This window comes from Henckelia pumila, chromosome 2, assembly GCF_033568475.1.
Source record: "Henckelia pumila isolate YLH828 chromosome 2, ASM3356847v2, whole genome shotgun sequence".
NCBI classification, from domain to species: Eukaryota; Viridiplantae; Streptophyta; class Magnoliopsida; order Lamiales; family Gesneriaceae; genus Henckelia; species Henckelia pumila.
Window position 1 is genome coordinate 101,847,114 of NC_133121.1, and position 129,908 is coordinate 101,977,021.

At 34.1% G+C, this 129,908-nt stretch overlaps 6 protein-coding genes and 2 long non-coding RNA genes across 13 annotated transcripts; 5 read left to right on the forward strand and 3 right to left on the reverse strand.

Moving 5' to 3' along the window:
* The first annotated feature begins 26,366 nt into the window (after positions 1-26,366).
* LOC140882778 (histone H2B-like) lies at positions 26,367-27,032 on the forward strand. Its single transcript, XM_073288976.1, has one exon. It carries the CDS (start codon positions 26,406-26,408, stop codon positions 26,844-26,846), a length of 441 nt encoding a protein of 146 aa, XP_073145077.1. The 5' UTR covers positions 26,367-26,405; the 3' UTR covers positions 26,847-27,032.
* A 1,742-nt stretch (positions 27,033-28,774) lies between these two features.
* Positions 28,775-29,379, reverse strand: LOC140882952 (histone H2B-like). The gene has a single exon (XM_073289216.1). The coding sequence runs from the start codon at positions 29,294-29,296 to the stop codon at positions 28,868-28,870; it is 429 nt and encodes a 142-aa protein (XP_073145317.1). The 5' UTR covers positions 29,297-29,379; the 3' UTR covers positions 28,775-28,867.
* A 22,530-nt stretch (positions 29,380-51,909) lies between these two features.
* Positions 51,910-53,686, reverse strand: LOC140878161 (uncharacterized). Its single transcript, XR_012149315.1, has 3 exons — positions 53,570-53,686; positions 52,332-52,474; positions 51,910-52,241 (listed from the first exon to the last, which is right to left on the reverse strand). It is a non-coding gene; the product is annotated as an uncharacterized lncRNA (long non-coding RNA).
* A 4,245-nt stretch (positions 53,687-57,931) lies between these two features.
* On the forward strand, positions 57,932-60,938 carry LOC140883777 (uncharacterized). Of its 2 annotated transcripts, XR_012150462.1 has the most exons (6): positions 57,932-58,104; positions 58,224-59,047; positions 59,554-59,618; positions 59,752-59,846; positions 60,128-60,198; positions 60,461-60,938. It is a non-coding gene; the product is annotated as an uncharacterized lncRNA (long non-coding RNA). The 2 variants fall into 2 exon arrangements; XR_012150461.1 differs by having other exon boundaries at positions 57,932-59,047.
* Positions 60,939-77,525: 16,587 nt separating this feature from the next.
* LOC140884273 (probable small nuclear ribonucleoprotein F) lies at positions 77,526-79,994 on the forward strand. The gene is made up of 5 exons (XM_073290983.1): positions 77,526-77,655; positions 78,298-78,385; positions 78,525-78,562; positions 78,883-78,947; positions 79,664-79,994. The coding sequence occupies exons 1-5, from the start codon at positions 77,650-77,652 to the stop codon at positions 79,731-79,733; spliced, it is 267 nt and encodes an 88-aa protein (XP_073147084.1). The 5' UTR covers positions 77,526-77,649; the 3' UTR covers positions 79,734-79,994.
* Positions 79,995-81,102: 1,108 nt separating this feature from the next.
* On the forward strand, positions 81,103-85,464 carry LOC140882227 (malate dehydrogenase [NADP], chloroplastic). Its single transcript, XM_073288084.1, has 14 exons — positions 81,103-81,382; positions 81,526-81,619; positions 82,322-82,408; positions 82,562-82,646; positions 82,864-83,045; positions 83,161-83,231; positions 83,317-83,407; positions 83,648-83,722; positions 83,809-83,910; positions 83,997-84,119; positions 84,524-84,592; positions 84,689-84,757; positions 84,854-84,907; positions 85,118-85,464. Exons 1-14 carry the CDS (start codon positions 81,216-81,218, stop codon positions 85,169-85,171), a joined length of 1,323 nt encoding a protein of 440 aa, XP_073144185.1. The 5' UTR covers positions 81,103-81,215; the 3' UTR covers positions 85,172-85,464.
* A 1,119-nt stretch (positions 85,465-86,583) lies between these two features.
* LOC140879752 (NAC domain-containing protein 53-like) lies at positions 86,584-90,276 on the reverse strand. Its single transcript, XM_073283625.1, has 5 exons — positions 89,881-90,276; positions 88,720-88,997; positions 88,260-88,448; positions 87,285-87,897; positions 86,584-87,176 (listed from the first exon to the last, which is right to left on the reverse strand). The coding sequence occupies exons 1-5, from the start codon at positions 90,065-90,067 to the stop codon at positions 86,767-86,769; spliced, it is 1,677 nt and encodes a 558-aa protein (XP_073139726.1). The 5' UTR covers positions 90,068-90,276; the 3' UTR covers positions 86,584-86,766.
* A 28,288-nt stretch (positions 90,277-118,564) lies between these two features.
* Positions 118,565-128,548, forward strand: LOC140879531 (putative lysine-specific demethylase JMJ16). 5 transcript variants are annotated; one of them, XM_073283280.1, is made up of 13 exons: positions 118,565-118,642; positions 120,505-120,652; positions 120,770-121,062; positions 121,155-121,226; positions 121,518-121,595; positions 121,740-122,267; positions 122,381-122,605; positions 123,580-123,741; positions 124,979-125,347; positions 125,641-127,012; positions 127,108-127,211; positions 127,443-127,640; positions 128,026-128,548. In XM_073283280.1, the coding sequence occupies exons 3-13, from the start codon at positions 120,772-120,774 to the stop codon at positions 128,335-128,337; spliced, it is 3,711 nt and encodes a 1,236-aa protein (XP_073139381.1). In that variant the 5' UTR covers positions 118,565-118,642; positions 120,505-120,652; positions 120,770-120,771; the 3' UTR covers positions 128,338-128,548. The 5 variants fall into 5 exon arrangements, with proteins under 5 accessions (XP_073139381.1, XP_073139382.1, XP_073139377.1 ...); XM_073283281.1 differs by lacking the exon at positions 118,565-118,642 and adding an exon at positions 118,705-118,827; XM_073283276.1 differs by lacking the exon at positions 118,565-118,642 and adding an exon at positions 118,839-118,953.
* The last annotated feature ends 1,360 nt before the right edge of the window (positions 128,549-129,908 follow it).

Here is a 129,908-nt window from a genome sequence, read left to right on the forward strand (position 1 = left end):
GACGCATTTATTCTCATGGTTTAATAGTTGATTGGAGGCAAAATAAATCAACTAAACCAACATATTTATAATCATAAAATTGATATGCATATCCTCTTTTGATGAAGCTTGTCTTGATTATATATTATGGAAATTTTTTCAATACGTATTTTTGCAAACATCATGTTGCGTTTTGTGGGCCCACGTTATTTATTAATTCTAGATAATATGGGGATTCTCTATCAATTTGAGCTAATGATAGTGATATCAAATTTGATAAGCCAATAAGAATTCATAAAATCTTTTGGATCTTTGATTCAAAAACATACATACTTATCGATCCAGGAGTTTTTGGCTTATTCATTAACAACTTTGTGCACTATCAATAGTTTTTCAACTATTTATATAATTTGAATTCTCAATTCAATCCATTATGTCAAACTCTGAAAGTATTTGTATCAATGATACTTTTGGAGCTCTTTAGCTCTGCTAGAAATATTGATTTGTAATATACTATTTAAACCAAATCAATATCTACTAGATTCAAAAATTCATATACGTCAATATTGTATATCACTATTTTATAATATCAAGCACATCATATCATTTTTTTCATCGTCAAGCAAACGATCTTCAAGATCTTTCATACATTCATATCAGCATACGATGAAACATATAATTTGGGTAGACATCAACGGTCTCCACAAACTTTTATATCTTGCTTGATAGATATCAATAAAATCTCTTTACGTATTTCAGGTACGATAGTAATACGAGATACTGATGTGCATTTAGTACAATACTTGATTGTGACATATATCTCAATATTATGTGCCGAATTATTAATTCATATCTTGCTTCATACGAGATGAGATATTCTTCCTTGAAGAATTAAACTACACTGTATCAACTGTGTTCATTGGCACGATCACATTCATTTAAAAAAATGAATCACATTAATTAGATAAATTTCATAATTGTATTTCCTTAAACAAAATATTATAAATAAGATATTACAAGAATTGAAATTGAAAAATCAAGTGTATTTTTTTTTTTCAAATTCTTGTAGCACCAAGTAGATATTTTACCTTCAACAATGACATTCAATCTATAACATGTGTCTGTTGGGATCGGTTCAGAGGGTAGAGGGGGGGGGGGTGAATACACTCTGAAACTTTTCTTCTACTTCTTTAAAATGATCAAGTGAAGTTTAGTTCACTTAATCAGTTTTCTCAACTTCTAAAACGTTTTGAACAACTTAAATAGTGCGGAAATAGTTCAGAGGTTTTAGTGATGCAAAGTTTATAATGCAATGTATGAGCAGGATGTGAGATAAGTGGCAGTAAATGCTAAAGCACGATTTTATGGAAGTTCGAAGGCTTAATCCTTCTACGTCTCCCCTTCTTCCACTTAGGAAGGAATTCACTAGAAGACTTTGGTTATTACAACGTCTTGTAATACACCCACTTCAGACTTAGGACTTATCCAATGCCTAATCCGAAACTCCTAGATTTACACAGATAAGATTCTCAGTTCTTATCAGACTGGTGGAAGCTTTCAGAGCAGCTTCAAGTCTCTTCAACACTGAGTATAGTTGAGTTGAGCTTCTCAGACTGCAGAGCGGTCGAGAGGCTTGAAAACCCTAGGATGATCCTTGACGATCAGATATGTGAACTGTAGGCGAGGGTTTATTTGAGCAGCAGATGATTGATCTTGTAAGTGTGCTCAAGTATATCAGATGAGGACTTCTGATATTAGTCAAGTGATTGAAATTTTTCTGAGTTGCTTGTCTCTCTTCGTTGTCTCGTATCACTTGTTGGGGTTGTTTGAGCAATCTTCCCTTTATATAGGTCAATCATCAACGTCTTTATTTTGAACGTTCTGATGCTGCATTGAATGCACATTTAATGCTCATAAATGCATTGATGATTCTGCATGAGGATCGTACACTGCAGACAACTTCCAGGGTCCAAAACTGGAATAAACGGTCGAATGCTTTATCTGCAGTCATTCTGTGTTTTTGCCATTTTGGTACAACCTGTTGTCTTGATTTGCAGGAGTCAACAAATCTTCTGAAACGCCGGTTCTGCTTTTAATAAAAGATCCTGCAAAGAACATCTTGTCATAGGTACTTGTCTCGAGATATCTAGATAGGCAGTTGGCATTCTACCGGTAGAGATATTTGTCCTCTGCTGGTTTGAATAACCAGTCGATAAGCTTGTGACTTCAACCGGTCGAGAGATAAAGGCGGTTGACAAGCTTCCGGTAGATAGATTTATCCTCTGCTGGTCTTGATAGCCAGTTGATAGGCTTGTGACTTCAGCCGGTCGAGAGCAAAGGCGGTTGACAAGCTTTCGGTAGAAGTTGTAGTAGGTTCCTGAAATACAATGGTTGGCAGCACATTCCTATACAATGAGTTGTTGTTTGTTATCACCAAAATATCGGATTCAACAATTTCCCCCTTTTTGGTGATGACAAAACTTAAGTGCTCCAAGAACAATATGAAAGCATTAAAATGAACTTCATTGAGAGAATGAATTTCATTAAGTACAATAAGCATTTTTATTACACCTACAGAAAAAAGATGCGGCTGCGATAAGTAAAGAAGAGATAAGTTGTTCATCTTTTGAACCAACTGGCTCCTCCTGACCTATCGCCTTCTCTTCTTCTTCTGTCGGCTTCTTCTTTTCTTCTGGACTCTTCTTCACGTCTTCTTGCCTCTGCTGCTCTACGTTGCTCTTCTTCCCCCTTTTTGGCATCACCTTGGTTAAGCCGAAGGATGACCTCAGTGAGTTGAGTGCCAAGGCAGGCTTGCATAGTGTCTATTTTTGCATCGATTTGAGCAAGTAGAGTGGCTTGCATAGTGTCCATCCGATCATTCAACTGCTTATGAAGGCGATTTTCGGATCGGATAACTTGTTCGGAGACGGTAGAGAGCGTGTTGATTTGAGTGCGATGATGATTAGTGATTTCTGTGGACAGACGAGCGAGGTCTCGAGACACGGTCTCGAAATGCCGAATCATCGTCTGGCGTGAATTATCGACCGATAAGGATGAGTTTGTTATGTCTTGAGAGAAGGACCTAACCGTTTGCATGAGCTCATGAAGCCGATTTATCAAGGTATGATCTAGAGCTGCGGCCATGGCTTCAATTAAAGAATCATCAGTCTGAATCATTTGCCCTTCTGAGTCATTTCTTGGTGAAACAGGGCTAGACTCACGATGATGTGGTGCGGGTGAACTTGCTGGAGAGCTACCCGATGGACCTTCCAATAATGGTACAGTTGGAGATGTAATAGTTTCGACTGCAGCCAATATGGTTGGTGGAGTACCAGGATCAGCACTTGGTTCATCCATAATGAGATCTTCCATAAACTTTTCAGTAGATGGAGACGGTTGAAGTGCTGGATCAGCATCAGTCACTTGCTGTTCTGGAGATGCAGGAGATACAATAGTGCTTGATATCTCCGTTGGGGGCACTGTTGCTTCACTACTGCAAGGAGCCTCTGTCACAGAGGTGACAGGTATCTCTTGTGCAGCCACTTCTAAAACATCTTGTGAATGACCGGGAGAAGTGTGAGCGGTCGTCACGGGAGAGGAGCGAGCAATCACAACTGCTTCCGGTGGAGTAACTACTTGGACTGCGGTTGAGGAGGGGTCGACCGATGAAGATGCTGCTACACTCGATCTTAGAGCATATGATTGAAAGAGGTCAGCAGTGATGAGATCGGTCAGAATCCCATCTGAAGAAGGAAGAGCATAGACGTCTTCTTCACCCTGATCTTGAGTGAGAAAGGTTTTCATCATCACTTGTGCTTCCAGCACATAAGCTTGCAAACAGGCTGCTGAAGCTGGTGTTTTGACATTGTTGAGAGCTTGGAAGTGCTGAAGTAGTTGAGTGATTTGACGTAGACTATCCTGTAGTCCAGTCAAAATCACAAAGTCATCGGCAGCGGTAGGACTCTTGGATTTGAAATTCTTGACACGCTCATTAATTAGCAGTGATAGCAGGCTTCCTCGAAGCTTCAAGTCTATGAGATGTCTTCTTCCCAGAGCCTCCACGATGTCTTCAGTATCAGCAAATAGAAGCATCTTCTGCTCAATGACGTTTAGAGATTTCCATTTAGGAAATATTTGAGCGAGTGTCAAGTGAGTGCGGGAGTGATGCCATCTGTCAAAACGTTGTAGATGACGCTTGATAGTACGGAGTACGTGAGAGATGATCATATTGAGTTCTATCGTAGCTGCTGGTTGAGCCTTGGGTGTGTAGATCATCACACCTTTCCCTTTGTCTTTGGGATCAGCTAGAGTGACCTCAGGAGCTGATGAGGCACCTTCTCGGATTATCACACCTTTTGTAGGACGAGGAGCAGTAGAAGCAACAACGGTAGTAGTCTCGACCGTTGGCAGGGTAGGAGCAAGTCCAGAAAGAGACTTTAGCTTCTTGTGCTGCCTCTTCTTCTCGCCTGCAGGCGTGGATGACACAGCTGCTTTGGAGACCGAAGGGGATGACCTGCTGAAAGCTTGAATCAGTGGAACATTCTCACGTGATTCATCCTCAGAGTCAGATTCGATGATCAGTTGACGCTTGGCAGACTTTTTGGTATGGACTGGTTTGGCCACGACCGAAACCGTTGAAAGCGGTTGAGGGATAGCAATAACCTTTGCGGTTGAGGGCAAGGTGTCGACCGCAGTCTCTTTCTTGTTCAGGAATTTGAGAATCGTAGACTTGTTGAGCCATTTGGTGGGATGCAGAGGCTCAGTCTTGGAAAAGTCCACTCCAAGGACGCCCAAGATGTGGCAGATTTGCAAAGCAAATCCCTCGGATTGCCCTTTGCCCCTGATCATTTCACATAGAATATTGAACAGAATGTCTGACCAGTTTATGTTGATCTTGGAGGCAATACAAGCCATGTATTGAAATTTCTCCAGCGTCACCTTGTCGTAAGATCCAGCCTTGGCCAGAAGATTCTTGGCCACGATATTAGTCAGTAGCCTGAATGGAGCTTTGAGAGATGTCTTCTGGGCCGGCAGTTTGATCGGAGCATCAGTAGTTGAGAACTCCTTCAACCAATAAGAGCAGTTACCATCTGGAAGATCCGTGCATTTTGTCAAACCCCTGGAGGGCAGATCAAATGTGCTGGCGAAGAACTTCTGATTGAAGGAGTAGACCTCTGTCTTGATCAAGCATTTGATAGTCCCATGCTCGATTTGAGCGGTTGCGAAGAACTCCTTCAAAACAGGCAAATCGCAGATGGCGCTGCATTCCAGAAATTTCCTCAGTCCAGAGGCTTCAAGCATGGTGAAGACCTCAGTTATTCCTGCGTTGTTTGCCTTAACAACGGAATCAAAGTTGATGGCGAGGCAAGTCTTCTGGATCGACATGATATCTATAGATAAGAACTCGAGCAAAGAGTAAGCAAAAGCTTGAGAGTAATTCGATGGAGCGTTTAATACAATATGAAAGTTTTTAGCAAAGGTGAAAAATTGATATACGAGTGTAAAGAAGTATATATAGGAACCTATGGGCCATAGGGTGATGTCATGAAAAGTATTTTTGAAATTCAAAAAGTTTTGAAGAGCATAATCACGGCGCCCAATTAATGTCATTTGGTTCAAAGCACCAAGCTGCTAGTACGAAGCCTGTCAGAGACTAGTTAAAGGCGGATGATATGCCAATATTAATGGCAACGTAACAGCTAATCTATTAATGTCATATTGACAATCATTTCCCCTAAACACATGCATACTAACTTAAATCTACTAAGCCAAGAATATTTCGAAAATATGAAAACTTAGCGTCCGGTAGAGGCTTGGTGAATATGTCTGCTGCTTGCTGATCGGTAGAGATGTATTCCAGCCTAATTTCCTTCTTTAAGACATGATCTCGGATAAAGTGATGTCTGACATCAATGTGCTTTGTCCGAGAGTGCATCACTGGATTGTGAGTGATGGCTATGGCACTTGTATTGTCACAGTAGATTGGAGCTTCACTCGACCGAATCCCATAATCATTAAGCTGCTGTTGAATCCAGAGTATTTGAGCACAACAGCTGCCAGCAGCAAGGTATTCTGCTTCGGCGGTCGAGGTAGCAATTGATGTCTGCTTCTTACTTGACCACGAGATTAGTCTATCTCCAAGGAATTGACATGTGCCACTTGTACTTTTGCGATCAATTCTACAACCTGCATAATCTGCATCTGAATAGCCAATAAGATTAAGATTTGAATCTTTGGGATACCAAAGACCCACATTAGTAGTTCCTTTAATATTTAAGTATTCGTTTGGTAGCAATGAAATGAGATTGCTTAGGTGCGGCTTGAAATCTAGCACATAAACAAACTGAATACATGATATCCGGTCGACTGGCAGTCAAATAGAGCAGTGAACCAATAAGGCCTCGATACATGGTTACCTCAACCGGAATTCCCCCTTCATCTTTATCAAGCTTAATTGATGTACTCATGGGGGTAGATACAGTTGAGCATTGTTCCATTCCAAACTTCTTTACCAATTCCTTGGCATACTTGGACTGATTGATGAATATTCCAGTTTCAAGTTGCTTTACTTGAAGTCCAAGAAAGAAGTTTAGCTCGCCCATCATGCTCATTTCAAACTTCTCCTTCATCAGTTTAGAGAACTTTGAGCACAACTTGGGGTTAGTTGACCCAAATATAATGTCATCAACATAAATTTGTACTAGTAACACATGATCACCTTTTACAAATTTAAACAGGGTCTTATCGACCGTTCCAATTTGGAAATCATGTTCCAGTAAAAATTTTAGCAAAGTGTCATACCAAGCACGCGGTGCTTGTTTTAATCCATAGAGAGCTTTGTCAAGTTTATAGATATATTGAGGATGAGTAGGATTGACAAAACCTGGTGGTTGTTCAACGTACACCTCTTCTTGAAGTAGACCATTGAGGAATGCAGACTTCACATCCATTTGATAAACTTTAAAATTCTTGAAGGCTGCATAAGCAAGAAAGATGCGGATTGCTTCTAGTCTTGCAACTGGCGCGAAAGATTCCTCAAAGTCTATGCCTTCTTCTTGTCTGAATCCTTGAGCAACAAGTCGAGCTTTGTTACGCACAACAGTGCCATGTTCATCGAGCTTGTTACGAAACACCCATCTAGTTCCAATCACATTTTGATTTTTCGGTCGAGGAACTAGATGCCAAACATTGTTGCGGGTGAATTGATTCAACTCTTCTTGCATAGCTTCAATCCAGCTGGCATCTGATAGAGCTTCATCTATTTTCTTGGGCTCTACCTGAGATATGAAAGCTGCATGCAAGAATTCATTAATCATTTGACCACGTGTTTTTCGAGGAGCAGAAGGGTCACCTATGACCAACCCAGGTGGATGATCTTTGTTCCACCTAAAATAATTCCCTAAAGGGTTGTCATCAATTGGTTGATGAACGTCCTCGTTTACTGGATCATCATTGGCTGGAGGATTGTTATCAACCGGTGGATCCACTTCTGGCCTTGTTTGATCACACCCGGTAGAGGGAACTGGATCATCCTTCTTTGGAGGATATAGATCACTGTCATTCTCTTCCTGTAGATTTGTGTTTTCCAGTCTGTGACTCAGATCATTTATGCTCCCTTGAGTTTGTTCTGTACATAGAGTAGATTCATCAAAAACAACATGAATGGTTTCCTCGACCGTTAGTGATCTTTGATTGAACACTCGATAAGCTCTGCTAACGGCTGAGTAACCAATAAAAGTTCCTTCGTCTGCTTTGGCATCGAAGGCTGTCAAATGGTTTTTGCCATTGTTGTGGATAAAGCATTTGCACCCAAAAATTTTGAAGTAAGAAATGTCAGGTTTTGTGCCATTCCAGATCTCATATGGAGTTTTGTTAAATCGTTTATTAATCATAGATCTGTTTTGAGTATAGCAAGCTGTGTTAACTGCTTCTGCCCAAAGTCTTTGAGAAACATTTGAATCAGCAATCATAGTTCTGGCTGCTTCTTTTAAAGTACGGTTCCTTCTTTCAGCCACCCCATTTTGCTGTGGGGATCTAGCAGCTGACAACTCATGCTTGATTCCCTGATCATCTAGATAAGTCATAAGAGTGGTGTTTAAAAATTCAGTCCCTCTATCACTCCTGATTCTATCTATCACAGTAGATTGTTCATTTTGCAAGCGTTTAAAAAGCTTAATCAGGTGAGGTGCAGTTTGATCTTTTGAAGAGAGAAAGATGACCCAAGTAAATCGAGAAAAGTCATCTATAACAACAAGAGCATATCTCATTCCCCCTATGCTTCTTACTGGTATAGGACCAAATAGGTCCATGTGAAGTAAGTCTAAACATTTGGAAGAAGACATACACCCTTTATTTTTAAAAGTTGCTCTCACCTGCTTTCCTAGTTGACAAGCAGGACAAACTTTGTCTTTTATAAAATCTCCTTCGGGCAGACCAGAAACCAAATCATGCTTCCTCAAGTTAAAAATGGACTTAAAATTTAGATGATTTAACCGCTTATGCCACAACCAATGTTTATCATGATGAGCAGTAAGACAAGTGGGTGAAGAAATATGTGAGCAAGACCAGTTTACCTTGTAGGTGTTTAGGTCTCGTACACCGGTCATAAGAGTCTCACCTTTGTCATTTTTTATGAGGCAAGTGTGTTTGTGAAACTCGACCGAATGATCATTGTCACATAGTTGACTAATACTTATCAAATTATAGCATAGTTTGTCAACAAGTAACACATCTTTAATAATGATGTTACCATGGATGATCTTACCCTTACCCACGGTTTTACCTTTGGAGTTGTCTCCAAAGCTGATCTTTGGTCCTTTGCACAACACCACTTCTGTTAGAAGTTCTGGATTCCCTGTCATGTGTCGTGAGCAACCGCTATCTAAATACCAGGTAGTGTCCTTGATAGAAGTGGTTTTCTCGCCCGTTTGGACTTTTAGTACCTGCAAAGAGTGAAGAACTTTTGGTACCCATATCTAGTAGGGTCCAGGTCGGATTAGCCCTTTCGGGACCCACACCTGGAACACCCTTACAGGTTTGCCCATGTGTGTGTCCAGAAATCTGTGCGGTTGATAGGCAGTAAATGTGTGTGCTTGTGAGGTTGCTGTGTGCTGCTTGCCTTTTTTATTTTCATCAGTTAGCATGTACCTCTTTTGAACTGGCCTGCAATTAAAGTACTGGTAAGGCTTCTCCTTTGACCATATTTTCTTAGAGTAGTTAGACTCATTCCATGGCCTTTTGAAATTAGATTGGTTTTCCTTTCTTCTTTCATTAGGTTTTGGTTTGATCCAAGTTCCTCTTTGATTAGAGGTCTGGGGATCCACATATCCCAGCCCTTTATGCTTAGAGCTTCGTTCGTTCGATACTTTCTGATTTTTGTCAAAGCTGCACTCATCGTGTTCATATATCGTGCTGGACCTGACAAATCTTATTTTGTTAAGATTGCCTTTGTCCAGGCTTGACTGAATACAGGATTCCATAGACTGTTCATTTGTTCCAAACCCTAGACCGGTTTTATCATGTACCGGTCTTTGGATTTCTTGAATCTTGTCAATGGTTACCGAAGATTTATTCCAAGCCTTAATGGTTTCAAGTAGTTTTTTATTTTCAATCAAGGTAGCTTGGAATACTCTTTTCAAGGTGTCGTTCTCAGTAGCCAGCAGACTTAGCTTGACCTTAAGACCATCAAGCTCTTTTTGCTGCATGCAGCTTGATTTGCTTGACTTATCTTTTAGATTAGCTCTTTCTGCCTTTACTTCCTCGAACTCCTTGGATAATGCTTTGTATTCATTAGCCATTTCGTGTAAAGCAGTAACTAAATCACTGTGAGTAAATTCAGGTGAGCCAAAGTCAAATACCTCCTCAGCTTCTTCTTCGATGTCGGCCATAAGGCATTCCACTTTTTCATCATCGCTGTCATCTGAAGAGCTTCCGGTATTGGAGTTGTCAGAGTCAGACTCAGCCCACTTGCTTTTGCTTTCATCTGCTACTAGAACCCTTTGGTCTTTTCCTTTTCTAAACGTCCTTTTATCCTCCTTACCCCTTCTTCTTTCGGAGAATTGCTTCTGATCATTGTTCTTAGGCTTGGTGCAGTCTGCAATGAAATGGCCTGGCTTTCCACAGTTAAAACAAGTAGGACCATCGTTTGTATGGTCCGATTTATGATAATTTTTAAATTTAGAATTGTTTTTACGCATAAATTTACCAAATTTCTTGACAAAGAGTGTCATGGCTTCATTGCTGATTTGCTCAGCTGATCTCTTTGGAGGTTCCTCGACCGGTGGACGTATCACGGTTGAGGTTAAGGCCTTGGTTGGTTGAGATGTGGATGGTTCATCTTCTGTTCTCATGTTGAGCTCGAACTCGTAGGCTTTGAGATCAGCAAAGAGATCATGCAGTTCAACCTTGCTCAAGTCTTTTGACTCTCTCATGGCCACTGTCTTGATCTCCCATTCTTTGGGCAGAGCTCTCATAACCTTCACAGCAATTTCTCGGTTAGTATAAGTTTTACCTAAAGCAGTAAGATCACAGATGATACTACTGAACCGTTCATCAAATTCAGCCATGGTTTCCCCTGGCTTCATTTTGGCGTTGTCATATTTTTGAATGGCCAGAGTGAGCTTGTTTTCCTTTGTCTGGTCATTCCCTTCACACAGCTGAGTGAGCTTCTCCCAAATCTCCTTTGCTGTGGAACATGACTTGATTTTGCTGAACATATTCTTGTCCAGTGTTTTGTATAGGATGTCCCGGGCCACATTGTCAAGATTGGCCTTCTTTTTGTCCTCAGTGGTCCACTCAGCTCTTGGTTTCTCAATCATTTGTCCTGCACCATCGGCTAGAGCTGGGTTGACCTTCATAATTTTGATAGGACCGTCTGTTATGACATATAGCATGTCATCATCCTGTGCTGCAAGATGTGCCTGCATGCGAATTTTCCAATCATCATACTCTTCTTTAGAAAACATAGGAATTCTGTTGAAAGAAGTCATGATTTGAAAACTTCAGATCAGCAGTTGAGAAAGGAACCCGCTCTGATACCACTTGTTGGGATCGGTTCAGAGGGTGAGGGGGGGGGGGTGAATACACTCTGAAACTTTTCTTCTACTTCTTTAAAATGATCAAGTGAAGTTTAGTTCACTTAATCAGTTTTCTCAACTTCTAAAACGTTTTGAACAACTTAAATAGTGCGGAAATAGTTCAGAGGTTTTAGTGATGCAAAGTTTATAATACAATGTATGAGCAGGATGTGAGATAAGTGGCAGTAAATGCTAAAGCACGATTTTATGGAAGTTCGAAGGCTTAATCCTTCTACGTCTCCCCTTCTTCCACTTAGGAAGGAATTCACTAGAAGACTTTGGTTATTACAACGTCTTGTAATACACCCACTTCAGACTTAGGACTTATCCAATGCCTAATCCGAAACTCCTAGATTTACACAGATAAGATTCTCAGTTCTTATCAGACTGGTGGAAGCTTTCAGAGCAGCTTCAAGTCTCTTCAACACTGAGTATAGTTGAGTTGAGCTTCTCAGACTGCAGAGCGGTCGAGAGGCTTGAAAACCCTAGGATGATCCTTGACGATCAGATATGTGAACTGTAGGCGAGGGTTTATTTGAGCAGCAGATGATTGATCTTGTAAGTGTGCTCAAGTATATCAGATGAGGACTTCTGATATTAGTCAAGTGATTGAAATTTTTCTGAGTTGCTTGTCTCTCTTCGTTGTCTCGTATCACTTGTTGGGGTTGTTTGAGCAATCTTCCCTTTATATAGGTCAATCATCAACGTCTTTATTTTGAACGTTCTGATGCTGCATTGAATGCACATTTAATGCTCATAAATGCATTGATGATTCTGCATGAGGATCGTACACTGCAGACAACTTCCAGGGTCCAAAACTGGAATAAACGGTCGAATGCTTTATCTGCAGTCATTCTGTGTTTTTGCCATTTTGGTACAACCTGTTGTCTTGATTTGCAGGAGTCAACAAATCTTCTGAAACGCCGGTTCTGCTTTTAATAAAAGATCCTGCAAAGAACATCTTGTCATAGGTACTTGTCTCGAGATATCTAGATAGGCAGTTGGCATTCTACCGGTAGAGATATTTGTCCTCTGCTGGTTTGAATAACCAGTCGATAAGCTTGTGACTTCAACCGGTCGAGAGATAAAGGCGGTTGACAAGCTTCCGGTAGATAGATTTATCCTCGGCTGGTCTTGATAGCCAGTTGATAGGCTTGTGACTTCAGCCGGTCGAGAGCAAAGGCGGTTGACAAGCTTTCGGTAGAAGTTGTAGTAGGTTCCTGAAATACAATGGTTGGCAGCACATTCCTATACAATGAGTTGTTGTTTGTTATCACCAAAATATCGGATTCAACAGTGTCATCTCACATTAAATTATGTTCCTACATGTAAAATAATAGCACGTGATAAAAATATTTTATCATTAATTTAAAAAAATGATAACTTAGTCAAATGATTTTGAAAAAATTCAAAATTTATATCTACAATCAAAATTGAGGAATTTAAAATCCATAATCAAAGTTTATGACATAAAGATTTAACAACCCAATATATCCTTAAACTATAAAACTCTTAAATCAGAAAAAATTATCATCAAATTGCATATTCAATTAATGTGACATCTCATGCAATTTATTAACCAATATAATAGATTCAAAAATTTTGTAGATCTTATTTTATATCATCAAAATAATTTATGTTAATCAAAACACATGCTATAGTTTTCCAAAGTTTAGTTTAAACAAATACAAAATTAATTTACCAAAAATAAATTAGTTCAATAAATAAATAAAATAACTTGAAGTTAGTCATAAATCAACCCATTGACATCATCATGCATAGGCTACCATCAATTCATCATCGTCGTTGCACAATATAGATGATGGTACAATTCATTGGGTTTAACATTTATTTTTGTTTTTCAATTGATAGTGGTGCGATCTTACTATCGCACATTCATAATTATCAATCAATAGCCTATGAAGTTTATCATTGAACATCAAGTCGATATTCATAAAAATAGTGACAAATAATAGATCATGCTTCTTCCAGAGCATTAAGAACTAATATATTATTTGAATCGATATCAAGTCAATATCTTTTGATATATATATATCTCATATATTTTATAACATTCTCTTTTGGATATTGACAATTTTAGATCATATATCGATATACTTGAGAAATTATACTAAATTTCTCAATTCATAAGATCATCAACAACCAAAAGGGCATTAAATTATATTCTTCGAGAATATTTCCAAATCTTGGATCTTATATTAATATTCTTCATGAATATTATCAAATATTGCATCTTTTATCAATATTTCAATATTGATATACTTTTGACATGAGATCTATTTCTTCAATGATATTTATAGATCTTGGATATCATATCATATATCAATCATGATTTTCAATTTCTTGATATGCGAAATCATATTTCATATATTTATTATAAATTTATTCAGATTCTCATATATTATATTATAACTAGGAATCTCTTTAGATTCTCAATATATTTGATCTTATATCAGATTTTAATCTTGAATTTCTCAATATTCAATATTATCATGAATTCATGAATATCTTTCGATATATCAAAATTGTAATCATCAATATCTCAAATTTCTCAATATATTATATCATGATCATGAATTTCTTCAAATTCTCAATACAAAATCATGTAATCTTACTTTATAGCCATCAACATAGTCATGATATTTCATGGGCACCAATATATCAATTATTTCATTGTGCTACTTCTATAGCACCAATGACCATCTCTCATAAAATTGAGTATTGACAACACGTTGTGTTATTCCAATATCATCAATAAAATGAGAATTATTTTCATTCTCAGTTGGTTACAACATCTTGCTGATAACGTGTTATATATCATGAGAGAAATAAGAGAGATGAGCAGGAAAAATTCATGAGAGAAGAGAAAATCATATGAGTCAATACTCAGGTGCAATTTTCATTAAACTCAATCACCCATATTTATAGGAAAATATTACAAGATACAAATCTTGACAAATATTATCTTGATCACATATCTTTAATAAGATAATAATCTATAATAATAATATATTTATAACATATTATTGATTAATGGTAAATTGTTATAAATATATTGTTATTGTAGATGATTATTTTTATTTATGTAGATTTGGAAGATTAATTGCGATCAATATAAATATGTTCTATAAATAGGAGTGATTGAGTTCAATAAAAATTGCATACTCATATGATTCTCCATTTTCTCATAAATTATCTCTACTCATATCTGTATTGATATTATGATTTATAACATGTTATCAGCACGATGTAACCAACCGACAATGAAAATAGTTCTCGTTTTATTGATATTATTCCACGTTTTGTCAATACTCAATTTTATGAGATATATGATTCTCGTTTTATTGGTGTTATTCCACGTTTTGTCAATACTCAATTTTATGAGATATATATTCATTGGTGCTCTAGAAGTTGCACAATGATAATAATTGATATATTCGTCTCCATAAAATATCATGAATATATTGTGGCTCTACAATAACACAACATATTTTATATTGAGAATTTGATGAAAAATTCATGATCATGATATAATATATTTAGAATTTTGAGATATTCATAATTACGGTATTTTTTAGGGAGATAATTACGATTTTAATATATCGAAAGATATATTCATGATTATGAGGTAATATATCGAGAATTTGAATAGATTCATGATAAGTATATTATATATGATTTCTTATATCAAAAAATTGAAAAAAATCATAATGGATATATGATATAATATCTAAGATCTATAAATATTATTGAAAGATATAGATCTATATCAAAATATATCACTATTTATAAAGAAATATTGATCAAATATTTAAGATTTGTTATTATTCATGAAGAATATTTATATAAGATCCAAGATTTGACAATATTCTCGAAGAATATAATTTAATGCTCTTTTGGTTGTTGAGGATCTTATGAATGGAGAAATTCAGTACAATTTCTCGAAAAATATCGATATATGATCTAAAATTGTCAATATCTTTAAGAAAAAAATTATTAAAGATGTGTGTGAGATGTATATCAAAATATATCGACTTGGTATTGATTCAAAACATATATTTGTATATAATGCTCTAGAATAAGTATGATTTATTATTTGTCACTATTTTTTTGAATAACGACTTGATGTTCAATGATTAACTGCATAGACTATTGATTAAAAATTATGAATGCGCGGTAGTAAGATCGCAACACTATCAATTGAAAAAAAAAGGTTAAACCCAATGAATTGGACTATCATCTATATTGAGCAACGACGGTGATGGGTTGGTGGTAGCTAGCCTATGCATGACGATGTCAATGAGTTGATTTATGAATAATTTCAAATTTTTTTATTTATTTATTTATTATTGAACTAATTTTTTTTGGTAAATTAAGTTTTTATTTTTGTTTAAACTAAATTTTGGAAACTCTAGCATGTGTTCTGATTCACGTAAATTATTTTGATTATATAAAATAAGATCTACAGATTTTGTGAATCTATTCTATTGGTCAATATATTGCATGAGATATTGATTATGCGGTTTGGTTTGATTTGATAATTTTTATATTTTAAGGATATTGAGTTGTTAAATATTTATTTCATAAAATTTGATTATATATTTTAAATTCCTCAATTTGATTGTGAATATAAATTTTGAATTTTTTCAAAATTATTTGACTAAGCAATCACTTTTTAAATGAATAATAAAATATTTTTATCACATGTTATTATCTTACATGTAGGAACATAAATTTAATGTGAGATACATTTATGATAGATTAAATGTCATTATTGAAGGTAAAAAAAATCTACATGGTACATATAAGAATTTAAAAAAATTGATTCTGATTTCTCAGTTTCAATTATTTTAATATAATGTCTCATTTATAGTATTTTGTTCAAGAAAAGACAACAATGAAATTGTGGTTCATTTTTTTAAGTTAATGTGACAGTGCCAATGGACACAGTTGATACACTATTGTTGATTTTTTTCAAATATTAATATGTTATCTAATATGATAAGAGATATGAATCATGAATGACACAAATTATTGAGATATATGTCATAATAAAGTATTGTACTAAACATAAATCAGTACTCGTATCGTTATCGTACCTGAAGTAAGTTAAAGAATTATTGATATCTATCAAACAAGATATAAAAGTTTGTAGAGACGTGTTCATGTCTACCCAAATCATATGTTTCATCGTATGTTGATTGAATGTCTGAAAGATCTAGAAGATCGTTTGAGTGACGATAAAAAAAAATGATGTGCTTGATATTATAAAATAATGATAAACATTGACGTATATGGATTTTTGAATCTAGTAGATATTGATTTGGTTTAAATAGTATATTACAAATCAATAACATTGATACAAATACTTTAAGAGTTTAGCATAATTGATTGGATTGATCATTCAAATTATATAAATAAATAGTTTAAAAACTATTGATAGTGCACAAAGATGTTAATGAACAAGCCAAAAATTATTGAATCGATAAATATTAAAGTTTTTTAATCAAATATCCAGAATATTTTATCACTTCTTATTAACTTATCAAATTTGATATCACTATCATTAGCTCAAATTGGTAGAGAATCCTCATATTATCTGGAATGAATAAATAACATGGGCCCACGAAGCGCAACATGATGTTTGCGAAAATATGTATTGAAAAAAACTTCAAGAATATATAATCAAGACAAACTTGATCAAAAAAGAAGACATGCATATCAATTTTATTATTATAAATATGTTGGTTTAATTAATTTATTTTGCCTCCAATCAGCTATCAAACCACGAAAATAAATGCATCATATTTGGGGATATCTGAAAGATATATTGTAAATATTATGTCAATTGATCATGTGTTGAAAGTTAATGCTTGTATGATAAATGCATTACAATAAATCTGTTAAAAAGATTGTAAATATGTTGGAAATAAATTGGATCTTATGATCAATTATTTTGAGCAATGAGATTTTATGAAGCGAAATTAATTTGTAATTATTATGAAAAAATATTTTCAACATTGAGCGGGAGAAAATAAAAGCTACAAGAATAATTTTTGAGATCAATCAAAATGAAATATAAAGTAAACATGACGTCAATGGCGGAACCAGAATTCTTAAACTACCCGGGCTAAAATTTTAAACTCTAGAATTGTTTAACTTTTTGAATCAAACTATCCGGGCTAATATCAAATTAATCCAAAATTTCCAAAAAATAATATATAAAATTTTAAAATTTTTTCGGGCCACCCGGGCTTTATACTTGTGTTCGCCCTTACGTGACGTTCAAAGTTTAAATCTCAAAATTTATTATTTGATATTGTGTATAAGATCTTTTACTATTTAGCTTCATTTATGTTCAAGTTGAACAATGTATATAAATCATCTTTAGCGACGAATAACTCATTTAAAGAAAATGAGTGAATATCTCAAAATAAAAATAATAATAAAGGTTTGTTGTTATAAAAAAAAAAATTTGATGTCATGCAGTACCATATCTAACAAGTAATTGAAAAAGGACTCTAGAAGCTTGAGCGACCAATTATTTCAATGAATCTAATTTGGATTATGTTATTCTTGAAGAATAACAAGTTTATAAAAAAAATGAGATTTCACAAATTATTTGGGATCGAAATTATATAACTATTACTGTATTTTTTTTTTTGCTATTATGCAAAATAATGACTGTCAAATTGACAAATGACATGAGGCATATGAGCAAATATTAGCAAATTTTATCAAAATATTTCAAGGAGATTATGAGAAAATATTTTCGCTTGTCATTGATGCACTGATTTGACAGTGATACATATAAATATCCTCAATGGATTTTATGGCCAAAATATTATATTTTTCAACTTGAAGAAGAAAAAATATTTTGCCTTGGAGTACCATATTCATGACAAAATCAGCATCTGAATCAATTTTTAACAAATTAGTACACAAGTTTGGAATGAGACGAGTTAATAATTTCAAGTGATGCTTGCAAGAGGGAGATCAATCAAAGTTGTACTATTTTTTTCTATTAATTTTCACGTGGTTTTTTATAATAAAGTTTTTAATGAGGCAATTAACAAGTATTGTGAGATTTCGTACTCTTTTGCCTCCATTAGGATTTTGTCTTACTGAGTTTTTCCTGATAAGATTTTAATGATCGTCGGGAAGACATCCAAAGAAAGTATATGTTTTTATACTCTTTTTCCTTCGTTCAGATTTTTTTCACGGGGTTTTACTGTCAAGGTTTTAACAAGACATCATTTGAATCTCGGTGAAATTCCCAAGCGTCCATCTTGCCAAATTGAGATTTTGACGAATCAATTGTCCGTACAAATAATCATCTAAGGCGAAATGTTATAAATATGTTGTTATTGAAGATTATTATCTTTATTTATGTAGATTTGGAAGATTTGTGATCAAGATACATATGTTAAAATAATATTTGTAAATATTTGTATCGTATTGTTTTCCTTTATAAATAGGGATGATTGAGTTTTATAAAAATTGACTTGAAAATTGACTCATATGATTCTTTCTTCTCTCATAAATTATCTTTACTAATCTCTCTATTTCTATTATAAATCTTTGTAGGATATTTGATTGTTTTATAGATAATAATAAGTATGTGTACATTTTAAAAAACCTGAGGTGTTTTTTCACATAAAAGTTAAAAGTGAAAGGGATGACAACACACCTGTCTTCCCCTGCTTCTATGTGGCGTCACCGCTCGTTCATTCTTCAGACGTTTTGTTCGAGCAATCTTAAAATTAACATATTTAAACAATATATTTGCATTTTTAACTGGCTTATTTTTTAATATGATTAATTTCAAAATTTTAAGAATTAAATTGAGTCATTAGAAATTATTATTTTTTTGGTCTTGAATCCAAATCTTTTAATTTAAATGCATTCTTGCATTATCTCTTCCGCAAAACGAGATAATATTATGCAAAACGAGATAAAAAAATTTTGAAATAAAAACAATTGTTTAAAAATGCTTGATATCTAAAGCCGGAAAATAAAAGCTTGATAACTTTCGCATTTTACTCATATAGCTTATTTAAGCTATAATTTTGGGCATTTCAAAAACTTTAAATTTGGCTTTAAAAAGTATTTTTTAAGCATTTAAATGACCATCTAAACATCTTATAAACTAAAAAAATATTTTTTAAATTTTTTTTATTTGGTTTTGATACCAAACAAGGCCATAGTCACACACATATATATCAACCTTTAATTTCTCGCATAACTTTGTAGATTTTTTTTTTTTGTTGTGTTATAACTATTTGTCAAAAATCGTTAAATATTAATGAATTTGAATCTTTTGAAAACTAAATGGTAGATGAGAACATACTATTCTCGTATCAAATGAAACGACGGTGATCAATTTTTTGAGAAATACCTCTTATTGAACTTAATTCATGAAAAAATATTATTTTTATGTTAAAAGTGTTGTTTTTGTGTGTAAATTTATATATATCTCTTACTATTTATTAAAGCTAAACACTATATAAAAACTGTTTGGTGTCATTGTCTGTTTTTCTATTTATCGAAAATACATTTCTACCACTTCCTTCTAGTTCTTCCCATGCACGTTCTTATCTTTGCAAACAAATCAATTCCTCACTAAGAAGATGTTTCTTTTTCTGCCTTCAAAATAAACAAACATAATAAGTATTAATTTTTTTGTTACACATGCAACGCATGTGTCAAGTTACTAGTATATATATAAGTCGGATCAACACGACAAATGATATAGATTTGTGATACTATCTCTTACAAAACTTACTCGTTTATTTGTTTGGGGATGGGTATTTTGGACAATGATTTACGCATTACATTTGAAAATACAATATTGGGTATTCAACCAAAGTCTCACACTGAAAGATCAAGAAAAAAAATCATAAGTTAATATATGGAATAATATCTTCATTGGTATGAAACATTTTGGTGATTTCAAATGCAAAACCATAAGGACTTGTGCCCAAAGTGGACAATATCATACCAATTGAAGATATCCGTAACAAATGGTGTCGTATGTGGGAACGAGTCATGGTCTGATTAAGTCAATGTGAGTGAAATCCTCAGAGACTTAAACGAAAGAAGTGTGGACTCCCGGTAAGATTCATGATCATAAGCTCTCGATGGATAATGCTCCCGTTATTTCATGTAAGACGTGTGGTCCAACGCATTGAAAATGAGTGAACTTAAACTTAAACGAAGGAAATGCACTACAGAAAAAAAGAGCTATAGAAGCGGTTATTTAGGCAATTAAGAGCGGTTATTAACCGCCCTAAAAGCTTTTCCATTGGTTTATTAAACGCTCTTACTGTTGACGATCGTAGGCACAATCCAATCGAATACAAGAACCGTTGGTACATTTATAATAAACGCTCTTATATATATTTTTTAGAGCGGTTAAAAAACGCTCTAAACACATGATTATATTAGAGCGGGTTTATTACCGCTCTTGTAAACACCAATTAGAGCGGGTACAAACCGCTCTAAAATACATGTGTAGGAGCGGTAATAAACCGCTCTAACATATTAATTTTAGAGCGGTTTTGCGTATATATATACAAGAATGGGTAAAACCGGCCTAGAAATTTCTTATATTAGAGCGGTTATTGTACCGCTCTTGTAAATATTCAATTAGATCGGTTTATAATCGATCCTAAATATTCAAATCCCAGGACCTTATGTCCATACACCATCATAAATTTATCGGATAACAATTAACAGATTTCTAGCCAGTCTCTGTACCTGTACTCGTTACACCACAGCCAAAATTCAGTGCTCAGAGTTTATCAATTATAGCTTTTGACGTAGCAGGAAATGTTAGATCGATACAGAGAAAAAATTATACTACTTTTAGTTACGGAAACAAAGACCCGGAAGGTTTGGCCTGTGAATATACATGCAATAAGATTACATATTTCTACTACATGAAACCGATATTTACAACTCTTATCGTGATTCATCCATAGGTACCTCATAATATGTACACGAAAGGGTTTCTATGTTGGTGCCGTTTTCCTTAGCCTTGGTCCATGATATTCTCCACAACTGCAGTAAACTGAGCCTGAATTGAAAAGGAAAAAACAACATGATGTTAGTGGGGTAACAATTAACATGACATACCCTGTTCAATGCAAATCGTTGTATCTCAATTATTCAGGTGGAAGCAAGTAGCTCAAAACTATGCTTTTAGGTTTTGCGTGGGCCAAAACTAAACTCGAAAAATCTAGGGCGCAAAATCATACTTCTGGATAGAAATGATGAATAAGAAGTATGTTGGACCATATGATAATTAAAGACAGTCTCTCCTGTATCAATCCCTAACAACATATATTAATCTTCATTCATTTTAAGGAAAGTAATGGTATCAACAAACATATGAATTGGATTTGCATTACTCTAGCCCAGTTAGCCGCTATTCTAATACCTTGCTATAATAATTTTCCTTCGTCTCTAGGGTCACTTTATGTGGGCTCTCGGTAAGATTCGTGATAAGCTCTCGAGGGGTGATTCTCTCGATATTTTCATGTAAGACGTGTGGTCCAACGCATTAAAAAGTAGTGGACTCGATTGGAGGACAGATTGAGGGGAGGCCCGAACCATGTGAAATGAGGGTGAGACTTCATTTAAAGGGAGTATTGTTAGGTATTCAACCAAATTTCGACATTAGAAGATCAAGAAAAAAAATCATGAATTGATATATGAAATGATATCTCCATTTTGAATGATTCCAAAAACAAAACCATGAAAGCTTGTGTCCAAAGTGGACAATATCATACCAATTGGGATATCCGTGTTCCATTTATTAGCATACAAAAATATCTCAAATACATTTTTGAAATATTTGTTTTCGAATAAATTACAAATATAATTTTGAATAAAATGTATAGACCAATAACTCTCAATATACATATTACATTTTTCGAGTATTTTTATCATAACGATCTAGCATCATAATCATGCATTTATTGATAACTAGTCACAAAAAATAATTTGTGATCTATACTCTATATATAACTATATAAGTATAAAATTTTATGTAAACACTAACAAACCAATATACACGTCATGTTATAGTTTTTTCTCAAGAATCATGTTTATACAAATATATGAACGTGATAAATAATATACGGATGTAGATTGAGCGTTATCTCCGACCATTGAATAATTTGTAAATATGTTGTTTTCTCATATTGAAACCTTCTAAGCACTCTAACCCACTCGTAGATAGTGTATTTGTGTTGTTATAGAATGTGTGCTTAGGGACCTCAAGACTTAATATTTATAGTTGTTCTCATACCATTAATGAGTGATTCAGGAGCACAAGATTCAAAAACAAAAGAGGCGTTGTGTGTCTCACTCTTTTAAATATGAGACGGCAAATGCACATTTCGTAAAAAATTGTGGGCAGTCGGTCGTCACCGCTCCATCATCATTGATATCTCGTTTTGATACCAGAATTTATTACGCGTCAAACTAATTGGCACAGGCTATTCTCACAAATCAAATAAGGTACACTCGTAAGTAAGTATTAAAACCCAATTTACTGATCTCATTTTCACTTTTATTGTTCGAATAGTTTCGTGTAATTCAATCATAATTTAGACCCCTACAACTTCAAAACCTTGTTAATAGAACACTTTTATAAATATATGGTCGACGATTAGAAAAAAAAACAACGTAAGGATTCATTTCTAATAGATATTAGTATTTTCGTGCACACTAAAATCAATATTTTTATAATATTTTTTTTTGAAAAAAAATGTTAAATAAAAACATATTTTCATAAATAAATAATCACTAAAATGCAACAAACACATCAATTTTACATGTGAGTGACATTTTCTTAAATAAAAAGACACCAAAGTTCGTGGGAAGTCCATGTTTTTTTTAAATAAATAGAAAAAATTAAAATAAACTGTAAAATACAAATACAAAAAGGGTAAATTGACTTTAAATCCCTAAACGTAAACTAAAGTTTGTGTTCAGTCTATGTCAGAAAAAAAAATTTATTTATACTATCTGATCCACGAAAATATGTTTATGCACTCCCTGACCCCACAAGTTTTTTCACGGGTGAACTTTTGTACAAAACATTTAAAATATGATACTAATATATGATATTAATTTGAGCACTTGGTTCAGATCTGGTACAAAAGATAAGATTTTGAGTATAAAATTTGAACATTATAACACTTGCAACATATGTTTAAGTACTCAAAAAATCATATATTTTTATAAGATCTAACACATTTGATACTCAAATATTATATATTAGTATCATATTTCCAATGTTTTGTATCGATTTTCATCCAAAGAAGACAAATGTCATTAATATCAATACTTGCTTGCACGTTTGAGTACTAAAAAATCATATATTAGTAACAGATTTAAAACATTTGTTATTTAAATATCATGTATTCGTACCATATTTTCAATATTTTGTGCCAAATTTCATCCGAGAAAAAACATGTAGGCCCAGGGAGTGCCAAAGTTTTATTTTTTATTTTTGTAGATCAAGGAGTGTAAACAAAATTTTTTTTTCTGACAGGGCTGAACACAAACTTTAGTTTAGGTTTAGGGATTTAAAGTCAATTTACACATACAAAAATATAGTGTTTTGTAAATAAATAGCATGAAAACACAACAAATACATCAATTTAACATGTGTCTCTCATTTTAGTAAATAAAATGACACGAAAGGTCATAAAGTTAATGTCATTTTGATAAATAAGAAGTTAAAACATCTTGTAGTAACATGTATGTTGTTTTAAGTTAATTAACTATTAAACCCGATGGCCCGACAATTTCCATAGTTTCCCTCTTGATTCACTCTATATAGTGAATTAGCTATTTATACCACCCAGGGCTCGACAATAGTAAGGTGCTTCTGAAATTGCAGCAATGTTGTGACTTGAATCCTTGGCTATCAACAATATCGTCGGGCTAACGATGTGCGAATGTATGATCGATAATTTTATTATAAATAGGAGTATCTGTTAGCTTAGTTAAAATTTCTATAACATGATTAGTGATATGATTACTTGACTGTAGACTTGTAACATAGACCCTGATTGTACTCGATCTATCATTTGAGATACGTAAGTACTCACTAAGATTTTCAGCCGAATATGCATGCTTATATGTAGGGCTGGGTTACCAAACCCAAAATACCAAATTTTCGGGATATCATACCGAATTTTTTTCGATATACATATATTTTTTCGGTATACGGATTTTTTTTCGATATGTATACGATATCAATATGGATTTTTTCTATATAAAAAAATGAAAATTCACTTCAATTACAAAAAGCGAAAAATAAAACATGAAATTTACTGAATTAAAAATACAAATTCATTGTTAACATATATACCAAATATTATAAAACACAAATTAATGGTTGGTATGTTTTCTTTTAATCACACAAAGAAAGTGTTCATTAGCTATATACAACTCGCTTTCTCTTAATAGTTTTGATATTTGATTTAATGCAATCTTTTCATAACCGGATCGGTGATCGAACTGATCTACCTTAAAAAAACGATCCAACTGGTTCGACCGTTTTAATCGGACGGTCGGACCGGAAAATCGTTTATATAATATAAGATAATTAATAATATCTTTTAAATTTTAAAAATCTAAAAGATGTATATAAATAAATAAAAATATATTTATCATAGTTTAAGAAATAAATAACTATATAAATATATTCAAAATATTAATTATAGTTATATATACTATATTTTTAAAAATAAATAAATAAATTAAAAATATATAATAATAGAAAAATAATATTTTTAACGAAATAAAAATTTCAAATAATCATGTGTATATATATAATAAAATATTAAATTAAGATTTTAAAATAAAAAAACAACTTTTTTAAAAAAATAAAAAAAAATTCGAAAATCGGTTCAACAGGTTTCTTGGCCGGTTTTTGGGACCGGTTCTTGGCCGGTTCGACCGGTTTTAACTGGTTCTTGACCGGTTCTGAGCGATTGAACCGTTAAAATGGTTTTTAGGGGTATTTCGGACCGAACCAGTGACCGGTTCTCGGTCGAACCTGTCGAACCGGTCGATCCAGTCCGATTTTTAAAACACTAATTTATGGACTACACTTTTACTTATAATAAATATATAAATCTATTTAAATTATTTAATTATTAGAACAAAAGTACAAACTTTAACAAAAATATTATATTTTTCTGTAAACATAAAATATAATTTTTAATGAATGTTTAAATGTATGATTTATTAAGCTCGTTTAGACTCGATAAAAGCTTGAATATAAGTTCACGAGTCATAAATATATATTTGTTAAAGAAATTCAGCTTGGCTCGATAATAAATGAGTCAAACTCAATATTCAAGGGTACGGTTCGACTCGACTCAATTACATCTTTAGGAGGAGATTAATACTTGGTGTAATTCAGACATTCAGTAGCCAATTCATGTATCTTGCATATTAGTTCCAATTCATGAGACTGGATACATCGTCTTTTAATTAGCCATTCAACCAACCGTTTAACTAAAGATATTATCAACAGTTTGGTGTTGTTGGTAAAGAATTTAGAAAGATAACATTATCCGAACTTTGTTATTGATAATGCATTGCCCACTTCAGTGTTTCCTCATTTTGTTGAGTTTTAAATAAAATAGATTTGACAAATTAATGTTTTTTCTTGATCAACAAGATCTCATCGACTTTATCTGTTATAATTATCTGCACAAAAAATAAATGTCTTCAAATTGATTATTACTTATCCCCAATTAATTATATAAAGTTATCAATCATCCATATATTTATATTATTTAATTTAATCTAGTTCTTTTTTTACATTGGTATGGTTGACTTTAAGTTATTTTCTATAACACTCATCGAAATCTTTTTTCATATCATTTATATATTTTTAACAGTCATCGATATCTTTTTTTAAGTATAGATAGATGTATTATATTTATGCCCCCCAGTAATATTGGGTCCTATGACCAGGCCTAAATTCTGGGTTTTTAGTTGGGCCGGTTACTCTGTTTTAACTTATCAACAAATTCTGATGGCCCATTCAACGTGGCTCATTTTGGGAATACCGCCAAAAGCCAACTCAATCCCCACCAAACTTTTCAAAACTCTCAGATTCCATCGTCTGATCCCAACCGTTCAAAAACAATCAACGGTTCCCATTTGTTATCCGCGTCAATCTAAACCAACCAATCACAATCTACTTCCACACAGCTATATAATAACCTCCCCTTTCCCCAAAGTATCGCATCTCTTGAATTTCTCAAACACAGTAGAAAACATTAGAAAGCCCTAATGGGAGCGAAAGGGGAGAAGAAGCCTGCCGAGAAGAAGCCAGCCGGAGAGAAAGCTCCGGCGGCCGAAAAAGCCCCGGCCGAGAAGAAGCCCAGGGCGGGGAAGAAGCTGCCTAAGGAGGGCGCCGCTGCCGCTGATAAGAAGAAGAAGCGGACGAAGAAGAGCGTCGAGACCTACAAGATCTACATCTTCAAGGTTCTGAAGCAGGTGCATCCCGACATCGGGATCTCCAGCAAGGCCATGGGAATCATGAACAGCTTCATCAACGATATCTTCGAGAAATTGGCGCAGGAGGCGTCTCGCCTTGCCCGATACAACAAGAAGCCGACGATTACCTCACGGGAGATTCAGACTGCCGTCCGATTGGTGCTTCCCGGGGAGTTGGCAAAGCACGCCGTTTCTGAGGGGACGAAGGCTGTTACGAAATTCACCAGCTCTTGAAACTATCATGAATTAGGGTTCCTTTTTTCTCTTGCTTTTGTTAGGAATGTTTGTTTAGTTTCTGTTTATGTCATGCTTGTGTAAATTACTAGTCTTGTGGGCTTTATGAATTTGGTGATGGATGTAATGATCTAGTTTTCATGTTTCTGCTTCACTTTGGTATCCAATTATAATTTCTTGGTTCTAGTTCTGTTCAAATTTTGCATTTCGTCGGTGTTCCTATGAAAGGGTCTTCTGGTATGAATTTATGGCATGGTTCTCGATTTGTTGCTTTGACTTGTGCATGAAACAACTTTATGGATATATCATTTATGTTGTCCAAGTTATAATTTGTCTGATTTGTGTTTCCTCTGAACTTTTGGCAAGAATTGGTTGTGTTTGTTTACCTGACCATGGTCTAATAATCCAAAACAATCAAGTGCCATCTTTGGTGTGCTTGAATCATGATTGGTTTGATAAACTGAAAAGGGACCATACGACTTTGGATTGTGGATTATGAAATCTAGAGGGTTACTTAAAGTTATACATATTAGCTTCTAAGGTATATATATATTTTGCATGCTTAAATTAAATATGCTTTTTAAATTCTAGTTCGAACCCATCTAGCAATGTAATTCTGTGGAATTGTTGTACAGAAATTTATTGTTGGTGATTAGTTTGGTTGTACTTGTGCATTTTTATTCATTCAGATCAAGGAAATATAAAGTAGATATGGAGTATTGTGTATGTGTTTATATATATATATATATATATATATATATATATATGAATCAAAATGTGTTGCGCCTCCTTCCTATTTTTCAAATTTCATTAATCTGAAACATAACAGGTAAGGATGCATTTGTTTAGTTGGTAGGTGATGTACTCTGGATCTGTTGTAGAGGTGTTCTATGCATGTGATGATACTAGTGAAGCTTGTTTTCGGTACCGAAACAGCTCTAGAGTGTCCAATTCTTTATCAAACGAATGACATCTTCATGTCAACATTGATTGGAAATGTGAAGAGCACACAGTAGTTTTCTTGAATGGCCTACGGAGGCAGACGTGAAAAATGTCTGAAGAACACCATAATTGTAGATGGAAGTAAATTCAGATGATCGAAAAGATGGGACCACCTTTCCAACAAATGTATCCTGAAATGCTTACAAAATTATTTGAGCTCCTCGTTTTATGACTTCTTCCACATGATCAATTCGAATGAATCGCCACCCAAAGCAAATGAGTCAGGAAAGATAATGTAATAACATTTTCATTTTTTCCAAAAAAGGTCCTTGGTGGGATGCGATGATAGAACTCGATATCGTAAAATTTCTACTGTTACAATAACGCTAATATTCTTGCATTTATATAATGCAATGTTAGATCTATACTTTTTTTTTTTTTATTAAAAATATACATTTAGTGAGTTAAGTAACAAAATTTATACTAGTGAAACTTTTTGATGCAATATGATGGTATCATTATAATATCTTTAAAATAATTTATTGTATAAACTTCTAACAACGAATTTTTATCTTATACAACTTTTATTTTTGCTATTTATTTACAATATATAGTTTTATTCATATTCATATATATAATAAAACCAGAACAGTATGTAATTATATTGCAAGTATACTATAACGTACCTTTTTCAACTTTATCACAATTTAATTACTAAATTTTTAATTAATTTCTTCTTCTTAAAAGTGATAAATATCACAATTAAAACTAAAAACCAGCTTTGTTATTATATATATATTTTTTAAATAGAACTATTGTAAACCAATTAAAATACTTGTATAATTTATAATTATACGTCTTATATTTTAGTAAAAACCAAAAAAAAAAATGATTTTTTTCAGTAAACGTACGCATATTTTCAATCGGCACTTTTCATTTTTGTTATATTATATGCATCATTAATTTAAAACATAATACCCCGAAAATGAAACGAAAATTAACATTAATATCACAAAACCTAAAATTCATATCCAGTACATATAATTTTCAGAAGGGCTAAAAAATGCAATAAACTGTTTTCAAGAACTCGTGAATTTGGTGACAGCTTTGGTACCCTCGGAAACAGCGTGCTTTGCAAGTTCGCCGGGTAGGACCAGCCTGACCGCGGTCTGGATCTCGCGAGAAGTGATCGTCGGCTTCTTGTTGTATCGCGCGAGCCGAGATGCTTCCTGCGCCAATTTCTCGAAGATATCGTTGATGAAGCTGTTCATTATGCCCATGGCCTTGCTCGAGATTCCGATGTCCGGATGAACTTGCTTCAACACCTTGAAGATGTAGATCTTGTAGGTCTCCACGTTTTTCTTCGTCCGCTTCTTCTTCTTGTCTCCCGCGGCGGCGGCGCCTCCCTCCTTCGGGAGCTTCTTCCCGGCTTTCGGCTTCTTCTCAGCCGGAGCTTTCTCGGCGGCGGGCTTCTTCTCCGCTGGTTTTTTATCTGCCTTGGCCGCCATTGCTACCGAATCTAATCAAAGATCGAGGCTACGCGAATCGATGGAGATGGGATTGGTAATTGATTATGGTCGATTGAATTTTTTGTTGGGGCAGGGAAAGTTTTATATAGGAATTTAGGGTGAGTTGTCATTGGTTGGTTAAGTTTGACGGGGATCGTGGTTAGGCCGTTGATTATATGAGATTTCGACGGTTTGGATTGATTCTTGGTCTGGATTGGCTTGGAAGTTTGACAGCATTCGGATTCTAAATAATTGGTCACCCTTAATACATTATCACTATTTAAAAAAAAAAAACAGATAAACAAATTTAATACTTTATTCTTTAATGGAAGACTTGGAAATAAATTCCTATTTACAAACCAAATTTACGGATCAGTCCCTAGGTCAGAGTTTTTTTATTTGAACTACCTGACACAAACAAAAAATTGTTTTGCACTCCCCAATCTAATATTATATTCATTTACCTGTCATTTTGATTCCAATATTTCATTTTATTTATTTATTTTATTTGCTTCCTACATCAACCATACCGGCAATTCTCTTCCTTCCTCTGTCCTTGTGGATTTAGCTGGATTCTCAGTGGGTAAAGAAGGAGTGCATTCCCATTAAACACAAGGCATCGTTTGTGGTTTCCGATTAGATTCAACCACTACCCTTTCCCCTTTCCCTTTCCCTTTCGTCCACCGATGGATCAATCCCCATGGAGTTCCAAAACCTCAAGAAAATCGAACTCACTTTTCGTTTTCAAGATTCAACTTCCCGAAAATTAAGAATTTTCATCATGTTCTATTGTACTGACATGTAGAGTGCTTGGCCAGATTGCTCGAGAAAGGGGTGGATGCGGTGGAGGGTGTGAAGGGTAGTCTGTACAGGGTTCCCGAGAACTTGAAGCCACAAGTTTGGATCAAATGAAAGTGCCACCAAAACGACGAGATTCCAGTGATTTCGATGGAGGATTTGCTGGAGGCAGATGGTTTTGTTCGGGTTCCCAAAGAGGTAGGGGTGTATGGCGGTGCATATGAAGCATTTTTAGACTCGACCGGGGTGTTGTGGAGGGAGCAGAAGCTTGCCGGAGTTCTCGGGTTCTTTGTGAGCACCGGGACACAAGGAGGCAAGCAAAAAACCACAGTGTAAGACAGTTGTTACATCTCGCATTTGACTCTGTTTTTATGGTTCAGCTTATTCTACAATCGATGTGATTTTATATCACAACCGTCAAATTCTGAATTCAAATAAACATAAAAGTGATATAAAATTGAATTTGTAAGATTATAGAGTGGTTTACATGCTTCATTTAGTCTAATGTTGATGTATTGGTAGCTAGAAATTGAGTAGAATGTGATATTCTTTTTTTGCCACTTGATTGCTATTGACTTATTTGACACTATTATATGTACTCTTACTTTGTTTTTCTAGCAAAACTTTGGGTAAAGCCTTTGGGAGGATAATTAATTGTCCAATATTTATAGTATGAGCATAATGTACTGCACAAAATCACCAAGTATGTGTTGGAAAACGTGTTCAGATCAATTAAGAATTGATACCCGGTGCAGCGAAAGTTTAAAATTTTTATTTTATTATATGAAACGGCTCCATATATGTTTTGATAAAGACCTTGAATATACTATAGTGTATGTAAGATGTGGTAGCACATGGGGATGGCTATCATGAAACACATCTTATAGTCACTGTATATTCTAAACTGTTCCTAGTCAATTGAGCCGTCCGCAAATAAGGATAATGATCGCTCGAGATTGAGACTAGCATTTGCGATGTCGAGTACCACGTTTCATTGGTATGGAACATAGAGATGTTCAAAACATGCAAATGGATATTCATATGATGAATGATCGAACTACCCTATTCGGACTTTCCAAGTGGTTATCACTTATCGAGTGGATAAAGTCCGCGGTTTTGGTTGTACACTATTAGTCCTTATTACTTGAAACATCATTGAGATTCTATATGCTAGTACTGTACTTTGACTCGTTTACCGACTCTATTGGGGTCATCAGGTGTCGGGATTGGGTACAGTTACGACACATATAGGAGTCGATGCTTTGTTGTCAAGGATTCACCACATACTTGCGAGTGTGGATATCCTATGCGATCTGAGGAGATATTAGTGTGACGAATCTCTGGCCAGAGTACATGATGTGTTTTAGGTTAATGGGTTATCCAAGTAACACATGCGATGTCACTATTTGATCTCCAAGATGTTATGCATAGTTATCGAATCTCGAACGACTCTCGATGCATCAATGGTTGTTGATTCGATCGGGATATATGGATGAAGGGACCGTACTATACGCTAACCAAAATCTACTGGTTCTTGCAGGCACTATCAGTAATACCTAGGAAATCATGGGGCGATGTTGCTAGGCGCTCTTACCATGATTCGATGGGTAAGTCGGAAATTGTTGTTCCGAGTCACAAGGAGTTGTGAGCCCACGGCTAGCTGTATTCCTGAACCATTGAGGGTTACACAAGTAATGAATTACTAAAACCCCGTAGAGATAGTTAAATTTAAAGAGTTAAATTTAATGAAAGAGAAGTTGGACTTCTTAACTAAAGGGAGTGAGATTTCCTAAAATGACATAGGGATGGACATTTTTGGAAATCACTGAATTCGGATTCAGAAAAATTATCTTGACTCTAAAAGATGCAGAAATGGTTTCTGTGCACATTGGTGAAATCAGTTTATCAATCGGAGTCACGATGAATTTTATATTAATTTCTATAACAACAGGCTTGGCTTGTTGGGCTTAAGTTATGGATTGTGGGCTTTAAGGAGTTGGAGTCCTGATACAATTATAACTTAATCTAGTCTAGAAATTATCTATAAATATATGTGCAGTGTTCGAAAATTACATGCAATTCATTCATCAAATTTTCGAAAACACACATATTATTTTCTAAGGGTTTTTCGAAAATCATTGTCCCTTTTCGGAGAAAATTCAGTCTTGTGATTTTGTAAAAAAATTACAATTCTGAATTAACAGATCATATCTGTTTATTCTCTACGCAAACTTCTGATTGATTTCTAGTGCAGTCAATCAGAGGGTTTCTGTTTTTCATTCGTGAACCTAATTCCGGAGAAAGATCCTGACGCCATCAGTTCCCGGGATTTACAGAAAGAGCAGATTAAATTCTGTTGGAGTCCACAATCAAGCCTTTGCTTGACAAGGTAAAATATTTAATTGTGATTATTTATTTTACTTGAACAAATTTAATCGTAAAAAGTTTTGATACCCAGATATGGAATCGTTCCATATTAGAAAAATAAAATTTTTAAACTTCCGCTGCACCGGGTATCAATTCTAATTGATCTGAACACAGTTTTCCAACAGTGGTATCAGAGCCAGGTTGCTCAGATCAAATGATTAAATTAATCGATTGTACAAAATTTTTAAGCCTCGGTTTTTGAAACAAAACAAATTTTTTTTAAAATCAAAATTTTGACGGGCAAAACACGGGCAGCCCGGAAAATTAAAATTTTATTTTTAAAAATTTTTTGAATTTTTGAAATTCTAGTGTTTGATCCGATCGAAAATTGTTTTTGATTAGATCACGAGGCATCAGATCGAATTGTTCGAGTCCGAAATTTTTAAAATTGATTTTTGGATAAATTTGAATTTTTGGAAAATTTATAAATTTTATCCGTTAAATTAGATTTTATAAAATTAATTATTTTGGTACAATTGATGATAAAATATGATCTTATGGATGGATAAAATAAAATATGATTTTATCTTTTAATTATGATGCCATTGCATGTTTATTCATTTATTTTAATTATTGAATTAATTATTGGATAAAAGGATGATCGATTGCCATGACCAATGTTTTAGGTGTATGTTAGGTGATTTACATTTGTCTTATTGTTGTTGGTGTTTATTAATGGGCTTGGTTTATAGCCCAATATGATTGTCATATGTAATAAAAGTGGGCCTGGTTTATGGCCCGTTCCCACCCCTAAAATGTATCTCATATTTGTCATCGAAATTTATTGTAAATTTATTAGACTTAGTGGGAGACAAAGATTTGAATAAATGGTGGGCCCAGCAGACAATGAAGACCGAAGAAATGTAAATTGGAAGCACAATGTAATAGGATTGCATTGCATACTTACATATCACCTATGATTGGACTTAGACTCGTGATTGGCAACCACGGGTCGATTAGTTAATGGGATCGATCATCCTTAAATAATATATGCTATTATTGATGTATGCATGTTTAGACAAAATTGTATGAATCCCACAAGCATACATAAATTGCATGATGAGACAAATTTTCAAAATAAAATCCCTCATTTTAAATATGATTTAAAATTGATATCAAGATAAACAAAATGAATTTTAAATATTGTTTAAATATTCCTACCTTCCATCAACGATCAATGTATGTGATGCTACCCGCGGATACGGTCCGGCTCATATTATTGGGGGGGCCCGTTCATCGGAAAGCTGTACATTGGATCGACACATGTTGTAAGTTGGGTGGAACTCCCATGGGATTGGCTCATATTATTGGGGATCCACATGGCGACCGTCCATCACAACTTAATATTGATGGGTCATCTTGACATGTCACAATAAACGACATCATATTATTGGGCCCTTATTGGACATGAGGTAAAAACATGAAGGTTGCTTTGGAAGCAATTGGGCTCTACCTTTTGAAAATTATGGTTGGCTGATATTATTCGGGACCATAGTTTGTCAATTGGACTCCATGTTCCCACTAAAGAAAATGTTTCTCGTTTTCACTAGAGGGTAGTGAAATCGTCAAAATAGTGGGAGTGTAATTCATAAAATAAAATTCGCCATATTTTATGTCTTAGTAAATTAATTAAACAAATCATTGATTATTGTCTGTTTCCTTTTCAGTATACTATTACAATGACTTCTCGCAATCCACTGTTTTCAATTCTCGAACAAAACAAATTGACTGGCGCAAACTATACGGAATGGTTCCGTAAGTTGAAAATTATTCTTACTTCGGAAAAAGCTTTCTACGTGTTAGAGAAGCCGCCTCCGAAGGAAGCCCCGGCTAATACAAATCCGGAAGAGTTGGCCAAACTTGATTTATGGTGGGACCATGATATCAAGGCCAAATGCTACATGCAGGCTTCGATGTCTGATGAGCTTCAAAGGAGATTCGAGGATACCGTGAATGCTGCTGACATTCACAAGAACCTCAAGGAACTCTTTGGAGCTCAGTCAAGATCGGAGAGGTATGCCACCGTCAGAGAGCTCATGACGAGCCGCATGCGAGATGGGACTTCGATCCGTGAGCATGGGGTGCACATGATTGGGCTCATTGAAAAGTTGGTAACACTCGACTTGACTTTGGAGCATGAACTTAGCGCAGACTTGTTGCTTCTATCACTTCCTTCATCGTTTGACGGTTTTGTGATGAACTTCAATATGAACAAGATAGAGGCCACCCTTGAAGAGATGGTCAATATGCTTGTCACATATGAAGCCACACTAAAGAAGGATAAACCGGTACTCTTGGTTGGCTCCTCTTCTAACTCTAAGAAAGGACCAAGTGGAAAGGGTAAGAAACGTTCTGCCCCGCCCAAGAAGATTGTACCAAATAAGAAGGGAAAGGCCAAGGCTTTAATTGGGATAAAAGATGAAAACGTTTGTCATTACTGCAAGAAACCCGGTTATTGGAAACGTAACTGCAAGGAATACCTCGAACAGTTGCGAACTGCAAAGGGTATGTTTTACATTGAAATAAATGTTTCGTTTAATACTTCTTCTTGGGTATTGGATACCGGATTTGGATCTCACATTTGCAATGATTTGCAGGTGATGACAAGAAGTCGTAAGCTAAGGATGGGTGAGACCCAGCTAAGGCTCGGGAATGGTTCTAGAGTCGAAGCCAAAGCTATAGGAGACATTTATTTAGTTTTGCAGAACAATTTTAAGTTATTTTTGAGAGATGTTTTATATGTTCCGGATTTGGTCAAAAACATTATATCTATTTCTATGCTTGATAAAGATGGTTTTTCTTGCAATTTTGTGAATGAGATTTGCAATATTTACAAGAATGAATGTTTGATTGGAAATGGACAACTTGAAAACGATCTATATAGCTTAAAATTAAAAGACGTTCCAATTAATTATGTTGATAAACCGGTAACAACAATTAAAAGAAAGGACGATAGTCAAAACCCGGCAAACCTTTGGCATGCTAGGCTAGGTCATATTTCCTCAAGGAGGATGAACAAGCTAGTGGGAGAGGGCATGTTTGATATGTCTGATATTAACTCTTTACCTACTTGTGAGTCCAGCCTAAAGGGAAAAATGACTAAATCTCCTTTCAAAGTGAAACCTAAGCGTAGTCAAAATCTGTTGGATTTGATCCATACAGATGTTTGCGGTCCATTTAGGATTGGTACTAAATGTGGCAACACCTACTTCATTACCTTTACTGATGATCATTCTAGGTATGGGTATTTATATTTAATGAAATATAAGTCTGAAGCATTTGAAAAGTTCAAAGAATTCAAGGCTGAAGTAGAAAACAAACTAGGTAAAAGTATTAAGGCACTTCAATCGGATTGAGGTGGAGAATACTTAAGTACCGAGTTTTTGGACTATCTAAAAGAGAATGGGATTCTCTCTCAGTGAACTCCTCCTATGACACCTCAGATTAATGGTGTTTCGGAGCGTCGCAATCGAACTTTGTTGGACATGGTTCGATCCATGATGAGCTTCACTGAGCTACCACCTTCGTTTTGGGGCTACGCGCTTGAAACAGCGGTATTGTTGTTAAACAGCGTCCACACTAAAGCAGTAAATAAAAAACCATACGAGTTATGGAATGGCAAAGCTCCTAAGTATTTGTACTTGAGAATTTGGGGATGTCCTGATTACGTGAAGCAGACAGTGGGAGATAAATTGGATAGTCGATCCACTTTATGTTATTTTGTAGGGTATCCGAAGAATTCAATCGGATATTATTTCTATCATCCTGCTGAAACAAAAGTGTTTGTTTCAAGAAATGCCACCTTCTTGGAGAAGGAGTTCTTATTGGATAAGAAAGGCAAGATGATGGAACTCGAAGAAATTCGAGAAAAACCCTAGATACAAAATAGCGATCCTACACCTCAAGAATCATCACAAGACACGCCTATTACTAGGAGATCCGAGAGGACTTCTAGGCCTCCTATTAGATATGGTCTTCTTCTTGAAGGGGATCAAAGTGAACCCGTCATTGGATGTGATCCAAGAAACTTCAAGGAAGCAATTTCTGATGCGGATTTGAATTTATGGCTTGAAGCTATGCAATCGGAAATAGACTCGATGCATTCTAACCAAGTTTGGTCTTTAGTAGATCCTCCCGATGGAATTGTTCCAATTGGGTGCAAATGGATCTACAAGAGAAAGCTTGGGCTTGATGGAAAGGTATTGACCTACAAGGTACGATTGGTGGCAAAAGGTTATACTCAAAGACAAGGAGTTGACTATGATGAAACCTTTTCACCAGTCGCAATGTTCAAGTCCATAAGAATCCTTATTGCCATAGCAGCATGGTATGACTATGAGATATGACAAATGGATGTAAAGACTGCATTTCTTAATGGAAACATTAAGGAAGAGATCTATATGACGCAGCCTGAGGGATACACATCCATGGGAAGCGAGCATAAGGTATGCAAGCTTCAGAGATCAATCTATGGTCTCAAACAAGCATCAAGAAGTTGGAACCAGAAATTTGATGAAACGATAAAGGATTTTGGTTTTATCAAGAACCCAGAGGAACCATGCGTGTACAAGAAAGTAGTTAAGAATGCGGTAACATTCTTAGTACTTTATGTTGATGACATCCTACTCATGGGGAATGATGTAGGGATGTTGCAGTCAACAAAGATATGGTTATCAGGTAGATTCTCGATGAAGAATTTAGGTGAGGCATCCTATATTCTAGGAATTCAGATCTATAGAGATAGATCTAAAAGAATGATAGGACTCACTCAATCAACCTACATCGACACCATATTGAAAAGGTTTTCTATGGATGAGTCCAAGAGAGGACATCTACCTATGTGTCATGGAGTTTCTCTATCCAAGTCTATGTGTCCAAAGACTGACGAAGAGATAGAGAAGATGACACACGTGCCATATGCGTCAGCCATAGGTAGTATCATGTATGGGATGATATCTACCAGACCGGATGTGGCCTATGCTCTGAGCGTCACGAGCAGATACCAAGCCAATCCCGGTCAAATGCATTGGAAAGCCGTGAAGGATATTCTTAAGTACTTGCGAAGGACTAAGAATTTATTCATGGTTTATGGAGGGAGAGAATTGAAGTTGGAAGGCTATACCGACTCTAGCTTCCAATGTGACGTGGATGACTCGAAATCAACCTCTAGATTTGTATTCGTGCTCAATGGCGGTGCTGTCTCTTGGAAGAGTTCCAAGCAGGACATCACATCGGATTCCACCACTGAGGCAGAATACATTGCAGCATCAGCTGCTGCTAAAGAGGCGGTTTGGATAAGGAAATTCATCCAAGAGTTGGGTGTAATTCCTGAAGCTGTTGGTCCAGTCCCGGTGTACTGTGACAACACGGGTGTCGTTGCTCAGGCAAAGGAGCCAAGGTCTCATCAGAAGTCCAAACACGTACTGAGGAAATACCACATCATCCGGGAGATTGTGGAAAGAGGAGACATCAGTGTCGAGAGAGTGGCCTCTACAGACAATATCGCTGATCCGCTTACTAAGCCCTTGCCAGGACCATTGTTTGACAAACATCGCGAAGCAATGGGATTACGTAGTATGACTAGTTGGCTTTAAGGCAAGTGGGAGATTGAAAGAGTGGGTGCCCAGTTAGCCAACTTGTGGCTAAGGGCTTTTATGACTTTATGTAAAACAATCTATTGTTTAATATAATTTACACTTTTATAATGGCATTGACTTTATATTTCTTCATATTGTTATATTATGATATACTATTGTTGTTTTGATAAAGACCTTGAATATACTATAGTGTATGTAAGATGTGGTAGCACATGGGGATGGCTATCATGAAACACATCTTATAGTCACTGTATATTCTAAACTATTCCTAGTCAATTGAGCCGTCCGCAAATAAGAATAAGGATCGCTCGAGATTGAGACTAGCATTTGCGATGCCGAGTACCACGTTTCATTGGTATGGAACATAGAGATGTTCAAAGCATGCAAATGGATATTCATATGATGAATGATCGAACTACCCTATTCGGACTTTCCAAGTGGTTATCACTTATCGAGTGGATAAAGTTCGCGATTTTGGTTGTACACCATTAGTCCTTATTACTTGAAACATAATTGAGACTCTATATGCTAGTACTGTACTTTGACTCGTTTACCGACTCTATTGGGGTCATCAGGTGTCGGGATTGGGTACAGTTACGACACATATAGGAGTCGATGCTTTGTTGTCAAGGATTCACCACATACTTGCGAGTGTGGATATCCTATGCGATCTGAGGAGATATTAGTGTGACGAATCTCTGGCCAGAGTACATGATGTGTTTTAGGTTAATGGGTTATCCTAGCAACACATGCGATGTCACTATTTGATCTTCAAGATGTTATGCATAGTTATCGAATCTCGAACGACTCTCGATGCACCAATGGCTGTTGATTCGATCGGGATATATGGATGAAGGGACCGTACTATAGGCTAACCAAAATCTACTGGTTCTTGCAGGCACTATCAGTAATACCTAGGGAATCATGGGGCGATGTTGCTAGGCGCTCTTACCATGATTCGATGGGTAAGTCGGAAATTGTTGTTCCGAGTCACAAGGAGTTGTGAGCCCACGGCTAGCTGTATTCCTGAACCATTGAGGGTTACACAAGTAATGGATTACTAAAACCCCGTAGAGATAGTTAAATTTAAAGAGTTAAATTTAATGAAAGAGAAGTTGGACTTCTTAACTAAAGGGAGTGAGATTTCCTAAAATGACATAGGGATGGGCATTTTTGGAAATCACTGAATTCGGATTCAGAAAAATTATCTTGACTCTAAAAGATGCAGAAATGGTTTCTGTGCACATTGGTGAAATCAGTTTATCAATCGGAGTCACGATGAATTTTATATTAATTTCTATAACAACAGGCTTGGCTTGTTGAGCTTAAGTTATGGATTGTGGGCTTTAAGAAGTTGGAGTCCTGATACAATTATAACTTAATCTAGTCTAGAAATTATCTATAAATATATGTGCAGTGTTCGAAAATTACATGCAATTCATTCATCAAATTTTCGAAAACACACATATTATTTTCTAAGGATTTTTCGAAAATCCTTGTCCCTTTTCGGAGAAAATTCAGTCTTGTGATTTTTATAAAAAATTACAATTCTGAATTAACAGATCATATCTGTTTATTCTCTACGCAAACTTCTGATTGATTTCTAGTGCAGTCAATCAGAGGGTTTCTGTTTTTCATTCATGGACCTAATTCCGGAGAAAGATCGTGACGCCATCAGTTCCCGGGATTTACAAGAAGAGCATATTAAATTCTGTTGGAGTCCACAATCAAGCCTTTGCTTGACAAGGTAAAATATTTAATTGTGATTATTTATTTTACTTGAACAAATTTAATCGTAAAAGGTTTTGATACCCAGATATGGAATCGTTCCATATTAGAAAAATAAAATTTTTAAACTTCCGCTGCACCGAGTATCAATTCTAATTGATCTGAACACAGTTTTCCAACAAATATAACATTATGAAGAAAGATAAAGTCAATGCCATTATAAAAGTGTAAATTATATTAAACAAAAGATTGTTTATACATAGAGTCACAAAAGCCCTTAGCCACAAGTTGGCTAACCGGGCACCCACTCTTTCAATCTCCCACTTGCCCTAAAGCCAACCAGTCACACTACGCAATCCCATTGCTTCGCGATGTTTGTCAAACAATGGTCCTGGCAAGGGCTTAGTAAGCGGATCAGCGATATTGTCTGTAGAGGCCACTCTCTCGACACTGATGTCTCCTATTTCCACGATCTCCCGGATGATGTGATATTTCCTCAGTACGTGTTTGGACTTCTGATGAGAACTTGGTTCCTTTGCCTGAGCAACGACACCCGTGTTGTCACAGTATACCGGGATTGGACCAACAGCTTCAGGAATTACACCCAACTCTTGGATGAATTTACTTATCCAAACCGCCTCTTTAGCAGCAACTGATGCTGCAATGTATTCTGCCTCAGTGGTGGAATCTGCTGTGGTGTCCTGCTTGGAACTCTTCCAAGAGACAGCACCGCCATTGAGCACGAATACAAATCTAGAGGTTGATTTCGAGTCATCCACGTCACATTGGAAGCTAGAGTCGGTATAGCCTTCCAATTTCAATTCTCTCCCTCCATAAACCATGAATAAATTCTTAGTCCTTCGCAAGTACTTAAGAATATCCTTCACGGCTTTCCAATGCATTTGACCGGGATTGACTTGGTATCTGCTCGTGGCGCTCAGAGCATAGGCCACATCCGGTCTGGTAGATATAATCCCATACATGATACTACATATGGCTGACGCATATGGTACGTGTGTCATCTTCTCTATCTCTTTGTCAGTCTTGGGACACATAGACTTGGATAGAGAAACTCCATAACACATAGGTAGATGTCCTCTCTTGGACCCATCCATTGAAAACCTTTTCAATATGGTGTCGATGTAGGTTGATTGAGTGAGTCCTATCATTCTTTTAGATCTATCTCTATAGATCTGAATTCCTAGAATATAGGATGCCTCACCTAAATCCTTCATCGAGAATCTACCTGATAACCATATCTTTGTTGACTGCAATATCCCTACATCATTCCCCATGAGTAGGATGTCATCAATATAAAGTACTAAGAATGTTAATGCATTCTTAACTACTTTCTTGTACACGCATGGTTCCTCCGGGTTCTTGATAAAACCAAAATCCTTTATCGTTTCATCAAATTTCTGGTTCCAACTTCTTGATGCTTGTTTGAGACCATAGATTGATCTCTGAAGCTTGCATACCTTATGCTCGCTTCCCATGGATGTGTATCCCTCAGACTGCATCATATAGATCTCTTCCTTAATGTTTCCATTAATAAATGCAGTCTTTACATCCATTTGTCATATCTCATAGGCATACCATGCTGCTATGGCAATAAGGATTCTTATGGACTTGAACATTGCGACTGGTGAAAAGGTTTCATCATAGTCAACTCCTTGTCTTTGAGTATAACCTTTTGCCAACAATCGTGCCTTGTAGGTCAATACCTTTCCATCAGGCCCAAGCTTTCTCTTGTAGATCCATTTGCACCCAATTGGAACAATTCCATCGGGAGGATCTACTAAAGATCAAACTTGGTTAGAATGCAACGAGTCTATTTCCGATTGCATAGCTTCAAGCCATAAATTCGAATCCGCATCAGAAATTGCTTCCTTGAAGTTTCTTGGATCACATCCAATGTCGGGTTCACTTTGATCCCCTTCAAGAAGAAGACCATATCTAATAGAAGGCCTAGAAGTCCTCTCGGATCTCCTAGTAATAGGCGTGTCTTGTGATGATTCTTGAGGTGTAGGATCGCTATTTTGTATCTCGGGTTCTTCTCGAATTTCTTCGAGTTCCATCATCTTGCCTTTCTTATCCAATAAGAACTCCTTCTCCAAGAAGGTGACATTCCTTGAAACAAACACTTTTGTTTCAGCAGGATGATAGAAATAATCTCCGATTGAATTCTTCGGATACCCTACAAAATAACATAAGGTGGATCGACTATCCAACTTATCTCCCACTGTCTGCTTCACGTAAGCAGGACATCCCCAAATCCTCAAGTACGAATACTTAGGAGCTTTGCCATTCCATAACTCGTATGGTGTTTTATCTACTGCTTTAGTATGGACGTTGTTTAACAACAATACCGCCGTTTCAAGTGCGTAGCCCCAAAACGAAGGTGGGAGCTCAGTGAAGCTCATCATGGATCGAACCATGTCCAACAAAGTTCGATTGCGACGCTCCGAAACACCATTCAGCTGAGGTGTCATCAGAGGAGTCCACTGAGAGAGAATCCCATTCTCTTTTAGATAGTCCAAAAACTCGGTACTTAAGTATTCTCTACCTCGATCCGATCGAAGTACCTTAATACCTTTACCTAGTTTGTTTTCTACTTCAGCCTTGAATTCTTTGAACCTTTCAAATGCTTCAGACTTATATTTCATTAAATATAAATACCCATACCTAGAATGATCATCGGTAAAGGTAATGAAGTAGGTGTTGCCACATTTAGTACCAATCCTAAATGGACCGCAAACATCTGTATGGATCAAATCCAACAGATTTTGACTACGCTCAGGTTTCCTTTTGAAAAGAGATTTAGTCATTTTTCCCTTTAGGCAGGACTCACAAGTAGGTAGAGAGTTAATATCAGACATATCAAACGTGCCCTCTCCCACTAGCTTGTTCATCCTCCTTGAGAAAATATGACCTAGCCTAGCATGCCAAAGGTTTGCCGGGTTTTGACTATCGTTTTTTCTTTTAATTGTTGTTACCGGTTTATCAACATAATTAATTGGAACGTCTTTTAATTTTAAGCTATATAGATCGTTTTCAAGTTGTCCATTTCCAATCAAACATTCATTCTTGTAAATATTGCAAATCCCATTCACAAAATTGCAAGAAAAACCATCTCTATCAAGCATAGAAATAGATATAATATTTTTGACCAAATCAGGAACATATAAAACATCTCTCAAAAATAACTTAAAATTGTTCTGCAAAACTAAATAAATATCTCCTATAGCTTTGGCTTCGACTCTAGAACCATTCCCGAGCCTTAGCTGGGTCTCACCCATCCTTAGCTTACGACTTCTTGTCATCACCTGTAAATCATTGCAGATATGAGATCCACATCCGGTATCCAATACCCAAGAAGAAGTATTAAGCGAAACATTTATTTCAATGTAAAACATACCCTTTGCAGTTCGCAACTGTTCGAGGTATTCCTTGCAGTTACGTTTCCAATGACCGGGTTTCTTGCAGTAATGGCAAACGCTTTCATCTTTTATCCCAATTGAAGCCTTGGCCTTTCCCTTCTTATTTGGTACAATCTTCTTGGGTGGGGCAGAACGTTTCTTACCCTTTCCACTTGGTCCTTTCTTAGAGTTAGAAGAGGAGCCAACCAAGAGTACCGGTTTATCCTTTTTTAGTGTGGCTTCATATGTGACAAGCATATTGACCATCTCTTCAAGGGTGGCCTCTATCTTGTTCATATTGAAGTTCATCACAAAACCGTCAAACGATGAATGAAGTGATAGAAGCAACAAGTCCGCGCTAAGTTCATGCTCCAAAGTCAAGTCGAGTGTTACCAATTTTTCAATGAGCCCAATCATGTGCACCCCATGCTCACGGACCGAAGTCCCATCTCGCATGCGGCTCGTCATGAGCTCTCTGACGATGGCATACCTCTCCGACCTTGACTGAGCTCCAAAGAGTTCCTTGAGGTTCTTGTGAATGTCAGCAGCATTCACGGCATCCTCGAATCTCCTTTGAAGCTCATCAGACATCGAAGCCTGCATGTAGCATTTGGCCTTGATATCATGGTCCCACCATAAATCAAGTTTGGCCAACTCTTCCGGACTTGTATTAGCCGGGGCTTCCTTCGAAGGCGGCTTCTCTAACACGTAGAAAGCTTTTTCCGAAGTAAGAATAATTTTCAACTTACGGAACCATTCCGTATAGTTTGCGCCAGTCAATTTGTTTTGTTCGAGAATTGAAAACAGTGGATTGCGAGAATTCATTGTAATAGTATACTGAATAGGAAACAGACAATAATCAATGATTGTTTAATTAATTTACTAAGACATAAAATATGGCGAATTTTAATTTTATGAATGACACTCCCACTATTTTAACGATTTCACTACCCTCTAGTGAAAACGGGAAACTGTTTTTCTTAGTGAGAACATGGAGTCCAATTGACAAATCATGATCCCGAATAATATCAGCCAACCATAATTTTCAAAAGGTAGAGCCCAATTACTTCCAAAGTAACCCCCATGTTTTTACCTCATGTCCAATAAGGGCCCAATAATATGACGCCGTTTATTGTGACATGTCAAGATAACCCATCAATATTAAGTTGTGATGGACGGTCGCCATGTGGATCCCCAATAATATGAGCCAATCCCATGGGAGTTCCACCCAACTTACAACATATGTCGATCCAATGTACAGCTTTCCGACGAACGGCCCCCCCCAATAATATGAGCCGGACCGTATCCGCGGGTAGCATCTCATACATTGATCGTTGATGGAAGGTAGAAATATTTAAAAAATATTTAAATTCCCTTTTTATTAATCTTGATATCAATTTTAAATCATATTTAAAATGAGGGATTTTTAATTTTGAAAATTTGTCTCATCATGCAATTTATGTATGCTTGCGGGATTCATACAATTTAGTCTAAACATGCATACATCAATAATATCATATATTATTTAAGGATGATCGATCCCATTAACTAATCGACCCGTGGTTGCCAATCACGAGTCTAAGTCCAATCCTAGGTGATATGCAAGTATGCAATGCAATCCTATTACATTGAGCTTTCAATTTACATTTCTTCGGTCTTCATTGTCTGTTGGGCCCACCATTTCTTCAAATCTTTGTCTCCCACTAAGTCTAATAAATTTACAATAAATTTTGATGACAAATATGGGATACATTTTTAGGGGTGGGAACGGGCCATAAACCAGGCCCACTTTTATTACATATGACAATCATATTGGGCTATAAACCAAGCCCATTAATAAAATGCAACAACAATAAGACAAATGTAAATTATCTAACATATACCTAAACATTTGTCATGGCAATCGATCATCCTTTATCCAATAATTAATTCAATAATTAAATAATTGGATAAACATGCAAAGGCATCATAATTTAAAAGATAACATATTTTATCTTATCCAACCATAAGATCATATCTTATCATCAATTGTACCAAAATAATTAATTTTATAAAATTTAATTTAACGGATAAATTTATAAATTTTCCAAAAATTCAAATTTATCCAAAAATCAATTTTAAAATTTTCGGAATCGAACAATTCGATCCGATGCCTCGTGAACCAATCAAAAACAATTTTCGATCGGATCAAAAACTAGAATTTCAAAAAAAAAATTAAAAATAATTTTTCCGGGCTGCCCGGGACAATCCCGGGCAGCCAGAGGGGCCCGGGCAGGGCAGCCCGTCGCTGCCTTGTGCAGCGATGGACTCGCTGCCCTTGGGCAGCGACGCTCGCTGCCCGATTTGCCCATTAAAATTCAATTTTAAAATTTTTCGTTTTGTTTCAAAAACCGAGGCTTAAAAATTTTGTACAATCGATTAATTTAATCGTTTGATCTGAGCAACCTGGCTCTGATACTACTGTTGGAAAACGTGTTCAGATCAATTAAGAATTGATACCCGGTACAGCGGAAGTTTAAAATTTTTATTTTATTATATGGAACGATTCCATATATGAGTATCAAAATTTTTACGATTAAATTTGTTCAAGTAAAAATAAAACACAGTTAAATTTTTACCTCGTCAAGCAAAGGCTTGATCGTGGACTCCAACAGAATTTAATCTGCTCTTCTTGTAAATCCCGGGAACCGATGACAGTCACGATCTAACTCCGAAATTAGGTCCACGAATGAAAAACAGAAACCCTCTGATTGACTGCACTAGAAATCAATCAGAAGTTTTTACGTAGAGAATAAACAGATATGATCTGTTAATTCGATTTGTAATTTTTCACAAAAATCACAAGTCGAATTTTCTCCAAAAGGGACAGAGGAATTTTCGAAAAACCTCTTGAATAATATAGACTGATTTTCGAAAATTGCTAGACTGAAAGCTTGTGTAATTTTCGAACACAGTACATATATTTATAGATAATTTCTAGACTAGATTAAGTTATAATTGCATTAGGACTCTAACTTCTTAGGGCCCACAATCCATAACTTAAGCCCAACAAGCCAAGCCCGTTGTTCTAGAAATTAATATAAAATTCATCGTAACTCCGATTGATAAATTGATTTCACCAATGTGCACAGAAACCATTTCTGCATCTTTTAAAGTCAAGATAATTTTTCTGAATCCGAATTCAGTGATTTCCAAAAATGTCCATCCCTATGTCATTTTAGGAAATCCCACTCCCTTTTAATTAAGAAGTCCAACTTCTCTTTCATTAAATTTAACTCTTTAAATTTAACTATCTCTACGGGGTTTTAGTAATCCATTACTTGTGTAACCCTCAATGGTTCAGGAATACAGCTAGCCGTGGGCTCACAACTCCTTGTGACTCGGAACAACAATTTCCTACTTACCCATCGAATCATGGTAAGAGCGCCTAGCAACATCGCCCCATGATTCCCTAGGTATTACTGATAGTGCCTGCAAGAACCAGTAGATTTTGGTTAGCGTACAGTACGGTCCCTTCAACCAAATATCCCGATCGAATCAACAACCATTGATGCATCGAGAGTCGTTCGAGATTCGATAACTATGCATAACATCTTGGAGATCTATTAGTGACATCACATGTGTTACTAGGAACACCAAGTAACCTAAAACATATCATGTACTCTGGCCAGAGATTCGTCACACTAATATCTCCTCAGATCGCATAGGATATCCACACTTGCGAGTATGTGGTGAATCCTTGACAACAAAGTATCGACTCCTATATGTGTCGTAATATTACCCAATCCCGACACCTGATGACCCCAATAGAGTCGGTAAACGAGTCAAAGTACAGTACTAGCATATAGAGTCTCAATGATGTTTCAAGTAATAAGGACTAATGGTGTACAACCAAAACCACGGACTTTATCCACTCGATAAGTGATAACCACTTGGAAAGTCCGAATAGGGTAGTTCGATCATTCATCATATGAATATCCATTTGCATGCTTTGAACATCTCTATGTTCCATACCAATGAAACGTGGTACTCGGCATCGCAAATGCTAGTCTCAATCTCGAGCGATCCTTATCCTTATTTGCGGACGGCTCAATTGACTAGGAACTGTTTAGAATATACAGTGACTATAAGATGTGTTTCATGATAGCCATCCCCATGTGCTACCACATCTTACATACACTATAGTATATTCAAGGTCTTTATCAAAACAATAATAGTATATCATAATATAACATTATGAAGAAAGATAAAGTCAATGCCATTATAAAAGTGTAAATTATATTAAACAAAAGATTGTTTATACATAGAGTCACAAAAGCCCTTAGCCACAAGTTGGCTAACCGGGCACCCACTCTTTCAGTATGTAGGTTGCTTAAAAGTGAAACATCAAAGACCACATAGTTGCCTAAACCGCGTACCAGAGCACGACCGAAGAAAGTGATGTAAATGAATCTACTCAAGCCGATCATTAGTCAAATTCAATGCTCAAATATTAGTACGAGAGAGACCTTCTGATTGTCATTTATTTGATTCTTGAAAGTTTCTTCTTTATTTTATTTAATTAATTTAACATGAATCCTTGTTTGGTATAGTTCATGTTCCAGATTTAACGACTCCTCTTTTTATAATCATAGTTAATATATATGTTGCAGATTGACTGCAGTTACACAATTAGCCCATCATGAAATGGTCTATGTTCCAATAGGATACACATTTGGAGCCGACATATTTGAAATGAACGGTATCATAAAAAAGACTATAATCGATGAACTTGCAAAGAACCCATGAACTAACCTTTGGTTTCTCTTTTCTAACATAAATTTTTTATTTGTTTGACTTATGTCTCCCTACAAGAATCTTACATTAATATATTTTTTAATTCACAGATGGTAGAACACATAATTTACGAGAATGCATCTACAAGAAAGTGTAGTTGATCCAGCGGAAGTATTAATGGCGCATCGTTGCCTTTATGATCTTTTTGTGAGACTCAATTTTATTTCATGACATTTGTATCATTGTAATATGAATGGATTATTATCACTTGTCAACTAATTTATGGAATTATACTTTTATCGGGAAATACCTTGAGTATATCTTATTTATTGAGAGGTTTTGTCAAAATTTGTACAATCCAAACACAAATTTTTAACTTTTTTTGTTAATTAATAAATTATTATTTTCATGTTAATTAATCTTGGTTTCAACTTTTGATAACTGGCCCTCACGGATATTTCAAGAAACATGCTCTAAGAGTAATTAAATTTAATCTCCAAAATGTTAATAAGTGATTTTAATTTTATTAATAGTATTTGATGAGTTAGTAAGTAACTTAATTTAGATGATTTTCTCGACGAAAAAATAAAATAAATTATATGCATATGATCATGATATTCTCTCATGTAGTACTAATATATTCTAGAAGTAGCATTATTTTGATCATGATATTAGTACTAGGTACACATAATTATAGTACTAGTATTATTGATACCCGGTATTAGTATCGAGTACACGAATACAACTCATACATGTGTCCATGGTACCGTGTTTGGATATTATTGATACCACAATTAAGTTATTGTATACCACAAATCAAGACATAAGTACTACATAGTAAGATCATTTGACTGCTAATATCATCCAAGAACAAAGATCACTAACCCATACATGTGTTCATGGTACCACACAATGGTATTATTGATACCACAATTAAGCTAAAATGTACCACTATTAAAGACATATGTACTACCTAATAAGATTTTTTGTACTGTTAATACCTTATAGATAAAAGTGTTGACGACGTTGGTGTTTTTTGGTTCAACCACATGTAGTACTAATATTATTCTAGAAGTAGAATTATTTTGATCATGATATTAATACCAAGTGCACGTAACTGTAGTACTATTATTATTCATCATACAACAAATCAAGATATACACACTATATAATAAATTCATTGGTACTACTGATACCGTAAAAGAACAAATATCATTAACTCATTCATGTGACCATGGTACCACGCATTGAGTATTAATGATACCACAGTTAAGCTATAGTGTATCATAAATAAAGATATAAGTACTACATAGTGAGATCATTCTTACTGTTGATAGCATACAAGAACGAATACAACTCATACATGTGTCCATGGTACCGTGTTTGGATATTATTGATACCACAATTTAGCTATTATATACCACAAATCAAGAAATAAGTACTACATAGTAAGAAAATTTGTACTGTTAATACCATCCAAAAACAAAGATCAATAACTCATACATGTGTTTATGGTACCAGACATTAGGTATTATTGATACCACAATTAAGCTAGCATGTACAACAAATAAAGACATAAGTACTACGTATCGATATAATTGGTACTGCATTTCTAATCACGCACCAACACCACCATGGAAAACATGTATGAAAGATGTACCAAATTTAACAAAACCTCATACCACAATTAGACATTATTATACTTCATTTGCAAGCTAAAGTACTACGTATCGATATAATTAATACTGAGTTTATGAACACACACCAACACCACAATGAAAAATATGTATGGAAGATGTACCGAATCTAACAAAATCTCATACCACAATTAGACATTATTATACTTTATTTGCAAGCTAAATACTACGTATCGATATATCTGGTACTGCGTTTCTGACAACGCACCAACACCACCATTGAAAACATGTATGGAAGATGTACCAAATTTAACGGAATCTCATACCACAATGAGACATTATTATACTGCATTTGCAGGCTAAAATACTACGTATCGATATATTGGTACTGCATTTTTGAACACGCACCAAAACCATGATTGCACATATATCATAGATGTATAACAATATGTTTGAGTGTAAATATATGTTTTATATGTTTGAGATACTTACATATCATTAAATTAATGATCATAGAGGTTACCTATATATTAGATGTATAAACATATTTTTGAGTGAGTTATATGTTATTAATGAACATTAATATTACATATATCTTGGATATATAAACATGTGATTGAGTAATTATATGTCATTAATTATCATAGATGTTACATATATCTTGGTTGTATAAACATATATTTGAGTGAGTAATATACCATTTATGATCATAGATGCTACATATATCTTGGATATATAAGCATATGTTTGAGTGAGTTATATGTCATTGATGACCATGAATGCTATATATATATATATATATATATATATATATATATATATATATATTGGTTGTATAAACATATGTTTGAGATAATTATATATATGTCATTAATCACCATAGATGTTACATATTTCTTGAATTTATAAGCATATGTTTGAATTAGTTACATAATTTTTTTGGGTGTATTTTATACTGTATTTTGATCGGATGGATAACTATGTTGATGAAGTTGGTATTGTATTTTGGTATAATAGATGTTTAATTTCCATTTATTTAATCATCATACCAATTTTTTTTAAAAAAAACATCATGCCAAAGTAAGAACGTATTATACTTCATTTGCGACATAATATGCTACTGATCAATATAACTGGTACTGCGTCTGACTACTCATCAACACCATCATAGAAAACATGTATGGATGTACCAAATTTAATATTATCCTATACCACAATTAGACAATATTATACTTTATTTGCAAGCTAGAGTACTACATATCGATATAAATGGTATTGCGTTTCTGATCCCGCACCAACACCACAATGTAAAACATGTATGGACGATGTACCAAATTTAACGAATTCTCATACCACAATTAGACGTTATTATACTTTATTTGAGACAAAATGTACTACGTATCCATATAATTGGTACTGTGTTTCTGACCACACATCAACACCACAATGTAAAACAAGTATGGACGATGAACCAAATTTAACAAATTATCATACCACAATTTGACGTTACTATACTTCATTTGCGATAAAATGTACTACATGGTACTGCGTTTCTGACCACGCATTAACACCACCATAAAAATATGTATGAAAGATGTACCAAATTTAACAGAATATCATACCACAATGAGACATTGTTATACTTCATTTGAAAGCTAAAGTACTACGTTTCGATATAATTGGTACTGTGTTTCAGAACACGCACCAACACCACTATGGAAAACATGTATGGAAGATGTACCAAATTTAACAAAATCTCATACCACAATTAGACATTATTATACTTCATTTGCAAGCTAAAGTACTTCGTATCGATATAATTGGTATTGCGTTTCTAACCAAGCACCAACAACACCATGAAAAATGTGTATGGAAGATGTACCAAATTTAACAGAATCTCATACCACAATGATACATTATTATACTTCATTTTCAAGCTAAAGTACTACATATCAATATAATTGGTACTGCGTTTATGAACACGAACCAACACCACAATGAAAAATATGTATGGAAGATGTACCGAATTTAACAGTGTAAATTCATGGTCTTGGTTCTTTCATGTATGTTCAGTATCAATTAGATTTTTATGTGGTACTAATGTAGAATACTATGATAATACTAAGACTAATTGTAGTATTATTACTAATGTCGCAAACTTTGATACAATGAAAACTACTTGAAATATTAATACAGTTAAAATAGGACTCACGCAATTGCAATTACTCATTCAATACAAAAAAACAAGTTCAACACAATTTGCAATGTGCTTGACTAAGCCAAACTTACACCAAAGCATCAACTACTTTCACTTATTTAATAGAGATTACAATCAATAAAACTAAGAGCAACAAACAAGCAACCCAACCAATGTGCACATATCCATCACCGACACGGGATCCACCAGATCTTGTCCCAACTTCCACGCAATTTTCATCGCAAAATTCTTTTTGCTTGTCTTTGGTTTCATCACTATTGGGGGTGCTCTGGGATTTATCTCTACTGCCCTGAATTTTTGTATCTTCTCCCACAAGTCCAGGTCCAAGTAACCATGTAGCATAGTCTGGTTTGCACCAACGAAAAAAACCACACTGATTGTTCGAGCAACAGTAATACAACATACCTTTAGATTTTTTTTCTCAGAAGTAACAACCTTAATATCAGCCATCCTTTGACAGGAACACAAAGGTGTAGGAGGGAATCTTAAATCAATGTTAGGCTTCACATGTGTTCTTCCGCTTCTGTTTGAAGACTCCATTTCGATCTTTTTGTGCTTCGGTAGCTTCAACTTCCGATCTGAGAAACAATGGAATTTGTGAATCATGTATCCCAATTGTTTAGATACCACACAATATTTTACAGAAAGGAAGAATTAAAATTCACCCTCAAACTCAGTATGCCAAAAACAAAGCAGTGAATAAAATGAATTAAAATTCAAGATGCATAATCTCAACCAACAATTAAGCAATCACAACCAATCTAGAAACTGAAAAAATTCCAAATATCTAGAAAGTACATTTGACAATAAAAAAGAGAAGGGAGAAAAACATAAATACAGAGATCAACTATAAAATATGATTAAACCAACGACAAAACGAAACAATCTGCAGGAAAATACAAGCAGTAAATCGAACAAAACCCTTCAAAATTCGAACAAAAGTGGTGGAAAAAGAACCAAAATCATGAAAGTACCCCATCTCTTTAGAATTTATCGTCAAAGAGGTTACACAATCAATTTTTAGATTAAGAGAAGAAAAGACGCACACATGGCAGCAAACATTTTAAGGAATAAAAGTAGAAAGTGGACATAAGAATCTTTCAATTGATAGACACCAAATGCATACATATACCAGTAAAAATATAAGAATTGGTAATTTTTCCGCAAGAGTCACAATACTTAACCAACCACAAACCATAAAATGACATCAAATCACACTTCACAATGTGCAACCCATAGTCAAAAAATTATTTTGGTAACAGTTGCGTCAACAAAATGGGTGAGAAAATTAACATATCAAAATTTGTAATTTGTAAAAGTCCATAAAAAGACATCCATGAAAGAGCCGTAATACAAAATAATTCACAAAATTGAATATATCACAAACTAAAGCAAAACATTTAGGAGAATCTCACGATTTAGCTCCCAATCACAAACCCGAGCTATAAAAACTAAAACCCACTTCAATTTTCGTTCAATTAAGATGAACCATTAATGAAAAATCAACCCAAAAGGCATAAAAAATAGCAGAACACGTAATGCTAACAAAACTTCTTTTTCTAAAAACAAGATATTGATTTCAAGAAAATTTATTTAATTAATCGACTGGATCGCACAATCACGACCACAAATTCAAACCTTAGATGTAAATCAAAATGGTTTCAGCAACTTACCCTATAATTAAAAGAATACGTTGGTGTTCCTCGTACATTGGCTTCCGACAGTGGATGTCAACTACGCCGGTGGATGTCGACTTTGCCGGTGACTATGGATTTAGTTTTCTGTCTTCAACATGAAAAGAGAAAAAAAAATGGAAAATTGTTACAATGAAAAGGAGAGAGAACAAAGATGAGAAAGGGAACGAGAGAGGACATAAAAAGGAGAAGAGAAATTATTAAAAAAATAGAAAATATGTGTGATTTAGTTGCTAGGGAGCTTAAAATAATTTTTCAAGAGTGTCGGGGATCCTAAACTAAGGTTTTCTGAGCTAGGGACTGAGCACAAACATGAAGTTTGAATTAGGGATTTATTTCCAATTAACCGTTCTTTAATTGGGTAATTTTTTTTTTAAATTGGGCTAATTTTTTTTTAAAATACGTGTTCACATTTTTTGAGCACCAAGTATAATCCAGCACAAAATATATGATTTTGAGTATATAAAATTTCAACAGATTTATTAATATCAATACTTGCAACAATTTATGGGTATTCAACAATCATATATTATTACCAATTTGATACAATTGATTCTCAAATATAATATATTAGTATTATATTTTCAGTGTTCTATATAATGATTTTCATTCAAGAAAATACAGATGTGAATTAATATGGATAATTTTTAAATATGTTTGTGTACTCAAAAATCATATATAGAATTTGTGCTCAAATAAAATATATTATTATCATATTTTCAACATGTTATATCGATTTATATCAGAGAAAAAATATGCGGGACATGTAGTGCGTAAATAATTTTTTTTAGAATAGAAAGTGCAAACACATAGTTTTTATGCTACATAAGTTGAGTTTGAATTTTAGGATTTAAAACAAATTTACTCTAATTTTGTTGAGTTTAAAACAATATCCACAACACATTCAATAATGATCTTGTGCATAATCAGCAAACAACCATATACAACTTCTTTAATCGAAACAGAAGCAATCAACAATGAATCAATGAAACAGTAATCAATCGACGAAACAAATAAAACAACACAACGATATATAGTGGTTCGGATCTTAATATCCTACATCCACTTGATGGCCCAAGGCTCATTCACTATCATCAGAAAACCAAGTACAATAATCGTTTTACAATCGATGAGTTTGCTTCACCATCACAATACACATTTGAGAATTGAATCGAGAATCAAAGATGGAAACACTTGTGATCAACTATCAATATAATCTCCGAAGATTACAGAACTCAAGAAACAAAAATATCGATGCCTTTGGTGAGTATGCTTGTATCTACAGCTCGTTTTCTAGCATTCCTTCTGTAATGCCCCAAAAATATTTAATTTGATAAATTATGGAATTTTGGATTTAAATTCCAAGTTTAAGAAGTTTAAGGGCTGAATTGAAGTTTGAAAAATTCAGCAAAGACTGAATTGTAGTTTTGAGAATTTCAAGGACTAAACTACAAAATGAACAAACATCATTTATTGAGATGTTTCACATCTCAATTATCATCATCATCATTCTCTCTTTAAAAGAAAAAAAACGAGAAGAAGGAGAGAAGCTATAGCCACCATTGTTATTCACGTTTCAAGCTTCGAAACCGATCATACGACCGGTATAATTTCGATCCAAGCATGGTTTTGGAATCCTTGCGCCAAGAGATACATTTTGATGTAAGTTTGGTAAGATTCTACGAAATTCAAATTTTTGGGTGTTGTTGGATTTGAGAATTTATTTGACAAACATGTTCTAGAGTTAATAGAAATAATATATCTAAGACGGTTTGAGAAAATATCATCGTTTGAATATGTTTTCCATTTTTGAATGATTTTTTTGGAAATTCTCATTTAAGGTGTTGTGTATAAATTGAGAATTTGAGGATGAATTGATGATGATGCTGTGATAGAAACATCATGTTATTGATGTTGAGGAATTTCAGAAATGTCGGGTGTTAACCGTTATGTCGTCGGTTCAAATTTTGAATGAGTTTTTTAGTTATAATGGAACCGATGAAATTGAGAATGATTGATGGATCATAATATCTATTTCAGATTTGAATTGGAGTATATCGAATTCAAGTTGTTGGGAATTCGATCGAGGTTTGAGTCGATTATTGCCTTGAAAAATATCGATACTTGATCGAATGGGAATTGGTATAAATTTGTATTGTTGTAGCTTTGCAGATTTGAGCATTCCGGAATTTTATTGAAGGTATGGGCATACGAGGAATTATTGGGGATTGAGCACTCGAGACAAGTTTGATTCTCGAGCCCCTAAATCACACACTTTACATGTTTATGTGCTATTGATTGATTTATATGTTTCGATACATGCGTTTGACTGATTTATTTGATATTGTTCGATGATTACCGATACTTGCTATTTCATTTGGCCATCATATGAATCGAATGAGTTAACATGCATATGAGTTAAGATGATTTGAAATGATCACGAGCTATGCATGAGTTATAGCATCGACATTTTATACTGCATCATCTCATTCATATTGAGCCTATGTTCCTTGGAATTGAAATACCTTCAATGACGAGTTATAACATTAACGATGAATTAAACACCATCAATGTCGAGTTATAACATTGATGATGAATCGATGGCGAGTTACAACATCGATGCGATGACGAGTTACAACATCGCTGTCAAGCACTACAAGAAAATGTTAATTCAACAACACACAAAAGACAACGGTTTTATGGCAAAACCGTTGTCTTGGACCCTTTAACAACGGTTTTCACTAAAACCGTTGTCTTTAAACATTTTTTTTTATCAAAGACAACGGATTTTGAAAAACCGTTGTCTTTCTGGGGCAAAAGACAACGGTTTTTAAAAACCGTTGTCTATTAGCGGGTTTTTTTGAGCTACAACAACGGTTTTTGGAAACCGTTGTCTTTGTGCATTTTTTTAAGGTCAAATACAACGGTTTTTAAAAACCGTTGTCTTTAAGCGGATTTTTTGAAGCTACAACAACGATTTTTTATAATCCGTTGTCTTTGATATTTTTATTCTTATTTTTATTTTTATTTTTAAAAATGATATATTATTGAGAATTTACTTATTCTAGCCCACATTTGTAGGCTATTTTTAAAAATAGCCTTCATTATTAAATATTATAAAATATAACCTTTTATAGTTTAATAATCCAAAAATTCCCTTTCCTTATTCATTCCATTATCTCAATAAAATATTACAACTTAGAGAAATAAGAATCACTTTCCTAAATAATTGAAATAAAATTATTTTATTATGCATTATTTATTTTCTTCATGAATAATTAATTTATCATCGTGATAATAATAATATATTAATATGAAGAAATAATTATAATTAATTAAAATAATTATATTAATGATAAACATGAAAATTATATTAATACTTATAATAATCGTAATAAGTATAATACTAAATGATAAGAAATGATTTGATATTGATAACATTAATCATAAATTGAATAATAAAATTATGTATTCTTAATGAATAATTAATTTTTCATCATGATAATAATAATAATAATATCATATTAATATGAATGATAATAAATTAAAATATTAAAAATGAGAATTTATTAAAATAATTATATTAATGATAAAAGTAGAAATTATATTAATAATTTTAATAATCCTAATAAATATAATACTAAATGATAAGGAATAATTTGAGATCGATAATATTAATCACAAAACAAATATTAATTTTAAATAATAATCTGAAGAATATTTAACAGGGAATAATAATAAATAAACTAATAATATTTTTTAAAAGGGAAACTAATAATATTATTAATGACAATATATAGTAGTGTTAATAACAATACACAAGGATTATACTTATTTATGTTGAGTTTTTTTAGTCATGAATTTGTATTTATAGATCAGATAATAATAACAATACCTATTACAATTAATTCATGCTAAGAATTTATAATTATATAAAAGTTATATTATAAATATAAATTAAATATAAAATAAATCTGAATATAAAAACAAATGCAATTAAATTAAAACACAAGTGCAATAGACCAATTATTTAATAAAATATCTTATCATATTAGTTCAAATTAATATGTTTGTATGTTTAATGTAATAATGTGTTAAAGGATATATTTGAAACTTAAGGCTAGTTTTAAAAATTAACTTACATTAAGGTTATATTTGATTATTGGTATTTGTAAAAGTCCATTTTAAAAAATCTCTCTATATTATTTTCTTTTCCTATACGTGCACCATCTATTCCATTTCAAGCTTCTTCTCTATATCGCGATTCTTTTTTCAACTCTCAACCCTAGCCGCCCACTCTTGTCGCGATTCCCCTGTTCTTCATTTCCGTTCCCTCAATCTTCACCCAAGCATCGCCAGCTTCGATTTCTCTTCCAAAATAGCTCCATGGCCAGCTAGAAGAGCAGCTCGAGCTCGCTGTTCTTGGACTCCAGATTTCCCTCGCTCAGCTTGCTCTCGGCCGCAACACCCGATTGATTGGCCCTCTTCGATTTCTTGTTTCTTGCATAAGATAGGCAAGATTGTGGTCTATTTCTTGCATTTTATATATGATTATTGTGTCAGCATTTCGTTGATAGCTAGTGCATTTCCCATTTTCGAATTTTTTGAAAAAAAATATGCGTGCCCTGTGCAGATTCCTCCTCTATCGGCCGATGGATTTACTTTGTTGTTGGATTCTTGTTGGAGGCCGATTGTATGATGATATTATGTATTGATTAAATCGATTTTTTGGACTTTGAAAAGAATGTATATCATGCTTGTGTTTTTTTCGAAAACTTCAGAATTTTGTTGGTTGCCTTGTTCGTGTTTTCTGTTGTGTGTTGATGGTGGCTGTTGGTGTGATGATGTAGGGGCTACCACGGGTGATATGTAGTTCACGTGGTAGCGTTAGAATGAATGGAATTGAAACGTGACGTTGGTTGGGGATGTTTCAAACTATCCAGCTTCGTAGGAATTGGTTAGTGGGTGCATTGGTGGAGCTGATATTGGGTTGTATTATGGTATACTCTAAGGAGCTTTTGGGAGCCTAGAAGTTGGCTAGTGATGCTATGACAGGGACTTGGGGGTTGTGGATCAAACGGACTGTTTTGGTTCGGATTTGAGGGGTTGAACGTGAGCAGATTTTGTGGACTTAGGGGACTTGAATCTACCTCACTGTATTTAAATCTCCTCTTTTTTCCTGTTACCCTGGAAACGCGTGCTCAAGGTCACTGATGCCCAGGTATTTGAGCATTGTATAACTTTCCGGTTATATTTTCTTGACATAGTTGACCGTGAAGTTTTCTAGTGTTTTCTTTGGGTAAGTGTGGATAAAACTGAAATTCATGGTTCTGCAAATCCATTGCTCCATTTTAGAATTTCTATTGTCATCAAATAACCTGGTCTGTCAGGTTGAGGTTGCTGTCCAGGATAATGCCTAGAGGCTCTATGCTTTCAAATTTAAATCGATTGCCCAAGGTAATGCCCATCACGTGGTTGTTTTATGTGCCCCATAAGTTTCATAATATCATTTTTTGTTGATAGAAAACCCTGTTAGATTTATATCCTATGGTTGGTCTTGAAAAATCTTTCAAGCAAAATTTCTCATGTTTATTCCATTTCAATTCATTTATTTAACTTGCATTTAGGCTTCTGCTTTAACAGATAACCAAGAATAAGTATGTTGAAAAATGTAATTTTTTTGTCATTGTGATATATCTTAAAGCGACTTGAACTGGTAATCAGGTAATGCATCACTTTAGATGTCCTGCATTTAAGCTGAATGTTGTTAAGATGTAAGTCTTTTTACTTAGATTGATTCATGTAGATTCCATCTGGCAGAATTTTACTTCTAATATGTGAATATGATCTTTTGTTATTATCATAATTGTTACGTTATTAAATTCGTCGCTAAATTCTACACTTGACTAACGGTAACAATAGGTTGACATTGCAACTTATTTATGTGTCTTTATGTTTGCTAGCTCTTAATGCGAGTCAGTTGATCAGCCTCAGAGAAGCACAACTTCTGTACCGACTTTCTGACGAGGTAAATAAACAAAAAAAAATACTGGGAACCAAATAGCATATGTAGCCATCAGATAGTTGATGCCACTGCCCATACTGTTGTTTATATAAGAATGAGAAGATAGATATAGTGCCTAAGGTGTTTTTTTCCCCAGCTTGCAGCAGATATCTTTAGGGAACATACCAGAAAGCTTGTGGAGCAAAATATATCAGCATCTCTCAATCTATTGAAGTCCAGAACTAGAGCCGGGTATGAGAACTATTATGGTTCTATACTTGACCCTGTTGTAATGTGCAACTTATCTTTGATTTTAAGTTTGTTTTAGCCCTTGAACCCTTGAAGTTTCCTTGGTTTACAATATTTATTCTTTGTAATACGAATGACTAACAAGCTGTGTATGTTTTACTATATAGTTGGTGTTATTGATTAGTTTCTGTTTAATATGTTGTGATTAAGTTGGGTGCCAAGAGACATCTAAGTTTTGTTCTCATCGATAATGCCGTGATACATGCTCCTTGTAATTTTTTCAGGCAAGAATTTTAGCTCTAAATGCATCCTATTTCCTGAAATCTGGAGGCCATTTTGTCATCTCTCGATTAAGGTTAGTGTTTCTGGTTATGTTTTGAGTGTGATCTGTCAGATAAATTAGTCCAATGATCCGTACCAAACATGGATGTACTGTATATCCCCTTATGAGCCAAACCCATGTAGCCCCAAATAAAAACGAACTCAAGATCGAATCATCACGTTTACATTTAGAGACTTTTAGTCGAGTACACGTCCACACAACATCGAATTTCTTCTGCTACAGTTTGTTTGAATTCCAAAAGGTATAACCTTTATCTTGTCTTAAAATTAAGCAGATTTAGGAACTACATGGACAAATGCTCGGATGGGGGTAGCTACCTCACAGTTGACAAGCATGGCAAAGTTAGACTCCAAGCATTGAAATCACTGAAGTACTTAGCTGATGCAGACTGGAAATCAATCAACCCGCCCCCGCATTTGAACCATCGTGAATTCAGATTCTGGGTTTCGGGTAGCACCGAAAAATACCTCACAGTCTTCCGAGGAAAAAGTGCGAAACAAACATTAGGCATTGCAGACTGTGAGTTCGATGGTTCCAACACATTCCAGCTCTTTGCCTTCCGCTTTCACTACCACAAAGCTTTTTGTTGCTGTGGAAAGTACAATGAATAATAAACAATTAGTCATACACAATACTCTACAACGAGGGGATAATCTAGAAGGAGTGTTTCAAGTTAATTTATATAGATTAGTTCATAACTCGATATATAGGAAAGTTCCGAGTTAATTTATATAGATTAGTTCATTACTCGATTTATATTTTCTAGTGTGTATTGATTTAGAATTTAGAATTAGAATATTGATTTGGAATATTGAAAAATTTTATTTAAATTTTATTTTAGAAATTTTAAATTTTGTTTCATTTATAATATTGAAAATTTGTATATTAAAATAATTTTTTTTTTGTTTTTTATTTGAGCAACGACAACGGATAAAAACCGTTGTCTTAAAGTGTCAATGACAACGGATTGACGCTGTTGCAGAACCGTTGTCTTTGAAGACTTACGACAACGGTTACAAACTGTTGCAAAACCGTTGTGGTAGGATATCTACGACAACGGATATAAACCGTTGTAATAGGGCACGCTTTTTACAACGCCCCCAGTTACAACGGTTTTTCCCCCCCCTACGACAACGGATAATATCCGTTGTCGTTTTGCAATTTTCTTGTAGTGAAGGTTGAATGTGAACCTTGAGGCCGGGGTCGAATATGAACCTCGATGACTTGATACCTGTCATTTGGAAGCCATCATTCGTTAATCATGCATTTCACAAAAGCATAAAATATTTTGAAAAGTATTGATTGAGTTTTATAGATTTTGAAATGCGTTGAACTTATATATTGATTACATGCTTTCGTTGTTCATACTAAGTTTTATACTTACCGATTTTCCGGCTGCTGCTTTGTTTTGTGTGTGTGCGTTGCAACAGGTAATCCAGGACCGAGTCATAAAGGGCCATGAGTACTTGGGATGAGATTATAAGTGGAATTCCTGGTGGTTTTGACGGGTTGTGTTGATTTTACCCAGAGGAGTCGAATATTCGTATGTTGAAGAATGATCTTTTTTTTAAATCTCATTTGATGGTTTTGCACTTATTTTGGATTGTATAGTTTAACCATGTTTGAGATTCTAAATTTTCCGAGTTTTTGAATAATTTGGCTAATTTCAGAAAAATGAATAGAAAAGGCAATTTTTGGGTAGAGCCGTGCACTGGGAATACGCGCTGCTGCGCAAAAATGCGAGACATCCTTGCGCAGCAGCGCATGAGGATGTGTAGTTGCACACGCATGAAACATGCGCATGGTAGTTGCGCTCAAGAAAAAAATAAAATAAATTTTCTCGGAAGTGTTTGACGTCGTTGTTTTGGTTGTAGCACCCGGGGTCCCACACCTTCCTTCCTCCTCTCTGTTCTTATGCGTAACTTTTCACTTATTCTGTTATTTTCGTTAGATTCGTTCAAAGAGCTTTTATCCTACGTGGCTATCACGTTGCATTTTCTTGTGCACCTTACTCAATCCTCAAATGTGATTGGATACGTGAATAAGTAATCCAACTCACCTCAAAACTCCCATCGTGGCGTGTCATAGCTTAGTTTTATCTAAGCTAACATGAGCATTCAAAGCAGTATGATCATTGCATGATCTGCCCTCTAAGACATATAAGTGAAAGAGGGCTAGTTGAATTGAACAAACCCAAGTTAAGTTCAAAAGAGCAGAACTTAGGATTAAGAGTACACTGGATTACATACATTAAGATGTATGGGGACCTGCAAGTACTCAAACTCATGGATGATCAAGTTATTTCATAATGTTCATTGATGACTACTCTAGAAGAGTATGGCTGTATACAATGAAGCACGAAAATGAATCCCTGAAGAAGTTCATAGACTGGAAAACTCTAGTTGAAAACCAAACATGTAAAAAGATTAAAAGATTGAGAACTGTAATGGTTTGGAGTATCTCAACCATGATTTTAATGATCTGTGCAAAAGAAGTGGCATGGCAAGGCACTTGACAGTCAGACATAATCCACAACAGAATGAACTTGCTGAAAGGATGAATCGTACCTTGCTTGAAAGAGTTAGATGCATGCTTTCAAATGCTAAACTCCCTACAAGTTTTTTTGGGGGAAGCAACAGCTAAAACATGTTATCTTATAAATAGATGTCCATCTGTGGATCTGGACTTCAAGACACCAATTTAGGTATGGTCAGGAAAGCAAAGGGATTATGAAACACTAAGATTGTTTGGATGTACTGCTTATATACATATAAATTAAGAAAAACTTCAACAGGAGCCAAGAAGTCCATTTTCCTTGGATATCCAGAGGGAATTAAAGGATATAGAGTATGGATGAAAATGGAGTTGGGAAAACTGTAATAAGTAGGGATATTATTTTTGACGAGGATAGTGTTTCAGGCAAACACCTATTGCATATGAATTCGGTCATTACAAGAATACAAAAATGGTAATCACATTATGGTGGAGTCACAAAGGGACAATACTGATTTGCAAACTCATCATGATATACATCCAAAAAATGAAGAGATCATTCCTCCACAAGATGACAATGATTTAAAGGATTACACTTGTAAGGCCCGAAGATATTAAGTTCGTAATGAAGGGATTTAAGATTTAAATTCCGAATAAGAATGAAAAGATGAATTTAAGAATTTATGGAAATTAGAGATTTCAATTTCGGGTCAAAAATATTTAATTTGAGGATTTTCGGATTTAAAGATTTTAATATCCGAAATTCTTAAATTAAAAGATTAAAACTATTTGAATTGATATTTATGAAATTTAATATGTAAATTTCAAGATTATAAATATCAAGAATTTAAGTTGAGGATGAAATACGCGCAAGGACCAATTTGCGAATATTGAAAAGTTCAAGGACTAAAATGCGATAAGATCCAAAATTATTTCATTTTAATCCGAAAATATTTAATTTAAAAATATTTAGAGTTTAGAATTAAATTTTATTATTCTTAAATTATTTAGAATTGAAATTGAATTAAATCGCTTGTCCGGGGATTGATTTGCAATTATGCTAAAGTTCAGGGGCCAAAGTGAAATTTGCCTTGCAACTTGCCATTTAAACGTGTAAAAGGGATGGAAGGCATCAGAATCTTAGCACCAACATCAGATTACACGTGAGAAAGATAAATAAAGGGGTTTAAGCCATTTTCGATTCTTTCAACTCCGATAAAAATTGATCCGCCCGGTAGAATTTTCGATTGAGCATATATTTGCGATCGCGGCTGCGAGTGCTACGTTTTGACGTAAGTTTTATGAAGTTATACCATGTTTGAATTTTAAGATGTTGTTAGACTTAGGATTTAATTGTATAAACATGTTCTAGTATATACGACGATAGCATATCTAAGACGGATTGAGAAAAGATCGTCGTTTGAACCTGTTTATAAATTTTTGAAGATTAATTGCAATTCTGAAATTTAGGGGATGCATATTTCGAAATTCAGCTGAAGAATTGGTGATGATATCATGTTGAGATCATAGTATTGATGGTGTTCATGTGTTTAGAATTTTCGGTTTTGATCCGTTATGCCGTCGGTTTGAATTCCGGTTATGTTATCAAGTTGGTAGATTGTTTGAGCCTAAATAAGAATGAAATGACAAGGAAAGCTCATATTGAATTATATATCAATGCATTTCAGATTTGAATTGCAAGAGATCGATTTCGAGTCGGCGAGCTCGAGTTGTTTGAAATGGAATTAAAGATTGAATCAAATTGATCTTGAACAGTAGTCATGAGATTGAACAAAATTGAATGACGAGTTTGATGACAGATTTGGACAGCTTGTAGTTGATCAAGAAGTGCCAAAGTGTCAGATATTGTAATCAGAATACAGGTATGAATAGACATTAATTAAATGGGCAGAATAACTCGAGATTGTTTTTGATTATCGAGTTGCCTAAAACCACATACATGCATATTTAATATATGTTCTTGTTTATGTTTACATAAATGGGATATATTATTCAAGATAGATATCTTCTTGAATTTCAAGAACATTTATGTACATGTTTACTTGTCTTTTTTGATTTATATTATTTTCTGTATTGAACATGTTTTATGTATTCCATGTGATGCTTACAGATTTGTCAGTATCTTTGAGTGATTATATGATTATATGATTGATGTGTTCAAGATGTTGTTTAAGCTTATGTATGATTTGATGCATCCAGAGTATGTTGCATTCATCTTGAACTCCAGCCTGAAAAGCACAGAGGGTTGAAAGGCCTAGAGTGCAGATGACGTTTGGAGAACTGTAGTTGAGTGGCACGAAATGTAGATTTACTTCCAGAGTCAGATGACTCATGGCACGAAATATAGATTTATTTCCAGAGCTAGATAACTCACTATAGTTGAACCAACGTCAGGGGATTGAGAGATTTGGCGTCATCTCGATTGGGAGAGTCGGTGGTTAGTTAAAGATTTTATTTTCTCGGGATCCCAGAACTACGATTTATTGATATCAGATTTGATAGCCTATTTCTTGGCACATGCATTGCATTTATGCATTAACCTAGAGATTTCTATGGTTTAGAATATGCGTTTATAAATGCTAGCATGTTATTTTACATTCAAGATTTGAATGCGTTTATATGTTTAAATGATGTATTTGCATGTCGTTCATACTGAGATTTATTCTCACCGGAGTTATCCGGCTGTTGCTTTGTTGTATGTGTGCATTGCATCAGGTTGGGGCATGAGAAAGTCAGTCATGGCTTGGATAGTTCGAGAAGAGTCATAGCACGTGATGACTTCGGGTTTTAGCAGATTGTGTACCAAATTGTGAACTTAGACAAGATGTTCTTTATTTGATATATGATGAAGTTATTATGAGATTGTGTAATAACTTGAGAATTTATATGTTTGTATTTCCTTTGGAAGAATCTAGGTAGATTAAGGATGATGTTTTCATGTTGCAAATGGAGCTATCATGTTCTTATTCAATTGTACACCATATATAGCATGTTTAGATGCATTTACATCAGCAAAGCATGAAAGATCAGCACAAGAACAACAGATGATCAGCAGGAGCAGAGCACAGCTTGCTCGAGCGGCATAGGGCTCGCTCGAGCGAGAGGTGAGGCTCGCTCGAGCGAGACACCTTAGTTTTTTTTTTAAAAAAAATTGTTTTCATTTCTTACATGCTTCGTTGATGATTATGAATTCATTTTATTTAACTATCTTTGCCTTTAAGATGAGATTAGCAACCCGAGATCCCCACAACACTCTAGCAATAAATAGAGTAAGAAGGCAAACTAAACCACTTGTTAAATATGGATACGCGGATCTAATAGCATATGCCTTGAATGTATCAGAAACCATGAGTAGTGATGAACCAAGTTCTTAAAAAGAAGATGTAAATTGCAAGCATAGATTGAAATGGAAAGAGCCAGGCTTGAAGAAATAAGATCACTCATATATAAGAATGATACATGTAGTAACTCTCATTCTAATTTAAGTGTTTAATGACTAATAGTTATTAAGGAATGTTAATTAGCCAAATCAAGAGTTTAATTGGGATTAAGATAATAATTTTGGACTTTGATTTTTGGGTCGAGTTCGGATGATCCGAACCTGGGATCGGAAGATCCGAAGTGAGAGTTCGGAAGGTAAGTTTGAGTTCGGAAGCTAAGTGTAGATCGGACGATCCGAACTCAGGTAAGCCAGGTGTCCAAAACGAGATCATCAAGATGACGTCACACACGTAGTGAGATCGGACCGTACGAAGTTTTGGTAGGGACACTTGTTGAGAGCCCTAGACGCGTGGCGATCGGAGGAGATCCAATCGTCCGAATGTACTATATATATAGGAGGTCTGGATCCTCATTTTCTTGCCAATTCACTAGTTTTCCCTCTCTTTTCTTGGTTAGTTAGATATGTTTCCTAGCCTCTAGGTGGAGTCCAGGAGTTGGCGAAGCGTGCCAAAAGTTGTAGCGGAACTGTGCCCATGAGTTAGGGGTTTCGACATCAAATGGATGATGACGGACACAAGTATAAATTGAGATTCCTAATAGGATTATGGATTATCTATTAGTCTGGTTAAGGCTTGTAGACCAGTAATAGTGACTCAGATAATATTGACTTGTAGGTTTGAATATAGATTGGTGATTCTAGATATTCTGGTTTTGAGGTACGTAAGTACTGACCGAGATAGTCGGCATGATATACGCTTATATGTTACATTTTATGTGTCATGATTTACTGTTTACTGCACATGCATGGTCATATTGGACTTGTATCTCTTTGGAGACGAATCATGTTGGTAGGGAGGCTTGGCCCTACATTATTGTGATTTGTCTATCACTGGGAGACGTCGTGACGACGGAGACTGACGCTACGGTGATAGAGCGAGTGTGGATGCACCCTGCGGAGATGACTCCAGCCGATACTGCATATTCGATTGGCGCCCCCGAGCAGACTGATTCTTAAAGTCATTTCATGCATCATATTTGTTTGTATATCTATGCTTTCGTATTGAGCATAGTCGCTCATATCCAGTATTTATGTGTTTTCTGGTTACCCAATTCGATGGGGCAGATCTCAGGTTGGACGACGCCGGTGGTTCACGGCAGGGTTGAGACCAAGTGCCAGGGTTGCAGGGAGTTTTCCTCAGTGGTTAGGGATTTGATACTCTATTTCGATAACTAACATAAAAATGAAAAAAAAAATGAAAGGAGCAATTTATTTAAAACATTAAATGCTTCAAATAAAAAAAATGATTAGTGGTTAAGAAACATGTAATTGAGAATGAAATACATATTTTATTGAACTCAAATTTTTCTTACCCGATTTTCAATGTTGTAGAAGGATTCAATAAACGCATACAACTCCGGATATTAATTTTGGTTTTGGAATATAAACCAATAGAACAAATCAAAAGAATCGTAGCAATATAATTAAAGAAGAGTAAATAGATAAGAATAAGGATAAGGTTATATAAAATGTATATATTTGATATTTGAAATTTAAAATTCAAAATTAATTAGAGATAATCGCAAGAGATCCGAACAAATCTGGTCATATAAAATGTATATATTTTATATTTGAAGTTTAAAATTCGAAAGTAATGAGAGATAATCGCAAAATATCCGAACAAATTTGGTTAGAATATATAGTATAACAATCTGTAAAATAATAACAATTTAAATTTAAAGAACTTGAAAGAATAAATTATAGATTGCTTCGATGAGTTTAAAATTAAACTGATTTAGAAGTAATCAAAATAGATTGTTCCTATCTCTTATGATTCTCACACTTTATTTTCAAAATTTATACTTGAAAGACATATAAAGAGATATAGTGATTGAGAATAAAAACATATATTTGGGGCAGATGAATGAAACTAGTAAGGACAAAACTCTTAAAAGTGTAGATGAGCTTATGAAACCGTTTCACTAAATAAAATAAATTGAATAACAAAATATAGATTTCACCCGTAAGTTAAAAGTTAAACTAATTGCGAAAGAATCTGAGAATATTTGGTCCTCTCATTTTCTATTCTCAGTCATTAAATATAAAATGCACAATAGATGACAGTTCAATAAAAATGATTGCATGAAAGCCAAAAGTGAACATAATTTTTTTTTAATTTTTTTGGAAAAATAAATTTTAAACTCTAAATATTTAAAATAAAAAAATAATTGTCAACAAAGAATAAATCATGCATCCAACTCCGAACCCTTTCCTCAGTTAATTTAAAAACCTATCTGATCTAATAATTCACATGAAGCATAAACATTCATAATAATCATAGAGAATAAAAAACAATCACAAATCCCACCTCATCACGTACACTAACCATATACGTAAACTTTCCACCGGAAAAAAATTTAAACTCACGTATATCGAATGTCATCTGATTCATGTGTAAACAAAGCGAGCTCTGTCATCAACCTGTAAACTTGAAAAAAAAAATCACCAATGTTTGAGCGAAGCAGGAAATTAATATTAGAAATTGCAACAGAAAGAGCAACAGTGTAAACTTCTTGACATCTAGAACACTGAAATCAATGATTTATTTCGAGTTCACACTATGTATTAATCTCTCATCAATCTCATAACAGACCCATAACAGACCGTTCAAAGAAGATATTAAATCCACCAAATTAACAATAAAAAAATGAAACGATTGAATTAATGGTGGAAATTACAACAGAAAGAGCAACTGTGTAAACTTCTTTACATCGCGAACACCGAAATCAGTGATTTATTTGGAGTTGACACTATGTATTAATCTCTCATCAACCTCATAACAACCAGTTGTTGGTAAATATTATATCTCAAAAACGCACAATAAAAACATAAAATTGGCTATGAAAAATCGCATGACGCATAATCATAAATCATAATAGAATAGTAATTCTTTGGAATTCAGTTATCAGTTGTCCTGATCCACTAATTCAGCAATAAATTCCAAATAGTGCTAACATAATTTCCAAAAAATAAGAAATTGTTCAGTAGCCATAGTTTCTTTAAATTGTTTAATTACTGACAGATTTCCGTTTGCATAGCATGATATTGCTTCGCATGCTCCCCAAAATTTCCAAGTTTTACCTCTTCCAAGAGCAGAATTTTAGCAATTAAGAGGGTGTTTGGGAGAGCTTTTAAGCTCTTAAAAGCAGCTTTTAAGCTGTTTTAGAGCTTAAAAGCTCTCCGGATCTGTTTGGTAAATTTTTTTAGAAACAGCTTATAAGCTGTCAAAATAAGCTGTTTGACGGCTTATAAGCTGTTTTTAAAAAAGTAAGGGGGAGGTACTTTTTTAAAAAAGATTTTATTTTAACATTTTATCTCTCTAAAATATCCTTAAATATTTTAATAAATCTCCACCATATACTTTACCCATTAAATATTAAATATTATTTTTTTTAAAAAAAATCAAATCACATAAATTTTTCTAAAATAAAATATTATAATAATTTTATTTTTTAAAATATATGTTTATTCTAAAACTATTTTCATATATGTATAACTCGAAACATTATTTTCATATAATTATATTCTTTTTGGTAATTTCGACGATAAAAATATCTTATAATATCAAACACATCAACATCTTTAAGTTATTTAAAATAAGTTTATCCAAACACTTTAACAGATTATTTTTAAAATAAGTTCTAACAGCTTATAAGCTCGTAAAACAGCTTTTAAGCTCTAGGAGCTTATAAGCTCTTTATAATAAGCTTAGTAAAATACCCTCCCATTCAACCTATAAATCAGAGCACTTAAATTTAAAAACCCATCCAATTGAAAAATGTGATAAACTATTTTATTTTAAAAAAATAAAATATATATATATATATATATATATAATGATTTAATTTTAAAAATTAAAGTATATTTTTTCGTGATCAAACAAAATTTTACTTTTGCATTTAATTGAGTGGTTATTTTACCTATCTATCTATATATCTATAGATAAACAGAGAATATGCTAAAAAAAAATAAACTAACATTTTATCGTTCAAATGTCGTTTGTAAATATATCATTAAAATTGAAAACATAAATAAATATATGGTTGAATATAATATTATAGATAAAAATATTTTTGAAAATTAAAAAAAATCTATTATGAGTAATAAACTATTTGAGGTAAAAAAATTTAAACATAGATAAAAATTCGATTTATGTTATTATTATATTTACTGTATAAATAATATAAAGAATATTCTATATTAACTATATAGAGTTTATTATCCCACATCTTATCAAACTATTAATTGATCTATGTTATTAACATTTGTTAATATTTAATTTGTATAACTTTTTATTTTAATTTTAACATTTAAAAAATTTTATTTTAACAATTAAAAACTTTAACTTTTAGTTTTTTTTATGTAATACGAGTATTTTATTATAACTAGCAACCATGACACGTGATTTTCACGTGATCGATAATTCAATTACTTGAAAAAACGTAAAAAATTATAATACATAAAAAAACATGTGGGTCTTTAAAAATTAAAGAGAATTTTTTAAAATGTTTTTGAAAAATTTATAAAAATGGATAATGAAATTTGAAAAATAAGATAAAGAAAAAACAAGATAAATTAAAGAAGCTATGCGTTAAATTTGGGGATAAAATAAGAAAAAATTTTGGTGTGATTTGACAGACAAAAAACGATTAGTATATGACACTTATCTATTATAATATGATGATATAGATTCTTAGATAAATAAATCTGTTATAATTTTTTTATATAATACAATATTTGATTTTAATTATTGGATAAATAAATACCTAAGAAAAACAAAAAAAAAACTAAATTTATAATATTTGAAAGAATATTTAAATATTATTTCGCAAAAAAAAAATCTGTAATTTTTTTTTAGATTTCAAATGTAATATGTGTTAGGAACGATTTAGAGTGTAGAGGGGGGTGAATACACTTAAAAATATTTTAACGAGTAGGGATAGAATTCAATCGGTTTAATGATTGAATTCTATGTTTATCTTGATGTCTAATGTAATTTGACAAACTGAGTATGCGTGAAAATATCTCAAGTTACAGATTTGAACACATAGAAAAGAACAATGTATGCAAGATAGATAGTAGTAGGTAAATTGAAAAAGATATAATGAACACAATGAGATGTTTATGGATGTTCAAAAATTTCAATTACTCCTACGTTACCTCTTCTTCATCCTCGAAAGGATATCATTAGAAGACTTTGAATTTTACAAACAATTTACAAAACCCCAATCAATTTTAGGACTTATACACTGCATAAACAATAACTCATAGTTACAACTCAGTTTCAGTCATAGACTGATAAAGTAAAGATGTTTACAACTCGATTGACTTGGCACAAAAATGATCCTTCAATGACCAGAATATCAGTTTGAGTGTTTGTGCTTCGAGTTCTTTGATCGATTTTCAAGCTTTGAGATTTCAGATATTCACAGTAAGTGAAGTTGGCAAAAGTTGTTCTTCAATCGATCAAAATCCTTATTTATACTCTTCGGATGCCAACATTCATAAATTCAAAATTGGATCTTCATATAGAATTTCGAATTATTCCCGTTGCAATTGTCATTTTCACGAACAACCTCTGAAGCCGACATTTCCCTTTGGATCGAGGCACTAACTTCTGCGAAAAGTGCCAGAGTACAGAAAAATTTATCCAAAAAGGACGCAAGGGTAAACTGACAATAGATCAGTTTAGTGTCTTCAGTTTGGTTGACTTGAGTACTATCAGTTTAGCTTTATACGAGAGACGTGTTTGTCAGTTTAGCACTTCTTTCTTTATGTGATAGTTCGGTTGTGGGCTCAGCGCTCCAGTTTAGCTTCATATCAGTTTCTCATATTAGTTTTGACTTCAGTTTAGTATCATATCTTGTAAACACCAAAACTTAATTTCTCAACAATATGCATGCAAAAATAATTCAGAAGAAAACATTACAATTGAAATATAATGATTTTTCTCAAAAATGTGTGTCAAAATGAAAACAATTAAGTAATTAAAATATTATGAACAAATTATTTATAAAAAAATACACAAGATTGTATATAGACTTGCTAAGTATAGGAGAGTGAAAATTTTGAAATCTGAAAATTTAGATTAATGTGAAAAATGGGTGGAGAGTATTTAACAAAATATGTAGGATAATATGGGGAATTCAAATATTAGAATAAGAAATTTCTAAAAAATTAGGTTTGAAACAAATTTTTTTTTAAAAAAATCATCTTATATATGTCAAACAATTTATTTTGATAATTTATAAATATTTTTTAAAAATATTTTCTAACAAATTTAAAGAGTTTATAATCTCTGACAAGCACTCTCTAGCCACGATGAATTTAAATCGATTGTAATATTATAAGGATTAAAAAATCGTTGTGATTAGCTCAATTGTAATGTAAATAAATATCAATATGTAATTTTTTTTAAAGGTATCTAGACGGTGAAAATATTTTTAAATCCATATATTTCATTCAAACTCAACCTTAATTTATTTAAATTTAATTATTTGTTCAAGCACTCATATTTACTAATTTTATCAAAAATTACATAAAAGTAACATTATGTGCATCATACATGTGGAATACTAGTTCTTACAATAATAAATGTTTTCTCATATCAACCGATTTAATAATAACAACAACAATATTAATAATAACTTATGTACCGGTGCATGCGTTGTGTACTTATATAATAATTTTTAATTAATTTGATTTATATTAAAATAAGAGTAATATCATAGTTGTAAAAATAACCAAGGGACTAAACTGCAATTTAAAATTTCAAAATTCAAAAAATTAAAGAAAAATACAAAAATTATCTATATCATATAGGCCAATTTTGACAAAAAAAAATATAATGTATTTTTTTGTCTAATCTTTTGTCTAATAGACATGCATATTATTTGTATATATAGGCACCATTTAAAATTAAAGATAGAATAATAATATAGAGATAAATAATATAAAAAATGATTAAAAAAAATGATAGTTAATATAGTGTTTGGTTTGATTGATAAATAATTTTTATTTTATTTTATTGATTAAATTTTAAATAAGATGATAAATTACCATTTTGTTTTTTAAAAATTAATAAAATTTGAATAATATTATTTATTAAAAGTAATATCTTACTATATATATTATATCTTATTATTATATTATTAAAGTAGAGACCCTCTAATTAACAAACTTTCAATTAATTGGTGAAGCTTGATTTGAAATTATCATTATCTCCTAACTTAATTTCAATAAAATCACAATTAATTGGCAAAATAGTCATTTTATATGGTTTCCTCTTTTTTAGCCATTAAAAACTCACTTTGTGCCATTTGATATTATTTTATTTACAAAAATGACATTCACTTTATAAGATATTTTTTTTGTGAATATTTGTTTAGGAAAACGTTATAGTTTTATTATTTTTAAATAAAATTTACAATTTATATTTATTTTCTTCGTTAAAAAAATGAAATATACGAGCACGCAATGCGTGCAGCGAAATACTAGTTATTATTATATTAGAGAGCTTTTAATTAACTAAATTTCAATTAATTGATGAAACTTGGGATGCAATTACGATTATATCCTAATTTAATTTTTAACAAAACCAAAATTATTAGACAAATTAGTCATTTTATTTGGTCTCATATTTTTTAGCCATTAAATTTTATCTCATTTACCAAAATGATATTTCACTATATTTGTTTGTATTTTTAAATTTTAAGATTAGATAGTTGTCATTTTAAACTTTTGAATATCTAATTCATTATGTGACTTAAAAAAACATGAAAATCAATTAACATAGCACGCATCGCGTGCAAGGAACGCTAGTAGTAATTTAAATTCAATGATTTGATTGATGCAAGAGAGATAATAACTAATGATTTGATTGATGTAATATAAATATTTAATAGATACATGAATAATATGATCAAGTAAACATGAGATTGAATAACATCAATGTTGTAAATGGCCGGAGGCGGTGGCGGGGCGGTGAGTGACTGCCTTCCGGCTACCGCCTAGACGGTTGAAGTTTTTTTTAGCAATTTTTTTTATATGTAATTATATATAATCATGTAATGTAATTAAATTATATACAATCATGTAATGTAATTACAAATAGTCATAATATTTTTTTTGTGTAATATATGTAATTAAACAATGTTTATTTATAAAGAATAAACAAATCTCCACCAGCACTCTTTGATGCAAATACAAGGTATTCTGCACAGCTTTGAGGTACACAAATCTCATGTCTACAGAAAAGCTAATGTTGCGGCGGATGAACTGACTAATATGGGATTGAGCAATGCTACATGTATAACCAAATTTGTACAACAATTTTTACACCACAAAAAAATCAATACAAAATTTTAATTTATCAAATCTCACGATACATTGAATGCAAAATATTACGATATCATATCAAAATATCACGAGATAATTGTTGTAAATATCATTGTACGATATATTTGTTGTACCTCTAACATTATTCTATGGGATTATCACTTGGGCCGAGAACTCTACATCCAGCAGACATCCCTCAGAGGAATTTGCAGACTGGACAGATATGAGTTACCTTAAATTAAAATTATATCTAATTTTGTCGATTGAATTTTTTGTAATTTCTCGAGAGGTTTTGGCATAGTTTCAATCTCATGTATTTCTTTATTTTTATCTCATAAATGGGCAGGGTCCGCCTACTCCCGCCACAACAAAAGACTTTATTAAAAAAAACAAAAGCAAAAGCAAAAGCAAAAAAAATGTTTATTCATAAAGAAGCTTCAAAAAATATAATTCATTCTAGACAAAGTGCAAATATATATATAAATGCAAACTAACAAGATAATTAAGGTGGTGGTTGATGGCGGCAGCGACGGAGGGCGGATGAAGACAGTTTGAGGTAGGTGATGGCTGATGGTGGAGGACACTCGAAACGAAAAATAAATACAAAAGAGAGTGATGTGTTTTTATTATATATAAGGTTTTTAAAATTATTTGACTTTCATAGTTTACAAGAATTTTAAAATAATTGACCACCTCAGCCGCCTCGATCGCCTGCTCGCCCGCCTCCGCCACCATGACCGTCTTCTTGCCTGTGATGGGCTCGGACCGCCTACAGAGAACGCCTTAGACAAATTCGAGGGTCGCCTACCGCCTGAGCGGCCGCCTCGACCGTCATTTAGAAGACTGGATAGAATAAATTATCAATAGATTAATAATACGTCAATTCAAACGGTGTCATAGTATAGATAATAACAACAACAATAATAATAACAAATTAACAGATAGATTTTCTTAAATGACCTCCACCAAATTACCATAATCAATATTAGCCTTTAGTTAAGTTGATTTTTCAAATTAACCTTTTAATTATTTTAAATATCACGTATATCCTATAACTCTTTCTTACTTCTCTCACCATCGATATCTCAATAGATTGCCTCACAATCCTATACCTTGAAAGTTGAAACCCATCATCATTGATTTTTACCATAAAAATAAAATACAATAGTCTCGAAAATTAGTAACATAATTTCAAAATAAAAGTTTAAAAATATAAATACAGGAATTGCATCAGGAAGTCACAAAATGTGGTTGTTGCAGGGGTGGCAAAAATTTCCGAAATCCCGACCCTTCTCGAATCCCAACCCATTCTCGTCTCGAAAAAATCTAAACTCGAAATTTTTTCGACCCAAATTTTTGGGATTTTCCCATCCCGATTAATATTGATAGAGAGATCGAGAATAAAACCTTATCCCTACATGATTCACGATCCGTTCCGAAATAATATAATAATATATTTTATTAATAACTTTGTTAATATAATAAGCTAAATATTCTTAGGTTTCATCTCATATAACACTTAATTGTTGACTTAATTCGCATAATTTTTATTGTTGGAACGATCAAATTGTAAAATCACGAAATGACATTTTATTTTTGAGTATTTTTTAAAAATAAATAATTATTTAATTAATTCATATTTATAATTATCTAATTAGAACAAATATGTAGAACAAGACTCAAGAGATTAATTTGACAATCTATTTAACTAAATTTATTAGTAATTATATCCAAACATTTTATTATAATTATCCGATACATTTTTTTCTTAACAAAACCTTGAAATATTATCCAAAATATTTTAATATTATATGTTTTAAGTTGAATATTTATTTTTATTTATGAATATAAGTTTCTATATAGTATATTTAATAACATAATCACATTTTTTTTTGTTTGAACAAAATTTTGAATATGAAAAAAAAAAAATTGGGATTTTCTCTCTCTACCCGACGGGATCCCGAAAGTATATTTAATAACATAATCACATTTTTTATTTGTTTAAACGAAATTTTGAATATAAAAAAAAAATCGAGATTTTCTCTCCCGTCTTCGGGATCCCGAATAGTCGGGTCCCGAAATGTTTCGGGTACGGGATCAGGAGAATTTTTTTTTTCCAATTCTTTTGGGACGGGAGTTGGGTAGGAGGTTTACGAGACGTGTCCGACCCTATTCCACCCCTAGGTTGTTGCATGTTTGACTCAGTTAAATTTTAAATAATGATAATAAAGAAAATCTTATTTTCAACATTTGATCTATATAGGCAATTACTTCATTTTGTAAATAATTTTTAAAAATCCTCTTTAAAAAGATGTCATTTCACGTTTAGTATTTTTTCTAAAAAAATTTAAACTTTATTTTGAATAGATTGATTGAGTTGATTTTTATCAAATAAATAAGATTGTAATTAATTGAAACTAGGAGCTATAGTATATACTAAATATATTTTTTAGATAGATATTATATACATACAATATCAAATGTGTGCAAAATATACAAAACAAAAAAAAAAAACACAAAGCATAAAGATTTGCTTTGACTCGTAGTACTCTAAGGTACCGTTTGGTACAAGTATAATTAGTACTTGTACAATTTATTTTATCCAATTCTGCGTTTTTATCGTCATATTATTTATTCAACTATTAATTATTTTTTTTACATCAATCAAATCATTGAATTTAAATTATTATATTATTCTTATAAATAATATTATTTATATTTTATTTATTTTTAAAAGGATAAAATGATAATTTATATTTTTAATATAAAATTCAATCAATCAAATCAAATACTAAATTAACTATTATTTTATATTTATTTTATATTACATTATATTACTAATTCAAGTATTATTTATCATATCATCGAACCAAACGATGCCTAAATAATAATTTATTGGTTAAGTAAATATAATTTTAATGGACACGATATTAATTGAACCACTGTCATTTGATATGGTAATAATAATAATATAATAATAATTAAAAAGAGGAGGAGGGGGGTTGAAATTTGGGGAGAAGCCGATATCGTTTATAACTTTTCTGCTTTCCAAAACCCTAAGCCCAATCTATACTCCGTCTCCGAGCATCGTCGAGCGAAAAAAAACCTCTGCTATGGCGGTAAGTCGCTCTCTGTATTTTTCATTTTATCCCAAAATACTGTCAGTTTCGTGGTGCAACAGCGAAAAAGTGATGGAGGGGAGAAATTGGTATTTTGGCCATTTTGATTTGTAATTTTTTGTTGAAAACAAAAGGATATCGTGATTTTGGTTTGGTGTAACTTGTGGCCATTTAATTTGACGTATTTCTTTATTTTTTTGGAAGAGTTGAGTTGCCATAGTTTTGTTAAAAATGGACTAAATTTCCAGTTCTTGAATTTTTTTAATTTTTGGATTCTTCAGTACTCCTTATAAATTGTGTCTTATGTAATTGTGTTTGTATAATGGGGTAGAAATGTACCCTGGAAATTCCCAGAGAACTCTTCTGTTCATTGCTGTTCTTGTTGTGTTGCTCTCAGTTTTTACAGCACCATTGTTTCAACATTGAGCTTGAGAACATTGCTCAAGCTTATCAATGGCACTCTCTACGTGTAGCATAACTCTTTTTCTTCTGTTTATTACCTGTAAGGTGGCGACTTCTTTGGAAGTTTTGTTATTGGAAGTTTTCACGGTGTTGTGTTTACTGCAATTAGCTGTATATGTCTTTAATTTGGACAACTGACAATTGCTGCATTTTGAAACTTTTTTACTTTTTGGGCCACAGGCTGTTCCAGTTAACCCGAAGCCTTTCTTGAACAATTTGACTGGGAAACCTGTAATGGTAAAACTCAAATGGGGCATGGAATACAAAGGTACTGAGGCGGCTTGGGCTCTTTGAGTCTTGAGTTCTAAGATTTTGTAGTGTATGGACATTTACTGGTGCTATTGGTTTCCCCTAATTTGTTAATATCATGATCAGTTTTTTTTCTCCCTCTTTTGGGTTTTTTGCAGGTTTCCTCGTCTCCGTGGATTCATATATGAACTTGCAGGTACCAACTAAAAGTGTTTTTTCCACAATCACTTCAAGTTATGCCAAAATGCAGTAGGACTATATTGTAATGACTATGATAAGGATAGTCAGTGTAGATATTGTGTACAAATAAATGCTTTTGAAACTCATAAGTCATAACACTTTCAAGGAGTATAAGAACTTTGAAATGCTATAAATAAAAGGTTTAAAATAACTAGCTTGTGATAGACATAAAACAAGAAAGTGAGTTGGAGTGTTTTCTCTTAAAATGGCTACGACCAGTTCGATGCTGCTCAATATCAGTCATTGACTCATTTATATGTTTGTTGTTTTTGGCAGCTTGCAAATGCTGAAGAATACATTGATGGCCAATGCACGGGAAGTCTTGGGGAGATTTTAATCAGGTATCGAACTAGCCAATTCTATATTGTTTTTTTGAAGTTACCAACTACCTAACTAATATCTCATTCTATTGCTATTCACAAATCAGACCCTTAAGTTTAGAGAATCATTTATGTCAATATGTTAACAGTGATTGGATGAAGACCTATTTCATGTTATATCACTTGGATTTTTCTTGGTGCTTTTCATTCTTAAGAAGACACGTTTTTATAATTTGTGAATGTTCCTACTCGGAATGTGACTTCTCCATTAAAATGTGGCCAAAATAATAGATGGGAAATTTGTCAATTGACATCATTGTCAATGCTTGACCAATCGTGACACCATCTGGACAAGCATATGAGGACCAAATACAAAACATGATTTATTATCCGTATTTTTAGTCTTTTCCCAACCATTAAAGTGAAATGGGCAATTTATTTTCATCATTGTGTAGCCACAAAAAATATATTATATTCACTCTAGGCGAAGTTTGCTCCAGATTGTTTGAAAATTAGAACAGCCCCACTTTAATTGGATTGTGAATTCAAGAAATTGTACCAGAGACAGGCATATCTTGGAGTTTGTTTTTAAGTGACGAGAAGTGATGACATAAATTCCCCCTCGTTTATTTACTTGCGACTTTAGCTATGCTGCTTATACTACATGTACAACTTTTTTTCACTCTTTGACCTTTGTTGCGACGAGTAACAACGTCTCATGTATGTCGCATCTGCAGATGTAATAATGTTCTTTATCTTCGCGGAGTGCCCGAGGACGAAGAAATAGAAGAAGCAGACCGTGATTAGGTAGCTTCTGGAGCAATCGTATCACTGCTTCCCATTTTCTGTGTTCTGATGCATTTTTAGAACTGCAAATTCACATCATTTTATCAGTATTTTAGATAAGATTATCGAACTTCGCAAAATGAATGCCCGACTCATCTTCATGTATGATATCTCGGCAGACCTTAAATGCTAGGTATGATTTTGTTTGTAAGGACTAAATCTTGGAATCGATCTGATTCAAACTTTGATGTTTGGCCAATCTTAATTTAGTTCTATGCTTCATATCAGGACTTTGATTGTGTTCCTATTACTAAGAGGGATCAAACCTATATTTTTTCAAAATAAAAATGAGAACTTTGAAGTTTTGTTTGGTTATATGCTTCTTTGAGAGAATATCAAGAAATGAAGTGTATGCTTTTTAAAAGATTAAAATTTACTATAATGGCCAAATTGTACAAGTTTTTGCCTGTTGAATAAAAAATATGTTACATCATGTTAAACATATATAATCAAAAGGAAGACTCTAATTTTTTGCATTCAAGTCGACAAATTTTTGTGATGGCCTCTCAATTTTTTATCCAGGGTGAATGGTAAAATAATATTTAATATCAATTTGTAATTCAACAAACAAATAATATTTATCGAACCACATACTGTAGCCCCATATCTCTCTCGCAAACATACAAATTGGGTATCAATTTCGCCAAAAGGAAATTTGTCCAAATGTTGTAGTGTGGTGCTTGATAGATGATAAGTAAGATAGCAATCTAATTTCACGTGAATCTGGTCTCCCCTTGTTTCTTTGCATACAAACACATAATCATATATTATAAAAATTTATATTTTAGACAACCGATATTTTTTGTTAACACAATGAAGTAAGGATTTTCTATCTAAACTACATGCATTATATATTTGCTTATATGTCAAATGTCTTTCTTTTTTCTTTTTTTTTTTTGTTTTCCAAGTAATAAAATGGTTAATAATTTAATTTTTCATTTTCATTTTCATTGTTTCTTCCAAAAAAAAAAACATCCAGGTGTATTTTCAAATAAAATCACAATTTTCATCAAGTTAATTTATTAACTATTTTAAACCTCACGAAAATTCTCGGAGCAATATCTCACGCGTCAATTTTATGAAATGAATATGTTATCTGTGATAAATTGATTTTAAAAAAATATTAATTTTTATATCAAAAATATTATTTTTTAACACAAATTAAAAAACGAGCATTGCTATTTTTTATAACAAAAACATTATTTTCTCGGACAAATATGGATCGAGTTTGCTTTGAAAAATGTTGAAGAGGTTAAAGAAAAATATGAGAAATGATATATATTGACAAGTGTCATCACCTTAGCCTTATAACTTCCATTTCCCTCATCTTTCTACTGTTTCTTCGACTTCACACACTTGTATAGATATATATATATCCGCTTGCATAGCAGCAGCCAGTGGACTGAAACTCCGCCATCTTCAATCTCTGCTGCCACAGTTTCAATGGCGGCGGTGGCAGAGTTGAACCCATCTTTATCATGCAAAAGACCCGCCCTTTATACTTCTCTGAAGGGTTCGTACGCGTTAAGCCGCCATTACAATCGTCCTGTTTTCCTCAGGCCAGACCCGGCATCCCGCGGTTCCAAGATTTACTGTTCCGTAACTTCCAAGTAAGTTGCGGGGTTCTTTTCTCTTCTTTTTTTTTTCGTTCGTTTATTTTGAAGAAAGTTACTGTAGTTTTCTTGGTTGGATTGTTGGTGCCTTGGGTGATTGGTTATTATTATTGATTTGTTTTTTATGATGGGTTTTGTAGTGAAATTCAAGCACCTGTGGCTGTGAATATCGATGACCCGAAAAAGAAAGCCGAATGTTATGGTGTCTTTTGTCTCACTTATGATCTCAAAGCTGTGAGTATTTTATATTGGATTTCGTTTCGCAAAAAGATTTATTTTTTATTGGAAATTTATAAATGAGAGTTGGAAATTTTCTTCCGAGAGTGGATTGGCCTTGAATGAGACTGTAAACAAACCGATTGAGCTCGTTCGCAAACTTTTAGATAAATATTTGATTCAAATTCAAAGTTATCAAATTCGAGTCGAATTCGCAAATGTACATTTAGAGCTCCTAGACCTTCATTCTCGAACCTTTAGATAAACATTTGATTCAACATTTCGAGTCGAAGTCGAGCTAAAAAAAATTAAGTTTTTTAGCTTTGGATCGAGCTTGAACTCGAATATACTTAGTTTGAGCCAAATTCGAGCCTGGAATTTTTAGTAACATGGCTCGATTGTGATTCATCATCTCCTGAAAGCATACACTCTCACATTATGCATAATATTCATCTTTGATTTCAAATTCACAGTAGGGAATAAAATGGGGTTAGTGAGTCTTGGTCAAACTTTTATCAACCTTCGTGTGTTTTGTGAGAAAATGTCCTCAAATCCATCGCATGGCATCATGGATCCATTCATATTATTATGCTTCCTCTGCCTTTATGCACCATTAAATGTGTTTTTGAGTGGTGAACCAACTAAAAGTGATTTTTGTTATGTCCCAAAAAGGATGAGAAAAAACCTCTTCATTTAAATTTTTTGTTTATCTGTTCACAGGAAGAGGAAACTCAATCTTGGAAGAAACTGATAAAAGTTGCTGTCTCTGGTGCAGCGGGGATGATATCCAATCATCTTCTTTTCAGAGTAAGAGGTTTCTTCTCCATTATCATTCATAAGTGGCTGCATGTCGAATTGCGATTTGAATTGAGGGCCAAATTGTGCATGGTTTCCCATATGAGAGCCAATTCTAGTTTTAAGTTCAAGAAAATAAGTTCTTTTTTTGTACTGGTGTATCAGCTTGCTTCTGGCGAGGTTTTTGGGCCAAATCAACCAATTGCATTAAAACTATTGGGATCCCAGCGGTCTATCCAAGCTCTTGAAGGTATGAGTGTTCCTATTCCGATTACATTTATGGCTTCATTGATACCAAAAAGTGCAGTATCTGATATTAACATTCGGCTCTTCTGAAAAGCTTGGTTGCAGATTTTATTGATCTTAATAAATCAGAGTGGCTCCTCTCCTTTTTAAATTTATGATATATTTGATTCTCTTAAGCTTTGGCTGTACTTGAAAAGTTTGAACTCTACTTGGCATTTCAGGAGTTGCAATGGAACTAGAGGACTCTTTGTTTCCTTTGCTGAGGGAAGTGAGCATCGGCATTGATCCATATGAGGTGTTCCAAGATGCAGGGTGGGCACTTTTGATTGGAGCGAAGCCTCGTGGCCCTGGAATGGAACGAGCCGGCTTACTAGACATAAATGGGCAGATTTTTGCTGAACAGGTGCCGTTTTCTTGAAATAACATACAGTTATGGAAGATTAATTTCACTGTATTTTCTTGAAGTGACTTCCTGAATTTTATGCCAAGCAACATTATATTCTGACATTTTGTTGCAGGGAAAAGCCCTTAATGCTGTCGCATCTCGTAATGTAAAAGTGATCGTTGTGGGCAACCCTTGTAATACTAAGTAATTTTATATTTCTCTTGTGCTCGTTTCATTCTTCATTTTATTTGATTTTTTTACTAATTTTATTGCTATTTTCTTTTTAAAGTGCGTTGATTTGTTTGAAGAATGCACCAAATATTCCTGCAAAAAATTTCCACGCCCTGACTAGATTAGATGAAAATCGAGCAAAATGTCAGGTACGCGAAAGCTATCAACATATTAAATATATTTTTCGAGAAAATATGATAGGACTAACAATAATATAAATCATATTTCTTTTGTCCAAACCAGGACCTCTTGTCTTGGTGCTTTTGTTTCATGTAATATTGCTTGGATGCATTTTTTAGCTTCGCCTTTTTTTACGCTTTGAATTGTTACATATGAGAATAATTGTAGTACTTGTCAAAATATGACATTCTTTGTTATGGCTTATACAGCTCGCCTTGAAGGCGGGAGTTTTTTACGACAAAGTTTCTAATGTTACCATATGGGGAAACCACTCAACAACGCAGGTCGTTCATCAGATTTTATGTTGAGCTCCTTATGTTTTAAGGTTTTGTCCTTTGTTATCTGAAAATTATTCTTTACATTGAATCAGGTTCCCGACTTTTTAAATGCTAAAATAGATGGTTTACCTGTGAAAGAGGTTATTAGAGATACAAAGTGGTTGGAAGAAGAATTCACTGAGAAGGTCCAAAAGGTTAGATGTATGAGCTTAGGTTTATATTAAAGTACAAAATGCATACGAACACAGCAATAAGAGCTGATTTGAAATGGATTTTTCAGAGAGGTGGTGTACTCATTCAGAAATGGGGAAGGTCCTCCGCTGCATCCACTGCCGTTTCAATTTTAGATGCAATAAGATCTCTCGTTACTCCTACACCTGAAGGGGATTGGTTCTCATCTGGAGTAAGTTGTCGGATTCTTGTTTTCTTTGGCGTCTATGAGATCGTATTTCTGTGTTGATAAAAGTAATCCATAACTAACAAACTGATGAACTCGTAACTTCTTCAGACCACATCCAGACTCCAGTGTGGATATTATTATTTGCTTCGAAACAAGCTTCTATATTGTATATCTTGCATATTACACAAGCAATATCTAAGAGAGAGAGGGAGTGCATTTTAAGTTTAACTTTACACGAAAATTTTTATTGTTTTCGGTTGAGAGGGCGAGTGCTCTCTGGTTCCATTTTAGCTTATAACTAGACTTTGAATGTATCGTTGCTTCATTATTAGATACATATCGCAATATTATATTGAACTTCATTCTGGTTGGACTTTGATATTGTGTATCCTATGGCAACAATTTAGGTGTATACGACTGGAAATCCCTATGGCATAGCAGAGGATATTGTTTTCAGTATGCCATGCAGATCAAAAGTAAGTTTTTTGCTGAAGTTTTATCTTCCATATCGTTTTCGCTAACATGATTTTCTTGAAGTTTTGCTTCATTTAATCCAATTCGAACGTTCTCAGGGAGATGGCGATTATGAACTAGTTAAAGATGTAGTATTTGATGACTACCTTTGGAGCAGAATCAAAAAGGTATTTATGAATGCATGTACATTTTCTCCCGACACCCTTGTCATACAACAAAATTAGGCCTCTTCCATATACAACGGGTTTTTTTGTTATTTGCAGACAGAAGCTGAACTTCTTGCTGAGAAGAAATGTGTAGCCCATCTCACCGGAGAGGTAACTGTCACGGAATTTAATTATTTCGTTCAACTTTTCAATTTTTTTTTTGTTGTTATTCTGTCGATAAGAATCATGAGATTCTCACCAATATTTTTTTATAAAAAGCTCGGTTCTTGCGTGTAGATTGGCGCGCCACCAAGTTTTTAGTTCTTGGCTGGGTTGCATCAGGGAGAACGTTCTGATATTTTGGTACTGTCTTTTTTTCAGGGTGTTGCTGTGTGTGATCTTCCCGGAGATACGATGCTTCCTGGAGAAATGTAGAAACCGAAGCACGGCTCGTTGCATATGCGGATAGATAACCCACTGTCCCATGCTTCCTACAGTGAGTAGAAAAAAAGATGATGTAGATACGTATTTCTTCAATAATTGGGGTAATTTGGATCCCATTCAACAAGTTTTGAACTCATTTCCGCTGCTGATGTTTTTATGCCTCAAGCTTTAGATACGCAGCACTTCCTCTACTCTTATGTATCATTCGACTTTGTACTGTGGGCTTCTGTTGTTTGTAATGTATAATTTGCTTGAGATATATATAAAATATGTGATTTCTATTTTGTCACACTTATTATCGGATAACATGGTTTTCCTGATGGAGATAGAAAGCCCGCAAGCCTCCCTCCATTGTTAAGTTACAAACTAATGACTACATCCATATTAGTATATCAAATTTTTTTTTTAAAAAACAAACATTTATACACAAAATTTTCATTTTTCAAAATATCATTATTCATTAAATCTATTCTAAACATCGGAAGTGCCGACCACACTGAAAAAGTGTTGGTTGCCTAGTTCAGGGGTTAGACTATGCTACATCGGGAGTGTTTTTCTCCTTAATTTAATATCATTAGATCACGTAGGACCCTTATATTTTTATGAAAATTGATATGTGTGTTGATGATCCTCAATGGTTGTTATTTGACCACATCATGGAGGGAAAAGTACTCCAGGTGTAGCATAGAGGTTCAGCGACTTCAGCCTTAATGCGGAGAGAATTTTTTTCTTTTTTTCCTTTTTTTGGCTTTTAAATTTAAAATCCGATAAATTGACGAATAGTTTTATTCACTCTTTCGTGAAAATCTTTTCAATGCTATCTTCAAGAGAAAAAGAAGAAAACTGTGGAGAATAATAAGTAGAAAATTAAAGAAAAAGAGATAAAGTGAATTTGTGGTATATAATTATTTATGAATTTTTGAACTCATATTAAATTTATGTTCCGGACTAATGTTTCGCGAATTTAAAACATTGGATATAATAAATAATTCTGACAATATAATTAAAGTAATCATCGATATTCAAAATATACCTCTAATATTATCCATAAAGAAAATTTAAACCCATGAAATAAACTTGCATATTTCCAACACAAACTGACACAATTACTAATTTTTTATTTATGGTATTACAAAGTTACAAACATTAAACCTGGCTTATGGGTATTACAGTGATCATAAATCTAATGTCTCATATTTGCCACATTAATAATATATAATTAATTACGCCCATGTATAAAAATATGAATTATTGAATTCAAGATTTGTGTATTACCTTTAGACATAAGATCTAATTAACTTTTAGTCGGCATCATTTAATAAAGGGAAACTAACAAGTCAAAATAAAGAATCATATGATTGATTACATGTTAAAAGCTAGAATATCTCCTGCTGACAGTAAAATCAATGAAATTCCAAGAGTATTATTTCACGGAATTTTCTGCAGTTGTATAGCAGACAAGCGGACTGCTCGAAGTCTAAAATCCCTACATGTCCTACCAGCTATTTTCAATACAGACCCAAAATAAAAGAAACGTGCAGAACTTGTAAGTTCGTAATTAAATAAAGTAGAACACTCTTGAGACTTCAATTGGCACATATACGCACCCCGAGTTTAATGCTCATGGAGAGAACTGCGACACACAGAAAGATGATATATAACCAGTCCCTGGCGATGGCTGAGACAGTCTTCCCTGGATGTATGCTTACGCGCGATTCCAAGTTGGCGGAACCATCTTCACCACGTGAAAACCCAAATGAAAGTGTAATGTTCAGGTTGTCGTGCTTTCGAGAAGGTGGGACAGTTCCATTGTTGCCTACAGTCAAATTCCTTAGCTGAATCATGCCAGCAGTGAAATGCACAGAAGTGGAAGATTGGGGCAAGGAATTGAAATGCATGGTCGCATTCTTTAGAGGGAATTCTTCGGCAAATGCTGGTGGTGCATGGATGTTGCCCAGCATTTGACTCGCCTGTTTGATGAATGGATACTTGAAATCTACAGGGACATGAGGTAAACCAGTGTTAGATTAGGCAAAACAAAAATTTTACACAATTTTAGGGCTCTAGGGAATTACAAAGCAGATGTAGGTCTCCTTTTAAGTACCTGATTGATATTTTGCTGACTCTTGATGTGATGGAGATGCAGAATAATTAATACCATTGTCAACAATCTGTCCACTTGGTATAATATCTTGCTTTGTTCCTTCATTTGGCTCCTGGCATGAAAGAGCACCCTCACTTTCAAGTATTGCTGAAGGATCAGGTGCGAAGCTCTGAGAATAGTTCTCACTGGCATCAAAGTATGTTAGGTACTCCTCAAACATGTCAAAAGTAGAAGCATCTGCTTCAACGGGATTGGAGAGATCATTAGCTTCAATGAAACCTTCATCTCCAAACGGAAGATAATCAGTAGAATCCAGAAATGGTTCGTCAAGTAAGTAATCCACGTCCTCAGAATTCCCAGATTTGCTGGATTCACCAATGTATTCATGCTTGACCAAATTTCTGGTCATATCGTAAGGAGCAGGCAACACATATAAGTTTGCATCATCCAACTGCTCTGGTCCATAGCATGGTTGGTCAGCCCAATCCAGGAGCTTTTGGGTGTTTTTGGTGTCACCGACTGATTCTGGTGTTTCACCACCATGACTGCCATCAGCAGATTGGAAGTTCAACTGAGGATGACTAGTATCTGATGAAACATCTGATCCAAGAATCTGGTAAACAGAAATATTAGCAAATAATTTTTGTGCAACGGACATTATCATGAGGGAACATCTCCAAAGTCAATATTAATTCATTTATCTATGTATCTTAAAGGGGGTGCAAAATGCCATCCCGGAAATATTCACTATAAATTGAGGAAAAATCCACTGATGTTTATCATTTTATTATTCAAATCCTGAGAAACCTTGTGAATCCCTAGCATCATTAAAATAGGAAAAGCGGTAGTTCTCCTTTACAAAGATACATATTACAGAAAGATAGCAAAACATTGTGGCTCGCATGATTCCCACCCTAATAGGCATAATTAACCGGTTTTACTCAGAGAAAACACGATCATGGCACAAGCACAAACCTGCTCAAGGTGATCCCCGTCCAGATATGCATCATCACCAAAGTCCTCTTCCTCTAAAGCCTCCACCTTGGGAACTGATTCCAAATCATCATTCTCCCATTCCTCCTCCAAAAACGGTGCCCCATACTGTTCACCATTCTTGGGCCCTGAACCGCTTTTCTGAAAGACTCGGCATAGCACAAATGCATCCTTTAAACAAGAAAGCGAACAGGTCAATAAATTGTAATCATTATTAAAAAAATGCAAAAAGAATTTTTCCTCCCAAATTTCTATTAATAATTCTGCTTGCTACAGCACAAGCATACCCATAAATCAGTTTTCAATTATTTTTTTCCCAAGACCAGCACCAAGTTACAGTTCTTTTAAGGTTTCAGGTAAATTTAACATACAGATTCAATCAAACAAAGAAACTGTTCTGGGGAAGAACAAATATGTTTAAAACAAACTCAAGCTATCCTACCTGAGATATTCCAGCTCCCTCCAGTGCTAGGTCAGTAAGCCTATACTCATGCATAACCCAGTTGCTCCTCTGACCCTTTGGAGCACGGCCATTATGATAAACGAGAGTTTTCTTCATGCCCACGATCTGTTTCCTATGGTAAACTTCCCTGTCCTTTCCAGTTGTTTTCCAATACCCTTTTTCAGTGGCTCTGTTTGTCCTTGCTCCATTGCCATATTTCCTATCCAGCATACTGAAGAAATACCACTCCAGATCTCTAGTTTTCAGCCTTGACATACCTAAAAAACAGGCCCATAGCTACAGTCAAGTTCATCTCAAACTTTGATATTATGGTAGGAAAAAAATCCATATTGGCCATTGATGTAAAAATGCTCAGCATTTAATCGTGAATAACCATAACAAGGAGTTGTAATGGCAGAGCATCCCATTTTCATAAACTAAATCCAGTGACTTCAGTCATAATATCCATATATATCTGCTAATACAACCTTACCAGCAGGGTACATATTAAAATAAGAAAAGTCCATTATATTTCTAGATGATAATAGCAGTTAAAACATAAAATTACAACGCAACTCGAAGGATATAAACACAAATCATGAATAAATTCAGAATAGCTAAGTCCAACATTTACTCACTGGGAGCTGAGAGTTCCTCCATTCTCAAAAGTAATAATTTTTTAGTCCCTGAGGTGAAAAGATATGACCTTATACGGAAAATAATTTACAGCGTTGAATAACATTTTATGCAACTTCACGGCAAAGCATGCTTAAACGTGGACACAAAACAAAACCTAGTGAAATAAACCCACATATTTTTCTATAAAACTATGGAATACCTGTAAATCTAAATAAAAAAATTTCCATCCTATGACAATTCGAAGTCAAATATTAGAAAACAAATAGTGATGAGGAACAATTCATGCTGCTTGATAATAACAAACCCGAATAACTCATTAAACTGCGTTAAATTCTAAAAATCGGTGGTCAACTAATCCACAAAAAACCCTTACTTCACCGGATCGACACAACAAATAAAGAAATGTTCATAATCAAACAAGTTCCTTCACTCCAGAAAAAAACATGTATAATATATATATAACATAAAAAGCATAAACATCGCAAATAATAAAACAAACAACGGGTTTCAAAAGGGCAGTACTTGGAAGATCCCAAGGCTCGGTCTTGTAGATATCGATCTCAGCAATCGCATCCGTTTGAAATGTTTTCCCGCAGACTTTCCGCCTCAAATAATAGCGTACCAATTCCTCATCCGTCGGATGGAATCGGAAGCCCGGCGCCAGCATATTCGTAGACTGGGATGACTTTTTCTTGCCCGACGATTCCATTTTCACACATAAAAATAAAATTAATTGATTCGGTGAACAAAAAAAATAAATTTTGAATTCAGAAATCGGAGAGCTCGGGATCAACGGAGTTCCAAGAAGACAGCTGCCATTTCCGAAGAGTGGAGACGCAGATTTGGGTGCAATAAATATATATATGGTACATGAACGGGAAGGGCGGCGCTTCCTTCACGCGGCTGTCACTCTTTTCTGGTCACGGTCGTAGCTCTTGTGTGTTGCAATATTATGGTTTATGACTTTGTAAAATATATAAGAAAATAATTTTGAGATATTTGTTATTATTATTATTATTATTATTATTATTATTATTATTATTATACTATCTAATTAATTAATTTTTAATTAATTGATGAAAATTGATTTAAAATTATCATTAAATCTTTAATTTAATTTTTAATAAAATCAAAATTATTAAGTAAATTAACCATTTTAGATAGTTTCATCGTTTTAGTCATTAGATATTTTATTATCTGCTTAAATTAAACTCATTTTGTGCTTTTTATTTTTTTTATTTACGAAAACGTCACTCACTTTTTAAAATTGATTGATATATCTAATAAAACGTTATATTAATGTATTTGTTAAACTTTACAATTTATATTTATTTTTTCGTTAAAAAAATCGGATTGTAAGAGCACGCAATACATGTAGTGGAATAATAGTATCAATGATAGATTTTATTTATTTATTTATTTTATTAGAATGGGGAAGAAGTGAGTCTTCATCATTTGATGTTTTTTTTATGAAGATAATATGATGTTTTTTTCTCGAACAATATTACTTATATAGATTTCTTTTCTTCTTTTTTTTTTTTTTTGAAGAAATTACTTATTAAAATGTTAATCTGACCTTTTGAGTATTGTTGATGTTTTGGGAGATAAAGTCTAGGCTACTCCACCTAATACACATCACATATTTACTATTTATTATTATTATATATTATATTAATCATTAACAATCATAAAATGCATATCGAATAATAATTAATTAATTAATTAATATTTTTATGAGATGTTAGACTGGAAAAATATTATATATACATTTTTTTTAAATAAAAAACAAAATAAAACAGGAGAAATTTTCCTTGCATGTGCGATACTGTTTTGTGGTGACGGAAGTGCCTTCGTCAGCACCAATTTGAACCATACTAGAAAGGATAAACACCGAATAAAGTTTTATTTTAATTTATTATTATTAGGTTGAGGAAGATTCTAGATACCCATTATATTTTTTATTATTTACCTTTGGTTTATGGGGCTGAAGAAGCTTCTGGATACTGAATTTTCTAAATAATTTTAAAATTTCTTGTTGTTTGGATACTAGTTTAGTAGATTTTTAACTTTTAATGACAGCATTTTGCATCGTGACGATGTTATCTACCTATTAGTTGTAGGATTCACGTGAATAATAATCATATGTTATTTTAATTTTTACCTACTTGCATTAAACTTGTTATAAAATTAGTGTTGAAATTTAACTCTTAATAATAAGTAGATATAGAATTTTAATGGTGCATCTATTATTTTATTGGGTAAAATGATATATACAACTACGCCGGACATCCTCAGACAATTACAACTATTCATACGCAAGCCTCAAAGGCAAGTCATCGAAAATAATTACGACCAATAACCGAATAACTAACAAACTAATATAGACAAAAACTCATGAGTCGAATACATATACCGTAGAACTAAAATCTTGATACGACGGACCATGTCATCAACATCTGGATCTTCATCATCAAAATAAGCTCGATTACGGGCACTCCAAACTCCAAAATCTTGATGCTCGATTAATGGTGCATCTATTATTGATATTAGGTAACCACTTTTAGGTAACATTGTGTACAATCTAGCTGGACCGAAGCCCAATTTGATGAGTAATTTCTTCGAGGCTCAAGATAAAACGAGCGCAAAAAAAAAATTTAAATTCACTAGTAAAATAAAAACACGACACATTCACATGAGAAAAGAGCATACCCACGTTGGTTTGTACTTCGGATTCAGGGTTACTCATTTTCTGAAAAAAAAGGTTGACGACCCTAAAGGCGATCACATCTCACATGAGTCAAAGATACATTGGCTCATGCGGGGTTAAATCGAGGGTTGTATACGAGCGACAGACACCTGAGAGAGGGAGCAACATGATCAATCCCCATAACATACCCTACAATATTTCAGCAGGGAATATGTTTCACACGAGGATCGAACCCGCAACGCTGAGAAATTTATTCTCACATCACATCAGGTCTTACCAACTCGCCTATGCCCTTGTGAGTCAAGACAAAAGTGATTAATAATTTTGATTTTAAGTTCCATCTCAATTACAAATTTCAAAACTTTTTGGCTTGCCTAGTTGAATTGATGTTAATGATTTATATCTTATTTCTATAGTTTTTTTTAAGAGGAAATTTGAATGTTATTGGAAATATCGTAAATAAATATTATCATATAAAATTTTTAAATATATATATGAATTAAACCCTAAAAGAGTATTTAAGAAATGAATTTTTTTAAAGATGAATTATTATTTTGAAAATGAAACGAAGAGAATATGGTGGGGCTTAGGGATGACAACGGGCTGGTTCGGGGTGGGTTTTGTCAAACCCGAGACCCGCCCCGCCAAGTAAAAATAGGACCCGGACCCACCTCGCCTCAAAATCCGATGGGTCCAAACCCGGGTTGGACCCGAACCCGTTAATATTATATTTTTTAAAAAAACTTAAATAAATTATTCTTTATAATATATAAATATATATACATGCATTTATATATTTTTATTTATTTTATATGAAATGTATATACATAGTGTATTACCTTATATATATTTTTTAAATATATATACTACATACTGTGTATATATATATATATATAATTATATAGTATATTATTATATATATTTATATATATATACAGTATATTATTATTATATATATTAAATATATATAATATATATTTTATATAAATATATATATACGGGGCGGGTCCACCCAAAACCGAGGTCCACCCCGAACCCGTTAACTTGAACCTGCCCCGCTCTGAAACCCGTTTGACTGAGTTTGAACCCGCCCCGACCACCTGTTGTGGGGACCTCGGGTGCTAATCTCATTTTAAAATTCAAACATGGTAAAATTTCATAAAATTTACGTCAAAACGTAGCACTCGGATCCGTGATCGCATATATACGATCAATCGAAAATTCTATTGGGCGGATCAATTTTAGCTGGACTTGAAAGATGAAATTTGCCTAAGAAATTTTCTTCCATTTGCGCTCTCAGTTTCTTGGCTAAACTCTGAATGAAATGCATTGCATTTCATATTTAAGGCCCACGTGTGATTCCCACTTGCAAGGGAATTCCACTTTAGTCCCCCAATTCTTGAATATTTGCAATTCCGTGTCCGGACACACGATTTAATTCAATTTCAGTCCTAAATAATTTGGATCGGATTTAAACTTGGCCTATTTCCATCCTTAGGGACCAATAGTTGTAAATGAATCGAATCTGTCTACGACCTTCTTGAGTTGAATCAATAAATATTTGATTCATATTCGAAGCTATCGAACTCAAGCCGAACTTCATATTCGAATTTTTTAGAACCGAAATTATTTTGTTCGATGGTTCGTGAGCCGTTCGTGAGCTTTATTATTTTATTAATATAATCTAATTATATATTAAATATATACATTTCGAGCCGAATTCGAATTTTATACTCTAACCAAAAAATTAAAATTTTTGAGTTTCGAATCGAGCTTAAACTCAAATATATTTACTTTGAATCAAAACCGAGCTTTAAGTTTTCACTCATATTCAACTAGATTTGATTCGTTTACACCCATTGACCAGACGGACAACCACAAGATAGATGTTAGGCATTTAAGTGGACATGTGACCATCTCTAGCGATGCGTTTTAAAGTAGTGGGACTTTTGTATAGCACTAATGGTTTGAGCCATGACAGTGTGCATGTGTTTTATTTGCACTTCAAAAAGTGTCAACATCGACTTCGATTTGGTTGTGATAAATGATCGCGACGTGCGGAAATTTTAGTGGCCTCCTGCCATTGAGAATATAGCTAATAATATATTTAAAATGTTTTTTGGTTTTATTTATGGAGTAAAATTCATTTCGGTACACTAACTATTGATAAAATATCAAATTGATACATGAACTATTGCAAATGCTTTAATTGGTACATGATCAAATTAAAATGTCAAGTTTACTCTTAATCTAAATTGATAGTAAGTCTGATTACTATTATTAAAGTTTTATTAGGTACATAATTTTATTTCAATGTTATTTATTGATTAATTTTAAAAATATGATATTTATTTTAAATTATATCGTGATAAATAATCGGTAAATTAGGAAAAAGTACCTAAACCCATGTTTCAATTGTTGTTCAGTACCTATGTCAGAATTTCGTATTATTCAGTCCCCACTGCAACCAATTCCTTAGTTTAAGCTCCCTCTTGGAGACAAGAATACCATATTACCCTTAAATATATTCTAAAAACCAACAATACCCCTATGTATTATATTATTGAGATTAAAAAAATCATTATTTTCTTTTCTTTTTTATTAAACGGCAACAGCATGAAAGAATGAAACTTTAATTTTTTTTTAAAAGTGGTGCAATAGTTTTCTACAAATTGTTGGATTCGGTAATTCATTGTAAATTTTTTTTTATCTTTTTATTTTTGGTTTAGTGCATAAAGTATTTGCATTTTAAACCCAAATATAGATTTTGTTGACAGATTAGTGAGTTTAAATTTTATTATTAGATTTAGAGGTGATCAAATATTTTTAAAAAATGTCATGATCGAATTACACCATATCAATATTTGTAATTTATTTAAAGAATTGCGATTAAAAAAATAAATTATAAATCATACTACATGATATGGTGCGGTGATATTTTTTTATGAAATCGCTTCCGCGGTCACATCATTTATTCAATTATACACACACGCACATATATATATGATATGTATTCTATGTAATATTCACGAGAATTTTATTAACAATATAAAGAAGAGTTTGTTAATTTATTTTTTACTGTTGCATAAAATTTCAAATAAGATATAAATTAGTAATTTATTTTTTTATTTCTTGAATTACAAACTAGCTGAGGTGGTCAAATCTTGACCCAATTTATTCTTCAAGAGATTAAATTAGCTTTTGTATTATATATATTAGTATTTGAGGTACACGCGATTGCGTGTGTAATATCATAAACATATATTATATGACATAAATGTAATGTATTTATATTTTTAAAACGTTTTCATATAAATTATGTTTAAAATTAAAGACTAAAAATCCGAAAAATATTATTTTTTTTAAAACTCGTAGTTTTGATATCAAAATAAAATTGTTAAAAATACTTTTTTGTAATATTCTTTTATGTTGATTGTTAAATAAAGATGTAATAATTTAAAATTCAAAAGTACAGATAATGATGAAAGAATATTTTGTTAGATATGATAGTCATAGATAAATAAAATTTTTTGACCAATATAGGTTTTCAATTTTTATGAGATTTTTTATTAAATTAAGATGAAGTGTTTTTTTTGTGATTTTGTAAGGGTACTTTTAGTTTATCAAAAATTATATCATGACTCCAAATTAGTTACTTTAGGCCTCTCTTATATTATATAATAGTAGAGATTAATGAGTCGCGATACACGCGATGTGTGTGATCCGTGAAAGAAATAGAAACGATAGAAAGATATTTGTTACTAAAATATGATAAAGTAAAGTTGTAATTGTGAAACTGAAATTTGAACAACAATCGGTGACAATTTATAACTAATTTATTATCATTCATCCAACTGGGACTACGTAGTATGACTAGATGGCTTTAGGGCAAGTGGGAGATTGAAAGAGTTGATGCCCCGTTAGCCAACTTGTGGCTAAGGGCTTTGAGAGTCTTTTTTTTTTTAAAAAACAATCTTTGTTTAATATAATATACGTTCTTTAAATGACGTTCACTTTATCTTATTATTATATAATGATATACTATTGTTATTTTGATAAAGACCTTGAATATACTAAAGTAAGATGAGATAGTGAATATAGAGAGATCACTGTCATGAAACACATCTTATGTTCACTGTATATTCTAAACAGTTCCTAGTCAATTGAGCCGTCCACAAATAAGGATAAGGATCGCTCGAGATTGAGACTAGCATTTGCGATGCCGAGTACCACATTTCATTGGTATGGAACATAGAGATGTTCGAAGCATGCAAATGGATATTCATATGATGAATGATCGAACTACCCTATTCGGACTTTCCAAGTGGTTATCACTTATCGAGTGGATATAGTCCGCGGTTTTGGTTGTACACCGTTAGTCCTTATTACTTGAAACATCATTGAGACTCTATATGCTAGTACTGTGCTTTGACTCGTTTACCGACTCTATTAGGGTCATCAGGTGTCGGGATTGGGTACAGTTACGACACATATAGGAGTCGATGCTTTGTTGTCAAGGATTCACCGCACACTTGCGAGTGTGGATATCCTATGCAATCTGAGGAGATATTAGTGTGACGAATCTCTGGCCAAAGTACATGATGTGTTTTAGGTTACTTGGTTTCCTAGTAGCACATGCGATGTCACTATTTGATCTTCAAGATGCATTGCATAGTTATCGAATCTCGAACGACTCTCGATGTTGATTCGATCGGGATATATAGATGAAGGGACCGTACTGTACGCTAACCAAAATCTACTGGTTCTTGCAGGCACTATCAGTGATACCTAGGGAATCATGGGGCGATGTTGCTAGACGCTTTTACCATGATTCGATGGGCAAGTCGGAAATTGTTGTTCCGAGTCACAAGGAGTTGTGAGCCCACATCTAGCTGTATCCCTGAACCATTGAGGGTCACACAAGTAATGGATTTCTAATCCCCGTTGAGATAATTAAATTTAAAGAGTTAAATTTAGTGGATAAAGAAGTAGGACTTCTTATTTAAAAGTAGAGGGAGTAAGATTTTCTAAAATGACATATTGATGGACATTTTTGGAAACCACTGAATTCGGATTCAGAAAATTTGTCTTGACTTTAAAAGATGCAGAAATGGTTTCTGTGCACATTGGTGAAATTGGTTTATCAATCTGAGTCACGATAAATTTTATATTAATTTCTGAACATGCGAGCTTTGCTTGTCAGACTTGAACTTATGACTAATGGGCCCTAAGCTGTTAGCAGCCCACGTTATAAATAAGTTATTGCAGTGCAGAAATTAGACAACACAAGGTCATAATTTCGAAAACCTAGAGAGCTTTCTCTCAAGGAATTCGGCCGCCCCCCCTTTCCTCTACTGTGTTCGAAAATCAGTCTGTGAATTTTTGAATTTTCAGTCTGATTTAACAGATCATATCTGTTCTATCTCATCGTAGAAACTTCTGATAGACTTTTTAGTGCAGTCTATCAGAGGGATTAAATTTCTGTTCGTTGACCTGATTGAAGAAACGTTCGTTCATCAGTTCCTGGGATATACAACAAGAGCAGATTAATCTGTTGGTGTCCATAATCTCGCTTTGAGATTTTAAGGTAAAATTTACATTGTTTAAATTTTATGTTATCAATTTTAACCGTAGGAATTTGATACCCATGATATGAAATTGTTCCATATAAAATTTTAAAATTTCCACTGCAACGGGTATCATTTTGTTTTTTGATCCGGAGAACGACCGTGTTCCGACAAATGAATGTCATGGGTTGAATACAATTACCCAAGTAAAGTGATATAATTTAACTATTGAGTTTAAACACCAATTTAGCATATAATTTTTTGTGTGATGTGATAATCCGCAGTCGCTATATGTCGGTATATATATACTAGGTAAACCCTTGAGCTAACAAAATAGTCTGCAAATCACGTTAGTCGGTTAAACAATATTAGTCAAGCTTTGTGTGACATGCTCGCACGTGAAGTGTTGGTAGAGAGAATCGAATTTTTGACCATTTTGCAAGAACTTACCTACTCCATTAACTCATAAAGTTCCTAGCTCGAGACCCAATTAAATAAACAATCATATTGTAAAACCTCAATTGAAATATCTCTTTAGATAATAATTGATGAAAAATATCATGTATGTTGTTGATCAAATGTCAGATGAAGATCAACCAAAGTATAATCATTTTCGACAACTACACTATTATATCAAACCAATTTGAAGTGTATTATGAACATGTTGAATGCACTAAATGTTGAATATTGATGAGAATACAAACACTGCGTGACATATATCAATCATGATTTCGTTGAAATTGATTACTAAAAGTTGTATATAAGGTATTAAAGACCTTTACTTTAGTATTGTGTAATGAAAGTCTATTGAGAATGTTGATGAGAATGCACACATTATATGATATATATCAGACATGAATGTGTTTAAATTGTAGTTGTAAATCGGGTATTATTGAGCTTTACTTGAGTACTATGTAAGAAAATTATATTATGTACATCATAAATGTTCATGAGACATCAAATGAAACTTGACTATTATATCAAATTATCAATAAAGTTTTCAGCACGTAAAATAATATCAATTTTAAAATATCTTAATATATTAATTGACGATAAAGATCATTGATATTGAAGATGAAATAACATGTAAATCAAGTAAATTTTTACATCAGGACATCAAATGATATACTTTTGTAATATCAATCAAGTTTTTAACACAAAAAAATCTCAATTTTCAGAAGGTCTTGCTATAATAATTAATTGGATGTTAGTGTCGTATATGATGTATGATTTATGAAAATTGAGCATTATCAATTTAAATAGAGTATTTAATTTTAAAGGTGTAATTGAGTATTATTATATATTAACATTAAAATTTGGTCACCTTGATTAATATTGTTATTCAAAATGGAGGCATTATGTTCACTTATGATGAATCATGTAGTCAAAATTGAACACTATCAGGTATAATAAGGGTGAAAAAAACAACGACATTTTGGTATACCGAAGTTACCGTACTAAAAAAATATCGAATTTAATTAACTTTCAGTATATCAAAAATTTCGTTACGGAAGGGTAACGATATCGAATTTTTAGGTATGGTAACGGTATGAAATTTGAAAATTTCTGTATATACCGGTATACCAAAATAACGAAACAATATAAAAAATTAAAAATATATAATATTTATAAACAATAAAATTTTAAAAATCTTAAAAATATATATAAGTTTTTTTGGGTATAAAACAGTATATATCGATACCGTACCAAAATTTTGGTATACCGTGAAATTTCGGTATGATCGGTATGCTATTTATATGTATCGAAAATGTCGGTATACCGATTTTCGGTATACCGAGAGTTTTGGTACGATATCGGTATAACATTTTCTTATATTGTAATTTTCGATACGGTACTATACGATTTTTGGTATTATACGATATACCACCCCTAGGTATAAATAGAATGTTTTGAAGGCGTAATTATGTACTATCTTGTAAAATTAAATTTTGGTCACCTTAATGGATTGTTGTTATTCAAAATGAAAATACTATGTGCCCATGTGATATATGATTTTGCAAAAATTTAGCATATCAAGTATAATAGTGTAATAAATGCGTACTTGGATACCATATAGTAAAATTAAATTTTGGTCATCTTAATTGATTAATGTAATTCAAAATTGAGGTATTATATGTCCTATATAATATATCATGATGTCGTTAAAATTGAGCATTATTAAGTATAAATATGGTGTTCTAAATATGCAATTAGTTACTATCTAGTAAAACTTAGTTCACATTATTTATTAATTAATGTAATTGTAAATAGAGGGTATTTGATTAATAAAAATTAAATAACCCACTAAAATTTGGTTGAATGAGAACAAAAACCGAGAACACTTTGAAAAAGAAAGTAGGGTCACTTGTGTTGAGGGTATTTTGGACTTTGTAGTTATTGGGGAGTGTAAAATATGTTTTGGTCAAACTAGGGATCCCTTACTATTAATATCTTACATAGGGACTAATCCTAAATTGAAACTAGGAGATGGGGATTTCTTTATAGATTCCCCATAAATAATTGTCAACTCAAATTATAAAGCAACAAATATTGTAATATATTGATGAAAATATAATAAAATAAATTTATGTCACCGAAGCCCGTTGATCTTGTTTTAAACTATTGAAGCAAACATAATCACCAGTTTAGTTTTTCGAAATCTGATATTATGTTCTATTAAAAATTCAGAAAAAGATGATCAACATCAAGGTCTTAGATCATGAAAAATCAAATCCCTTATAAAACAAATATCATTCATTGTCTCGATTTGCATCATTCTAATGACGAAATATTTCTCCACTTGATTTAAAAATTTGTAAGTTTATATTTTTTTACCCGTAATTGAATTTAAATATAAATAAATAAATATTTATTTTATTATTTTTTATCGATATTAAATATTTTTAGTCGTGTATATGATCTAATTATTGAATGTGATTTTATTGATATATTATTTTTAAAAAATATAATTATTTAATATAGATAAAAAAAATACCATTTTATTATGTTTTTATTAATATTTTAAAAATATATACTATATTTGAACAAATAATTTATTAATGAGTATAAAATATAGATATATTATAAAAATAGTAAGATACTTATTTTTTATATAATATTTAAATTAATATAAATTTATTTTTACATTTTTAATCTACAAAAATTACTTTGAAAATAAAATGTTCACTTAGTCGAATTTACTAAAAATAATTGGACTTAAAAGAAATTTTATTAAAAGATAAAATCGAATTTTTATTTCTATCATATATCAATCAAGTCATTTTCAATAGTTCATGTATCAATTTGATGCTTTATCAATAGTTCATATACCAAAATGAATTTTGAAAAAATGTATTGGAGAAATACAGAAATAAAGAACTTGTGGTTTTTTGTTTTTTGTTTTTTTTTTGAGAAAATTTACATTATCATACATTTATACTTTTGCTGTCTCTTTTTATTAATTGATTGACTGTACATGTTCGACTAATTATATATCCTGAACTATAGTCTTCCTATTTATTTATTTTTTAATAATTGAGTTTTCCTACTTTAGTTTTCGGGAAATAAAATAAAATTTATTATACGGCAATTAAAACTTACAATTTTGCCTAAAATTGCTTTTTAACATAATTTTGCGCATTTTTTTTTCCAACCTAGCTCAGCTCATCTATATCTATATATCTATATGAAAAATAAGTATTTACTAAATATAGTAATTTCTCATCAAAATATAATTACTAAAAAATAAAATCATGTTAATTAATGTTATATATATATATATATATATATATATATATATATATATATATAATGAGGATGATGATGGGGATGATTTTTGTTGGGGATCGGGTGTATGTGTAGAGGGGGTGAATACACATTTGAACCGAGCACCTAGAAATTATATCAAGTTTTGTTACAAAACCAAGCGAAAAATACTCGAAATAATCCCTCTAAAAACTGATCAAGCGCTTGAGAAATCGTTTGAAAAGATTGTGTTGCATGTTTTTCGCTCGCAAGTGCACGGTGTCAAGTTTTAATATATGATGAGTAGAGTATCGTTCCCACGAGGAATGAAAATTTATATTCACACTAAATACTGTAATTAAAATAATCTCAACTTTGTTTAAAAAATCAAAGTTTAAAATTCAATAAACTAAACTAAGCTAAAATAAATAAATCCAGAATTTTAGGGATGACTTTGGGTACACGATCTGAGACGGGTTCTAGATACAAGATATCACTTGATTTTCATTCATGCAAATCATATCAATTGATTATATCATCTATTTTAATTTATAGGCCAATAACCCTTAATTGTTATTTACCGTCTCTCTCGAGCGCTGAGTAAATGTTATTATTCTATTGCTAATTTTGATATCTCTATCAGAAATCAAACAACAAAATAATTTAATCAAGTTTTATGGTTCTCTTTCAATGACCTCAAAAGAACTTGTACGCCTCTCGAACTCTACAAAAATTATAGGTTGTGTTTTCCTATGATCCTATTCAAAATTGCCTCTCCCGAGTGCCAGATTTCAAATAAATATAACAATTCAAATATTGATCAAGTAATTGAAAGACAATCAAAACAGGAATACAAAAATAAATTGTTAAGAATAAATAATAGTAGGCAAAATAATAGTCAAAACGTGAAACTCCAATCAAGATCCATCAATCTCTATAAACAACTAATAAGTTTATAATGAAATAATTAAACACATAGACATATTCAAAAATTTCATAATAAATCAAGGCAGATAATAAAAATCACAGTCCGCCCCCAGATGAATTTTCTCTGTCGTGTGATTCGATTATCCCTTATTGTTCACTCTCATTTCTCAAATCCGTGTCTCAAGCCTACTTGAATGCGTAGTTGTGTGGTTCTGTTGTTTTCCGTTTGTTGTGTCTGTGTTGTGCGGCTCCCTTGTGTGAGCGTGTGTTCTCTCCCTCTTCTAGGTCCGATTGTTCTCTTTTATATGTCCTTGAAACTCGTCGAATAAAGCCCGTGAAATCGAGACTTTTAAGATTTCATAATTCTGTTGGTTTTTCGTACAGGTGACGCTGGAGCACCAGTTTTGGGCGCTGGGGCGCTGCTCGGCATAAAAAATTATCGGAAAAAAAACATCGGGCGCTGGAGCGCTGGATGTATGGCGTTGGGGCGCCGCAGCTTGTGTCTAGCACCCAGCATTTTTGAAAAAACCGTATCCAGAGTTCTAACCGTCGGATCGAGCTGAAATTTTGATATCAGCTTCAAAACATCCTAAAATTTATTATGCATGGTGAAGATCGGATTTGGATGTCTCAAAAATGCCCAGTCAATTTCTGAAGTTGCTGCTCCATAATTCATCATTCTCCTTATTCTCGCTATTTATCTTCTAATCCTTTCATCTCACAAAAACAACAACAAATATGCATAAAATTCACTCGATACATGACAAAAGCCAAGTAAAATCATATATAAATTGCAAGTTGAGATAATAAAAATATTTTGGTTGAAGCATTTTATCAAACAGTTTGTATGCAACATTTTGGTGTTTTAAAGAACACATAAAATGCTTCAGCAAACAATCCAAAAAACAACAACAATAAGTAAATGCGAAAGAGTAAAAAGACACGAATTTTTTTATGGATATTCGAAGACTCAACTGCTCTTACATCACCCCTTCTTCCCCTTGGAAGGATACACTAGAAAATTTTGGTTATTACAACGTCTTGTAATACACCTGCTTCAACCTTAAGACTTACCCCAACGCCTAAGTCGAAACTCCTAAATTCTCAATCTCTCTCTCCAATGAGATAACACTGAAGATACAAATTTTACACATCTATAACATTTTTGTGCTAAGACTCTCACTCAACTAATCTATACAAATTATCTAACAAAATGTGTGAGTGAGTTGGGGGTGGGGCGTGAAGAACTTGACTATGAAAGCTCAAGAAATCTGTTGTGTTCTTCACACCAAGGGCAAGCTGTCAACTAGCTGAATGAATCTGTTTTGACGCCCTCTTCATGTTGAAAAGCTCTAACTAGCTGAATTATATTTTGGTTGTCCATTATCTCTTCTCTTTAATCTCCAGATCTTGTATTTATAGCCTACAAGAATTATATAGATGTTATATACAAGAATATAACTGTTGGAAAGGTTTTGTATTATTTCTGACAACACAATGATCATATTTGCGTTTTTGGACTGCTGTTGGCCGGTTGAGAAGAATTCAAACAGGAGATAACACCAGGTGACAGGTTGAGAGACCAGGTGGCAGTACCTCAACCAGTTGAGAGACCAAGTGAGAACATCTCGACTGTTTGAGTAAATAATGTTTGTTCAGGTGCTTATAATTCTTGTTACTTTGATTTATGGGCAAAGTAATAAACATGAAAGTTGTAGCCCTTCGTCTTGGCTTTCCAACGCATCAAGAATCACTCAATTCATAGTTTATATGAGAAATTTATGTTTGAAATATCAGAGCTGCTAAAAAACGATCGAGGAGATTTTCAGCGGTCGAGGAGAGCTCAGCGGTCTAGAAGATAAAAAAATTTGATGTGTCGTTGACATAATATAGAAAGTATAATTTGTTTTAAAAAATAATCATGTTATAAAAGGAAAAGAGATAAATATTAACTTTATACACATTTATATATATATATATATATATAATATAACAATCTAACAAATCAAATTTTGGTAGTTTACCATATATATGTGTGTGAAATTATTAGGATCAGTGATGAGTGTTTAGAGGGGGGTGAATGAACACTCATATTTTTCTGTTTTTTGCAAGGAGTTGGAGTTAGCAGCAATCCAAGCACATTTTTGAAATAGAGGCAGCAGTCTACTGAATTAGTGCGAAAACAGACTGCTCGACATCTACTGAAGCTCAAGATAGTAATAAAGTTGACACCAAATTTTTTATGGAAGTTCGAAGGATAAAACCTTATACGTCTTCCCTTTTTCTGTTTCCAGAAGGTATTCACTAGAAGCTTTGATTGGTACTCTAACTTAGTACAAACCCATTTCAACAGGACTTATTTACTGCCTACTGAAACTCTTAGAATTCTTACAACTCTAAGTGTTTTTTGATAGACTTAGTCCAAAAAATTACAATAATCAATATTTGATAATCAGTAGATGATTACAAATATAGACGCACAGTGATGATCTTGAAGATCTGATATATCGATAAGTGTGAGCAAGAGTATTTGTAATGACTGCACCGTGATAACCTATTAATCAGAAGCTTAAACATGCATTTAACTTAAGTAAGTACTAATCAGAAATAACAGCGGAAATCATAACGAAATCCTTAAGAAAACATAATTATTATACAACCAAATCGAATTCAAATGTATTAACCCAAATACATTAAAAACATAACCAAAAGCTGAGACAAATATCCTTGCTGGTCATCAATAGATTATGTCTTCCTGAAACCACCTGCCTCATCTAACCGCAAATCTGCCCCATGGAATAGGATGTCCAGAAACAACAAAGTACGGGGACGTGAGGATAAAACACTCAGTACGAGAGTATGAGTATACGGTATTAGACATGAATGCATGCAAGTGAACATGGTACCAAGACATTCAGGTTAAAAAACAAGCTCATAGACCGGGCCCAGGGTATATAGCACGTTGCGCCATCGCATCAGGAGGTGACTCTTATACCCAGTGGATAATGGTGACCTGATACTAGTACAAGTGTCCAACCATTACGATGACCTAACACAAGATTTACGTATCCAACCATCCAAAACTCGTAGGGTGAGCGCCCTACCACATGATATCTCAAGGATATGAGATCAATATGCTCATGTATGCAACATACAGTCATGACATGTTGTATCATATAAATTATGCAATCACATAATACATGCATACACATAATACATGCATACTCAATATGGATATCTCGAATAATACTTTCGTACCTCATATATTAAGACAAGCTAGACCAGCTCTAAGTCCAAGCCTACAGTTCGCACTACAATGCAAAGTACTTATGCATTATAATCTTATTCTAAAAGTCTTAACTAATCTATAGTATAATCCCTATTTACTATAAGGAGCTAGAGCTATACTTGCGTCCGTCGTCAGCCCTTTGATGACGACTGCCCCAAAACTTGGGCACCTCTCCGCCGCAACCCCGGAGCACCTCGTTAATTCCCGGACCAAGCCTAGGAAGGCTAAAAACACCCCAAAACACCTAGAATACACTAAAGACCAAGAGAGGATGTTGGAATTGGTATGAAAAATGAGAGCTTGGATGGCCTATTTATAGGCGGATATCAGACGCTCTGATCCTTGCATGCGCAATACGTCACTGCATGCATAGTTCGAACTTTCCGATCCCTATTTCGAAGGCACCGAACTGCTGCGTGTTCGTTCAACCTTGACATGTCAACACTTGCATGGCCTAACTGAGATCGGATGCTCCGATCCTGGTTTGGACGCTCCGATCTCTCCGTAGCCTCCGATCCAAGGATTCATGCCTCCGAAGGGTTCGGACCCTCCAATCCCGATTTCGGACGCTCCGAACTTCCCTTAGCCAAAATTCTGAAAATTGTCCAATTAATTTCAAATTAAGCTTTTAAACTTTGCTTAATCATTTTTACTCAATAAATCTTGTAAAATAGAGCCGAGCTACTACGGTATTCTTTGAGTTGAGACTTTGGATATCTGAACTAGAAAGCAACAGAGCTTTCTTGTAAGTTTTTCTTTTTGAGTTTCTATCTCTTTTCGAAGTAACCGAAGATCTTTATATAGCTGCTGGTTCCAACGTTCACGAACGACTACATTAACTCTTTAAATGATTATCCCTGAAACACAAAATATATGTATCAAATTTGTGTGCTCAAAAGAGATATACATTAAATGCTCATTTAATGATTAGTACGGTGCATTAAATGCGATGTACTATCATATCAGAACGACTATTTAAGGCATGTTTTACTGTATCTTGCTTACTGATTTTGCTTTTTCCTAAGTCTACTGTTCTGAAATTCTTAAAGGACAACTTTATATGAAATTTGTTACGCTTAAGTTTTAATGGTTCGGGATATCTACTATTTTATATAAGTATACTATTTTTAAACTGAGCGTATTTTTTTTATCGTTTCTATGGTTGTCTGTTCTATTTGATTTACTGCTACTGGTTCGCTCATCACCAAAATTTAAAACCTTAACAGAAATGTTCAATAATTTTTATGTGTGTGCATCATACCACAATTTACCGTTTTTACTGGTGACAATTTGAAAAGTCTACCATATGTGCAAGAAAATTATAATTTTGATTTGAACACATACGAAATATATAAATAGTATTCAAATACAAAACCATGATATAATAATTCAATCAAAATACACAAATGACTAATTTATTCTGATAAGATTAGAGTTATCCTTGAAGTAGACACTTCAATCTTGCACTGAGTGCTTAAACAACGATTGGTTCGTTGTTACAATTTATTTTCATATGAAAACAAGGTAGATTCCACGTTGTAATGCATATTTTATGATGTCGAGGTGTATATATATATTTTCTTATTGGTATTTATCTACGTAGTAGTCCGACTACTAATCAAGCTAATCTACTGTCTAAACATGATTAAGGATTATCATTTGAGTTTAAGGAGTTGATAATCGGATTCAAAACGATCAGAAATGGTTCCGAAGACTTCAAGTGTTGGAACAGTTTGGAAGCTCCGAAGAGTAGTTCGGAAGCACCAAATTTACTGGTTCGGTATCCAGAGTTAGAGATCGGAACAAAAAAGTACCGAGCAGTTTGGAATATCCGAACTGGTGATCGGAAGCTCCGATCTTGTGACAGTTTGACAGGGTATGAGTTTTGATTAGGTGATTGTACTAGACAGAGTTCGGAAGTTTCAAACTAGAGATCAGTGGTCCGAACTATGTCGGCGGTAGTGTGTTATCCAATCAGAGACACGCGTTCGGTAGAGGGAGTTCAGAAGGACAATCGGTAGTTTCAAAGTGTGTTCGATAGCCCGAACTTGAGATCGGACATTCCGATCGAGATCTATAAATAGGGGCTCGAGGCAGCCATTTCCCTTACTCATTCCCTCAGTTTTCCTCTCGTTTTCTAGTTATATTTTGGGGTTTTCGGGCGACGTATTCGCGGGTCAATCAATAGCGAAGCGCTATCGAGATCGTAGTGGAGTTGTGCTACTGCCTAGGTTTTGAGGTCATCGCCATCGAATGGCTGACTACAGACGCATGTATATCGCTAGCTTCTGTTTAGATTCGAAGTGTAATTATTAGTATAGTTAAGGTTTTTAGTAGATGTTTAATGATACGGAGATTGTCTTCTTATAAGCTTGGACTAGAGTGTCGTTATCGCTAGGTTGCTTATTCTGAGGTACAGACGTACTATCCGAGATAGCTTGGTTGAGTATGCATATTCTATGATTGCATGATTTATATGGCACGACTTATGTGCATTTACTATGTCACAGCTATTATGCTGCATGTATTATCATGTTGAGTCTATACCTTGATATTACCTATAGAGGGGTCGCTTAGCCCTATGATATTTTTGTGGATGGATGCCGTGGTTTTGGATCCAGTTATGTCCACGATTTATGGTATTGAAGTCACCTTCTGATGTGATGGCCCAGCGTGCTACATACCATGACGCCTATAGACTGAGTAGTGTTTTCTTTATCGTGATAGGTTTTCGATACCCGATCATTCGCATTTAGCATTCATAGCATGTGTATACTCATACGTTCGTACTGAGCGTTGTTAGCTCATGTTCATAGTTTTGGTTACGGACACCCCATTCCACGGGGAAGGACTTAGGTTGGACGGACCAAGTGGTAGCAATCGTTGAACAGCAGGACGAATTGTACTGTACCCGGTTTTTTTAGGAGTTTACTCTTCGATGGGGTTGTAATACATTTATCAAACAATTGCTTTTGGACTGGTTGTATTCATGCCGATAGTTTTTAGTTGTATTGATTAAGTTTTTGCTGACTATATTTGATTATCATTTATTAAATTATATTGCATGCTTAATTTGACTCTTAGTGATTTCGGGATGGGTCACTCCAATCTATCTATAAATGTGAGTATAATTTATATTTTTCTATATTTTATAGGGTACATGCATAGAACAACAATAAAATATGGTTTCACAGAGAAAGTGAAACAACCTTAAAAAACGATCATCTTTTTGCTATTAAAAACATAATTGTTGTAGAAAATATACTGAAATGTAAAATCAAATTTATAACCAAAGCAAATGTACGTGAGATCTTCAATTATACTTTTTCTTTCGAAAATGTTTGAATTCAGTAACTTTAGATAGTTGAAAAATGTGGATGTCATCAATTCAACAAAAAATTTTGCTACGTTTGTTTTTTGTTTTCTTCTCTCTTTATGAACATATCTCATTTTATATCTTTTTTGTTTACTTATTAGTTTTTTATTAGCTGTAATTTTACTTATGTTTTATTAATTTAACACATTTCTTATCATTTTAATTTTTTTTCTAGATGTCATTGAAAAAAGAGTATCAAGAAATGTAGTGACCCCGCATGGTATCACCTACTAACTGGCAACTAATAGCATGCATTAAACTTAATACAGCAAAATAACTTAACAGAGTAAGACATGCGGAAACAAAACCATAATTTACATATCAGCTTAGTAATATAATTCAGGCTTAATACTGTAATGATACAACCAAATCGAAATCTTAAACAGTAAACATTATACAGCTATATCGAATCCTGCTGTATAATAAAATCCTCAAGGCTCCTGCTCCCTAGTCATGCCTTGAACTACCAGCTCCGTCCATCCTGCGACCTGCCCCATGGAATAGGGTGTCCAAGATAACAACTAGGACATGAGCGCTATGCCCAGTACATAGACATGAGTAAACATATGTATATAATGCATGCAACATGATGACTGGTAAAAGATCATCTGAAAAGTCATGCTCAGAACCGACGCCATATGAGTGCTTCCACCGCACGGATCAACCTCTGGGTGCAACCACACTCGTCCAGTACACCAGAGTAGACAGACATAAATGCCCCCGCCGTCGCGGTACACTCAGTGACAGACTATCGAGTATAGAGCTGAGCGGCTCTATAATCAGGTATAACAAGGAATAGGCTCAACGTGTATATGCACATGACATATGAGTATAGAAAACGGTAAAACATACATCATGCCATATAATAATGCCAAACAAATGCAACATATAAACATGTATACTCGCTGGCAATCTCAGTCAATGTGTACGTACCTCTAGGCTAGTTCAAGTATAATAGGATCCTAGGTTCCAAGCCTATATTCAAAAGTTCACTGTATCACTACATAAATTCGATAAGCCTTAACTAAGCTAATAAGTACTCCCAAAACTTAAATAGATTCCCGAACCATACCTTCGTCCGTAGTTAGCCCTTTGAAGTCGCTAGTCCCGGATGACTATAACCACACCTTGGTTATTCCAGAACCTCTATTATAACCGATAGGGTCCTCAAGTGTATAACTCACACTATATAACTGAAGAAAGAAACTCGAGAATTCGTAATTGAAAATGAACTCTGAACGGCCCTATTTATAGCCAAATTTCTCGGCCAGGATCGGAACTTCCGATTTCAGGATCGGAGCTTCCGATCCAGCTCATTGCGTGCATGTCTGCCACACCAGGATCGGAACTTCCGATCTACGATCGGAGCTTCCGATCTGCTCTATGATCGACACTTGTCAAAACTCGCGACTGAGTCATCGATCATTTCTGGCAGCTGGGGATCGGAACTTCCGTTCCAGGATCGGAGCTTCCGTTCCGATCGGAGCTTACTATCCGGGATCGGAACTTACTATCCGGCCCAAAATTAAAAAGCTCAAATTTTTACTTCTGAAGTCCAATAACACTCCGAAATTGGTTAAATACCAACCCTTAATCATGTTTAACATATTATTATCTTAAAATGGTATCTGGGTTACTATATTCTCCCCACCTTTAGATATTTCGTCCGCGAAATAACATCTAAAGACAAATCAAGATAACAATATGAAACATCAAACCATGTCTTATTACAATAACGGTAATTACATCTTACATGGTAATAAAAAATACAAAGCAAACAACTCAGGATATTCTGCTCGCATACGACTCTCAGTTTCCCAAGTTGCTTCTTCAACGCCTCGGCGCTGCCACTGTATAATCACAAGTGGTATAGTCTTGTTCCTAAGAACTTTCTCCTTCCTGTCTAGGATACAGATTGGTCGTTCAACAAAAGACAGATCTGGCTCTAGCTAAATATCAGTAGACTGAATCACATGAGATTCATCAGCTATGTACTGTCGAAGCAACGACACATGAAAAACATTGTGTATACTGGAAAGAGATGGCGGTAAAGCCAAACGATAAGCAACATCTCCGATCTTCTCCAGTATCTGGAAAGGCCCAATGTAACGAGGAGACAACTTGCCTTTCACACCGAATCTCATCACCTTCCTGAAAGGTGATACTTGCAGAAAAACATATTCACCAGGCTCAAACTGAAGTGGCCTACGGCGAATATTCGCATAACTGGCTTGTCTATCTTGAGCAACTTTGATCCTATGCTTGATCAAATCTACCTTGTCTACAATCTGCTGCACCAATTCAGGACCCTCGACTTGCCGTTCCCCGACTTCATCCCAGAATAACGGAGTACGACACCGTCAACCATACAATGCCTCGAAAGGTGCCATATCAATACTACGATGATAACTGTTATTGTAGGCAAATTCAATCAAAGGTAACTGATCCTGCCAAGATAAACCAAAGTCCATGACAGAAGAACGTAGCATATCCTCCAACGTACGAATAGTGCGCTCTGACTGCCCGTCAGTCTCCGGATGATACGCCGTGCTCAAACTCAGAGTGGTACCCAACGCTTCCTGAAAACTACCCCAAAATCGTGAGGTAAATCGCGGGTCTCTATCACTGACTATGCTCACTGGAATCCCATGTAATCGCACTATCTCCTGGATATATAAACGTGCCATGCGATCATAAGAATATTCCCGGTTATAAGGAATAAAGTGTGCTGATTTTGTCAAACGGTCAACGACAACCCAGATAGCATCACACTGACGTGACGTCATAGGCAAGTGGGTAACAAAATCCATAGTCACGTGCTCCCACTTCCATTCGGGAATATCAAGATTCTGCAGTAATCCACCTGGTCGTCGATGTTCAGCCTTGACCTGTTGACAAACCAAACATCTCGAAACAAATTGATACACACTTCGCTTCATCCCCTTCCACCAGAATCTAGTTCGCAAGTCCTTATACATTTTCATACTTCCAGGATGAACTGATAATCGACTCCTGTGAGCTTGAGATAGAATATCATTCCTGAGCTCCGCAACATTAGGTACAACCACTCTATTGGATAGGCACAATAAACCATTTGCCTGAAAATGGAATCCAGATGTATTAACTCCATTGGCTAGACGTGCCAATCGCTGAGTCTTAGCATCAGATATCTGAGCATCTCTGATCCGAGAATACAATGCTGGCTCAGATAGAATAGTATACAAACGAATCCCATTCCTCCCTTTCTTGTGCTTGAGTGTAAAACTAAATGAACAGCACTCTTGAATCATATGAGATATTTCATTAGTCTGAAGTGCATACAGTCTCACCTGCCGACTCAAGGCATCAGCAGTAAGATTAGCAGAACCTGAATGATATTTGATTTCACAATCATAATCCTTCAGAAGATCCATCCAGCGTCTCTGTCGCATATTCAACTCTGCCTGAGTGAATAAATACTTCAAACTCTTGTGATCCGTAAATATCTCAAATTTCTCGCCATAAAGATAATGTCTCCAAATCTTGAGTGCAAATACAATGGCGGCTAAATCGAGATCATGCACTGGATAGTTATTCTCATGCGTCTTCAACTGTCGAGAAGCATAGGCAATAACATGTCCATGTTGTGTCAACACACATCCCAACCCCTGACCAGAGGCATCAGTATAAACAACATAACCTCCTGATCCAGAAGGTAGAGCTAGCACAGGTGCAGTAGTAAGACGTCTACGCAGCTCGTGAAACGACTCCTCACAATCCGAGGACCAAATGAAGGTAACATCTTTCCGAGTAAGCTGAGTCAAAGGCCTGGCCAACTGTGAAAAATTCTCGATGAACCGACGGTAATATCCCGCTAGACCCAAGAAACTACGAATCTCAGCAACCGTTGTTGGTCGAGACCAGTTCAGCACTGCCTCTATCTTACTAGGATCAACAGATATTCCTTCATTAGAAATCACATGACCGAGAAACACTACCCGATCAAGCCAGAATTCACACTTGCTCAATTTCGCATACAGCTGCTTTTCTCGTAACGTCTGTAAAACAATCCTTAGATGTTGTGCATGCTCATCCTTGTCATGAGAATAGACAAGAATATCATCAATGAAGACGATGACAAATCTATCCAGATACTCTCGAAATATCTGATTCATCAGATTCATGAAGACTTCCGGTGCATTCGTCAAACCGAATGGCATCACTAGAAATTCATAATGTCCGTATCTGGTCCTGAAAGCAGTCGTAGATATATCTGAGTCTCGTACCCGCATCTGATGGTATCCAGACCTCAGATCTATCTTAAAATAAACAGAAGTACCCTGTAGTTGATCGAACAGATCATCAATCAGCGGCAAAGGATACTTATTCTTGATGGTGACACGATTCAACTGCCTGTAATCAATACATAATCGCATCGATCCATCCTTTTTCTTGACAAACAAAACAGGTGCTCCCCACGGAAAAACACTCGGACGAATATATCCCTTATCAAGCAGATCTTGCAACTGCTGTTTCAATTCTCTCATCTCTGACGGTGCCAGACGATAAGGTGCTCAGGATATAGGCGTAGTTCCTGGTACTAGATCAATACCAAATTCAACCTCTCGAACCGGAGGAAAACCAGGAATCTCATCAGGGAATACGTCAGGAAACTCGCTGACAACCGGTAGCTGATCAATACCCGTACTCCTCATGGACATATCAACTGCATAGATGAGGTAGCCCTCCCCACCTGACTCCAAGACATGACATGCCTTCAGAGCCGAAACAAGTGGCATCGGAGGTCGCGCACCCTCACCATAAAAGTACCAGCTATCACCCTCAACGGGATGAAACTGTACCAGACGCTGATAACAATCCACAGTAGCATGATACAAAGTCAGCATATCTATTCCCAAAATACAATCAAAATCCGTCATCGCTAATATCATCAAATTAGCCGATAACACATTACCCTCAAATTCCAGAAGGCAACCCATCACTAGACCCTTAGTTACTACCTCCTGCTCCAACGGAGTAGATACAACTAAATCCATATCTAATGATACGTAAGGTAATCTATGTCTCTTAACGAAGCAACTAGAAATAAAGGAATGCGATGCTCCAGTATCAATTAATACAAGTGCAGGAATACCACATAACAAGAAGTTACCTGTCAACATGCGATCGCTTCCCTCCGTAGCCTGCTCCTGAGACAGAGCAAACACCTGCCCTTGAGTCTGGGGACGATAACCAGAAGAACTCTGTGGTGCTGGCTGCTGACGTGGAACAATAGAAGCCTGAGATCCAACCTGTGATCCCGATCCACTAGCAGAACCCATACGCTGAGGACAATCTCTCCGCAGATGTCCCTGCTGACCACAAATATAACACGCCCCAGTAGCTCTCCGACATGAAGCTGCAGGATTCTTCCCACCACAGTGGCAACAAAACTCCTCCTTCTTCTTCTTCTTCCCAAAGCGGAAAGTACCTCGTGAACCACGAGAACCAGACGAAGTAGTAGGAGTAGAAGAAGACGTAGGTACAGATGGCACAATAGATTGAGCTCGAGGCTCAATAAATCCACTAGGCTGTGCTGGCATCATCAACTGTCCACGCCTGTTGCTGGTCTCCACAAGACGGCAACGGTTCACTAAAGTCTCATAAGACACCGGGTCATCACAGACGACAACCTGAGAGTAGATATCTTGGTTCAGGCCTTGCAGAAAGATATCATACTTCGACGCATCACTCGCATTGATATGAGGACTGAAAGGTAGCAGATCAAGAAATCGCTGCTGATACTGATCAATAGTCATTGATCCTTGCCTCAAAGTAAGCAACTCCATAGATCGTGCCTGACGAACAGCCGGAGGAAAATATAATTTCTGAAACTCCCGACAGAAATCCCCCCAAGTCACCTGTCCTCTCTCAGTACGTGCCTGAGCAACCTTGGCATCCCACCAAAAACGTGCTCTATCCTCTAGAACGAATTCTAGAACTTCCAGTTTCTGCTCCTCAGTACACTCGAAATCTCGGAACGTGCTCTCAAGTTTAGACATCCAGCTTCTAGCTTGTTCAGGATTCTCGCCTCCCACTAAGGGTTTCGGTCCTACCTGCATGAACTTATTAATAGTATAGCGACGTCGACCCTCATGAGGACGATGTTGATCATCCTGATGATGATGGCGACGATGATGATGACCACCTCCCTGGCCAACACTACCATGACTTTCGTCAGCCATATCCTGAAAAGAATTGCACATTAAAATCCCAAATGCACAAGAATTATTCAAGACTAAACTAAATCCCAAGTACTAATCCCAAAATCTATGCATGCTCTGATACCAAAAATGTAGTGACCCCGCATGGTATCACCTACTAACTGGCAACTAATAGCATGCATTAAACTTAATACAGCAAAATAACTTAACAGAGTAAGACATGCGGAAACAAAACCATAATTTACATATCAGCTTAGTAATATAATTCAGGCTTAATACTGTAATGATACAACCAAATCGAAATCTTAAACAGTAAACATTATACAGCTATATCGAATCCTGCTGTATAATAAAATTCTCAAGGCTCCTGCTCCCTAGTCATGCCTTGAACTACCAGCTCCGTCCATCCTGCGACCTGCCCCATGGAATAGGGTGTCCAAGATAACAACTAGGACGTGAGCGCTACGCCCAGTACATAGACATGAGTAAACATATGTATATAATGCATGCAACATGATGACTGGTAAAAGATCATCTGAAAAGTCATGCTCAGAACCGGCGCCATATGAGTGCTGCCACCGCACGGATCAACCTCTGGGTGCAACCACACTCGTCCAGTACACCAAAGTAGACAGACATAAATGCCCCCGCCGTCGCGGTACCCTCAGTGACAGACTATCGAGTATAGAGCTGAGCGGCTCTATAATCAGGTATAATAAGGAATAGGCTCAACGTGTATATGCACATGACATATGAGTATAGAAAACGGTAAAACATACATCATGCCATATAATAATGCCAAACAAATGCAACATATAAACATGTATACTCGCTGGCAATCTCAGTCAATGTGTACGTATCTTTAGGCTAGTTCAAGTATAATAGGATCCTAGGTTTCAAGCCTATATTCAAAAGTTCACCGTATCACTACATAAATTCGATAAGCCTTAACTAAGCTAATAAGTACTCCCAAAACTTAAATAGATTCCCGAACCATACCTTCGTCCGTAGTTAGCCCTTTGAAGTCGCTAGTCCCGGATGACTATAACCACACCTTGGTTATTCCAGAACCTCTATTATAACCGATAGGGCCCTCAAGTGTATAACTCACACTATATAACTGAAGAAAGAAACTCGAGAATTCGTAATTGAAAATGAACTCTGAACGGCCCTATTTATAGCCAAATTTCTCGGCCAGGATCGGAACTTCCGATTTCAGGATCGGGGCTTCCGATCCAGCTCATTGCGTGCATGTCTGCCACGCCAGGATCGGAACTTCCGATCTACGATCGGAGCTTCCGATCTGCTCTATGATCGACACTTGTCAAAACTCGCGACTGAGTCATCGATCATTTCTGGCAGCTGGGGATCGGAACTTTCGTTCCAGGATCGGAGCTTCCGTTCCGATCGGAGCTTCCGTTCCGATCGGAGCTTACTATCTAGGATCGGAGCTTACTATCCGGGATCGGAACTTACTATCCGGCCCAAAATTAAAAAGCTCAAATTTTTACTTCTGAAGTCCAATAACACTCCGAAATTGGTTAAATACCAACCCTTAATCATGTTTAACATATTATTATCTTAAAATGGTATCTGGGTTACTACAAGAAATTTTCTCCAAAATAGATAAATTAATATCGTATTACGAAACTTAATAATTTTGTCATTGAAGATTTAGTGTTGATTCTATTTTTATTAACTTTCTCATTTTATTTATGATGAGTTATTTTTTTATCTATATTTATTCTTATCGGTAACAATAAATTGCCGTGTACTTTATGGGAATAATTTGTTTTATAATTGTACAATATATAATCTGTTTAGCTAATTTGTATTTTATTTATTTGTTCAAAATTTCATACTTACTAATATTTATCGTTAATTATATAAAATAATATACCGTGTATCGCATATGTGAAATACTAGTTTCAAATAAATTTTGAGTTTTTCATCAACCTTTTATTTAATGCAATAAACTAATTACCACAAAAATAAAAAGTCCAGTACGTCCATGTCAACGTATATTTAAGCCCAACCGTAAATTTGGGGCAATCTTTGATTATAATTCGGCCTTCTTAGGTAGAAAATTAAATGTTATACGAAAAGTCATTAACCCCGTAAGGGTTGATGGACCTAATCCAATATCGCTCCATTATATTTTAATAATAATAATAATTTATATATTCACAAGATCTACTACAATTTATTATATTACGGATATATGTTTTCTATTTTTATTACTATAGATTCAAATACAAATATACAACCCACGGATGTTCGTGTCTTGTACGGTAAGTATTGTTAATGCGGATGATAATACATTGATTGATTATTCGTCTTTATTTTATCGTGTTTAACTCGAGTTCTTCTGAGGATTGTTGTCATGTACAATTATTTTTTTATCAAAATACATTGATTTATCATCCTTATATTATTTATCCATTATCAATTTATCTATGAACGAAAAGTGCCCAAAATATTAAATTTGGGATGGTAATGTGGTATAAATTACTATCACACAACATTCATATGAAACTCGTGCATCAAATAAATGATTGAAACATATGTAATGCGTTCCATTATTCCCATAACAAAATTCATTATTCCCGTGTAACATATAATAAATAAAGACATAAAAACTATTAGTAAATAAAATACAATAGAAATTTAATAAAAAAATAACAATCAGCCTTTGTTTTTTTCTTTAATTATTTTTTTTAATAAAACAACAATCAAGTTTTTTCTTTTTTTGAAGAAACAACAATCAAGCTTTTGAAATGTGCAAAATGTGAAAAATGCTCAAACATTACAAATTTAAACGAGTTTACTATAAGATAAAATGGGAGAAAAACGTTTCAGCTTTTACTATAATTTAATGCAATCAAGTTATATTAAAGAACACATAAATATAATGTATAATTTTAATTATCAAATTAACCCCTTAAAAAATATTTCGTTGCCTATTTCTTAAAAAGCTAATTTTGTGAAAAATTAATATAAGTTAACTTAAAATGCTATTTAGAAAATCTTACGTTTGAGCGTTATTTTTCGCGCTCTTACACGATTAGTGTATCAACCTCAAGTTGACCGTTTTTTCGTGTTTTTGTTTAAATTGAATCTTGATCATACTCAACCCGTTCTTTTTATAACACTTATAACCATATCACAAAACTCCTGTCAGACAAATACAATCTCACGGTTCAATTTTGTAAAATGATTAATGAAAAAAATATTATTTTTTATTGTGAAAATGAACTGAATTAATCTGTTTTACGTAGATTTGTGATACTGTCTCACAGAATTCTGACCTATCCAACACGAATTCGAACCATCATATATAATATAAAAAATATTTGAAGCCCACACCGAGCATCTAAATCTAAACAAACAAAAGGAAGCAGTCTTCACGCGTCACTCCACCTTTCTCAAAAGGAAAAAATTACCCGCACCACTCCACACCACCATCCTCTGGTAAGATCAAAAATACTTTTATCAAATTTATCAAAAACAAAATAAAATAAAATATCTATTAAATTTGTTTTCCCTCAAAATAATATATGATTGATTATTCGATTCGACATTATCTATCGACATAATAATATTATGATAATGATGATTACTATTGATATATCTTAAGAATGAAAATTTCCATTAAGGTGATAATTTTGACCTAACATGTTTGATTTTTTTTTTCTCAGATGAAAATAGTACTTTTTTTTTTCGTTGTGAAGAAATGCCCAATGCAAAAGTAAAGTAGAAGAAAAAGGGTTTTTATCTCTCAGGTGGACATGGTCTATGAGTTTTCTCGTAATTAGGGTTTTGTTGTTAAAGAAATTGTAATTGTAATTTTGTTAGGGGATGGAGTTAAAACACTTTCAATGCTTTCTTTCGGATTTGGAGATTAAGAAGTCACGATGTTGTGTGCTTGGATATTTTTGTACTTTATAAAGACCCAGTATGGAGATATTTGGATGTTGTGAGGTTTATCTCGATTTGAATTCTTAAATAGAAATTTTGGAGTACCAGTAATGGGGGTTTTCTGGTGTTTACAGATTAGTTTTGTTTAGAGAGAATATGTAACTGGATGATTGTGTTTAGATTAAGCCTTTCTGGGTTAGGGTTAGATCTGTCGAATCCGGGTTGAGGGATTGGATTAATTTCCTGAGTATTTTTGTTTCAGGTATATGTGGGTTGAGGGATTCCATGCCTGAGCAGGTTTAGCTAGAAATGGATTTGAATACATTAATCATATGAAGTTTATTGTTTTCCTTTTCGTAGATCCATACCATCCTTAGTTATTTATGCATTTTCCCTACGTCTCGGCAAATATCAGAATTTAGGGATGGTTTGATTAGTTAATTTTTTTTTGGGTGGTTTTATTGAGCGGATTTCTCGCTGCTTAAATTAGTAGATATAAATTAAATACCCATAGGTCCCATCGGAAAAAATTGAAGCACGTGGCTATAGAGTATAGTCATAGTCACAGATCTCGACCGTTAATATCATATCTGGCGTTCTGGTACCTTTTGTGCTTCATTTGGAAACAAATAAATTTAAGATGTGACCTGATTAAGCAGATGCATATAAAGGTACATATGAGCCAGTTGAAAATGTTCGATTGTTTTCGGGACTTGGAATTGGTGTAGAGTCAATTCTAGCTCGATAGATTCACCAAGAAAGAAATAACGAGTTCATAATATTTGTTCTCATGCATCATTATTCGTTTTTTGATGGTGGTTTCCATCTGGATGGATGCTCTGAATTCCCTGTTTGTTGATTGATAGTTGGAAACTAATGGCATTAAATAAATGCATAGCTAATTTTGATAGCATGCCCACTGATTTGTTCATTGTGAATTATATATAATTTTTTCTCTTGGCATTGATGTCTCAATCTTTTGATAAATATATATAAGTAGCGGTTATTGGGGTCGACAAACATTTTGGAGAAAAAGAGCGGAACACTTCTCTTTATGAAAATGTTTTTCTTTTCTTTCTTTTTTTTTTCTTCCGTGGTTATTCTTAAGTAGGGAAAGGTACTTTGCTTTGTTGTAGTGAATATTGGGTAAAGCAAAAAATGAAGAAAATCAGCCACGTCCACTGGAGCTTGGAACACAAAAGGCGTTTTCCTCCCATTTTTTTAATATCTTGAAAGTTTGTCTTCTACATTCTGGTTTTTAACACATTCAGAAACATTTAGCTTTCAGAGTGAAATTTTGATTCGTTTAGGATATGGAACTGGTGTTTGTACTTGCTTGCTCTATTATTGTTTTGCTTTCCAGTCTTAGATACTTTGTTATTTTGACATTTTTCCTCTTGTTGCTGATCATGCAGATAATCTTGTTAGAAATACTGAAAAAGCACCTATAATTTACTTATTTGGAGTTACTTCGGTTCCATGTCAACTTGGCTTTTGAGCTTTTAGGGACTGTTTGTCATCTCAGCGGACTCCAATTTCAGTTCAATGATGATTTATTTCTAGGTAATTTTTCGCTTCCTATTTTTGATTACTGATATAAGGATGGGTATAATTTTACTTGCTTTGATTACGGTAATTCCTTCACATGTTTTTGTTTTCTTGTTTTATTCTTTTTCTCAGTGATGATGGCCACAGAACTTGTTGGACCTTGTGCCAAAGAAGATAATATGGATTTACCTACAATTCCACCAGGGTTTGAGTCACTTGCACCCTTCACTCTGAAGAGAGTGGAAGACAATCAAATAACTCTATCCACAACCTCTGCTTGTGCTACTGAATCACATACCGTCACATTGCAAACGACAGTCGAAAGTAATGATGATTTAAAAACCTCGAAGTGCTCTAGGCGTAGGCCTTGGATTAAATACTGCGAGTTTGACAACAACTCCGGGGATGAATCTGAGTCTGAGAAGGTTGATCTCACTATTTATTGTGTTTTTTGTGCATTTTTTAGTGCTCTTATCGTTGAGTGGAGTTTTATTTATAGTTTTCTTTACGTCTGCAGCCAATTGCCATGGGGCACCATCTTCCAAAGGGGGTTATTCGTGGGTGTGAAAAGTGTAGCAGCTGCCAAAAGGTCAGCCTTCTATTTTGTCTCTTTTTGAATAGTCTAAGAAACACGCCTTGGGATGGAGGAACTTGTCTGCACAACTGCGAAAACAAGCATGTAACTATGATAACATTCTATTGTCGAGAAGCTTGCATCTATCAATTTCATTATTTACGGCTTAGGACTGTGAGTTACCAAGCCAAATTTGCAATGGAAAGGGTTTCTGAATGTTGGGAACTGGCAACACCATGTTTTGTTTTAATTGTCAAGTGGCGGCTGTATGTGAAGCTAAGACGATTCATGTGAATCATGGAACAGGTTATTGCGAAATGGCGACCTGAAGCAGCTTGTAGGCCTGATCTTCAGGAGGCTCCTGTGTTTTATCCTTCTGAAGAGGTACCGCACATTGTTTTACTCCACTGTGATAATCGCCCGACAATTACGTCAATCTGAACACTGATTGATGGTTTGAGACTAGGCTTGTTATGGATCTTAAGTATATTGTGATGATGTTGATTTCATTTCATATTATGCTCTCAGGAGTTTGAAGATACTTTAAAATACATTGCAAGTATACGTTCTAAGGCAGAAACATATGGGATCTGTCGTATAGTACCTCCAGCTTCATGGAAACCTCCTTGTCCTCTCAAGGAAACAAATATATGGGAGAGGTCTAAGTTTGTTACTCGTGTTCAGCGGATTGAAAAACTGCAGAAGCGGGATTCTATGAGAAAGATATTCCAAGTCAATTATAACAAGGGGAAAAAAAGAAGAAAATCTATGAAAAATGAAGTTGATCATAGAAAGAATGATGAGGAAGTCAAGACTCCAGGTGAAGTTGAACATGTAGATTCTGAGAGATTTGGCTTTGAACATGGTCCAGAGTTTACCATGGATGAATTTAAAAAGTACTCTGAAGATTTCATGGCTCAGTACTTTAGAAAAAGTAGTAGCACCTTAGTATCAGAATGTAACATGAATATGTTTGAGGAACAGTGGCAGCCTCCAGTTGAGAGTATTGAGGGAGAATATTGGAGGATGGTGGAAAAACCAACAGATGAAATTGAGGTAAGATTTCAATTTTTATTGTATATTAATAATACCAATTTTCTGTTTATGTCATTTGAGCTTCTCTTTCCTTCCGTTCATTAGAGAACCATTTCTCTTTTTTTTTTTTTAAGGTGCTTTATGGGGCTGATCTGGAAACCGGAGTATTTGGCAGTGGGTTTCCAAAAACTTCTCACCAAGTTTGTTCAGATTCTGACATGAAGTATGTCAATTCAGGATGGAACTTGAATAACTTCCCTAGGCTTCCTGGTTCTGTTCTTTCGTTTGAGAGCAGTGATATATCTGGTGTTCTGGTTCCGTGGCTGTACATTGGAATGTGTTTTTCTTCATTTTGCTGGGTACTGAAAGAAATCCTCTCAACTTTCTTGGTCATAGTGTCCATTATTTGTTTATATAATTGAATTGAATATGCTGAATTCAAGATGGTTGGATTTCATGGTCAATTGTGAATGTTCGAAAGAAGTAACAACACTTCTCTCATCACACTTTGATTGTACCTGGAAAAGTTGCTTCAAACTCACATAAATAAGGCTTTTTGGGTGCTTTTGCATTAGCTTATTTTCTTTTCTAGCATTGCATGGCGGTTTGATAAAGAAGATTAAGTGCCTAAGCATAAATATAGCTACGCAACTGATCATTCGGATGATACTGGGTTCTTTGTTAATTCAGACTTTGTATTATGTGTTTGGCTATGCACAGCAGTTTGAGAACATATCAATATTTGTTATCAAGACAACCTCATTTATTTATTGCTCAGTAAGAGTTATAAATTTCTGTCCTGGTTTGTTTTGAATTAGACACTGCTATTCATGTTAAAGCTAATGGATGAGCTTTTTACCGTGGACTCTCATACATGGGTTCTGGTGTTGCTCATTTGTGAATTGAACTTGCTGTCAATGATCATAGTAATTTTGCTGTTTTTGTCAAATGTAACGAGCTACATAGTTCTTCCAGTGGTCATGTGCTAGCACATGGTTAAAAAAGAAAACAAGAAACAAAGAAAAAAAGAAAGGAGCTTTGTCAAAACCTGTTGGAAAAAATCTGGAAAGAGTTGTTGGTTTCCTTTGCAGAATAACTAATTGTTTTTTGCATCGTCTTTATGTTTATAATTAGAAGATAAAATCAAAGTGAAGTAACATAACCACTGAATTTTAATCTCATGGAAAAAGAGAGCATATCACCACTTCATGTGGATGAGAAAATGTGTTCGTTCCTGCTTTTCATTTTTTGTTTCTGCCATAGTTAATCCTTGATGAATATTGATGCTTCTTATTCTCATTTTTCCCCCTGACATTCTATTATTTGATTACAGCATGTTGAGGATCACCACTTATACTCGTTGAATTACTTGCATTGGGGAGCTCCAAAAATGTGGTATGGTATTCCAGGATCAGATGCAGTGAAATTGGAGGCAGCAATGAGGAAACACCTGCCTGACCTATTTGAAGAACAGCCAGACCTGCTTCATAAGTTGGTAGGTTGAGTACTTCAATCGAACATTCTATGCCTAATTGCCTATCACTGAGCTTCAGATGCTTTTGAATGCCGAAATCTGCATACCAAGCATTTTTATTGGGAAGCACCACCGCTTTCACAATTAAATCGTTTGCCATCGAAAATTGGTTACTGGTAAAAGCTTTCGTAGATCTCAAGCGGATTTTTATTTTTGCTCAGCACTTCTCTTGGTTTTGTGTAATCCAAGATATAGTCTTCAGAAAAAATAGATATGCACACCCTATATCTTCCTTAAGCATGCAGAATCTTTTCAATGGCATAAGATGCTACTTACAGATGTAGCGATGACAGTTAGATAAGTTTATCGAACTGAGACATGTAACAATTTTCAAATTGGCTTGTTTTATAAAATTTTATAAAGTATAATTGCCCAATAAAATGATTGAAACAACTATAACCAGGAATTGGATATATTACTCAAAGACTGAACTAAAAATATATTTGAGCTTATATGCATTAAATCTATGCTTGGTTGTACGCACACACTCACACACTTGAATACATGTGGAAGTGCAAATATCATGAGTTCATGTCCTCTCGATACATACATGACCCAGACAAATACATATGCACATTTGCACACCTACACATGCATAGCACATGGTGAATCAAGTTTTGAACCATTAATTGATCAGTCCAGCAATTTCAACTTTCACCACCCTTCAATTTCGTACCATACAAATTACACTTATCATTGTTTTGCCTTGAGGTTACTGAACTCATTTTTCTGTTCCGTGGCTATGAATTTTTATAGCTACCAAATTTTGCTTTCGTATGATGATTTTTGCTGTTTCACCAGGTACAGCTGTTGTTAGGATCGACTTTTAAGTTATATGTTTTTTTCATTGGTTAATCTAGTTTGGTAGAAGATAACGGGAAGACATTTTCCTATTTGTAATTGGAGCATTAGGCAAATTAATAGGCCATTTCCAAAAGTAAATGTGGATATAAAAAAATGTACAGCCAACTTTTTAAGTCTTTCATTTTCTTGATAGTCAACCATGATGCTGGGTTTCTGGATATGAAAGGTATATCTAAATCTAAAGTAAGAAACGAAGCGATCTTGCTATTTAGGGGCGGGGGTTCTTGGATATAAAAACTTGTATCTGAAAAAGATGGAACAAGCTTGCTATTTGTGTTGAGTTGGATTGATACAGATATCCAAAGTTCACCCCATGACTATGAATAATATGCAGGTCACCCAACTTTCCCCATCGATCCTGAAGTCTGAAGGAGTACCCGTTTATCGGTGTGTACAGAATGCAGGAGAGTTTGTCCTAACGTTCCCTCGAGCATATCATGCTGGGTTCAACTGTGGTTTCAACTGTGCTGAAGCTGTTAATGTTGCTCCTGTTGACTGGTTGCCACATGGGCAGAATGCTATTGAGCTTTACTGCGAGCAAAACAGAAAATCTACCATTTCACATGATAAGCTATTGCTTGGCGCAGCTAGAGAAGCTGTGAAAGCAAATTGGGAGTACAACTTATTGAGAAAGTATACTCGAAACAATTTAAGATGGAAGGATGTTTGTGGAAAAGATGGGATATTATCAAAAGCACTCAAGGTATTTATGAACACGATGATTTTTTTAAACATGCATGATTGATGTGAAATAATGTAATACAATATTTAGCTTGAAACCACTTTTAGAATGCATCGATAATATTTCACGTGAATCTTGGAACATCTCACAGCAGGACAAAAGAGAAACCTATATATATTGCTCGTATGGTTCATACTGTTGAGTATCTGTATTATTATATTATTAACTGTAAAAGTTATTCATTTTAGTACATTGTACTTGTGCTTTTCTTCTTAGACTAACTGGAAGAGTCTTTGAATTGTACTTTAATATAGGCTCGGGTGGAGATGGAGCGGCTGCGAAGGGATTTTCTTGGCAAATCTTCACAGGCGTTGAAGATGGAGAGCTCATTTGATGCTAACAGTGAGAGGGAGTGCAGTATATGCCTTTTTGACCTACACCTGTCTGCTGCAGGTTGTCACCATTGTTCTCCTGATAAATATGCATGCTTGAACCATGCCAAACAGTTATGTTCATGTTCATGGGGCGCCAAGTTTTTTCTATTTCGTTACGACATTGGTGAATTGAACTTATTGGTTGAAGCTTTGGAGGGGAAATTAAGTGCAATATATAGATGGGCAAGGCTTGATCTCGGACTTGCCCTAAGTTCTTATGTCTCAAAAGACAACACTATGCAAAATTCTGGGATTGTCGGCAAATCATCATCTCATGATACCTCTCAAGAAGATCGAAAAGAGATGAGTTCCCTGCCCACTACATTATCTTCTATAGAGCAAATGGACGGAAAAAGTTCGAACTTGATGAAATTCATTGGCAGCACAAACTCTTACCAGAAGGAGAAGCCATCTGAGGTGGTATTGGCACTGGAAAGTGTAAAGCCATCAAGCTTGTCCTCCCCAGAAAATGAGGCATCAAAACATAATTCTCCAGGCCACAAGAAAAGCAATTTACAGCCAATTCCCAGAATAAAAATATTATCACCTCAGCCTTCTCAAGTTATTGGTCGAAATGCGTCTTCGAAGAAAAATTTAGTTACAGAGAAACCTCTGGGGAAGCAGTCATTGGCTGATGTACACAAAGATGTTATACTCCCGAGTGATGTTGATGGAGAACAACCCAATAGAGAAACTTTTTTGGAGGATTCTGAACAACATACCGGAAATGTGTTGAAACCAGTTTGCGATCCTGTGAGCTGTTTAAACAATCCATCCTTAACAGCAGCTTTTGCTGGTCCTGTTGATAATCTCGAGAGAGTGAAGCATGGCTCTAGTTCCGAATGTATGAAAGCTGAAGAATGGAAAGAAGGTGAAGCAAATCTTGGTGATAATTCACTGAGCAATCCTTTCTTCAAAGTGCCATCCAATGATACAGATTCTTGTAAATGTGTATCAGTGAAGAAAGAGACGGCTGAACGTAATGAGGCAAATGTGTGTTTGGGAAAACCCAATGATGAAGATAATCATAAAAAATCGGAGTTGGAAGTTGATTCTACATCAAGTGACAACTTACAAACCGTGTCAACTAATCCATTTAGTTCGCCAAATAACCTGGACAGATATTATCGCCAGAAGGGGCCTCGAATTGCGAAAGTAGTCAGGAGAATTAATTGCAATGTTGAACCTTTGAAATTTGGATCTGTGCATGCTGGAAAGCAGTGGTGTGATTGTCGGGCCATTTATCCTGATGGTCAGATGTGTACCAATCATCCATTGAGCTTATATTTTCTACTCAGGATTTTATTGATGCGGTATCATATGAGTTTTTTTTTTTTTGGAATGCAGGATTTAGAAGTCGCGTGCGGTATATAGATATACTAGATCCATCTAACATGTGCTATTATGTCTCTGAAATTCTGGATGCTGGACGGGATGGGCCTCTATTTATGGTACAAGATCTTTCCCGGTTGAAACATTTACATGCATTTATGCATAGTATAAATATAAATATATTAAAATGTTTGACCAATTGTCTGGAAAAAAAGTGATGCTTCCTCCTTTTTTACCGAATTAATGATTTCAGAATTCTTGTGAGATTATCCTTGTTAGCTAAATGTTTGTTCCCTTTCCTACTTGTTTCATGACTAATTTCACTATCAACTTCAATCTAATTCTTCTAGGTTTCTTTGGAGCGCTGTCCTAGTGAAATATTTGTTCATGTCTCGGCTTCCAGATGCTGGGAAATGGTTCGGGAAAGAGTCAATCATGAGATCACGAAGCAACATAAGCTAGGAAGACAGAAGCTCCCTCCTTTGCAGCCTCCTGGGAGTTTGGATGGCATGGAGATGTTTGGCTTTTCTTCACCAGCAATTGTGCAGGCAAGTGCTTTGAATCAGTACCACCCTTTTTTCCCCTCGATATTGGTGTTTCGTCAAACTTGAATAGATATCGGAGTTAAAAATATTTTTTTTAAGAAAAAACAAATTTTTTTACTCGGTTGGCTTCACCAACCAAACATGGCTCTGTCACCTTGGCATACTAACTTTCCTTTTTCTTTCTTTTTTTATATGAACATACTTGATAATTGATGTGACTCAAACCCAAACTCTTCGATCTTCAAATACAACTGCTCGGTCTTTGAGATAATTGGTTGGGCATTGCTTTGAACGCAGCCCGTTCATTCACAAGTGTAGAATATAGCTTCTCCAGTGCATTGTTTCTATCACACGCGCTCCTCTCACACCGGTGCATTTTGTCGTGCAGGCTATTCAAGCTATGGACCAAAATCGAGTTTGTTCAAATTACTGGAAATCGCGGCCACTTATGCAGATTCCTCAGCAATCCCAATCTGGAGAAAGTAGTGGCACCTTCAGCCTGAAGCACGAGCCCCTGAATGTTCAAGAAATCGAAAAAAACAATCCTGGGGTTGTGAGGATATTGAATAGCCTCTTCAAGAAAGCTAATCTGGAGGAGCTGCATACACTACACAGACTTTTACACAACGAGAATTCAACTGATGAACAAAGATTGGTGACCCGACTTCTTAACGATAAGATTCAGGAGGGCTCGGCGTAGATTTTCCAGCTCTATGTTCAGATCAGGTTCTTAACATTTAATCTTGTAAATACCGAGCTCCATTTTTCGGTCCCGCATACACATTCCATTAATAGTGTTCTCACAATTTTTTGGCATAGTCGCTGAAGAGCATGATTTGTTACTTACATAGTTTACAAGGAGCATCATTTTATATTTATTGGATAGTAACAAATAAAAATGCAATTCTTTATATTTTTTTTTGGGTACTTTAGAAACGATAATTGCTACATTTCCTAGTTTATGTAAGCATGTATTTGTACCTAGTATATATAAGATTCGATTATGAAATTTAGGTAGTGTTTGAGAGAGTTTCTATGAACACTTATCAGCCTTTACTTGATAAATTTTTAGAATTTTGTTTGGAAAAAGCTGAGAAGTGCTTTTTAGAATCTCTCTCAAATACTACCTAATCGAGAGCAAAGTTTCATTCCACCGTGGGTCGAATGAAAATCTCGTTTTTTTAAAAAAACATTGGCAAACTCTCGTTAAAAAAAACATTAAAAAAAAACAACATTGGCACTAAATTTGGATATGATAGCTGGTATATTGCACAAGTCATATCTGAATAGATAATAAAACTAGTGCAAATTTGCAGTCATTGACCGTGTTAAAATTTTTAAAAAACTTAAAAAAGCACACAATTCTGAATATAAACTCGATAATGTTTTGAAATTTAAACAAATTCTTAGAAGTAAAATGTAAAAGAGGAAGATATAAGGGTAAATTTGTTTTAATCTCCAAATTCAAACATAATTTTGCATTCAGTCTTTGTCAGAAAAAAATATGTTTGAACTCCCTGATCAATAACAAAAATTTTTGCACTATCTGGGTCCACATGTTTTCTTCGGATGAAAGTCGGTACAAACATTCAAAATACAGTATTGATGCATGATATTTGAGCATAAATTGTTTAAAATTTGGTACTGATATATGATTTTTGATTACTCAAAGATGTATACAAGTATTAATATTAATTACATATTTGTCTTTTTTTGAATGAACAACGGTACAAAGCATTGGAAATGTAGTACACATATATGATATTGGAGTACCAATTGTTTTATATTTGGTACTAATATTAATATGATTACTAACTATTCAAACATGTGTTGTAAGTTTTGATATAAATAAAGTTGCTCAAATTTTGTACCCAAAATTTTATGTTTTGTACCAGATCAAAACAAGTTAGTGTTCAAATGTCATATATTAATACCATATTTTCATTGTTTTGTGCTGATTTTCACCCGTAAAAAACACGTGAGCCCAATGAATACAGAAACATTTTATGGTGGATTAAGAAGTTCAAACACACATTTTTTTTTTCCTGAGACTTAATGCAAATTTTTATTTGAATCTTGATATTTAGCCCAAGATATAATTTTTATTTAAAAATATGAAAATTTAAATATCACTCACTTTTTTAATTACAGTGGGGGGAGGGGGTTTTGTTGCATTCATGGTTCGAATCCCTGACCTTTCACTCATCGAGAAGAGGACAAAAAATGTTACTTTCACGTGGAGGTGCCAAAACGGGTTAGAAGGACGGGTAG

Coding starts and splice junctions, on each gene's coding strand:
- LOC140879531 (XM_073283280.1), top strand. CDS start 120,772: ATGATGGCCACAGAACTTGTTGGACCTTGTGCCAAAGAAGATAATATG. Junction 121,227..121,517: donor AGTGTAGCAGCTGCCAAAAG/GTCAGCCTTCTA, acceptor ATCATGGAACAG/GTTATTGCGAAATGGCGACC. Junction 122,268..122,380: donor AACCAACAGATGAAATTGAG/GTAAGATTTCAA, acceptor TTTTTTTTTAAG/GTGCTTTATGGGGCTGATCT.
- LOC140882778 (XM_073288976.1), top strand. CDS start 26,406: ATGGGAGCGAAAGGGGAGAAGAAGCCTGCCGAGAAGAAGCCAGCCGGA.
- LOC140882952 (XM_073289216.1), bottom strand. CDS start 29,296: ATGGCGGCCAAGGCAGATAAAAAACCAGCGGAGAAGAAGCCCGCCGCC.
- LOC140882227 (XM_073288084.1), top strand. CDS start 81,216: ATGGCGGCGGTGGCAGAGTTGAACCCATCTTTATCATGCAAAAGACCC. Junction 83,232..83,316: donor GGCAACCCTTGTAATACTAA/GTAATTTTATAT, acceptor TTCTTTTTAAAG/TGCGTTGATTTGTTTGAAGA. Junction 84,593..84,688: donor GTATGCCATGCAGATCAAAA/GTAAGTTTTTTG, acceptor GAACGTTCTCAG/GGAGATGGCGATTATGAACT.
- LOC140884273 (XM_073290983.1), top strand. Junction 78,386..78,524: donor ATGGGGCATGGAATACAAAG/GTACTGAGGCGG, acceptor GGTTTTTTGCAG/GTTTCCTCGTCTCCGTGGAT. Junction 78,948..79,663: donor CTTGGGGAGATTTTAATCAG/GTATCGAACTAG, acceptor TCGCATCTGCAG/ATGTAATAATGTTCTTTATC.
- LOC140879752 (XM_073283625.1), bottom strand. CDS start 90,067: ATGGAATCGTCGGGCAAGAAAAAGTCATCCCAGTCTACGAATATGCTG. Junction 88,449..88,719: donor AGGGAGCTGGAATATCTCAG/GTAGGATAGCTT, acceptor TCTTGTTTAAAG/GATGCATTTGTGCTATGCCG. Junction 87,177..87,284: donor GTCAGCAAAATATCAATCAG/GTACTTAAAAGG, acceptor ATGTCCCTGTAG/ATTTCAAGTATCCATTCATC.